The sequence below is a fragment of the Talpa occidentalis genome, unplaced genomic scaffold, assembly GCF_014898055.3.
Source record: "Talpa occidentalis isolate TD23 unplaced genomic scaffold, MPIMG_talOcc4v2.1 talOcc4.3, whole genome shotgun sequence".
Classification (NCBI taxonomy): Eukaryota; Metazoa; Chordata; class Mammalia; order Eulipotyphla; family Talpidae; genus Talpa; species Talpa occidentalis.
In genome coordinates this window covers 81,359,843-81,504,021 of record NW_023603184.1, presented here as the reverse complement: position 1 = coordinate 81,504,021, position 144,179 = coordinate 81,359,843, and the positions used below count along the sequence as shown (strand labels likewise).

At 37.1% G+C, this 144,179-nt stretch overlaps 1 long non-coding RNA gene across 2 annotated transcripts; it reads left to right on the top strand.

Annotated features, from left to right (window-relative positions):
* The first annotated feature begins 46,364 nt into the window (after positions 1-46,364).
* LOC119254747 (uncharacterized) lies at positions 46,365-140,164 on the top strand. 2 transcript variants are annotated; one of them, XR_008553552.1, is made up of 4 exons: positions 46,365-46,832; positions 132,335-132,429; positions 137,310-137,430; positions 139,548-140,164. It is a non-coding gene; the product is annotated as an uncharacterized LOC119254747 (long non-coding RNA). The 2 variants fall into 2 exon arrangements; XR_005127340.2 differs by having other exon boundaries at positions 46,365-46,837.
* The last annotated feature ends 4,015 nt before the right edge of the window (positions 140,165-144,179 follow it).

Below are 144,179 nucleotides of genomic sequence, written 5' to 3'. Positions count from 1 at the left end.
ATTGCTGAGAGGGGTGTTTTAAAATCTCAACTATAATTAGATTTTTATTAATATTTGCTTCAAAGTCTACCAGGTTATGGTTTGTGTATATTGAGAATCTTTTGTATGGTACATATACATTTAAATTATTATGTCTTGATAGATTGATTTATTATTTTGTAATACTTCTTGTTGTCTCCAGTAATTTTCTTTTCTCTAAAGTCTACTTTATCTCTCTGCTTTATCACCGTGTCTATGTCTACTGTTTTTAACTTAACATATATGCGTGGGTATGTATCTTTTTCCATCTTTTTGTTTTCAGCCTATATATGTTTCCTTTAAACAGTTTATTCTTAATCATATTCTCATATTAGCTCTACTGATCTGTCCTTCTTCACTGTAGTACAGGATTCAAACTTAGTTTATTTTTGAGTATATTGCTTTATTTAGTTTGCTTAGCAGGTGCTATAGTTATTACAACACAAATATGTGACTTAGCACAGGCTGATGGTATCAATGTTTTACCACTGTGAATGAATCCTTGAAACCTTACTTTCACTTATGTCTCTTTATCTACCCCACTTGTAAATGCAATTATCTTGAACATCAATATTGTTATTTTTATTCAGTCATCAAATAGGGTTTATAAAACCCATGAAGAGAATAACATTCTGTTGTATGCACTCATATTTGGGATTTTCCTGTTGTTGGTTCCTGATGGTTCAAGATCCTTTTATAATTTCCTTTTCTGTTTTGAGAATATTTTTGAACCATTCCTCTAAGTGTGGGTCTACTATATCTACAAATTCTTTTAGAGAATGTTATTATTCATCTTTCGTTAATGGTAGTTTCTCCAAATAGAAAACTTGCAGTTGACAGCTCTCCTCTTTCAGCGTTTTAAAAATGTGCTACTTTATATTTCAGGTGCAAAATCTGCTGCAATTTTGATGTTCCCTCGTGGTATTTCCTTAGCCTGCTTTTAATTTTTTTAATTGTCTTTAATTTTTATAAGTTTAATTTTGATGCATTTTACCCTAGATGTCATTAGATTTATGATCTTGCTGAAATTAAGCCTCTTGAATTTTATGTGCTTTTCAAATATTAGATATTTTCAGCATTTTTATGAAAATACTCTCTCAGTCCCGCCCTATTCCTCATCTCCTTCTGGCACTTTGAAGATACAAATGTTAGATCTTATTGTGGTACAGTGTTTGAGATTCAGTTCTTTTTTTTTTTTCTTGTCTATTTTCTTTCTGTTGATGAGATTGTAAATCCTATTGCTCTATTCTTAAGTTCCCTGATTCTATTTTCTGGCATATATATTATTCAATTATTAAGCACTTTAAGCAAGATATTTATTTTGGCTGCTATATTTTTAAAGTTACCTGATTTGCATTTGCTTCTTTTATTTCTTTACTGAGATTTTCTATTTTTTTTCTTTGCTTCAAGTGAGTCTGATGTTGTATATGAACACATTTTTATAATGGATGTTTTAATATATTTATCAGATAATTCTAGCGACTGCCTCACCTTGGTTTTGGCATCGATTGATAATTTTTTCAAATTCAAGTTTTAATTTCCTTGGTATGATGTGTGTGTGTGTGTGTGTGTGTGTGTGTGTTTGTGTTGTATCCTCGACCACTTGATATTTTGGATCTTGTTTAAATATTATGTATTTCAGGCAGTCATCTGTTTAGGTCTAACAAGTAGGTCCTAGTCTACATTGTGGTTGTGGTTCAAAAGGAAATGTAATTTTCAGATTGTGATTATGTTTTGGTTAATCTGGTTTAGATGCAATGGTTGAGACCTTCCTGGTCCCTGATTATACATCCTAAGTGACAGGAAGGAGTTGACTACTCTCTGTACGTTGGTGGGAGAACCAATTCTGCAGAGATTAAGAGATTACTCAGCAGGTCACTCACTGTGGTAGGATATATCCCACTGGTGTCACTCAGCCACACGATGCCTCCTGTGGAAAAGGGAAGCTTTAGAACCAGTGGAAAGGAGAGCACTTCTGCTGGTCCTTCCTATCAGCAGCCTTCCTGATCAACTCGCCTCACTGGTGGTACTCTCTGGCTGACTACCTTGGAATTGTTGACAGGACAAGCCAGAGGAGGAAAGAACCAATTCAGACCACCTTTTATTGTTGAAGTTGGTGATTGGGAAATGAGGTAACTGAGTCATCTTCCACTTTTGAGTGCTAGATGATAAATTTACTTGCCACTTTGTAGTTCCTCCAGTTCTGGAGTCTATAGTTCACCTTCTCATCACATGTCAGTCTTCTTTTGGCCTTTTATGGCATTATGTTCAAGGCTTGTACTTGCACTTAGTAGAAAGGAAGAGGGAGAGGTGAGTCTACTTAATCTTATCAATATAGAATATGTACATAAAATATTTTAGCCTTTAAAAAACTGGTTTCAAAAAATTGATAAAAAGCACATTACATACATCTGGGAATGGTAGAAATAAAGGAATATGAGGAATAATAGGTTGGGAGGTAAGAATAGGTCTGATGCTGAGTATGCAAAACATTAACTGAAAACAATATTTCATGTCACAAGTAATTTTATATTGTAAGTAAAAAGCAGTCCTCATATATGCATAAAGGAAAAAAGAGAAATTGGATATTTTGACAAGTGTCAAGATAACAATAATGTACTATTTGTGTTAGTTTTGGTTATTTCCCAAAACCTTTAAAAGCATTATTAGAATAAACTAAAAGGAGTTGGCTAAACCACTGCAATAATTTTGTTTTGCTTATTGTAAAGTATAAACTCAGTTTTACCTACCTCCTTTGTAGGGAAAAATCCAGGTTTTTTTATTGTGTGTTTCCTTTCTGTGAGTCTCTTTTTGTACTCACATTGAAAACTTCACTTCTGAATACCAAATGTGTACAAGTTTTTCCCCATATCAAACAATTCATCACCAAACCAGGGGGTTATCTTACAAGTTAACTCTAATATGTACTCAGAGATGGCATAAGGACCCGCAGATTAAGGACTCAGTTTTATGACTGTTCCCTTGCCACTTCAGGTACCAGTTTCTCACAACTGTTGTCCTGCTTACCTACAAATCAGAGGTTTCCACTTCTTAGATTTGTTTTAATTGCTAGCAAGTTTCACACAGCTCAGAGAAACACTTGTTATCAGTTTATTGAAAGATATAATAAAGGAAATAAATATATATGAATGGCCAGATAAAGCAATACATAGAGTGTACTGTAGACCTGGGGTGGTCCCTAGAGCAGGAACTTCTATTCATGTGGAATTGGGGTACATCATCTTCCTGGATATGTTTGCCCACCTTGAAGCTCTCCCTGTACTTTTAGGATTTTCTGGAGACTTTCTCATATATGTGTAATCAATTATTAGTGCCTCTTCTTGCCATCTCTTCTCTCTGGAGGATGAAGCTTTTAATCATGACTTGATCATTTTTGTTACTAACCCCCCATTCAGAAACACACCCTGAGTAACTGCAGTAGAACAAAATATGCCCCTAATGTTCTTTTGTTCTTTTCACTTAGGGAATTTTCACTTAGGGAATTATAAGGGTTTTATAAGCTCTCTGCCAGAAACTGGGGATGGAGAGAGAGAGAGAGAGAGAGAGAGAGAGAGAGAGAGAGAGAGAGAGAGAGAAAGAGATGCCTCTCGCTTATGAAATTGATGCTTATTGACACAGTTTCAAAAGTGATGATTTCATTTTATTTTTTAAAATGATTGATTTATTTTTGCATGCAAGAACCGGGATGTAAGCCAGAGGTGAGAAGATTCACCAGAGACAGAGTGAGGAGCAGAACAGGCAGATTATTGAAATACACTGCTGAGGGGAGCAGCAGGCGAGACAGAAGAGGTCTGTTGTGTCATCTGGGTTAGTCCCTGGCTGGGGATCAAACTCATGCAGCAGTGGCAGTCGACAGGTTGATAGTGCTGAGACTTTAACCCCTGCACCATGAGGGAGGCCCCAAAATGATGATTTTTAACTTGATTCCTAAATCCAATGACCCAAGAATAGCACACACAACATTGAAAAAAAGAATGAATTGGAGAATTTATATGAAGACATAATAAATCTAGAGAAATTGAAGTAAGTCAGAAAACATACAAATGAAACAATAGTGAAACAAGTCAGAAAATATCCAAATGAAACAAAATAGGTCAGCTGTTATATGATGAAAGTAATACTACAATTTGGTGAAGATAGGAATCCTCCAGGGCCTCCCTGGTGGCGCAGGCGGTTGAGCACCGCACTGTGAAGCTGTCTGCAGCCTCTGCAGCGCCGGTTTGATCCTGGCTGGCCGGCGAGGGTCCCACATGGTGAAGCAGACTTCTGTCTTGCCCGCTGCTCCCCTCAGCAATGTATTTTGGTCAGTCTGCCTATTCAGTTCCCACTCTGTCTCTAGTGAATCCTCTCACCCTCCCATGCATCTGGTCCCAGTTCTTGTATAAATAAATAAATTTTTAAAAATGAAAGAAAGAAAGAAATCTTCCATAAATAAATAGTAAATAGTGTTAGGTTAATTGTATATTCAAATAGAAAAAAAAATACTTTGAGGCAATACCTGCAATATATTCAAAGACCAATTCCAAATGGATCGTGATCTATATTTGAAAGATAATACATTAATGATAAAGTAGGAGAAGACCTTGGTCAACTTGAAAGAGGCAAAGATTTCTTAAGCAGAATAAAGAAAAAAGCACTAACAATGAAAGATTTGCAATTTAAACTTTATTAAAATTTAAAATGTCTGTTCATCATAAGACAATATTGAGAGTATAAAAAGACAAGCTACAGAGTGGGAGAAGAAATTTGCAATGCTTATATACAACAATGAACTCTTATCTAGAACACATAAAGGACTCTTACAAATTAAGATAAAAAGACTGATGACCCAATTGAAAAATTATCAGAAGACTTGAATGCTACTTTATGAGAGATTGCCCAAATTGTTCATAAGCATAGTAAAAGTTTCCAACTTCATTATTCATCAAGGAAATTAAAATTAAAGCCAAAATGACATATAATACATATCTACCAGAATAAATAAAAGAAATAAGACTGAAAATATCAAATAAAGTCGAAGGTACAGTACATCGGATTTCTCACACATTACCCCTGACAATATAGGCTACAGAAATGTCAATTACTTTCATCACTTAGAAAACATACTTGGCAGTACCTAGTGAAGTAAATGTGCATGAAATTCCTATAACCCAGCAATTCTACCCACAGTTATAGGTATGTACAAATATGCACCAAAGTGCATGCAAAAAGTTATTCATAGTAGTTTGTTCATTACACATGAAAACAAAACAATCTAAAATCCCATCAACAGAAAAATAAGCAATCAGCAGGGAACCCAGGTCATCTTATTTCTTGGGGTTCTCAAACTACACATATGCTATCTTAGCGTGACTTTCCATGATCATCATGGCAGAGACATAATCATGCACTGGTCGTTATATTTTTTCTAGAAAACATTGATATTATTGCCACTCACATTTCATGACCTGGAACAAATCAGTAGGAAGCATGGAACAAAGTGACCTTACTAATTGCCTGCATAGAGGAACAACTAGAATGTTTTTCAACATTCCTATTGATAGTTTGGAATGGGTAACAACAAGCAGGATAGTGAAAAATCATTATCTTGGCACTCAAATCAATGAAATGGCACAAGGAAAGTAAAGCAGAGAATGAAATGAAGACTCTGAGAAGTGGAATAAAATGCCAATGCAAAACACCAATAATTGGCAGAGCCAGAGCTGTTTTCAGTTTCAGAATCTTCCTTCCATTTTAAAAATTATTTATTTATTTATGCATACAAGAGCTGGGGTACAGGCCAGAGGTGTGGGGGATGAGAAGATTCACCAGAGACAGAGTGGGAAACAGAACAGGCAGACTGACTGAAGTACACTGCTGAGGGGAGCAGCGGGAGAGTCAGAAGAGGTCTGCTGTGCCATGTGGGTTGCTCCCTGGCTGGCTGGGAATCGAACTCGTGCTACAGTGGCTGTGGATTGCTTCATAGGTTGTGTCTTAACCCTTGTGCCAGCAGGTAGACCCCTTCCATATCTTTTAATAGTAGTATGACTTACTACTTTGCTTTCACATACTTTATAAAATGATCCATGAATTCCATGTTCATGCAACAATCTGTAATATGCAATTCTATGTTTGGTCTCTGACAGTGTTTTCTTTGCTGCCAAATTGTCAGAAAACAGCATGGATTAAAGGATACCTTGATTATCAAGCCTCCTTAATTTCATAGTATGTAATTGTTGTTATATTTGAAAGAACTGGAGACTTTAGTGAGTATATTTTTTTTTTAAAGAAATGTGAAAGTAGATACTATCTTCTTGTCCCCTGGAAACAAATTGACTCAAATTGTTCAGTTGAGATAGACCAACCTTATGACAGAGATTTTTAACTAAAAATATGATTTACAAAAACAATTAAATAAAAAAGTTTGACTCATATTTTGCATTATTGATGGAGTGAAACTAACATTATCTCCAGTTAAAGATGGCAAGACATCTCAGGATTCTGTATAACTTTATAATTTCAAGAGTAAAAGATAGGATTATACAACCTAAGAAATATCACTTCTACATTTAGAAAATAATGCCACATACTGGGAATAGCCACACTTGCCATACCCCCTTTTATTCCAAAAAGCTTATAAGAGATTTAACTGTGATACTTAATCAATCACAATTTGCTAATGATATCAAAGTGGCAGATTCAAGTGCACTTTAGATCATTTGAAAAGCCTTTTATTTTTCATGGAATCCTTTTGTCTGGTGTAGAATAACCTTTAAAACTCTGTCTCAGTCCTCTCTTCAGTGAAAAGACAGAGGCTAATCACAAATGGGAACTGATTGCTGTTCACCAAACTTGAAATAAAAAGCAGGCCTAAAGCTTTATATGCAGAAATGATGGAGTCCTCTTATCTCATATTGAATATGATTGCCGCCTCTCTCCCCAGCCTTTGACAGCCATTACCATATTAAGGGTCTATTTATAGAAAGAGGAAGGAATTTTAGATTTAAATTTGATAGCCATATTAGTTCTGCCAAATATTTCTTTAATTTTTGTTTGTTTTACTTGATTTAGCTAGTTTCTAACTTGTCCTTTCTTTGTTCAACCTATCTTCTCTATTTCCTTAGAAATCATTACCATTGGTATGGTGTATACCTGAAAATAATTTAAATTCCAGGGTTGTTGATGAAAAGAAAATGTTCTCTAATTACCAGTTGCTAAATTTCTTCCCACATTTCAGAAACACATATGTCAAAACTCTCCACTCACTCTGCTTACCAGAGCTCACACACAGGTTTCCTCTCGGCCAGTCCATGCCTATCATAGCTTTTATTTAATGTATTGTGTGTATGTGCTTGTATATCCCATACATACATGTATGATATGAACATAATAATCCAGATGTTTGGTTTCACTTGAGCATAATCAAAAGGTACAATACTGTCAGAGAAATTAATTCTCTTACACAGCAACTATGTGGCTTCAGCAAAGATTTGTATGTTGCTGATTTCCCCACCTACTCATGAGTTTTTTCTTTCTAATTTCTAAATGCATTTTGATTCTCACCCCTGCCCTCTATAGAAAAGCACTACTGGTTCATTAGTGGTGTGGTCTAAATTGTGTCCACTTAAAATTTGCATGTTAAATGCTTAAGTCCTAGTACCTCAGAACGTGAACAGGGCCTTTAAAGAAACAATGGAGTTAAAAAGAGGTGATCACTGTAGACTTTGATGGAATCTGCCTGGTGTATTTATTAGAAGAAATTTGAACGCACAGAGAGACACTAAAGTAGGTGAAGCGCCAGCCAGGGACGGAGCAGGTTCTCTATGGATCTGGGCAGATGGGAAAAGGAGAGTCCTGGAGCCCTCAGTGGCATTTTCAGGCTTTTAATGATCTTTCTACACCATTTGTAATGAGGCAACCAGGTGCAGGGCAGGTGTGGGGCTGGGACGCCAGGAGGCTGGCAGGCCTCCCAGCCCCCAGCAAATCTTTACTTTCTCTGGGTTCTCTGGCATTCTTTCATGGTCTCTACTGCTCTCTGCTCTATGGTCTTCTGTGCCCTCCCGCGCTCTGCTGCTTTCCTCTGGCCTCTGAGGACTCCGCCCTTATATGCCCAGTCTCCACTCAGGTGCACCCACCCACGCATGCCCACACCACACTCCAGATGCTGGCATCAGGCATGCGTATAGACCACAGGTGTCGATCACTGATGCTAATGTGGGAGGGCGGAGGAAATCAGATCACTTCCATGTACCCTACAGTAGGGTGCACTGAGGGATGACCACATGGGGAGGTCTGCCAAGTTACAGGGTCTCTGAAAAATTCAACTTGTGAACACCGGGATCTTGGACTTTTAGACTCCAGAACCGGTAAGAAAATTAAGTGTTGTTGTTTAAGCTTCCCAGTCTCAGTGTCATGTGCAGAATTTGAGCAGCTTTTCACCATTATGGTGAATTAGCACTTTTTCCTCGTTCAATTGGCATTTTAACAATTGGAATACAATATGCTTGCAAGCATCTCTGAAGGCCAGTGGAGGTACTGTGAAAGTTTGGGCCATCAACATTTCAGGCAACCAGAGCTTCAGGGAAAGAATAAATGTGCCTTATTTAATAACAAACCAAAGACAGAGAATTGAAAGATTAGTTTCAAATATGAGTAAGCCCCAAAACAGCAGTCTTAAGGTCACTAATTTCTGTGAGACTGTCTCCTATGGGCAAATTTATTGCTAACACTGCACAGTAAGTACATTGTTATTAATCTACAAATTGAAAATAGTATCACCCTGAGAAACTCTGAGGAAGGCAACTAGTCAAAAACAAACAAAAAACATGTTAGGGCATTCCTGGTGGTGCAGAGGTTAAAGTCTCAGCGCTATCAAGCTATCACCATTGAGACCTGAGTTCCATCCCCAGCCAGAGAGCTAACCCAGATGGCACAGCAGACCTCTCCTGTCTCTCCCACTGCTCCCCTCAGCAGTGTATTTCAGTACATTCACCTGTTCTACCCCCACCCTGTCTCTGGTGAATTCTCTCACCCCCTCACACCTCTGGCCTACACCCCAGTTCTTATATACATAAAACAAATATAAATCTAAAAAAAAAAAAAAAAACATGATAAAGAATGCAATTAACCAGGGCCTCCCCGGTGGCGCAGCAGTTGAGCACTGGGTTGCGAAGCTGCCCGCGGCCTCTGCGGCGCCGGTTCGATCCCCGGCTGCTCCCCGGCCACTGGAGGAGGGTCCCACATGGCGCGCATACCTCTCCTGCCGCCCGCTGCTCCCCTCAGCAGTGTACTTTGGTCCTTCTGCCTGCTCTGCTCCCCGCTCTGGCGCTGGTGAATTCTCTCACCCTCCCGTGCTTCTGACTGTACCCAGTGCATGTATGTATAAACAAACAAATAAATAAATAAATAAAACATGCCTCTATTAAAAAAAAAAAAAAGACTTAAAAAAAAAAAAAAGGAATGCAATTAACCAACATTTACTTAATACAAATGGGGCAGGTTTGATTCCCCATCCTCTTTTTCTTCCCTTTCCCCACTCCTGTCAATTAGCAATCTGATGGGACTTTTCCTGTTAGCAGGTTTTCAACTAGTCTAATCATTGTTAACTAAAATTCTGAATGTCTCTGGGCCTAATATGAAGTCTCCCTCCTATTTTATCTAATCTCATTCTTAATCTCTTTCCCAAACCACTCCATAATTGCTCTCTTTGGCTAATTTTTTTCTGTTTATCTTTTTCACAACCCTCCTAGCCTCTGAAATAGCACACCAGATGCAAATTAACTTCTTAACAGAAGTGCCTAGAATAATAGTGGAATCACTTGTTGAGAAGTAGAGAAAAAAGTAGTGTTTAAAATGCAAGACATTTTCTTTTAAAAAATACTTTATTGTTTATACAGTGCAATAGGAATGCTATGATACATCAGTAACAAGAAACTTATAATTGCAAAAGGAGATATTTTGGTAAAATTTTATGTAATACAATAAATAGCAAAGCTTTATTAATGTAATATTTTGATTGATGATATGCCTATCTTTTCTGAAAATTCATATATTTTACCATCAAAATTTGTACATCTAGCAACTCATTTTTAATAAACCTAGTAGAAAGTAATGTTAGTCACTTGTGGCAAGTTTGCAAATAATTAAGATACATCCTTTCCAGTTTAGTTTACTGACATAATTGCTCAACTCTTCTGCCTTCTATCTTATTTTCTGCATACTCACTTCCTTATAGTCAGAACTGACCTTTAAAAAAGTAGATTCCAGACTATATCCTGCTTGAAATTTTATAATACTAATAGCTCAGAACTTTCTTTGATTTATAAATAGCCAAATTTAATTTAGAAGGAGGAGGGATTAGGGTCAAAATAAGGGGGTGGGAATTGTATGGGGACTATAACCAGGGTGCATACATTGTGCAAAAATGCATACATTGTGCAAAAATGAAAAATTATGTAAAACATATATAAAATAAAATAAATAAATAGGAAATTTCCTGAAAACGCTTTCAGAAATTGAAGTTATGCTCTGTTTCTCTCCTTCAAAATTATAATTATTTATAACTGTTATCAAAGTTTGAAATTTTTCTCTGTACAAAAATTAGTGTAGATTTTTGTAGTGTTTATACATTTATAATAAAAGTGCTCATAAGATTATACTTCTTAATCTATAATTCCTGATTTATTTATCCATATATAATATTTGGTACTCTAAGATATTTAGAGAAATTAACCTGTGATAAATTAATATTTCTGAATATCATAATGTTAAGGAGAAAGCTTTTTCTTTCTGACTATTCACAGAAGTCATAAAACATATTAGTCTATTTTTCTTAATAATTAATTTTCTCCATGTCCTAATAAAATATGCTAAATTAATACATCATTTTTTTTTGATTATTCAAACTCTTGCAGTGCCTCTGTTGTAATGCTAAAAAAGCATGTTTTGGTATGTAGCTTTATTGCTATTTACAAATATAAGGCTTAGGAATGGATATTTGTTGCTCTATTCCTTTTATAACTGCTTTATAGTAACTTCTTAAAATTTTCCAGTAATGTTGAACCTTGTAACTAATTTATATGAACTTCATGGAATCAATCCATTCATTTGTCCATTGTGAAGGAATCAATGCAAATTCATCTATTCCATGCCCTCAAGAAGCTTATAGTTTAGTGGAGGCTTCTTTTAACTCAGGAGACAATTAATTGCATGAGTTTATCTTTTTTGGTTGCTGAGTAATATTCCATTGTGTATATTACCACATCTTCTTGATCCAGTCATCTATTTTTGGGCATTTGGGTTGTTTCCATAGCATAGCTATAATGAGATACCATCTTACACCATTGAGAATGGCACATATTAAAAAAAAAAACTAGCAACAACAAAGGTAGGTGAGGATGTGGAGAAAAAGGAACTCTCCCGCACTGCTGGTGGGAGTGCGAACTGGTCCAACCATTATGGAGAGCTGTGTGGAGATTCCTCAACCTGCTAAAGATGGAGCTTCCATATGATCCAGCAATTCCACTCTTAGGTATTTACCCAAAGGACACAAACATTAATTCAAAAGGGCACCTGCACCCCTATGTTTATAGCAGCACTATTTACAATAGCTAAGCTATGGAAATTTCCTAATTCTATCCTACATTATTTGAGCAATTCTAAATCCAAGATATAAGATATGTCTTATTCCCTAAGGATAAACTTTATATTAATTGTGGAAAAATCTTTTGTGAAATTAGATAAAATCCATATCAATGAGAAGATGGAAAAATCCTCCTTTTGTGCAATTTTCCATGAATTATGTAGAGTAGTGCTGTCCAATAGGAAGGGAATTAGTGAGATGAGGCTCTAGATTATCCATGTACAATGCCAAAGTTTCTGCAATGATGTCAATGTCCCTTCTTGTCCAATATTTTTCCCTATGGCTACAAGTGACTACCGAGCATTTGAAATGTGGCTAGTGCAACTGAAGAACTGAGTTTTTCAATTTAAGTAATTAATTTATTTTAAATATTTATTTTTGTTTATTTATGCATACAAGAACTGTGGTGTAGGCCAGATGTGTGTGTATGAGTAGGGTGAGAGACAGAGTGGGGAGAAAATCAGGTGAATCTACTGAAATATACTGCTGAGGGGAGCAGCAGGTGAGAGGTCTGCTGCACTATGTGGGTCAGCTCCCTGGCATGCTGTGGTGAAAGCACTGAGCCTAGTGTGGTAACAGCACTGAGACTTAACCCCTAGGCCACCATGAAGGCACCCTTCAATTTAATTTAAAGAACCATCTCTGGGCCTCCCCGATGGTGCAGCGGTTGAGCGCTGGGTTGCAAGGCTGCCTGCAGCCTCTGCAGCGTTGGTTCGATCCCGGGCGCCGGGAGGGTCCCACGTGGCGCGCAGACCTCACCTGCCGCCCGCTGCTCCCCTCGGCAGTGTCGGCAGTGTACTTCATCGGTCTGCCTGCTCTGCTCTCGGCTCTGGCTCTGGTGAGTTCTCTCGCCCTTCCGTGCTTCTGACTGTGCCCAGTGCTTGTATAAATAAATAAATTCTTTAAAAATAAATAAAGAACCATCTCTACTAGTAACTACCATTTTGGCTAGTTCTAGACTGTTTTCCCTTATATTATGAATTGGGATACAAATTAATAGCATTTCTAACCTATATACTGAATCTAAGAAAATATAAACTGGTAGTTTTTCTCATATTAATCAGGGTACAAGAATAAAGTAATTTTCAAGATACCATTCTTATAAACCTAAATTTCTTTGGAAAGAATCAATGATTTTTTTTTTTTTTTTTTTTTTAGATCTGTGAAAAGTAGACTGTTGCATTATAACGCCTCATTTTTTGGCATGTAAAGTGTGATGTGATGTAAACCTACATCATTACATGTGTTCATATATTTACATTATGTCATCACTTAAAATTGTTTAACTAAGAGAGAAAGCTATTTAAAAATGTAGATAAAATAATGACTATGCCACTGTTGGCATCCATACAAATACTGCACGTGTTTCACGTTCTATAACTTCATGAGAAACACAAATGGAGAAAACAAAAACTTGCCAGAAAAGAAGAGTATAGCATAAAATTTATTTTTTTAAAAAGCATGCTACAATTTTGATATTGCAAGAGCTGATGTTTTCACAGGTGGAAAAATATTTACTAGCTATTTTATAACATTATTATTGAAATAGAAATAAATCAAATGTAATTTTTGAAAATATGTGCATATTTTCTTTTTTTTAATTTTTGCATAGAAGAACTGGGATGTAGGCCAGAGGCACAGGGGGATGAGAGGATTCACCAGATGCAGAGTGGGGAGCAGAACAGGTGGATCTACTGAAATACCTTGCTGAGTGGAGCAGTTGACAAAACTAAGGAGGTCCGCTGTGCCATGTGGGCAAGCTCCCTGGCCAGGGATGAAACTCAGGCCCCATTGTCTGGTGATAGTGCTGAGATTTAACCCCTAGGCCATCAGGGAGACCCACATTTTCTTATTAGTCTCTTATAGCAGGAGTCATTAGGTGAAAGAAAATTGGAAAGTTAATTTACAAATGTTACAAGAAAAGATGTAAATATTGCAAGATAGATTATTTAACTTACTGTCATTTTATGATTTATGCTAATAATATCTATCATCTATCCTCATTTTAGATGTTCATATGATTGAACCTAACACCTAAGAGTCTGAGAATATAATGCTACATTATTTTCTGTCTGTCTTTAAACAGAATATACAGCTTTTTTGATTTTAAGTTTTAACTTTATGCCCTCTAAAGATTTACTCATCATGGACGTATATAATTTAAATAAAATAATTGGCATTTTTGGTGGTGAGTGTGGTATGGTAATGTATACCTGTAGGGTATGATTCTATGCCTCTAAACCAAATACAGTGTTGTAAAACAAATTACCTCAGTTTAAAAAAAAAAGTGGCATTCTTTACCACTTAGCAATACATTCTTTAATTGAGGTGGAATTATTTTTAAATATATTTTAAAATACACAATAAACCAAAGTTAATCCAATTAATGTATATATTTATTTAGATTATCATTAATACTGGTTCCCTTTAACATGATTTTTGCTCTGCTTATTTTGACAAATCATTTGATGTAATTCAAACCAAAATACACATAAAATACAATCATAAAAATAGAGTAAGAAAATGAAAAACAATAAGATTTGGAGAAATTAAATATTCCAAGAACTTAGACTAATATAGTTACTGTAATTGAACTTTAAATCTTGCTCAAAGCTTTCTGGAAATAAAAAAAAAATTAAAAAGTTAAAAAGGAAGCCCAAAATGTCACAATGTTATAGATGGTAATAGTATTATAATGAAAGGGGATGAATAATTTGACATTTATGATATTGTTCTTGATATTAAAAAATACCCCCATCTATGACAACAGAAACCTTGTTTTTCTTAAAACTGATTTCTGAGGAGTTTATTAATGTACTTTATGTGGGAACTATTGAACAAATTCCCTAAATATTACTTTTGCAGAAGATGCAAGGGCACACTTCATGTGGCCATTTGATGGGGATGTTTTAGTCTAATAAATTGTCAACAATGATAAGGTACATGGATTTCTGATTCTAAATTGCTTTTTAATAAAACTTTGAAATCAAAAGAGAAATGACTAGTTAGCAAGTGTCTCAATCATGTTTTCACACTCAGATTCTCTAAGCTCTCCTTGCAACAGGAACATTGCAATGCCCCAAGACCAAACTGTGGTGAACATCTGGAGACCAATGTGTCTTATATTAACAATATCTCACTCTTTGTGGGTACTCCCTGTGAGAGCCACAGTATTTACTATGTGTAAGGAAAATTCAAGAATTTGAATTATATTTTATATAAATATTTAATTTTCAAATGGGAGGAAAAATTCCTTACCTATGTGCCGGAGTAAATTACAAAATCACATTAAAAAGCCATCCAAATATTTCCCAAGCAAGGTTTCTTTTCATTACAAGAAAAAAAATCAATGAAATGTACAAAATGCATACTTGTCAAAAAGTGCTAATTTGTTAAGGTATCAGAAAGAAAAATCAAAATATTCTACAGGAATGAAAGTGGGTGAAGAATTTCTGCTATTGAAATAGAAGTCACTAGTGGCTTTTTGTTTCATTTTAGTGAAATGTAAATTTCAAGACCAGGCCTGTTTCTGGATATACTATAGTTTGTCACTATTCTTCCCACTTCTAGTCAATGAATCTACTATTTTCAATATTCTGCCTATTTATCCATTCACAAATCTTTATTTCATTATCCTGGTACCCCCTACTTTGTTCCTCATTGTCCTGAAATTGGAACTTTCCACAGGTCTTTCCTCTTCCATATATGAAGCTGCCCACTTCAAGTGATCTCTCTACAATGGTGGTATGGTATGTCACTCATATCCGCCTTTCAAATAGAGGTGCTCATTTTACTGGCTCCCAAAGTTGCTGGCTATTGACTGCTCTCATAGGTGCACTGTCTGTGGAAATTAACTGCTTTAGTCTGGGGCAGCCTCTATGGAAGGCAGACCAGTCAAGAGACTTTAAAACCCAGTATTTTTCCCAATTTGCAGCTTCTTTCCAGTTCTAGGGCTCCATATGGGATTGCATTGGCTAATGCCTCTGCTGTAATTTATCACAGTCCAACTTCCTGTTTACCCAGTGCTCCCACCCTCACTTCTGTGCATGTGTTCCTGAGAGGATTCTTAATAACATGCTTATACACCTCAGGTTGTATTTCCAGGAACACTAAGATTATGATCCTTGATAGGATTTGGAATGAATCATCCCTTTGTTTTTAGGCATTGAGAACCCCAAAATTGGCAATAGGTGGACATATTGTACTGATATAAACAAAGATTAAAACTTCCTTTGATGGTAAAAGTCACTAAGTTACAGGGGAGGAAAGGCAGTGACAAGCACAATACAGCAGATGCTCAAGAGAAATATTATTGTAATATCATTGTAGGGGTCTTGAAGTTAGATGTGTTTTGCTAAGTGGTTTAGACAAAGATAATATTAAGCTAAAGAAGATCACTGAATATATATATGTCACTATTTGTGTGTCCTGTTCTCCCACTCATTCCTCTTTAGACCTTTCTGGTAGTAGGTCTACTATTCCCCAACTCATGGAGTAGATAGATAGATAGATAGATAGATAGATAGATAGATAGATAGATAGATATAAAGAACAACATGTGAATGCTCAAGAAGAATCTAGATAACAGGTATACTACTTAGGTAGCGTATAACTCTAGATAACATAATAATTATTCCTAGCAGCCAGAAATTAACAAAGCAACTATCAGGACCAAAATTTACTATTATGGGTAGTGGCTCTGCAGAGAAGGTAATATTCTCAATTGAGATATAAAATGTTTGATTGTTGCTATGGCATATATCTTTGTTTTTATTACTGTGAGAAATGAAATGAAATGCCTATGTAGTGGATCTAAAGGAGAATTAAAAGCAGTTCACATTATGTGGGACATGCACCAGTGTCCACTTTCATCTTTGCTTCAGGGCTAATCTAACTCTATACATAATTTACTATATGAATGGTATTAATAAAACTGGACTTAAAAAAAAAGCAGCAGCTACTTTGAGGTCTTGGTAGGGTGACCTCCTTGGTATTGGAAGTCAGCTGTGCTCACCACTATTCCACCAACTCACACTGACTTCCTTGGTATTGGAGTCTTGGTATAACACCGGTAGTCTAGAGTGAGAGAATTAAACCTTACAAAGATTAAAGTCTTAGAAGTTCACTTGACTCCAGGATTCCTGGACATAACCTCCAACTCCAACATAAATGAGAAATTATTGTATTGAATAACTTGCAGCTTCCACCACTAAGATGGAAGCACAATGCTTTGTAGTTTTTTTGTTTTTTGTTTTTTGTTTTTGTAATTCTGGCAACAGCACAATCCAGACCTGGAAGTACTTTTCTTATTCTTTTACCTGGTGACAAGGAAGGGAGCCACATTTGAAATGTGTCCACAGCAGGAAGAGTTCTTCAAAAAGTCCAAGTTGAACAGTAAACCTACTGCTTGGGTCACATAATCTGGCAGACCCTGTGGTACTGGAGGTACCTGTGATGAGAAAATTACTATATAGTCTTTATAACAATTACCAGTTGGAAAATCTTGTGACGTGGAAAATCAGTCATTTGCAACATCCCAGTTTTCCCAGCTTGAAACATTCTCTTTTTTTCAAGTATGCATGCTTTGTGAATGTACATAGTTTGGTCTCACAGATCCAGCTGTATGAGCCCAGATAGTCAGTCGCTATAACCGCTATATACCCCTTCCTCTCACTTGTGGGAGAGAGTCTCATTTGAGGACTGGTACTTGTTTAAAAGCAGAAATCCAGTAAATTTCCTAGGACTTGCCTTTTGACACAAACTGACTTAGAAAGTAATTAAAGATAACATTTTGCTTTGCTTTTATTTTTTCTACCTGCATTGCACTTGGCATTAAAATGCTTTAATCCAGCCTATAGCAATTGTGGAGGTTTGGGTCATTAAAACCACTGCATTCTCAGAGAGAAAGGATTTTTGCAAGTTGTACAATGAATAATTTAAAATTTACTTTAAAATAATAATTTGCAAAGTGATGAGCTATTTTATCTTTTCAACATGTGAGATAAGGACTCATATTTTTTTTTTAATTTCCCCTTAGGTTCCTTTTTGCTTAATTATCCCTATCCTCATACTTAGTTCCACCTATGCTATATCTGCCTTTATTTCCACATCTATACACATAGATCTGAAATTTTCCCTTACAGAAGTGGTATTACATTGTATAAAAGTGATGATAATAATAATAACAACAAGAACAATAACATTAATGATGATGCTGATGATAATAAATTATTCTTCCTGGCTTCAAAGTTATTAATAATTTAAAAATGTATCCACTATGATTTATAGGCAAATGTCACCATAAAGTATATTTTGGGGGTGAAAACTGCAAGAAAGGAGATATTTCCAGAAGAGGAATAACATGCATTTAGAGTTAAAGGAAAATGTAATGGGATGTGGAGTGATGAATGACTGATGCTTGTGAATCACAGAGAAATATGTCCTGTACCCTATTTTCTGGACAGAGCCCTCAGGGAGGTGACAAGATTACAGAGAGATTGGGAGGATCACAGAACAGAAAGAATCTGCTTTCACAAGCTTTCAAAGTCACAGTGTTTGCTAGTATGCCTAGGACAGCGTCCGGCAGAGATTAATATGTTGATCATGACAGAAGGAGCAGAAATCTGTCCATGTGTCAAGTGTGGCTCTGAAGTAGCCAAAGAAATTTCAATTTTGAAGAAATCAAGTGAGCAGGAATGAGGGAGTGATCACCAGTAGCCTAGGGGACGCATGGCACCGGAAGTGGTGGGGCCGTGTTCTCCTCAGCTTATGTCTTTGTAGACAAATGACCCCCCACCCCAAGCTTTGGCTCTTAAGAGGCTTAAAAAATAGAAATTATATTTTATAAAAATGATTTATTACACCTCTTCAAACCTAGGATTCTGGATTTAAAATACTTACAATTCTACATAGGAACCTGGAACTCTCAGCTACTCAATAACTTTCCCATCTGTAAGTAATGGTGGCAGAGCAGAAAAGTGCATTCAGGTTTTCTTATTTCAAACCTATATAAATTCTTTCCTCCCTCCATCACCAATATATATCTGCTTAAAGGTTTATATGCCCACAACCTACATAGTCCCTATCTATTCAAGAGAAAAACATGAGACACATATGAATTGAGAGCCATTCTACAAAAATTCATAACCTTTTCCTTAAAACTATAAGGGGATCATAACCAAGAAAAACAAGAGAAGCTGTCACAGACAAGATAACCTTAAGCAAATATAGTAACCAAATGTAATATGGTCTCAAGGCTGGGGTCCTGAGACAGGAAAAGGACATTATAGAAATATTAAGGAAATTTAAATAAAATACAGCCTTTATTTAATAAATATCAGTATTCATTAATTGTGAACAATGTACTGTATTAATGAAAGATAATAGTGAAAACTAAATTTGGGTTTATGAGAACACTTTGAAGCTTTTCTATAAATCAAAGTTCTTTAAAAGTTGAAATTTTATTTAAAATATAAGAAAAACTATGAGTATGACCAGCCTAGAAATTACACACATCTGGCATAGCAATATATCTCTATTCCATTTTTCAATAATCCTGTTTTTTTCAACTCTACTTTGACTTGATTTAATGTGCTTTCAATGTTTCTTTGTTTACTCTTAATGTTTCTTTCACCTAAGAAATGCAGACTATGCAATTATAAATATAGATAGATGAATAACTAAATTCATGGATAGAAAAACGTCAGACACATTAACACACAGGGTTGTGCACATGCAGGTAAACATACGCCCAACTCCTCAGTTCTCAGATTCAGAGAAGCAGGTGGTTGAACAACCTTAACTAAGTATATATATATATGTAAATATATATTCAGTTATTTACTGTGAGATTTTTAAAAGTTACTTAACATTTTGTAAATTTAGTATTCTTATTTGAAAATCAGGAGAATAATGTGGTAGAGATAGTGTTTCAATTAGTGTTAATAAAGCAACAGATGGCCTACCCATAGCAGGTGCTCAATTTTATTACAGGTTGCTAAAAATGTAATGACTAGGTTCAAATTCATGTTTCTGGTCAATTAGAATGCTCAATCCTCTTTAGACCTACCCAACTCTTGGAGTTTTGCTGTTTGAACATGGAGGTTTCTATCCAATGAACAAATGTCTATGCTCTCTTAAAGAAAAAGATGCAAGCTGAGGATAAACAGGAGAAATGCAGTGTGTCTTTGACCCAGTAAGAAAAACATAAACAAGACTATGGGTATTTGAAACTTAGAGATCATAGTAACTTAGAATGCAAATGTAGAATGTACTGTTGGAGAGGAAACAGGTGTAGAGTGAAGATCATATTAACAATGGTGTCCTAAGGATGGCCTGAAGATGCTTAGAGCCAATTCTGTCATGTGCAGTAGCTTAATTCTTCAGAGATGCCCTCTGTGTGCCTCTAAATTCAGCTTCCTGAATTTGGGCAATTTTTCCTTTCAAGGTAGCTGCCCTTGATAGCTGCCAAGTTTCTGCATGCAGGCAATGTAACTCACATCATCTTTCTGTGTGGGGCTATTTCCCCTGGTGTCTGGCCCCAGGGGAAAAAAGTCTGACAATACAACTTTTAAAATATCCTCAAGCCAACATTCCCATTGAGGATTCCCATTTGTTCACTGCAGATTCATGTACTTTTGGAATTTATACAACTTGCCAATCATAGTGACTATCAAAAGATAACTTACTCCTGCAAGGGCAGACAGGTATAGCAATTGTCTCAAGGACTTCATAATTTGAAATTCATATAATTCATAATTATGTTTCTGATGGAAAGAACTTTATACTAAAATTTCATATCAAAACTGAGAATTCATTAATATTTATATCACACTAATTTAAATTATCATTATTCAATTTACATTAAAGATGACCCCACTTTATTTTGGGGAGCAATGGCAAAATGATAGGTATGTATCTTAAATATGTGGGGTTGGATAGTTCTTTAGTTTGTATATTGACAGATAGTACTGATAATAATCTCTATAAAACTAAATCTAAATTAAAATAGCAATGTTTTCTAGAGTCTAGGATACCAGAGATGTTATTGAATTAATGATAAGTCTCACTCACCTAGTTAATCTCTTTTGTCAAATCCAAATCTTCCTGATTTGTAAGTTTTGACCATAGAACCTGTGCCTCAATAGTAAAGGAATATCAAGTCTTGAATTTGTTTCCACTGTTAATGATGTCATCAGTATCTCAGTGAGGACGGGGTGGAGACTGAAGGCCAAGGACCAAAAGCATAAAGAGTGCCTTAATTCTATCAGAGTATGTATTCTGCGGTTTGTTAATATTTTGCATTAAGCCAATTTTGAGCTATTAACATTTTTCTTTTCTTGTTTTTTTCTTTTTAAGTTTCCTAATCATCAGGAAGCACTCACTTTGATATGTGGCTTGTTTGCACTGATTGTGTTTCCTTGTGTCCTGTGCTTTTAGAATGAGTGCTAGAGGTGACTACAGCGCAGGCCTGTGCCCAGCACTGATTCCATCTTGTCATCCAAAGGGTTCTCTTTGTTCTTCTTTGGGATTTTGGAATTAAAAATGGAGGGAGAAGTGCAGACAGCTGGGAAAATATTCCAGCTCCTTTATGCAAATGGTGTGGCTTGGGGATATATTTTAGTCATATTTATTAGGAGACTAGTTCATCATATTAAATTATGCTAGCTTTTTACTGTTGGTGTACAGGTTTCCCCACTATATGAAAGGAGAATGTTTCCATTTGCTCTGATGTGGTAGGTTATTTTCTAGGTCTGGGTATGTTATTGCTATTAGTTTATATGGAGATATTTTTGTGCATTTCGAAAACTGGGAGAAACTATCACATTATTTTCTACCTGAGTTTGGGATTATTTTTGAAAAATCAGTAAAGGTACTTTAGGCAGTGCTAGCAAATAAGAGAGAATATAATCTTTTAACTATCACACATCATTTCTGGAATACACAGTGGTGTCTCTGGCAGAAAAGCCTGCTTCTCCCAACTCATTTCCAAGACTCTTATTTGGAACCATTCAAATCCACCTTGACTGACTAGCCATGTCTTAAGCTGCTGGAAACTACTCCTAGTTCCACTATCAAAAATGTGCTGGGAAAGAGGAGAAAAATACATTTAAATCCCCATCCTACGACAGAGTTGGAAGGATTGCTGTTGAAGTCCAAAACATTTTGCCATAAACTCATTGTTTACATAACACAGCTGCTGGAGTGGTTTTGATGACAGGAACTTATGAAGGCCTTTGGGGGATGATGAGATTTGTTGAAATCACAATGTCTGTCTGCTGTCCTTGATTGATGCACCATCACCAGTCCTAGGCTTCAGGCGTATCAGGGCTTACTCAAGTTTTGTGGGCTAAACTGCAAGCTGATCCTCTCTATAAAACAAATCAATCCCTTGTTTAAAAGCATTTGGTGTTTCCTACAGCCTGAGAGAGAAAATTCAAGCTCCCTAAAAATGTACAAGAGGCCTCTTATGATCTGGCTCCTCTCTCCACACTCTTCCTACTGGAAATAAATTGTGCTTACCCAACTATTATGGATTATTTCTACTTCTACTTCTTTCTTAGACTCCTAATTTACTCTCAAAAACACCAACCTATTTTTAAGATTCACCTCAGGCATCACCTCCTCCCAGTCACCTTTCTTTACATCTCTCCCCTTCCTCCTTCAGGGTTCCTTACTGAGCTCCAATAACATTTTACAGTTTCTTCTGTCAGTGCCCTGAGCACATTGCATGTCGGTGGAGCCCCATGACAATCCAAGGTCCTGCTCCAGTCCAAAGATCTAAGCAGTCTGCCTCATTCTATCCTACTTCACATGGAGGCTTAAAGTTTAACCCCCTTGAATCTGTGTCTTCCAGGGGAGATCCAAGTATTTTCAGCTTTTTCTAAGTTTAGCAGCTTTTCTGAGGATGTAAAGGACTCCAAAGAGAAACACATTATATGACTCTTTTTATACCTCTTAAACATCATACCAAGCGACTCTGTGTCTGTTCTTTCTCTGCCTCATACTTGGCATAGTTTACATTCCTACACTGTGTCACACCCACTTGTGAACAGATAAACCAGAGGAAAAGGGTGAGCTATTTCACTCCTCTTACTTCTTAGTTTAGCTGAGGATTTCAAGACACCTGTGTTTCCAGCGGGATACCCGCTTCGAAAAACACTCTGTTCTTTAGTAGGAAACAGCCCAGCCTGCATGACCTGCTTTACCCATCACTCCAGGGATTCTGGTAAATAGAGTCTTTTCCATCTGTCAATGTTTCAATCTCCCTGAAAAGACCATTAATTCCTTGAGGGTAAGGAAACTATGTAATGTATCCTTATATTCTCAACGTGGAACAAAGTATACAGAAGACAATGGATTCTAGTAATGATTTATAATATTATTAAAGGAAAAATGATTTAAAAATTCTAAACAACCACTTTTCAATGGACTTTGGATCTTACCTCGTTGGCTGTTAGGGGATGGTCTGATGTACAGAAGGAGAGAGGATTGCTGACCTTAATGTGATCTTCAGGAGGGTACCAACTACTAATATGTCTTTTCCAGGTAATTTCCAATTGGAGATCTCTTTAATAAAAAGTTAAATGATCTGCAGTTAATTGGAATTTGATTAAGACACTTTAAGTTGAAAATCCTTGTCTTTAATCAAAGAGGTAAAGATTGAAAGAGGTAAAGACTGTCTTATTTTGTCGTCATTGCTTTGCTTTAAATTTCTGCCTTTTGTCTATCTGCGGGTTTTTTATTTCCTGGCTTTATTATGGTACCCTTGGTTTTTTAGACTCTAGCTTGAAGAAGTCCAGCAACATCTTATATTGAAAATGATTTTATGAACTTACATTAAATAATAATTGCAAGTATCTTGTAATTATAATTATTAATATTTTCAATAATTACAAGTACAAAAAATGTATATTTTTTATGTGTACATTTTGTGTGTCAATTTATGTAAGCAAATATATAGGTATACCCCAGAAAACTAAATCTTTTTCTTTATTTACTTGGGTGTGGACAATGGAGAGGAATGTGTATGTTGGAGTTAAATAGGATTTAAGTTGGTAATGAATGTGAGTGTTTTTCAACACTATACAGTTCATGTTGTTCTTCTCCATTTTCTATAAAGATCAGTGGTTATTATCACTTACTGAACACATCTTATATACCAAATGCCAAATGTATGACCTTCCTCTTATATATACTCTATTTTGAAATCTTAGCAAAGATGAGATGTTTCAGATATAGAAGTATGTCTTTTGTCCAATGTGAATGTTAATAAAAGTCAAGAGTGGTAAATTCCAAGAAGAAAGCCAGATCCCTAAAATCCCAAAGAGATCTCTTCTAAATTCTTATTTTTCTTAAATCACAAAATGCTTTGAATCTTCACCTGGCTTGATAGTCATCAGCAATAATCATAGCTACCCAGAATATTATTATTTTCTAAATTGAGTATTTATACAACTATTTCTTGATAAATTATTTTAAAAAACTCTTCTTGCTGTTTATTTTCACTTATATTAATCACTCTCAGGTCCAAAATGAATGTTATAATTCATTCTTCACAAATGAATCCACTTATGGATTAGGTGAGGGGATACCATTGAATTTACTTTGTAATCTGGCAATTGGATTTTTCAAGTCTTCATTCGACTTAACGAAGAGCCATCTCAACAGTTAATTTATGATTCCTGGTCACATCACCTCAACTGGGAAGAAACACACATTATAATAAAATATAATAAATAATAATAGTTATTATAATAAAATAGATCTGATGAGAAATCAAAGCGTTGAGTCTTAAAATGACTTGACCCCACAAAGACACTGTTTTCTCAGCACTTTATTGGGAGTAGGCCAAGAAAATTGAAAACAAACTCTTTTTTCCCCCCAAAGTGAAATTATGAAATTTCTTCTAAATTTAATGAAAAGGGCCTCCTTGGTAGAACAAGGGGTTAAGATACAACCTATGAAGCTATCCACAGCCACTGCAGCATGAGTTTGATCCCCGGCCGGCCAGGGAGCTACCCACATGGCACAGCAGATCTCTCCTGACTCGCCTGCTGCTCCCCTCAGCAGTGTATTTCAGTCAGTCTTCCTGTTCTATTCCCCATTCTGTCTCTGGTGAATACTCTCACCCCCCACACCTCTGGCCTGTACCCCAGTTCTTGAATGTATAATAAATAAATCTTAAAAAAAAATAAATTCCACGGAAAGTCTCTCCTGTAAAATTGAGATTCCATCCTTCTGCACAGCTGCAATACCTGGCAACTTCCCTAGGCCCTGGGAAGCTAATAAAGCAAGCAACAACTGTACTGGCTGTTGAAACCATGAATAAGTTCTGGAATTGGCAGTTCACTGCTGCTCTCACCACAGAAAACGAAGAGCATACCGATTTTATTACCTGTGTATTCTCGACTAGCAGGATGCTACTAAAAGGACAATCAGAGCAGTGGTTTATAACAGGAGTGCCTCATGCCTGGCTGGAAGCAATCCGTTTTTGTTTCCCTTTGCTATGCTCCTTGACCTTTTCAGCCCAGATTCTTAAGCAATGCTAATTGAAGAAGTCAGTTGTGTGCTTAAACATGCTAGGATTCAGTTAGCAAAGATGGGCACAAGTGTTCTCTGAGAATCTTTCTTCCTTTCACTTGCTGGGACAGCAATATGCCATCTTGTGAACTAGAAGAGCCCCTGACCAACACTGAAAATTCAAGATGAATGTTCTGCACACCAACTACAATACAAATCACTCCGTTATCCTCTTGAGTTTGCAGAGAAGATAACTCTTACTTCATTTTCTATAGGGCGGTGTATCTTTCTGGCATCTTCTTCAGTACTGTGCTGTTCTGGACTCTGTCCAGAGTCAACAGCTGAGCAGCATTATGTAGCCTATGATTCAAAGGCCCAGGGCAGAAGGGAAATAATTCCCCAGTGCCACTTTGTATTATCTTGCTTTTTACATAAATAAATCAACATCCTCTGAAAGATATTTGACTGTGTAGGTAGTAAATTTAAGAAGTTTGCTTCATGTGAAGATGAAACAAGTGATATTATGCCCTTTAAAAATTGGTCACTGTTGACAGAAGAACCACACATGTCAGAAATTATTTTTAAGAGATGCATGTGGAGGAAAAAAATCACCGTTATCAGAATGGCAGGTTTTCCCCACAATGGATTTTTTTCCACAAACTTTTTTTTTTACTACTCTAAAAATATAACTGCATTATAGACTAAAATTGAAAAAAAATCACATTTTGCTAAGTTTTGTGTAATTCATACACAGACCTTTGCAAATAACTTAAGATGTGCTTAATTTAAGTAACCTTTTAATGCATTTAAAATGAACATTAGCCTGTAACACAGCTCTACAGCAGACTAGCTTTCTAACTGTGCACTGAGAAGTCCATATTGGATTAGACAAGGTAAGCATAACCCAGTTCATGGTCCTTAAATAGATCTGACATTTAGTGTTGGGAACATATAGGATCTGTTGCTACTACTTAGTCTAGAAAGAAAAATAACTGAGTTTTAGGCCCACCTTTAAAAAATATGAGGTGCCATAAAATATTGACATTCTGAGGAATCAGGTATACCAATCTCACTTTTATGGTCAACTGTGCTCAATAGGATCTAGAGGAAGATTTCTTGGAGTTCCCACCATTAGCATCTTGGGACAGAGCATTCTTTTAGCTGTGCAGCACCCTGTGCTTTTCGAATGTTTAGCAGCCTCTTTTTTTTTTTTAATATATATTTTTTAAGATTTATTTATTTATTTATACAAGCACTGGGTACAGTCAGTAGCGAGGGAGGGTGAGAGAATTCACCAGAGCCAGAGTGGAGAGCAGAACAGGCAGACTGACGAAGTACGCTGCTGAGGGGAGCAGCGGGCGGCAGGAGAGGTCTGCGCCCTGTGACCCTCGCCTGGTGGCCGGGGTTTGAACCGGCGCTGCAGAGGCTGCGGGCAGCTTCTCAACCCAGCGCTCAACCGCTGCGCCACCAGGGGCGGCCCGCCTCTTTTGACTCTACCCATTGGGTGCCAGGAGCACCTCCAGAGTGGACTATCAAACACGTCTCCAGAGACCAGCAAATGTCTCATGAAGGAGCAACACACTCATTCCTGGCTGACGACTGCTGCTATAAGGTAAGGAAAATGGGGCACATGACCTCATAAAATTTGAAGAGTGAGTCTCCATCTTTGAGTCGAAAAATCTCTGCGGTGGAGACTGCGGACTCCTCCTAGATTGAAAAGTCCTTTCTCTTTTATCTTTTGTGTAGTGTCTAGGTCTTCTCTTGTCCATTATTCTGCCTTCTCTTCATCTTCCCTGTTCTTACACAGCGAGTCCAGGAAAATGGATCTCTAGACCCTTTTCTCTGTTAGCTCTCTTTCCTGCAGGTTATTCTATCCATGACCACAGTTCAGTTGTGTGATACTCCTTTCTACTCTCGTTCAGATTCTTTTAAGCTCCAGATTTTCACCTGTCTTATGGAGACTATGCATTGACATTTGGAACGTATTATAAAATCCACTCGCCTAAAAATGACTTCATTCTCCAAATCCCTTCGTACTTATATTACTACTCTTACAGCATTACCAGTCTCTGGGTATCTCTGCTCTTAAGTTAGAGCATTGTCTCTTCATTATAATTAATATATAATAATTTCCCCACAAATTTAGTTACACATCCTCCTATCCAGTCACTTCCGCCTTGGAAAAGCATTATAGAGCTGTACCTTCTTCCAGTAGACTCTATTCTCAACCAGGCTTACATCACTGCTTGTCTTATTGAAACTGGATCTTAGAGGCACTTGGGGCAAAGGTGGCTCTTTCCCACCCACTTAGTGTCCAGCCCCAGAAGCATGCTGCTTACAGGCATCTTAACTGGCAATGAGTGGCAGCAAGTAATGAGAACTTTACCCCCAACACCTGTGGCCCCACTAGAACTCAGGCTGCTGGCAGAGGCGAGCAGTGATGGTGGGCAGCAATGGTTCCCCACCATGCCACCCCAGGGCATGCATTCCCTCTGGGCAACAGCTAGTTCCTCAGCCCCTGGCTTAGGGCTGCAGGGAAGATCATGGGGCTCCACTGGACCAGCTCCAGCACTTCTGCTCCCTGGAACTGCAGGCAGTGGAGAGGTCTGTGGAGTCCCGGGCCAATATGGCAAACTCCCAATGGAGCCCACCCTGCAGCAGATGGCACCCATGTTCCAGTGCTGCTACAATACCTGCCCCTTTTATATCATTACACCTGGCCCTACTAAAGGTACTGTCCACAGCCTGTGCAGCACCGGTTCAATTCCCCGCCAGCCAGGGAGAAACCCACACAGCAGGGAAGACCTCTCCTGCCTGGCCTGCTGCTCCCCTCAGCACTAATTTCGGCCTGTCTGCCATTTCTGCTCCCCACTCTGTCTCTGGTGAATTCTCTTACCCTCCAGTGCTTCTGACTTGTACCTCAGTTCCTGTATAAATAAATAAATAAATAATAAAGCTTTAAAAAAAAAAAGAAAAGGAAAGAAAAATAAGAATGAGTTCATTGGTTCTAAATTGTCTAATCAGTCACTTAGGGTTGAAAATGCTCCAATCGGGCTTGTAGGGTGGAGGTCCCTGGAATAGCACACAAGGCAAGGTAGGAGCCAGCTTAGGAGATTCTGTTCCTGGTCTCTGAAGAAAGAAAGAAGCATCCAGCAGCTGACCTCTGACATCATCTGAAAGGAGTACTGTAGGCCTCAGTCTAGTGTGTCAAAGAGCTGTTTGGTGGTTAGGCCAACAACTCACAAAGAGCTGTTAACACTGGAATGTCTGATACCACCCCTGGTGACCGGCTCTACTGACCACTGCTGTCCAGCACCGTAGAAAGGTGATAGGCACTTTGTGTCTGGGTCACCTTTGAGAGCTGTTCACCACTTCTAATCATCCAGAACTACCTCTGGTGCTGTTGCTTCCATTGCTGTCTGGTCCAGCATCTGGCAACGTGCAGCCCAGCCTTTAGACTGTTGCTGTAGGCTGCTGCAGTATCATCTCAGTGGCCCCACCTGTGAGCAACTCCAGCTGCCACTGTGATTTGGATCCTGGCCCTCTGCTTGCTGGTGTGCCACTAGCTCCAGGCTCTCATTGATGGACAGTGCCATCTTGAACAAGTGGCCTTTTGTTTGGGACTTCTGGACACTGTGGACGCAATCTGGGGTGAGATAGCTGGGGACTTTTGGCCTTAGAAACTCATTGTTTCCCCTGTTTGTTAAATAAACCCTATTTTTGTTGTTCCCTGAACTTGAGAGTTCTTGCAATTGTGTAGGTAAGAACCCATAGACAGTGACCTGTCCTTTACGTCGGCACTGCCCTTTAACCTCTAGCACTGCTACTGCACTGTTTCATTATGTTTAACATTATTGTACTTCCTGCCTCTCCCTTATCTGTGTAGTCCTAAAAAAAAGACCTCTCCAAAAACAATTTTGATTAGGTGATATTCTTTAGGTTATTTTAGTTGTTTCCTGGTGCCTGGACAATTAAGACCTCTATGATCTACTCAAAACCTGCTATTGTCTTTTCAGTGTTCTCTCTTCACCAATAATATCAGACCAGCTAGTATGATGTGAAGATATCTTTGTTTCTCACTTTGTTACCTTTTGGCAAGCTCTTTTATTTAGCAGAAATATCCTTTCTTATTTTCTCTCCGCCAAAACACTCTAAAGCATCAAGATTTATGTCAGGGGCCTCCCCGGTGGCGCAGTGGTTGAGCGCTGGGTTGCAAAGCTGCCTGCAGCCTCTGCAGCGCCGGTTCGATCCCCAGCTGCTCCCCAGCCACCGGAGGAGGGTCCCACATGGCGCGCAGACCTCTCCTGCCACCCCACATGGCGCGCAGACCTCTCCTGCCGCCCGCTGCTCCCCCCAGAAGTGTACTTCGGTCCTTCTGCCTGCTCTGCTCCCCGCTCTTGGTCTGGTGAATTCTCTCACCCTCCCGCGCTTCTGACTGTACCCAGTGCTTGTATAAACAAAACAAACAAACAAATAAATAAATAAATAACATGCCTCTATAAAAAAAATTAAAAAAAAAAAAAAAGATTTATGTCAGGATAAAACTTCTTCCAGATTATCAGACATGATTAATCTTCTTTCCCATCTTCACCTAAATTCAGCACTTGGTATTGTACCTATTCACAAATATGCTTTCCTTTTTGATAGTGAGTTCTTTATATTTCCTAAATTATGAAGTGCATGGGCCTCCCTGGTGGCACAAGGGGTTAAGCACAGTGCTGTGAAGCAATCTGCAGCCTCTACAGCACGAGTTTGATCCCCAGCCAGCCAGTTTGCTACCCACATGGTGCAGCAGACCTCTTCTGTCTCATCTACTGCTCCCCTCAGCAGTGTACTTCGGTCAATCTGCCTGTTCTGCTACCCACTCTGTCACTGATGAATCCTCTCATGCGCGCGCCTCTGGCCTGTACACCAGTACTTGTATGCATAAGTAAATAAATCTTTAAAGAAAAATTATGTAGCACAATGTTTTATTCTTGATAAATACTTAACTACTGTTGGTTAAATTATGTATATAGAGGAAAGCAGGGCTTGCTTGGGCACTGGGTTCATAAACTGTAAGACTCTCATATTACAGTTGAAAAACTATTGAGTCACATTTTTCCTAAACACCTGAATTTTTAGTGGCAGATAATATTTTTCAGAAAATGGCCACAACACTGTTTCTAATCCCATGTGTGCCTCTAAACCTTGCCACATCCCTGTCAGAAAATGGAGTCTATTTCTCCTCCTCTTGTAATTGGACAGGTCTTTAAATTACCCTAAAATAAGAATAAAGTACAAGAATATTGCATGACTTCCTGGAGTAGGTCCTTAATGACAACCTGGCTACTTTTCTGCAGACACTGACCTTTGGAATCCAATAGTGGTGCAAGGAATTCCAGTCACTTTTCATGTTGTAAGAAAGCCCAAGTTAACAGACACTAAGAGTCCTCCCATTTGGAGAAGACATGAGTCCCTCTAATTATTAGCCAGAATGGATGACAAATCAGTCCTGTGAGTGAGCCTTCAGATAATTTCTCCACCACCCACTTGTAGAGTTTTCCTGCTGGGGAACCAGACATCACTAAGCAGAGTGAAATAAATCGTTTTTGTACTGCTCTACAAATTCCTGCCCCAGAGAATAAGTGATTGAGATGACTATGTTTGGAATAATTTATTATGCAGCTGTATTAACTGAAACATACTCATAATCTAGTAAGAATCTAGTAAATATATAGAATATAGTGAAAATATAGTAAGTAATAAATATATATAACATATAAATATAGCAAAGAATAAAATCATTTTTTTGACTTTCTGTTCACATGTAGAATATGAGTCTATTCTGTCACAGAGAAAGTTTCTTACAGTGTATTGTGTGGAAGAGGGAGCCCAGGCAGCTGAAAGTAGTTGACAGGAGCTATGCATATAGGGAAGCATATATGCAAATTGCGGCTGCAGTTTTGGGAAATACCTGCCAATTACTTTCAGTATAATAATATTAAGCCATGGGCCTCCCTGGTGACACAGTGGTTGAGCGCTGGGCTGCGAAGCTGCCCGCAGCCTCTCCAGTGCTGGTTCGATCCCCGGCTGCTCCCCGGCTATGGGAGGAGGGTCCCACATGGCGCCCAGACCTCTCCTGCCGCCCGCTGCTCCCCTTAGCAGTGTACTTCAGTCCTTCTGCCTGCTCTGCTCCCCGCTCTGGCTCTGGTGAATTCTCTCACCCTCCCACGCTTCTGACTGTACCCAGTGCTTGTATAAATAAATAAAAATAAATAAATTTTAAAAAATTTTAAAAAATAATAATAATATTAAGCCTGTACATGATATAAAATTGTAAGCTTGTTAACTTCGGGGAAAATTTCTAGGTAAAGCGAAGATGTTTTACAAAACAAATGACAAGTTCATGCCTTTAATGAAGGTATAAATCTCAAAAGAAAGGTTTAGGTATAAGATGTTTTGCTATTGTACAATTTGAGAGTTAATGCTTTTGTGATATCATCTTTAATACAACTCATTGGAAGAGGCTTACTCTGAAGAAATGTTGGTCTTTTAAAAGGGTACCAGAGAATTCTTCTTGCCTAGTTATTCATAGGATAGTTGCCATTGCATAATGAATTGGTGATTTCTTTTGGTGTATTGGTCCAGTTAACTTTCTTTTCATTGTTTCCAATAATTACTGAAGCTTCTTCACTGTGTTATTATTTGTATTCAACTGATATCATCAACGGACATTAACTGACAGGCAGAATTTCAGTGTCCTTTATTTATAATCAGAGCAATATCTTTAAAACGGGGTAGTGGCAACAATCATGAAATAGTTCATTTTATCATTAATTTCTTTACTGACAAGGTGGATGATGGTGCCTACAGAACATCAAGTGTATAGACATATTTAAGATGAGTCAACAGATATCCTTTTCTGTATCTCTAACATACAATTAAAAACAAACAAAAACTCTTAGCCCATGAATTAGGTATTATATGATGACTCCATGGGGGAAAAATCTTTTATTTATTTGTTTTTCTGTATGTGAATTCTTCTTTGGTATGTTTTGCTTTACAGTATACTGTTTTAAATTTTTTAAGTGAAATTAGTAGTTTATGGATTGCAAGACTGAATTATTTATAAAATTATGAATAGAAACTTAATTTTACTATGTACTTTATATTATAATGATGTTAATGATAAAAATTATAGTAGCAGATATTTGTTATGCGTATATTATATGCCAGGCACTGTAGACATTGCTTATTTTGAGTCTTTTGAATTTAGACAGCAACATATTTTATCTACACAATAACTCAATGGGATAAACACTTTAATTTCCCTCTTTTCCAGATAAGGAGTCACAGAGGGATAGATGGGGATGGATAGACAAATAGATTGGCTAGTTAGCTAGATGGGTAGATAGATCACTGTCAGTACATATTCTTTTGTGCTGTTTGTACATATGAACACACACATTAAGATAGCTTATATATAAGTTTCAAACTGCATCAAGTTTTCTGAAAGAAGAATACCAATATTTAACAAATTTTCTTCTTTGTCTTACAATAGATACAATCTGGTTCCTGTCTTCTAATAACTGTCTTCCCTGAAATGCCCATTTTTCTCCAGAAATGGTCTTTGAATGGAATGTTCTAGCTGAGGGGCTCACTGCTGTAATGGTTCCCGCAGCCTTCAGTACATTAGCTCCAACTGCTGCTGTAGCCATTGCCATTTACATTCCTCCCAGGAGAATTCAGATGAAAAAAGGAAACTGTTAGTACAAAGTGTGTGCCAGGTTTGAATATAATCTCAAAACACTTTCTAGCTGAGTCTAGAATGAGAATATTTTCTCTTATTTTTCAGTGAGCAAAATACTATGTTATAGAGTACAAACTTTGAGCACATTACAATAAAAACAGTGGTATAGCAATAACACACAATCTTATGAGGACAGAAAAGATTTCATTTGGAACACACAGTTTTGAAATTAGACTCTTGTTTTCCTCATTTTAAATACTGGGAACAAAAGGGGGCAAAAGTCTAATTTAGTTACTGAATCCTGTTTCCACATCAGCCTTCCCTGATACCAGGTAACAAAGTAGTAATTTTAGTTGATATTTGAATGAATTAAAAGTGAGGATTTTATTAAATTTCTGGAAGTGGGGACCAGTAATTTATGTATAATTAGGCCAAGTGTTCTTTATGCATAATAAAACATCTATTAGGATCTTCAATAGATCAATGTCAGAGAGAACAACTTAATATATTTAAATTTTATCTTAACATTTTCTTTCTTAGTGCTACACATGTGAACACATGTGCACAACACACATGTGTTGTCTTTGTCTATTTTTACCTCTTGCATACTTCAGTTGTGTTTAAAGTGTTGCGTAGTCAACAGCACACTGATAAACAGGGAGTCCTGGAGCAGGCTGCACAATTCAGGATGCTGTTGAATAAGTAAGATCCTGGCCTTTTTAATTGATAGAATAATCATACAGCATCAGCTACGTGGGGTAGGAGAAAAAGATGGGTGAAACTAAATAATGTGTTTTTGTCATCTAGGGCTTCGGGGGGACATGAGTCTGCTGACCAGATAATACTTACCTGCTTGAGGATCGAGTATTGTAATCGAAACCATACCTCAGGCCCCCAGCCGGCCATGGTTCTAATCTTATCAACAAGGTGTTCCACTGATCAGCTTCTGGGGTCCCTTGTCATACATTGGTCTTAGGTGCCCCAGGCTTTCCCAGTCTTGCCTCGTGATGCATAGCTTTCTGCTCTTGGTTGATTTGAAAGGCACCTTGTAAGGTTTGGCTCTGACTGATTGACCAGGCAGTTTTGACATTTTTATAGGAATGCAGAACTGTAGATAACAAAATACTGGTGCCCGAACAGGCCCCTTAAGTCTAGCAGACCCACATGTCACCCTATTTTATTTCATTTAAAGAGAGGAATGATGGAAGGAGGGGAATAGGATGGATGACTAGGCGGAAGATAGGCCAGGCAAAGCGTCCTCACTGCTTGTTTCTGTCTTCGGACTTTGATCCAGTGATAGCACAAGAGACCTCTTGCATACTTCAGTTGTGCTGAAAGTTTTAGACAACTTTTAAAGGAGGATTTCATGCAAATCCTAAACTAAGAAGACTGGGAGTCATGCAAGTCTCTGGAAATTAAACTCTTTATCTTCCAAATGTGGTGTTATTGCTTCTGAATGGAGAGTTAAAGGCTGAAACCTGCTGCTAAATGACCCTGCTCAATATGTTTGTAGGTACAACTCAAAAGGAATCCAAGGGATTCCTCCTTGTTTTTGTGAAAGTAAGTGATGCTTCACAGTCAATATGGTAAAATCTGACACATTCCATGGAGAGGGATTAGGAGGATGTTAGCTTGTGCCCAACTGGGAAAAGTATAATTAGAGAGTAGAATCAGAATAACTGAAGAGAGAGAAAACTTAAAAAATAAGTAAAGCAGGAAACTGTGAGTGAAGATTTTGGGGAAAAAAAAAAATGAAACTTAGTAAGCCATGCTATTAATATCCAACAAAACCACAGCCTCTTGGAATTTCAAATCAGAAATATTATAGCAGAGTAAACCCAAATATAAATGACTTAAATAGCAATTCCAAAATCCTACTAAACCATCCATCCATATTTCCATTTATCCACTTATTAGTGTAATTCATAAACCAAACACAGTATTGTGGCCTTCTGGATATCTGAAACACCAGAAGTCAGACTCTTTTGCTAAATCACAAAAGTACTATTAAAAGCAATATTGAAAAATTTAATGAGATGGGATAATGCAAAGAACCAGCCTTGGTAAATGATTAAGTGCCTGTTATATTTTTATTGGGTTTAGTGCTTCTGGCATATATATTATTATGGCAGTGTGTAAAAGTGATGAGAGAATTGTTTTCTCCAAGTAATTCTACCCCTTTACTTCTCAACAAATAGAAAACACTACCTTGTTTTATGACTTTTACCAATCACGCATATATTTTTCCTTTGTTTTTACTTTATTTTCCTTGTTTCTCAGAAGCCCATACTTAAAAGAATTGAATGAATGTTCATGGGTGGGAAGTACAATTAAATTTGAGGGATACTGAAATATAGTAATGAAATATTGTAATGAATTGTGCTCCTTAACAGAATCCTGTATATTGGGCATATAGCTATGGTGGATTCATAGCACTAATGGTCTGAGTAATCTTCTATCCCTGTATCCGCACCCTTTGGCCTATGTTTTTGAAGTTCCTCTGGAATGAATTGGGACTATTCTTTCCTTGAATTTGGTGGTAGTTATGTAATTTGCTTTAGCAAAAGGAGGTCAGCAGGTTGTCAGGGAATTATTTAACAGGGCTAATATTCAGCTCCACTCCTTGCTCAGCAGGTAATGCTGCAAAACATGTGTAGATAAGGAAAATTGAGCATAAGACCAACTACTATGACTGGAAAAAAAACAGTGGAGTTCCAGAAATGCAGAAGCAGAGCCAGGACACATTCTGTGTCTATGGCCAGCACCCTAGACCAGATATACCAGCAGATAACAATAGGTGTGGGCATCCTGAGTAAGAAAACCCATGAAAACAGTATGAAAGTGAGCCTCCAACCCTTCCTCAGTACAGACAAACTCTTCTGTCTTTATGGCTTTTTCATTAACAGTGTACTCAATAAATATGCCTTTTTCCTGCCCTTGATTCTCTGTCTCTGGTGAATTCTTCTACCCCTACACCAATAGCTAACACTGCTGTGCTCCATGACTACAGATTTTATGTAAATATAGGCCTATAAAACTGTTAACTTACTTCTCCTTACCCCCTTGTATGCCTGCCATATCAGGAAAGTTGGAGAATGAGAGACCAGGTGGAGCAAAGTTCAATTATCCATGTGAAGTATCTTCAATTAAGCAGCCCCCAGACTACTCAACAGCTTAAAAACAGACACTTGTGGGAGACCCAACACAACCCAGAAGAGAGAAGCAAAATATCAGCCTACCTAAGACATGTAAGAAAAAAATAAATGGTTATTACTTTAAGTACTAAAACTTGGGGATGTTTGTTAGGCAGCAATGACTAATATTTACAATATTTTGAAGACTTATACTCAGTGTCTTTAAAAGCAATATCTTCTGGGACTTTACTGAAGAATAGATTTTGGCCTTTGCAAAGTACTACCTTAAGACCATTATGAATATTAATGTGGTGCATTATCTTTACATACTGCAATATGAAAAACTTTCAGCATGAAAAACTTTCATCATTTTAAAATTAGGTTAAGCAATTTACTCAAAATCACACATTATACTGGACCTGGCTCTCAACCCAGGTAGTTTGATTCCAGAGCATGGAATTTTAGCTACTGAGTCATTTAAAAAAAGACTGTCACTATTATGCTAGATAATTGGTGTTTTCATGCATAGATTAAGGCTGCCTTTCATGAGAATTTGCTTAATTGTGATCATTTTTCTATTAGTTCTAATATTCTTATGTGTCATTGAGACTTCTATGAATTGTTCCCTAGGATTCAAAATAGCCAAACAAATACATAAATATCATTAAAAAAATCGTCCAGACTATCACATGAATATAATCTACCTTTCTGCTCTAGAATACTATGAATATAAATTTTTATCATTGTCAAAATATGAATATTCAATAGTTTTAAGAAGGAACATTAATCAAAAAATTTCACTCTGTTCTTGACTTTATTTTTTTGTTTGTTTAAATGCTTTTAGTGTTAACTATTCAGCAAGCATTCTCAACTTGAAAGATTCCCACTCACCATGTAGCCATGAAACACCCATGTGGGAATTGAACAGGAAATCCTAACACCTGACTGACTCCACCTGTTCACCCAGACTCATTCAAAGCACAGCTGAAGTGATTAACAGGGTATCATGACAACTTCCTTTCATGGCTCCAGGGATTCCCCCTTCCTGGATGATTATTTTGTGATATTTTAGGGGTGATATTTATTTAAGCTTGTGATATCACTAGGGGACAGTGAAGAAAACATTGAAAATAAATGGTAGAGCGTGGAACATATTTGAAATAACTGGAGAGAGGGAGAGAGATATTCAGTATTTTAGCATGCAAAGTAAATAGGGTTTGTATTTTGTAATACAAGGAGATAAATAGTTTTATGTGATGAGCTGAGTCAAACCTTTAAAGTCAAATGACAGTTGATCATTCCCTCCTACTTACCACACTGTGGAAAAAAGAGCAAAGGGACTCTCATTGGATTTAAAGAGCAATAAATATAGAGCAAATAAAAAGACATATTTTTTCACACAGTCTATAGCTAACCTGCAAAATTTCTGACTCAGGGGGTCATTTAATTAAATAGTCTACACAGATAGGTAATTCTATTATCACTAGTAACATTTTCAGTGCTGCAAAGTCAATATTGTAAAGGTAAATCAACCCTTATTCTTTAAATTTAAGTTCACATTTGATAGAAGATAAGAATATTTTCTTTCCAATTGCATTTAACACTGGACCACCCAGGAAACTCCACTGAGTTTTTTTGTTGTTGTTGTTTGGTTTTTGGTTTTTTGTTTGTTTGTTTGTTTTGTTTTTTATGAGTAACATGGGAGAAGCTTGGAATAACCTTTCTTTCAACTGTGAAAAACTGATCCCACTCAGAATACAATATTGATACTAGAAACAGTCATCGTCAAATCCATTTAACAACATTTAGGAATAATTATTTCCTTTATTATGTTTTATGCCCAAGTAGAACAGGAAAATCTAGGATAGTAAAGAAAAATGATTGGGAGATGTTAACAGTAAATGCAAAGAATTTTAATTATACAATCAACAAAGTCAGTAGAGCTTCATAATCTACTATGACCCAGAATTTGGTATATTTCCTGACAGTGCAGTTTGATTATTATAATACAAGGAGACAAATTTTTTAGAGAAAAATGTGGGAATACTAAAAGGACTGGTCTACTCAGGTTGCCATAACAAAAAGCCACAGACGAAATGAGTGAAACAATAGAAATTCGTTTTTCTCACCATTCTAGAACATGAACATTTGTGATCAATGTACCAGATTGGTTGGGCTCTGATTAGAGCGCTCTTCCTGGCTTGTGATTGCACCTTCTCATTGTGTCCTCCTGTGATGAAGAGAAGGATTTGTCAGCAAGTTCTCTGGTGACTCTTATGACAATTTCCACCTGCCCCATCATAAGTACCCCACCTTCATGACCTCATCTAAACCAAATTACCTTCTTAAGTTCCCATCTCCAAATATCACATTGGGGTTAGGTCTTTAACGTACGAATTTTGGTGAAAACAATTCAGTAAATAGCATTAATAATTACTAAATGCTCAATTTGATAACAAAATCCTTTATTTTGAACTGTGTTTTCAGTTTAGTTGGGAAGAACATGCACAAAGAAATAATCCTAATGCAATATTTTAAAGAACCTAAAGAAGGTATATCCAAACTCTGGAATCATTTAAGAGAAAGAAGGCAGTGGGAAAAAACTAACATCTAGACTGGGGCTTAAAGTATAAGTTAGAACTTGTCAAACAGACACGAGGATTCCAAACACAGTTGCAGAGTCAACAGTGACTGCATAGCCTGGCAAGGGGAGGTAGTACATCCCATCTAGTGAGATGGCCAGTGATACAATGTGTCTGAAGAACATCAAGGGTGACAGGAAACTGGTGATATTTGTCTAAAAAGATAGAATGAGATAAAGTGTGAGACCAATTTCTTTACACAGAACATTATACAGCCACCTTTCTTTCTCTTACCTACCTTCCTTCCTTCTTTTCCTTCTTTCTTTCTTTTTACATTTTAAAAGGACAGGTATGTTAGAAAAAGAAGAAAGAAAGAGAGGCATCTGCAGAGACACAGGTGGCCAGTCCTGGGAGGAGAGCTGCAATAGTCACATTTTTTTAAAGATTTATTTATTTATGCATACAAAAACTGGGGTACAGGGCAGAGGTGCGGGGGGTAGAGGATTCACCAGAGACAGAGCGGGGAACAGAACAGGCAGGCTGACTGAAATACATTGCTGAGGGGAGCAGCGGGTGAGAGAGGAGAGGTCTGCTGCGCCATATGGGTAGCTCCCTGGTCGGCTGGGGATCGAACTCATGCTGCAGAGGCTGCAGACAGCTTCATAGGTGGCATCTTTACCCCTTGTGCCACCAGGGAGGCCCTATAAAGTCACATTTCTAAACAAGAAAGTCAGCACTAGAAAGACACTATGTTAGTAATAGGGCAAATCTACTCAGCAATTGTTCTTAAATTTTCTAAAAGTACTAAAAATTGCTTTGTAAAGTGACAGGTCAGTAATGTTCATGTTTCCAGAAGGACACTGACAACAGGATAGAACACTGACAGAAGGACACTGACAGCAGGATAATCTGAGGCAGTACACAAAAAGCTAAATGCATGAGGGAGACATGGCTACCAACTCCTGGAAAGATGAATTACAATTCTTTATACAATACAAAAAATGGTTGGAAACATATCATACCAGGAAGGGAGTTGACCATATTGAATCAAATTGAAGTGACATAGGAACTGAATTTCCTTGTGGTTCATTTTTATACTTTATTCACATTGTCAATAAATAAACCATTTTCCAGGTACTAGATTTAGTGAGTTGTCAAAACACATGTGTGGCAAAGCATTCTTGATTTTTCTGAACTTTTTTTTAAGATTTATTTTTATTTATGCATACAAGAACTGGGGTGTAAGCCAGAGGATGGGGGGTGAGAGGGTTCACCAGAGACAGAGTGGGGAGCAGAACTGGCAGATTTACAAAATCCACTGATGAAGGGAGCAGCAAGTCAGACAGGAGAAGTCTGTTGTGCCATGTGTGTTAGCTCCCTCGCTGGGGATCAAACTCATCCACAGTGACTGGAGATAGCTTGATAGCGCTGAGACTTAACCCAACCCCTTGAGCCACCAGGGAGGCACAGTTTTTCTGAATTTTCATTTCAGTATATACGAAGAAAGGAATATATGTGAGTATATTATGTAGTTAATTGACCAGGTGAAAATTAATTAAAATTATTTGTTGCCAGAAAGAACATCACATATTAGATATTTGCATGGTAGATGTGGTTGAGTCATGTAAGTATTTATGATATTTCTTGATGACAAAGCCTGTGATTTATCTTTTTGTTGCAGTAATTTTGATATTAATTATTATCAATAATGTTTAATATAACTTCTAATTAAATATCCTGTTGCTTGCTTTTCTCCATATGAAGCAGAAAGCTAAAAATTAAGTGAAATGAGGTTTTCCTATTTTTCAATTGTGTCACATTTATATTTTTGAAGTCTGTGGGATGAGGTTGTGTTCTTTAAAAGAAATGAAAGTTTTTAAATGATGAGAAAACCAAAATGAAGTCAGATGGTCAACAAAAAATAAAGCTATGACATCTCAGCAAAGTTATTAGTTTTCTTCACTCAGTTAGGCTTTAAAAAGTTCTGGTTTAGGACCTCCCTGGTGGTGCAACGGGTTAAGAGGCAACCTATGAAGTTACCCGCAAACTCTGCAGCATAAGTTTGATCCGCAGCCGGCCAGGGAGCAACCCACATGGTGCAGCAGACCTCTCCTTACTCGCCTACTCACCTGCTGCTTCCCTCAGCAGTGTACTTCTGCCTGTTCTGTTTCCCACTGTCTTTGGTGAATCCTCTCACCACCCCCCACCTTCTGTTTCCCACTGTCTTTGGTGAATCCTCTCACCACCCCCCACCTCTAGCCTGTACCCCAGCTCTTGTATGCATAAATAAATAAATCTTTTTTTTCTTTTTTTTTAATTCAATAACTGGGGTACAGGTCAGAAGCGCAGGAGGGTGAGAGAATTGACCAGAGTGAATTCACTGCAGACAGCTTCGCAGCGAGGTGCTCAACCACTATGCCACTGGGGAGGCCAATAAATAAATGTTTAAAAAAATAAATAAAAATAAAATAATTAAAAGTTGTGGTTTAGTTATTTGTTATAAGTGAATAACAAAAATGCTTTAGATCTATATGTTTAAATAAAGCTTTGGCCATTTGGTCTCCAATTTAGATATAATTTCTGTTGCATTAAATGAGTATCATCTAACTCCTATTGTGGATAGGATATGAGGTTTTTTTCTTTTTTTTTTTTTTTGGTAGGAAATGCATATACCCATTTATCTTGGATTACTTATGTGATTTTGAAGTCCTTACCTTTCCCATATTTAACGCTATTGTGTGACTATATTTCATATTTGTTTGTAAAACTGAGGAGCATAATTCTACAAGATTGAAAATTAGCATCTAAAATATGGCACAAAAATATTAAAATTCCATTTAAGAAACAGAAGTCACAACTCATTTTTTTTATTGTAATCTTATTCAATACTTCAAAAAATGTTTTAACCCTAATTAGGCTTTTGCTAGTTGCCTTGTTTACCATAAACAAAATCATGTAATATTGACCATAAAAGAATTAAAGGTGCATATAGGAAACTAAGTAGTTATCCCTTTTCAGCATCATAATACAATTTAAAGTACCCATAATCATTCTCTTTTGACTGCTTGCTTTTTTTCCTACTTAAATTGTGAATGCCATTAAAGAATACAATAAGGTTATGTAATGGAATTTAAACACACTTTATTGCAACAATATAAGTTCCATGTACAGTTATAAGCAATATGGCTGTACTTAATAATTTTACATTACAAGCATAATTGTGGTATCAAATTAGTAATTTTCACAAAGTACTTGCATTAGAAATTTGTATGATACAATATATTTCAATTCTCAGTTGCACAGGAAGATAACAATTTGTTTAATAGGAGGTCTGGGGATACAGTTCATACACTTAGATCTGATTGTCCTGCTTTATGCAAAGCTTAGATTCTAGTCATAGAGTTTTAGAGCTTGAAGAGACCTTAGAGAACAAATAATTCAACAACTTCATTTTACAGAAGGGAAAGCAGAAGTTAAGAGAAGTTATTTGACTTAAATAATGTAACATAAAAAGTTAGTGAAAAAGCTAGAATGAAAACTTCTCTTTAATTTTCTCAGTCATGAAAGGATATTGGCTCGAACTATTTAGACCTGGAAATCTCATGCAGAGAAATGGTAGTTATACTGATTGGGATGGAACCCATCACCAAGAGACTGAGGAGGAGGGGCATCCCAACCTGGAGTTGTTAGTGAAAAGGGGGAACCAGTAAAGAAGGCTAAAGAGGAGCAGAATGAGGAGAAAACCAAGAGAATGTGAGATCATTACTCCCCAGAAAATAAATAAGGGTTGAATCCTTCTAAGGGCTGTAAGATCGAGCAACAGGCCAGCTTAAATAAGGCAGCCAGGTTTAATGATTTGGAAATCACTGGCTCTCCTGGCAAGTGAATTTTGGTCAGGTGGTTAGGACCACAGCCTCACTGGGGTGGACAGAGGACAGAAAGTAGAGAAAGGGACTAGAGACAGAGCTCAGGATGTTTTTTCTATAGTGACAGTAACTGCAGGAAAAGAGAAGTTAAATGATGTCTTCATTAAGCTATTTCTTCAAGTTTGTTCTCCCAGTAACAAAAACAACAAAGATTAAATTGCTTTGGGAAATCAGGAAATGGGTTTGAGATTTCGTATAGGGGGGCATATGCACAGCAGTTTGTTGGAGGGTGGGGTGGGGATTATTAGTTAACCACCCATCCTAGAATGAAATGTGTGCTCAATTTATAGAATGCTGTGAAATCCCTGAGGGTGAGGAACACAACTCTTGCGTTCTTCACTCTGTCTTAACCTAAAGTCCTAGTCAAATCCTCAGAAAACTATCCATGCTTTCCTCGGTAAAACCCTCACTAAGACACCCCATATTTAATACAGTCCACCTTAAAGACTTGTTTCTTTTAGCAGGGAGCTCATCAATATCTGCACAGCCTTGCAGGCAGCTAGGAGGCCCGTCCATTAATGAAATGTTAATGACTGAATTAGACCTGTAATAACTGAAGTAGGAGGCACTGCTGTGAGTCCATTAGCATCAGCAGACCCTGCTGAGGAACAAGTAAACACTGCACACAATGAGAAAACTTTGCAGCAAAAAAGAGTTGGAAGTGTTACACAGGTGTTTTCACATGGAAAATGATATTTCCCTGAAATAGGATTAGTTTATTTAGCAGAGTTAATCCCAGTCACTATATTTCTTCTGACGAAAATAAAGAAAACAAGATGGATGATGTACTTATCCAAGTGTTTTGATTTTTAAAATTCCAATGTTGCACAATTGTTTTTGCAAAACTTTGAGGATAACTTACAACATTTGTCAGGTGCCAATTATTCCCACAACTATTGCTGTTCTTTTCCTCCTGCCTTGTTCATTTAATGATTAGTTTTTTTTTTCCCTTGTATTCCTTTCATTTAAACTTTTTCTTGCTTTTATGCTTTAAGTAAGCGCTATAATCTTTTTCAGTACCACATATTCAGTTTCGAAAAGGGGGGGCAAACAGGGAGATTTAGGATACATTTTTAGCCTTCATTAATTAATATGAGATGATTGTGAAATTCACTCTCAAGATGTAAATCATATGGCATATAAAATAAAAGCTGTTCTGTATTAGCATCAAGCTCAATTCAATAATATATTCTTCTTGTAATAAGCTTGAAGATTTACCATTTTTATTTAAACATATATTGTAATTCAATACTTGAACTGTAGCAACTTGATGTGAGACAAAAATAATTGCTATCTGAAGTTATTACAAAAGACAGACTAGCTAAGGGTAATTCTATTAGATTTCTTTATTACATCTATGTGGATCTTAATATTGTCCCATTTTCATATCTGTATCTCTAACCAGAGTTAAAAATAATATATAGGTGATTTGAAGATTAGATCTTAAGGTTCTTTAGCCATATGTTTTAGAAATGCATGTAAAAAAAATACCAAAAAGTCAGCATCATATTATTGTTTTTGTTAAATAAAAGAATGCATATCAAATAAAGTTGTTCTATAAAATGTATACCATCTCATACTTATCCTCAAATGTCCTTCCAGGTCCTTAATTCCAGATTTATTGATAACTAGTCATGTGACACAAGTGTTTGAACCTTTTGTAGATTTTTCTTAATCCTTAAAAAGAGAGTTTTATAAAGAATAATATCTATAGACATTTGTAGGGTCAAGAACAGGGCACAGGACACGTTTTCTGATCCAGCAGACCGGGTAAAGGAGGAGTCAGAATCTTTAGTGACTTTTGCAGGTCTTTTATTTAGATTTACCAGGCACATGGCAGGCAGGGGTGCTGGGGGGCCGGGAGGCTGGCAGTCCTCCCAACCCCCAGCAAATCCTCACTGTATCTGGGCTCTCTGGGTTTTCTCTCTGCTTCTCTTCTCTTGGCTTCTGTTCATTCTTGGCTTCTGCTGGCGTCCCAGTGACGCCACCTTTATAAACTCAGTCACTCAGCCCAGGGGTACCCACTTCAGGTGCCCGCCATCAGGCATGTATTCAGGACCACAGGGTTCCCTCATCTATCCTAATGGTGGGGGATGGGGGGAAGAAAAGCCTGATACTTTTTCCTTACCCTACAACATTTAAGCTTATTCATATGAATTTAAAATTTATGTAAGTATAGTTTCTGATATATTAAAATTAAGGGGTGGAAATAGGAGATGAGAAAACATGTTTCAAAGGTGCATAACAAAGTTCTCAGCTAACTCTGCCAACAAAAAAGGAAAAGTCTTATCTGGAGAACCCAAATTCACAGGAAAAATATAGTCCACATGAGCACAAAATAAATATTTTAACAGAATTCACAAACACCACAAATCATAAAACATATTTGTTTGAACAAACTGTACTCTAGCATAGTCCTTTAAGAGGTCAGATTGAAAGGGACAAATGAAAATACTAACAAGTTTCTCCTCTAAAACCTAAATGTTGGTTTGTTATGCAAATCATTAGCTCCTTGATTTACGTGTTTGGAGTGCTGTGTTTAACTTTAGACCTTACAATACATACAAACAAATGCAAGCTCCCACAGCACACACACACTACCACCATCTTTGTTCTAGAAATATTTGTCAGCTTTCTTTTTGCATTTTAGCTTGCTATCTCAATTCAAGAGGAGTTCTGCTGAGCATTTGCAAATAGCAAGCATGACACTTGAGTTGAAATTCACACCATGCAATGAACTAGCCTTTAAAGATGAGGCCAGGACAAATAGTAACACCTGACAAAAAGTATCATTTTGATTACAGCTAATGGAATGCTTTTCCTCATTCAGAACTTTCAGAGTCTGTGAGCACTGCCTTACAATTTTAAATGGATAAGAAAGTGAAATCTATCAAGCCCCAATGGTACAGTGATAACTATAAATATGTAACTTATGGATAATCTATTGGAGATATTTTCCAGAAGAGCCAACGATCAAATAAGGTATATACTAGTAGTATAAACACCATATGAGTTACTGCAAAATAATAGGCTCATAAAAATCACTCACAATAATAACAGTGAGTTTAAAGCCAATTTCAAGCAGTAGGCACTGAGCTTTGAAACAGAATCTCAGCATTTAAAATTGGATTTCTTTTTTTTTTTTCCCCTGGACAACTATTGATTCTAGAATCAAACATCAAAAGGCTTTTGTAATGTAAAGTGTATCCCCAAAGTTTTTTTTTTTTTTGGTCTTAAGTATTAATTATTCTGTAGAATATAATGAACAAACTATTCTTAAAGTTTTCTCTAATGCAATGCAAATTTCAAGAGAAAGTCTTGAAATAATAATATATCTATTATTTTTCAATCAAATAAGAATTGCTAATTCTCATTAGCAATGTATGTGTAATTTTCCCCTATGTCAAAGAATAGGATTGTGATTAAGTACAGCAAAAGCCCCATATTCTAAATGTTCCTTTAATTTTAAAATGTTTTACATTGTAACATAATATATAAATATTATGGAATAATAAAGCATGTGTCTTAGCCACTGTGGAAAATAAAATGAATTTCTCCAAAGTAAGACTGAATTAGGATTTAGCTAACTTTAATCAGAATAACTGGTGAAGCTCAATCACATTGCAAACTGGGGCTGAAGGCAAAGTGTTCACAGGTGGTAGCCCTGGAGGGGGGTTGCTGGTGAGGATTAATAGCCCCAGGGCAAATAGGAACAAAGCATGGGTGGGGGTGTGGAAACTCTGGTAAGAAATATAAGGAATTGCAAAAGCAGCCCCTCCAGGCATTCAACCTTTGGTAGTTTCAGCTTTTTCAGATTTTCACCAATTGTGGGTTCAGCCACTTTCTGCACCCACCATGTTGATCTTCCAGAAGGCTGTTGCTGGCCTCTGAAGGATGTGGAGAGGCTTCCAGCAACCAACCACAGAGAAGAAAAGTTTGTAGGCTTTGCAGGTAGCTGAGTGCCTTAAATTGTTCCCAGCTTTGCTGCTGTTACAGTGTGGAAGGGAAGAACCCGGATGGGGCACCTCATTGAACTGCATGAGTGTGGCCGTTTATCAAGGTCATATGGCTGCAGCAGCCGCTATTTTGACTGTCAATTATCTGGTGCTGGGCTGGCATATCTCATATCTCAGCAGCTCTGGTGAGCGCCTCCTGTTGTGTCTTCTGCTGTCTTGGTGAGATGGATCCAGGTCACAGGCTCCAGGCCCTCCGTGGCAGGAAGATACAGTCTTGGGAGCCTTTGTGTTTAGGACTATGAAACACTGGACACTGCTTCAGGTGAGGTAAGTGGCCATTTGTGGCCTCAGTGACTCTTTGTTTTTCGTTATTTGTTAAATAAGTCCCATTATTGTTGTTCTCTGAACCTGATTAGTCTTGCAATTGTGTGCACGAGTCAAGAACTGAGTGACCGGTAAACTATTTGGGCAGTGTCCTTGGCTAGTTTTAGTTACCCTGGCTGCCCTGTATCGACATCACCCTACTTAGTAGAGATTCCAGGTCTACACAGCACAGAACATGTTCCCCATACTTAGAACAGTATTGGTCCTTTTCCAGGCTGCTCTTTGAATGACTATTAACTCTTAATTAATTTTAACTGAGAAACTCCAACAATGATCCTCTCTTGTTCCCTCTGTGTTGCTAACACTTTTTGAAAATGTTTCTATTAATGCAAATTTTGGATAGCGAATGAGGCTTTCCCTTTAATTATATAGCTGTTTCGTTTATTATAATTCTTTCTTTTAAGAATCATGTTAAACCCCTATTGTACATAAAATGGTTTATTTGATGTACAATTATTTCCCTCCTCTCAAAAATGTCAAAGTTCAGTAAGAGGACCCTTTCATTCATTCATTCAGCTTATTTCTTGAATCTCTAAGTTCCAAGGTCTATTGTATATACTGTAAGTAAGAAATGAAGTAAGCTATCAGAATCTATAATTTTATGGGACTCATGTGCTACCTTAGAGTAAAAATGAAATAGAATGTTAAAACAAATGGAATATCACTGATAGAAAATAAGAAGAAAAATAGAGCAGACTTGAGTCGATGGTAAGTGACTGACTAAGGTGTTATTTTATCCTGAGAAGGGCATTTAGAAATGATATTTAAGGAGACATCTGAACAACACACATTGTTGAAGAGTTTCCAGGCATAGGGCAAAGCAAGCACCAGGTACCCAAGCTATTTGGTGTGGAATGAGGGTGAATGAATAGTTTGTTAAGAATAAGCTCTTTGAGCAAAGAGAGGGAAAAACATGGTAAGGATTTGAACATTTTATTCAAAGACTGGAAGATACTAACTGTGTATTATGAATCATATGTTTATTGTATTATGAACCATGTATTTATTTCATAGTTGTCTAAATGTCAAAAAGGTAAAATAAGTAAATATGGAGACTGTAGGGGCAGGATGGGCACAGAGTAGGTCTTCTATGATTTGAGCAGACCAGACGGGTAAAGGAGAGTCCTGAAGCCCTCAGTGGCTTTCTCAGGCTTTTATTGAGCTTTTACATGTAGTGTAACAACCGGGTACATGGCAAGTCTTTACTCTGGGTTTCTCTGGCCTTCTTTCTCCCCTTCTCTCTCCTACCTCTCTCCTGCTTCTGCTTGGCGAATATATCTCAATATTGCAGTCATGGCCCACAGAAGTAAATGACACAACTTACAACAGTGTTACAAATGCAGATGCCCCATCAAGTGGAGCAATCCTAATGGAGGGAGGGCAGAAAAGCCAGAAAATCTCTTATTCTACAGAGACTAAAAAGAATGACAATGTCTGACTTCACTAGAGGGTAGATGTTTTGGAGACCACCGGGGAAGGTCAAGAACCTGTAACCAAGAGGAAACTAGGATGATGTTAGGGAGATGGAAAATACACAATCTTGCAATCTAGGAATCATGACATTTACTTTCTCAGCTATTTAACAATGTAATGCATCCTAGATGTGTATTTCTTACTGTAGATTGTTACGGTCACATGACTGGAAATAGATAAACTTCAAAATACCTTCACATAACTGAGGACAGAGGAAAGGAGAACCCATCCCACTGAAGAGTTAAGAGGAAAAAATACTCCTGAACAGAGGAGAGGAAACTGGAAAGCCAGTAAGCTGCTTTTGTGTCATTTCAAAGGGTGACCCTTTTTCTACTTTCTTTCTCAGAGTTGTTTCACCCCAAAATACATAGTCCTGCTTTGATCTGAAGGGAAGAACTGGTAATGTCTCTGGATAAGACATACATTGCAGAGGCTCCTATTTATTTGTAGGTCTTGCAGCAGCCTGTCTACTTTTGTTATAGGACAGGGAGAGGGGCAGCCCAAGCCCCGCAAACCTGCCTATTCTAAATGGGTTCTGCCATCCGCCGCATCAATACAAAACATAGGAGACTTTAATGAAAAGGAACTTTAATAAAAACTAGGAAACAATACAGGTGAGGCAAAGAGTCTAGTTTCTAAATGAAGCACCCAAAGTTACCCATCCCCTCGTGGGTAAAAGTCCATCCATATGGGAATGGCGCAGAGCAAAGCCCCAAAGCCTGCTAAAAGTCTAAAGCATCTTCCAGTGGGGACCCACAGAGAAGGGTCACAAACAACCGGACAAGCCCGGAAGGAAAAGAGCAAAATCAACATCAAGATAAAAGCTGCCATGGTCACCTCCCCACGGGTCTCACCCACATCTGTGTCACCCAGTCCACGACCAAAAGACAAGCGCAGTTTCTTCACATGTCTCTAGGCTCCATGCGCCTCTTCCAGGTCTCCTGGCTCCATCCTGCTTCCTTCCTCAGTCCCTTCTGCAGCTTCTCCTCTTCCTGCTCAGCTCCACCCTCCCTTGGGTGGGGCAGGGAGCCTCCCCCTTTCCTGGGGACCACCCTGTTGCAATCCCCCCTTTTAATTTTATTCCACCATATCTATGGTGGCACAATCTCAGGGTGTAGTCTTAGGAGACTGTTTTTTTCAGGGTTACAATGTGTGTAAGAGAAGCAACAATTAGCAGCATTGTCCATGAATGTCCAGTATGACAGTTTCATTACTTAAAAATAGTCCATTATCCAAGCCAAAAGAAAAAAAAATCTGGAGCATTGGCTAAAACAAGATAGCAAATATATCAAAATCACAGGGAAAAAAATGTTAAAATGGTTCAACTTATGCAAAAACGAATTCTCTCAACCTTGATCCCAAACTTTAACAGCATAGCAAAAGTTTGCAAATTAAATCCACCTTTAAACCATTTTTCCTATTTTTTGCATAAAATCACAGGGTAGAAATAACTAACAGCATTTTTTTTAGCTGGCTTTGTTGAAATACTCCACACAGGATCAGAGCGAACCGGTGGCATCCAGTCGATGCATGCTTCAGGTATAAAGTTGGTCTCATCAGACTCCACCTGGGCTTTCCTCTTCTCGAGGGTACCAGGGCATTTTCGTTGGCTGGGTTGTCCAGTCCTGCCAATGGAGGCAAGCTTCCTCACCTTCTTTGGAGGTCTCTGGAACCCTACAAACAAGGCAAACAGGTTCTCCTCTTCTTGGTTCAGCTCTTTTTCAACTTTCTGGAAGAACTCCACACAAAGCCACACAATCAAACTCACGTCCAATTTTTTTTGTTTAAGCAGACAAAATCCCTATGGAAGTTATGCAAAAACAGACTGAGATAAGTAGCAAAAATTACTACCACTATTTGTATGCTGTGTTGGTATTAAGGGGAGAGAAAATGTGACAAGTTAGCTTTGCTGGAAAAAAAATTGCTGCAGATCCTGGTTACTCAAAACAAAACAAAACAAAACAAAAATTTCGTGGATTCAGGACAGAATGCATAAAAAGAAAATTTCCAGTATTATGTCAAAGAAACCTTAGTAAATGTCAGGTGTATTTCCAGGTCTATTGAGTCCTTTGTAAGAAAGTTTTACTCTCAACAGTTCCATCAATAGGAATCTGTTGAGACCTTTTCTCCCTATATTTCCGGAAACAATTTCTGTAGGTGTGAAACAATTGAATTATACAATATTACAAGGTGACAATCACCATTGACAATTTACACACATACCAGATACTACTGTTAACATATTGTACATACCAAAGTTTTTCCATTTTCCCAAGTGACAATGCTTCCCTTCCAGTTTTACGTCATTAGGTAAAAGCCAAATAGAACAAATTCATGTAATGCCTTTCCAGGAGGAAAAGGAGAAACTTCGTGGAGTGTCTCAGGAGCTCTACTGAGGTTCCACAAAATTTCCTTGCATCAGTCAAATGACAGGCTACCAAATTTGTACTTGAATTTAGATTTCTGGGAAGCTTTGCCATAGATATCAGAAAATTAACAGAAACAACAATATTCAATCTCTATGAAGGCACCGGCTTAGTTCAGTAGCACAATGTTGACAATCAAACCATAACTTTTTGTTTTTCTCATAACCGGAGACTCTTTTTTTTTTTTTTCCAACGTCTATGGGCACCATGTATACCAATCTGTCAATCACTGGAGGTCAAGACAGACAGAAGGACATACAGACATACAACATATAGACAAAGACAGTTTTTTTTTTTTAGTTATGCCACGTAGAATATGTTATGTAACTGCAGTTTTACTCCATAGGCTCAGAAAAAAAATATCAAAGTCCAAAAAAAATGTGGAGTGTTGCTGGCAGAAAAATTTCCAGTTGTCATCCTGCAAACCTAAGACTTTGGAAATAGGAAGGAAAAGTTTTATTAATCACAAGAGTTACATGACCTTGTTTATCACCTTAGGGTTTTCAGTGTTGAAGACTTTTTATTAGAAGTCAATCCTGGGGTATTCTGTACAGCAACTGAAAGAATAAAAGTAACAGTTAACTTTCAAGCAAAAGGAGTCATCTCTTGTTAGCCACCAAGCAGGCAATCCTTGGGTTTCCTGGAATAGAACCTGAAAAAGCAAAATCAAAATATCAGTAATTAACTTTCAATTAAAAGGAGTCATCTCCTTACTTCTGTTAGCCACTCTGGGACAGAAGCTGAAAGAGCACATTAAACATCTAAGCACAGATTACACCTCCCCCACACTAGGGAGGGACAACAACAACACAGGTATGAAAACCTGGTACAGTTACATGATGCACCCTAAAGAGTGCTTTCCACAACAGACCTTCCTCAGTAGGAAGCAGAAACTTAGAATCTTGTCTTACACCAGCAATTGAACAAATCCAGTATTCAAAATGGCAAACATGCCCAAAACAAATTGTGTAGACAAAATTCACAATAGCAAATCCTTCAAGACTCAGACAAAATCTTGTTAATTTTTCTGATCCAGACTTTGCAAAAATTCAAGTTATCTCCAAGAATCCATCAAGGATACCAGCGATTACCAGTTACTGCTTAAGGCTACTCTTTCCTTAACACCCAGGCATACATTTGCTAATTAAAACACCACTGCTCCACAGTTGGCTTGCAAAACCCATCAGACACAGGGCAGGAAGTAGTCAAAGACAAAGCAACATACCACTGAAGAACCATTATTGCCTTTAGAAATGCTAATGAGACAGCAGAGATTACAAAAAGAAAGAAAAAAAAAAGTTTCAAGTGGCCTCAGACGCCATTTTTGATCTGGCCACATGGTCCAATGTACTGCTTAATCTTTTGAGTAAAACTGGCACAGAACAATTTCCACAAAATCAAATGTCTTAGCAAGTCACTACAAACAAATTACATACAGACACACAGAATCTTCACAAAGCCCAAGCCAGTTTTTTTCAACAGCAAATCTGTTATATGAAACAAACACACTGGAGAAACCAAAATCGCATTTGCGCTTATGGTAGCCAGTGCCATAGGGAAGCCCAATTTCCCCATGGGGCTGACTAACCACGGATGGCTCTAAATCACGTTGGACGCCAAATCTGTTATAGGGCAGGGAGAGGGGCAGCCCAAGCCCCGCAAACCTGCCTATTCTAAATGGGTTCTGCCATCCGCCGCATCAATACAAAACATAGGAGACTTTAATGAAAAGGAACTTTAATAAAAACTAGGAAACAATACAGGTGAGGCAAAGAGTCTAGTTTCTAAATGAAGCACCCAAAGTTACCCATCCCCTCGTGGGTAAAAGTCCATCCATATGGGAATGGCGCAGAGCAAAGCCCCAAAGCCTGCTAAAAGTCTAAAGCATCTTCCAGTGGGGACCCACAGAGAAGGGTCACAAACAACCGGACAAGCCCGGAAGGAAAAGAGCAAAATCAACATCAAGATAAAAGCTGCCGGGCCTCCCCGGTGGCACAGCGGTTGAGCGCTGGGTTGCGAAGCTGCCAGCAGCCTCTGCAGCGCCGGTTCGATCCCCGGCTGCTCCCCAGCCACCGGAGGAGGGTCCCACATGGCGCGCAGACCTCTCCTGCCGCCCGCTGCTCCCCTCAGCAGTGTACTTCGGTCCTTCTGCCTGCTCTGCTCCCCGCTCTGGCTCTGGTGAATTCTCTCACCCTCCCGCGCTTCTGACTGTACCCAGTGCATGTATAAACAAAACAAACAAATGAATAAATAAATAAATAAATAAATAAATAAATAAATAAATAAATAACATGCCTCTATTAAAAAAAAAAAAAAAAAGATAAAAGCTGCCATGGTCACCTCCCCACGGGTCTCACCCACATCTGTGTCACCCAGTCCACGACCAAAAGACAAGCGCAGTTTCTTCACATGTCTCTAGGCTCCATGCGCCTCTTCCAGGTCTCCTGGCTCCATCCTGCTTCCTTCCTCAGTCCCTTCTGCAGCTTCTCCTCTTCCTGCTCAGCTCCACCCTCCCTTGGGTGGGTCAGGGAACCTCCCCCTTTCCTGGGGACCACCCTGTTGCACTTTGACAAAAATTTACCGTTGTTATATTGTTTCTCAGAACCACATTTAGCATCCAATTAGATTTTATTTTATAAATACCTTCCATTTCCCATTGATTTCTTGAGCTTTCTTGTCTACCCTTTGTGAAGAAAGGAGGAAAGATTTTATTTTTCCCTCTAGGTTAATTCTACTCATTTGAACTTGTCAGTGGTGATTATAACTGAATTTTAAGAACTCCAAATGTTCAGACATTGCAATTAATCAGCTGCTTACTAAAAGTGTAACTACCAAAGTATCAGATGTGCTGGTTACCTTCCAGCAAATCTGAGGGGAATTCTGGAGTGAACTATACATTAATGGTTTCTAGATCTCTCTTTCGGTTTTCTAGAAATACAGTTTTCTTGTTTCCTTACATTTATTAATGCAAGGAAATGTTGCACACTCTCTCTAATGTTGCACTCTCTCTTATCTGTACTTCCATACATACCTGCAAAATACAGTCAGAGTATAAGCTTAATTGCCCCTATTAAAAGCAAAGTTATGGAGTGAGTACACTTACTGAGAGGAAAGAAGCTTCAAAGAAGGGTTTAATAGCCCTGTCATGTTCAACAAACAGGTGAGCCTAGCACACCCGAGAATGGGAAGGACAAATTCCAGAAAAGAATGAAAAGGGGGTTTTGCCCATTATTGATTGGATAGCTTCAAATTGGCATCCTAGTATCAGAAACTCAAGGATGCTTTCTTTGTCTTATAGCTTTGGGACAAGAGGACACATTCTGGAAGAGAAAGAATGAAAAAGTAATAGAAAAAATTATGTTCTTTGCAAACAGGACAATTTTCCCTAGTAGATCTCCATAAACACTGATTCATTAAAAGTGCTGAGGAAAGGAGAAGGCAGATAAGCTGTAGTATGCTAAGTTGGGACTTCTTTATGGGGATGGTTCCATTTTAGCTTCACAAATCACTGTGAATTTGTCTCTCTATTTTGAGATAAAAAACAGAGTCTCAAGATATTCATCAGCTAAGATTTGAACTACATGACTCTAAATACCAAGACATACTCAGTAGGTGCCTAACCACAGTCTTTCTTATGAACCAGGCTCTGGTTCCTGCACCTTGACTACGGGTATACTGACAGAAAGGGTCCAAGTGGGACCCACGATTCTATATTTTAATAATCTTTCCAGGTGATTACTCTAGTCAATAGGTATTGTCAGTCACAGCAAAATGCTATACTGTTTTCAGAGAGTAAACCTGTCACCCTAGTGTGCTGAAAGAAAAAAAAGTTGTAAAGACAATGTGCAGTGTGTAAAATGTTATTTTTCTGAATTATCAGAAAAGATCTTCAGCTCTGCAGGACAAGACAGTGCATGCATATGAAATTGTAAAGGAAAAGATATAAATAAAAGTATCTTGTGATGATGATACAGGGATCTATTTTAGAAGTTCAGAGCAAACAGAATAGACATTTGAGGTTTTTTTTTATTTTTTAAAGATTTATTTATTTATGCATACAGGAACTGGGGTGCAGGCCAGAGGTGTGTGTGGGGTGGGGGGTCAGTGAGAGGATTCACCAGAGACAGAGTGGGGAACAGAACAGGAGGACTGACTGAAATACACTACTGCTGAGGGGAGTAGTGGGTGAGAAAGGAGAGGTCTGCTGCGCCTTGTGGGTATCTCCCTGGCTGGGGATCAAACTTGTGCTGCAGAGACTGGGGATAGCTTCATAGGTTGTGTCTTAACCCCTTGTGCCACCAGGGAGGCCCAATATTTGAGGTTTAAATGGAAAATAATTCCTTGGTTAAGAAAGGGAAGAAAGAAAGTAATGTGATTGGTAGGAAAATCCATTAAATTCCTTTCCAAAAAAGTAAAATGTGGGCCTCCCCGGTGGCGCAGCGGTTGAGCACTGGGCTGCGAAGCTGCCTGCCCGCAGCCTCTGCAGCGCCAGTTCGATCCCCGGCCACTGGAGAGGGTCCCACATGGCGCAGACCTCTCCTGACGCCTGCTGCTCCCCTCAGCAGTGTACTTCAGTCCTTCTGCCTGTTCTGTTCCCCACTCTGACTCTGGTGAATTCTTTCACCCTCCAGTGCTTCTGACTGTACCCAGTACTTGTATAAACAAATAAAATTAAAACAAACAAACAAACAAAAAAAGTAGAAAGTAATTGGATCACCCACCATGATAACAAACCAAAGAAGTGGAGCTCATGTCTTTATAGAAGAGAGATGGACTTTTGCATATTTAGTGCAGTTCCTGACAGTTCTGGGAGAGGGACCATCAAGAGACAGATAGAGCCTGAGGGCCTTACATGCCCTTTCAAGAAAATTAGCCTTCAGTGGTTGCAAGGGTTTATGCATTTTAACCTAGGAAGATTTAGTGTCTGTATGTAATCATCATGTTTCTAGGGTGGCTGCATGCTATTTTCTTTTATTTAAATTCTGTTAGATACCTGTGAAGATTATACTTTTTCTGTTTTGCTTTTTTTTTTTAATTTTGTGGAATGGGCAAAAGGGAATTATCTTATCCCCTCATTAGAGACCCCACTCATCTCTTTAACAACCCACCCACCAGAATCTTTCAAGGCTGACACTGCACACAAAACAGCCTGGTCACAGAGACTTCCAGATCTTCCAGGTGGATTGAGTGGGAAAATACTGGGACTAAATAATTCCACAGTTATGACCATGGAAATGTTCCAAAGTTGATTGCACCACCTTGCCTTCAATTGTAATCACATAGGGAGTTTTTTTTTTTTTTAAATGCTATGCCCAAGCAATACTCCAGACCAATTAATTCATTGTCTTGGTAAGGCCCAGGTATCAGTATGTGTGAAAGCCCCCAAGGTAATCCCCAAAGCATCCACTATTGAAAACCAGTAATCTGAGACTTTACCTGTTTCTCTCAGAGTTTATAGATTTTTTACCAATATCCTATAATATAAATGTAGAAATTTTTCACATGGTGAAAAATTACACCTGTAACTGTATCTGTAGTAATTAGATATTTGCTTTGAAAGCCAAAATAATTCGTACACATCATTATTTTAATTCTAAGTTAATCCTATTTTAAATGTTCCAATTTAAATATATTAAAATTATGTATATTGTATACATTTGAGAGAAATATTATCTTTGAGGAATTTGACCATATATGCTCATAACCAGGTCATCATTTACAAACTTTGCAAGTAGCAACTAAATAGAAAACACTCCTATTTAGGAGATTCAGTGGTAAAAATTTGAAATAAAAACCAATTTTTGAAGAATTTTTAATACTAATAATAATTAATAGGATAATCATTAATTCAGTCTTAGTTCCATTGCCCCAATTCATGTTGATATGTAGGAAGAGACTCTTTCCATTATGATCTTAAAAGCACCTGGTTCACTGGAAAACTTTAAATTTTCTCTCTTTCCCTCCATTCCCACTCTCTACCTATTGTTTGTTTCATTTAGTGTTAAATGCCAGGAGGCCATGTGAAAGATAATATGGGATTAAGAGAAGCTATTTGGTCTTACAGAAAGTCAGTTTATTATGCATGCTAGCCTCCTAATGTTTAAACTTCTCATCCTTATGATAAGGAATATATTAGATTTAGGTTAGAACTGTTAGGAATTTCTGTATGCCATATGTTGTAAAGAAAAGAAATCAGATTTAGGAGCCAGGTGCTAGGGTAAGCAACACAGTTCTTGAGTTAACAAGTTGTACTGTCTTGAATAAATCACTTAACCAACCTCTCTGACATTAATCTTTTCATCTCTTCACTAAAGGGCTTGGAAAACACTGAAGGGCTTAGTCACTTCTAACTTGAACTTCTTATGGCATATATTTTAGATCTGTGACCTATGGAAATAATTACATTTGGTGGAGTTTGATGGTGATTCCTTTCATTTGTTATAAATCAAATGTAGGGTGAATAAACAAGTTATGTAGGGTTCCCAGAAGAGACTAGAAAAAAAAATTCTTTCCTGTAACTGTGCTTTTTATAATTGCAGGTTACACAAATTTCCATATTATTTCAGTTTCAGAAGCTCTGCTCAGCATTGATTTAGAGCATTCAGATTATATTAAATATGTATGTTTCTAGGGTACCAAATGATATTATATGTACTTATAATTAAAGATTCTGGTGTGTGTTTCTGGACAAAATGTTGCTACAGTTAAAAAAAAAAAAAATGAAAAGGGGCTGAATCCAAAACCAAACAAAACCTCAAACACCAAAAGCTACACAAATGAAAGCTTAAGATCTGACGAGTAACAGCAGGACCAAATCCCTGAGTATAAACTGGCAGAGGTGTGGTTTCCAAAGCTACTCCATCTACTTGTATACACAAAACTTGAATTTATTGGACTTTATTGAGATGACTATTTGCTTGTATGGCTCAAGTTTTGTTTCCTTGAGGGTTTCCCAATCTGTCTTCCTCTTAGGCAAACTTCATGAGATAAATTCTTTTCATCTAGGACATTTGTATTCCTCTTATCCTTTCTCCTTTTAAGGTAAAATGATCTTTAATCTTTGTTAATTCCAATGAAATTTGACATATTCTGATTCTCAGGCAAAAGATTTCTTTTCACATACCTCTTGAAGGATAATGATCTCCATATATTTGAAGGACAGGATAATAAGGCTTGACAACTAATTGAAAGATAATCTACGCCACAGTCCTGGTTTCACACATGTCTACTCTAGAACACAGAAATTAGCTCCTCAGAATAATCCCCTCCTTGTTTCTCTGAAACAGCCAAGTTTCATATGAACTAATCGTATTGACAGGATGACATGGTTTACTTACTCAGAGTACCTAAATTTTGGTCAGTGATATTTGACCAATATAGAATGACAGGCCTGGGTCAGAGAATAAGAGGAGACTTCTTCCATTGCTGTCACTGTTGACCCATATCACACACGGGACTTAACGCTGACAACTGATACGTACTTTCTTTCTGATATGCACATTTTCTCAACGACAAATCTACCCTCTTTGAATGTTAAAATGATATTTTACATGACTTTGTAATTCAAGAGTGTCAGCTTTGTGTCTTATGATATAAAAACAATCTTTCCTATATGGTACTTTCTGGTACATGTACTGACGTTCTTGAATTTTTTTCTGTTTCAGCTTATACTGGTGAGAAATCTGCTATCTCAGGCCTATTGGAACCCAAAGACAAAAACAGTACTGATTTTCAGACATACTTTCATCCAGTACTTACAAGTAGAAAACCAAAAGTCTTAGATTCTCTTCTTCCACATTTCTGAATTCAAAACTTTTCTAAATATTTACATAAGAAAAAAAAAATTACAGAGCCTTCAAAACAAAGTGCATATATGATGAAAGTATATGTGAGAAAATTAAAATCTTTTTTGCTATATTTTATCAGCTCTCTTATTGCATCATACAAATATCCATTGACACAGGAAAAATTTCAAACTATTTAATGGGATCACAAATGAATATTATTAACCAGTTCATCTCTAGTTCTTATGTAATAAATTTACTCAAGCATTTCGACTTATAGTTGATCTTCACTTCTTATTTAAGGATTCAGTTCAAATAATTTGTGCTTGAAGTGGCTGATGAGTTGAAAGAAAAACATATCTTTATATAATGGGTATACAGAAAAAAATATATATATATACAGAGAGAAAGAACAAGTGTTATACAGAGAAAGAATATGAGAACATATGTTGCAGATACATATTCTCGTTATCTATATCTAGATAGAAAAAAAGGAAGAAATAAAGGAAGATAGACAGACAGACAGACAGACAGATAGATAGAAAATAGAAGAGAGACAGAAGATAGAAGATAGACAGACAGATAGACATTCTTTCAATTCTTGGCCACAAGCACAAATCACTGTGTAAATTTATTTAAGTCTCTCTCTAATTCACCCCCCCCCTTCCTTGTATTCTTCATAAGTCAGGATGGGAACAACTCCCTGATTCTAGAACATTGAACCCACTCTGATGGTGAAGAACTTCTATTACTGCTGTTTAGCTAAAGGTGGGGTTAAACTAAGGCCATTTCCTCTGCTCAAGGTATTTCTTAGATGTTTTCATGTCTAAATGTCTCTTAATCTTCAACTATCAGTGAGATTCTCACGTCCTTCATAAGATAACTTGGCTGATATTTACAGACAAAATGGTACTTTTCCCTAAACATTCTTACCATGCTTTATCTGTATTCTTTGTTTTTACAGTGCTTTTAGTTTTAGTCTGTGTGTTTAGTCATATAGAAAGTTCTTTCAAAGAATAAATGATTCTTATTTATCTCATTTTTCTTTGTGTCTTTTACCATCCTACCAGAATACGGTGAATCAGTGAATCATATAGATATTTAATTCATAGCTTTGAGTATAGGAAGGAAAGAAATGTAACACTTTTATTCTTTGTATGGTGGGACAGGGACAGTACTTTTGTTTTACTTTGTATAGTCTTATTTCCAGCCTAAAAGAGGGGAATGATTTGCTCTTTTGTATTTTGCAATCTCTCTACCCTTAGGTTGTGAACCTAAATTAAATTCTGGTTCCTTTTTAAATGAGGATCACTTCATTTTACTCCCTTTCTCAGAGTTCTTCGCTACCTTGAAAATTTCTAGGATTTTACCAGATGTACAATGGCAGCAGAATCTTATAGCAAACCATTGGTATTTTGAGGAATTCAGTTTACATACTCCTCAACTATGTCAGGTAAAAAATTATTCAAAGACCAAATAGTGAAATCATAACTAGGATTTTCATTTACATAACAATAGTTCCAACATACCAACAATACCTAGAGTACATATATGGTTAAGAATATAATTAGCTGCTGTTTTTTCCTCAAGGGGCTCATTGAGCAAGCTGCCACCAGGATCTCAGGAACAAAGGCTTATTTCATTTTAATCATATCTTAGATTAGAGAAGAGTCACAATAGTAGAGGACTACTTTATTAAAATATAAATAAATGTAAGTTATAACACATAATTATCTTAGTCACGAGAAGTTTGGTCTTCTAGCATTGTCCTTGCTTGAATTTTTCCTGTAATCTTCATTACTTAGAAACTGTTGAGATGTACCTGAAAGAATAAACAATATCTAAATATAATAGGGGAAAGCATTGATGCATTTGACTAATGTTTGGAAGTCTTTAGACAATAAGAAAAATTATTACAAGGCAAATGACATAATGGATTAAGCTATTTACTGCACAAATGACAGTCATGTAGCCATTATATATAAAAAGTTCATACAGATCAACAAGAAAAAATGTTTTGAAAATAGACAAGATATCAATTGGCAAATCACTGAAATATATAGTAGATAGTACATATATGAAAAGCAAAAGCATCCCTATATAAAATTGACTTCATAAAATACATTTTTAAATATTAAAAATCTTTTCAATTTGAAAATACTGAGTTGTATTGACATAAATCCTAAAATTTAATTTCTACAGGTCATTTGACCCAGCAGTTCTACTTCTGAGAAATTACTTTGTAAAAATGCCACCAATAATACAAATTGAATGTTAAAGAAAAATGGAATTTTTAAATATGTGTCTTGAACCATAAAATATTCTTATTTCAATCTCTCTAAAATTACCACCAGTAGCTGATTAGTCGGTAGTAGATGTTCAAGTATTAAGTGAACACAAGCTATTATTGTTCCTCTGTAGGTAGATACATTCTGGGTTAATATTTTAATATTTTCTTTGGAATTTTTGTGTAACACACCATTCTACTTTTACTTTTGGCTAGGTATTAAAAATAATATAGATGCATTTCTTGATTTTTTTTTTTTGCCCCAAAGGTATTTTGCAAGTCTCAAAAATATATTTACATACATCTAAAAAGCAATATAATAGTCATACTTCGATTTAATTCCATAAAATTACAAAAATAATTTGATATTTTTAATGAAAATAGATATACCAAATATTCGAATACTTTTATACTCTATAGGGGAAAGTACTTTTCATATAGTTTATGCTTTTCAACCACAATATAACTAGTAAGTCTCACAAAAGTTGTCTCTGAGACAATACAAAGTAGAATTCAATCTCTATTGGGTAGCATTAACCTTTACTCAATCATTAAACAATGAGAAATATTGGATTGTTTTTGTTATGGATTAAGAAAATGCTTTTGGAAACAGATAAACATTTGTTCCTGCTGGAAGCTCCTTCAGTGGTAATGCATCATTATGCCTGACCAGCCCTAGAAACCTTGGAAAGACAAAATATGTACATGTTGGTTGTTAAGCATATGTGATGTGTTTTGCTTTGTCACCTGGCAACCAAAAGATTTTTGAACATTGCCAAAATCCAAAGTTTTGAGACTCTTAAGCTGTTTATTTTTTTGTTCTAGATTGTAACCGAGGTATATTTTTGTTTGAAAGTTAATTGTACTTCTTGAGTTTTGATAAATTTTGTTTAACTTAGCTTTGTTTAACTGCATAGTTAGACATGGCAACTACAATTCGCATCACAGTTCATGCTAGTGATTTCAACCTACCTGAATGGTTGATGAATTTTAAAAATCACATCGATTTCATGTCTTTATCATGACTTGATGTAGCCGAGAAAGTGAAGTGACTGCAGAATGTGGAATCAGAGGATGAGTGTTCTAATCTTGCTTAGCTCTGTTATTCAAACTAGCCTTCAGACTTCAGAAAATCATGTAATCCCTCTGGTCCCAATTTCTTCACAATTTGTAAATTAAGGAGGTTTGATGAATAAGTTCAAAGAGCTGTAAAAAGTATTTGAGGTGTCCATTCTCTCTTTAAATGGGAAGGATGTAAAAGATTTTCAGTCTAGTGACATATGGATACATTGGCTTCTCATTCTTCCCCCGTCAATTCTTGAGCCCCACAATCAATCCCCAAACCCTTCAGCATTCTCATACCTAGAACTGCTAGGACATAAATCTTACTAAAAACACATGTAAGAGTCATATACTTAAAAAGTCTTTCTGTACCCATTATTGCTGTACACCACCAAAGATATTGAATCATTGTTTTTCTTCTCCCTTTTTAAAATTTGTCCATCATTTCCCTTACTCGTGTTCTAGTCTATGCCAGGGATAAATCATGCTACTCTAATTTAATTTGGTTTCCTGAATTTTCACAAACACTGGAAATCCCGAAAGGCTGAACTAAACTACAGAATCAATTGATTGTAATTGACAAAGTTTCTATAATTACCATCTTTATCAAACATCTAAATTACATATTCAAATAATACCTCAAAGAAGGATGAATAATTTCACTATAACATCCTATTTAGTGATGTTATATCACTGTCTGTGACATTCAGAGAATACGAGGTCTATAAGTAAATATTTGTCACTGGAGAACATCAGCCGATGGCAAAATAGACACCAGAGCACTACATAATTTGTGTTTGTTCAGAGAAAGACAACTCAGATTTTTATTATCTTAATGATAAAAAAATTGCTCTTGCTACTTGTTCCAGTAAAAAGAGAAATATTCTTAAATGCTAAGGCAATAGTAGCTCCTTTGGTGAGTGATGCGCCACTTAGTAATAATGCAGTACATTTTGAAAAGATCTGTAGTTTTTCAAAGACAAACATCAAATAGAAAGAAAAAGGTTATGTCACCTTCACCCTTCCAGTACTGTCATTTATATGCTATCAGCTCATTAAATTCACATTAGGATACTCCATGGGACTTGAGTTGCTATTAGTGCACCTAAAATGGCATAACAAAATCTCAGTTCGCTTTAAGAGAGATGGCATTGCGACATTTTGTATTTCATCACTGAATTATTACAGTCTCAGATGCATTCTGCTGTGATGGTAATGGAAGGAGGAGTACAAGGGAGGAAAGCTGTCCATTTGTTGTTCCCCAGGGAGAGAAAAAGGAAAGTTTGATTAAAAAAAATTTAAGAAAGAGAAAGTAAAGCATTAACAATTTAACCCCTGTGTCAAGGCTGAAAATCCACAGTACAGGCAAATGCTACATTTTGAGATCGGCTCAGAGAAACTTAAGGTGAAGTGAATATACAGAATGCCTCAGGAGTTTGGCTGGCTAGTTAGTTTATGCTGACAGGTGGATGACCTTCTGGATTTCATATTACCTTTAAAAAGCTCTCACTGATGGCACACCACTATCTTTTTCTATTATATCCTCGCTGGTTATGTCCTTGTGTAAAACATATGGGTAATCTCTCAAAGGTAAATAATCCCATGACAAATATTGTGAATATTGGTAGTTCTCTCTATGTTAACAAACCTGTCGTGATAACAAACAAAAGTTACTTTGACATATAAGATTTTATGCAACAATTTTATTGCATTTTCAATGATCAAATTGTGCATTTGACAAAAATAGAGCCATAAATGAAAGAAGCCTGGCATAGCAATGGCTGACATATTATTATAAGATTAATGTAGGTTCTGAATACTAGTATACTTATGTTTTATAGCCAACCAACAGAAATAAACTGAGTATGTGCTGGTGTAATATCTTCATATTCAGAAATAGCAGAATATGCATGCTTAACATGAGTTGAATCCATGTAATAATGCAATCACACTATCTCAGAAAAATCATTTGTTAGTGATAGACACAGAATTTTATTTTATTTTTTAAAAATTTATTTATGCATACAAGAACTGGAGTACAGGCTAGAAGTGTGGGGCGAGGGGGACAGTAAGAGAATTCACAAGAGAGTGAGAAGCAGAAAGGCAGATGGACTGAAATACACTGCTGAGGGGAGTAGCGGGTGAGTCAGGAGAGGTCTGCTGCGCCATGTGGGTGGCTCCCTGGGCAGGGATCAAACTTATGCTGCAGAGGCTGCAGATATCTTCACAGTGCTGTACTTAACCCCTTACGCCACCAGGGAGGCCCAACACCAAATTTTAATAAGAAAATCACATTGTCTTGGATGCTTAGAAATAATTATCACAGTATTGTATGACTGAGAGTTTATATGATATCATCATTTGCAAATATTTAAATTGTGGCTCTGCAGGTGTTTCAGGCTTTATGGCTATTGCTTTCTTTTTGTGTCAATTATTGCATAAATTAAATTTATCAAGTATGTAGAAATATGAATAACTGTAGCTTCTTAGGAGACTTGAGTTGTAGCTACTGCACTATTGCTAACTGTGTGGTTGGCACTCCAATCCTTTAAGCATAGGTTTTCTCATCTAAAACAATGAAGGGCTGAAGAATACAAACATCAAGATTCAACATATCTGTGTTATAGAAGACTGCAGCATGTTTGAAAAAGTCCAGGTTATTGGTGTTTGCTTGACTTTTAACAACCAAATAGACCTAAATATGTCATTTTCACCACAGGCCTTAGTTTCCCTTTTTTTTTAATTAAGTAAGACAAATCATTTTTGGATCTTAAGAACATCCTAAAATCTAAATTTCTGTGTGTGTGTGTGTGTGTGTGTGTGTGTGTGTGTCTGTTTATTCTCCCATCCTTTCCCAGGTCTAGTATAATTTACCATGTGATACCAGACTAGGTATTGGAGCATATATAGTACCCCACATTCTTGATGGCAGTTATTTTTTTTAAAGATTTCTATATTTTTTTTTATTTATACAATCACTGGGTACAGTCAGAAGCATGGGAGGGTGAGAGAATTCACCAGAGCCAGAGCAGGGAGCAGAACAGGCAGAAGGACCAAAGTACACTGCTGAGGGGAGCAGCAGGCGGCAGGAGAGGTCTGCGCGCCATGTGGGACCCTCCTCCGGTGGCTGGGAGCAGCCAGGGATCGAACCAGCTGCGGGCAGCTTTGCAACCCTGTGCTCAATGGCTGTGCCACCAGGGAGGCCCGATGGCAGTTATTTTTTTTTTTTTTTTTTTTTTTTTTTTATAAATTTTATTGTTATATTCCCATACAATTGCCGCCCCCCATTCTGACCCAATCCCTCCCCTCCCGCCCCTGCCCCCCTAAAAGTGTCTCTGGTTCATAGTTTTTTGTTGATTTTGATTTTCACTTTCTTATAGTTTTTCATTTTCCTGGTCCATTATTTAAGTTTTCTAGATTCCTGCTATGAGTGAGACCATCCGGTATTTTCTTTTTCTTTTTGGCTTATTTCGCTGAGCATGATCCCTTCCAGCGCCATCCATGTTGCAGCAAATTGCATGTGTTTATCTTTTTGAATGCTGAGTAATATTCCATGGTATATATGTACCACATCTTCTTGATCCAGTCATCTATTTTTGGGCATTTGGGTTGTTTCCAAAGCTTAGCTATTGTAAACAGTGCTGCTATAAACATAGGGGTGCAGGTGTTCTTGGAATTGATGTTTCTGTGTCCTTTGGGTAAATACCTAGGAGTGGAATTGCTGGGTCATATGGAAGCTCTATGTTTAGTAGGTCCAGAAATCTCCACACAGCTTTCCACAGTGGTTGGACCAGTTTGCACTCCCACCAACAGTGCAGAAGAGTTCCTTTTTCTCCACACCCTCGCCAACATTTGTTGTTGCTAGTTTTTTTAATATGTGCCATTCTCACTGGTGTAAGATGGTATCTCATGGTAGTTTTGATTTGCATTTCCCTGATGACAAGTGATGTTGAACATTTTTCATATGCCTGTTGGCCATTTGCATTTCCTCTTCAGAGAAGTTTCTTTTAAGCTCTTCTGCCCATTTTTTGACTGGATTATTTTCTTTGTTGTTGTTGAGTCTCATCAGCTCTTTGCAGATTTTTGTGATCAGTCCTTTATCATTAGTGTTGGGTGCAAAAATGTTCTCCCAGTTGGTGGGGTTTCTCTTTGTTTTTGTTATTGTCTCTTTTGCTGGATGGCAGTTATTTTTAATATACCAATCTACTTCCAAAAGTTTAGGAAAAAACTGCTTATTATGATCCCAAAAGAACTGGTATGAACAAGTCAAATACTTACAAACTTGTTTATCTTTGCTTCTAGTTTTATCTTAGGTATCTAGTTTTATATTTGCCTCTAATGCCATAATCTCCCATCCTGTTTTATTTGTTAATGTCAGTTCTGTTCCATGATTAGGTTATTTCTTGAATACCCATAACTATCTGAGTTCATAACCATCCTAAAAGGATGAGGAAAATGAGACCCATACTGGATAGATGATTCATTTATGGTAACTGAGCAGGATAAAAACTCAGAACAGAATTAAATCTCATGATTTTCAGTGCAGTGTAGAACCAGTGTTCTGCTGAGTCAGGGTTCTCCCATGTCTTCTATCTTTCACTTGAATTCTTATTTTTTTTTAATGATTTATTTATTTATACCTACAAGAACTGGGGCACAGGCCAGAGGTGTGGGGAGAAAGAGGATTCACCAGATAGATTCACAGAACAGGCAGATCGACTGAAATACACTGCTGAGGGGAGCAGTGGGCGAATCAGGAGAGGTCTGCCGTGCCGTGTGGATAGCTCCCTGGACAAGGATAGAGCTCGCGTTGCAGTGGCTGCCAACAGCTTCATAGGGGTATTTTAACCCCTTGTGCCACCAGGGATGCCTTCACTTGAATTCCTAGAGGGAGATTTTTATTCAATATAAAGTCAATTATTTCTATATAATTATCATATTTCATGGTAGGATATGGCGTAATCAACCAACATTAAGGGAGAGTTTTTCAAGGGAAACCTTGTGTAATAGATACGGTTAATTTCTCAAGCTGAGCATAAATTCTGATCCATGTTTGATACATGCGATAGATGTTTATATTTGTTTTCTGATAGTCTTCTTTATGTCCAAGCCATCTGCAATGGTAATGTTATGAACTTATGAAGGCTATCAGTGTGGAACTTATTGAGAGTCAAACTGACTCCATCTTATCTCTCACTGTCACAATCAGACTTCTTGGTAAAAAGCTGCCTGACTCAGAGTCTGACTCAACTTATGGAGGACTACAGAAGAACATCAACATACTCTTCTTTCCTCCTGGATGATTAGGAAAGGCATGGGAAGGACATCTCTGTTGATTATTACAAAGAGTTCACATTGCAAAATTCTGTCAGCCAGGATTTTGCAAAATTTTTTAACAAATGAGCTTAGTTTAGTTAGATTATTCCCCGTGATCCTTTAAAACTCCCTGATAAAACACACCTTGGAACCGCTCCTTGGTTGTAGACCTGCATCACATAACCCCTATTCTTTAATACACCTTCTTGTTTATATCACAGCTCATTATTTCTAAGTCGACATAACCTGATGAATATGCTATATACTGAATGATTGCATATGGACATCTTTGAAACATGTCAGTGTTCATAGTTTGTACCCCTCGGGTATGCATTTTATTCTTTTGCACTATTGTGTGTGTGTGTGTGTAAAATCTCTACACCAAACAGCAACAATTTATTTTAGTTACATAATTTCTACTTTGGTATTGTGCTTCTTAAATAGAAAGTACCCTGAAAAGTCTGGACATGGTCATTAAATGCCACGTAGTAAAGCTGATATAATTTAACACAAAACCAATAAGATTAGTCATTTGTAGAAGTAACCCTCCCTAAGAGGCTATTATACATATCTTCAGGATGAGATAAATAAGTCTTCTAAAATTTAGCAAGGGGTCTATGGAACTTTTCCCAAGCCTCACAGGGGACACAGTAATGAGAAATGTAAGTAGTGAAAAATAAGATAGCAGGTGATTAATGGTATGATATGACTATCATAAAGAAGTGATATAACAGAATCTTTCCTTCAGAGATAAAAATTGTTGTTTTGCTTTTTTAAAAGGGTAAATATTAAAGACTGTCTGTGCTTAGTCATCCAGGACTCAGAAGGAAGGTAGCTGCATTTGGTGAATTTATGCTTAACTTCTTGGCAGATATTAACCTGAAATGCAGAAAAATGCAGCAGTCTGCCACTAATCGAACATAATATTCCCAATATCATCCAATTCCCTTTGTTTTGTCTCTTGACTCACCACAAAAATCTTCTGATCTTAATTTGATTTCCCAAGAAGACTCTTTTACTGGGAAGGAGCATGTACTTGCCAGCTGATGCAAGTATTCTGTTACAGAGTACATTGCGTTGTTCCTTGTAAGTGAATAAATTGGCATTCTGGTTTATAAATCTGTTTCCTGTAAGCTTATTTAGCATTAATGAGTCCTCTAGAGTCTTACGATCCATAGGAAAACTGGTAAAATAGTGTTCCTGACTACACAAAGCCAAGGTCCACAACATGGGTCTGAAGTAGCTCTTGCAACTGTTACTTGCATGCCATTTGTTGCTCCCAGAAACAGCAAGTCAGTCATAGTTTCTCTTTACTCCTGCTGATCACAAGTGAGAAAAGCTTTTAGGATGAAGACTCCCAAAGTGAGGAAGAAGAGTACATACTACCTCTCAGAGATTCACAATGTATTATATATTACAATTGATTGTGAAAGATAAATTGATTAGTATTGTACAAAAATATTTCTCAATACATACCTCAACTTTTTTTTTGTTCATGTGACTAACATCTAATTTTATTGGAAAATATTATGGAAAACTCTATGGACCCTGAAGAATATATGGCACTTGAAGTTCTCATCCTTCCTTTTTGGTAAGAGGGTTTATTTCAAAAAAATAATCTAGAATATAGCATTTAGGGTAACTTTATACCTCAGTCTGGATGAACTTTATGAAAGTTGATTAGAGTTAAAAACACACAAATCAGTCACAGCTAACTCTGTGGGTCCCAGGAGGTTACCCAATAAATATCATCCTTCTTCCCCATCAGAATTCTTCAGGTCAATAACATAAATAAATAGATAGATATAGACAGATAGATAATAACTAACTAAATAAATAAATAAAGGAGTGGCAGGTGAACCCCAAATATCACCTAAGTTGCTGATAGAGGCCTGAGGGGAGGTCATTGCTTAGTGACTGCCACTTTGACCCGCTGACTGAACCATTGAATTCGGTAGAATTACACCCCTAAGCCCAGCAGACTGGACTGAGCGGGTGGGAAAAGGCAACCGCTTAGGAGGAAAGACTGTGTTCTTCACGTGGGAAGAAAGGGATAGAGCTGTCCTGAGGATATACCCTTATCTTTCAAGTGAAATAGCTCCATCCCGAGTGGGGAGAATTAAGACAGTCTTCTTCTCTGTGGGTGGCAAAACCTGGAATGGGGAATAATAGTTTCCTTCTAATATATCTTTCTAGCAATTATAAAGTTAAAATATAAACCTAAATCAATATTAGTTAAACACAGCAAATTCTTTTTATGAGACAAGGTTGGCAGCCATTAGTTAAGTGAAAAAGTAAATTTTGTAAATGTGCATAGAGCATGGACAAGAGAAGAAAAGAGAAAGATGGGATACGAACTTTTACAGAGACAGACATAACTGCTTACCTACTGAGTAATATGCTGATATTGAAGCAATGACAATTAACACTCTGGAGGTTCTTTATCCCCTTTGTAATTGAGAAATACTAATGATTATGGCATAAGCCACTTGGGTAGTTAACGGGATTTGATTTTTAAAAAAATGTTGTTTTCCAGTTTTGGGGTGTTATAAATAGACCCCCTATTTATAATGCGCTATCAAAGAAAGTCTCACTGAAAAGATGACAAAAAATTAGAATAGAATAAATGTTCCCAGTGGGGAAACCAATTTAACTCAATAATTTTTACTTAAATATTATCTTTGGTTACAAGAATCAGAATACTCAACCCCAAAATGGCCTGAAAAAATAGGGGGGTTTTTATCTTCCATAAGAGGTTTGGAAATAAACTATCCCAAGGTTGATCTAATGACTCAACTTTTTCATTAAAAAACTAGATACTTTCCATTTGGTATCATCATTCTCACTACTCTGCTTTGCCCCAGATTTGTCTCTGTATGGTGAGGTGCCCCTTGACTTACCACACCATTTTGAGGCAGGCAAATTGACCTTTATGTAGGCAAGATTACAATGCTAATTGAGAGCAAAAGGATGAAAAGAGATTTCACTCTTGCAAGCAATATATTCTTTGAGTTGGCATTTCCTTCAAAATCTTCATTTAACATTTTTATTCATAATTAACCATTACACCATAAAATAGTGCAGTGGTCCACTTCTGCTCAATATGGTGTGCCTATCTTCTGTATAAATGAAAATGTTCTCATCTTTCCATAAATGGAATATAGGAAGTCTCACTTTTCACATTCTTCACAGATGCGATTTTCTTGTCATGTTACATGGTTCTATGTTCTAAAAACTAAGTTGCAATTTTAACTTTAACACTTTTTCTTTAAAAAATAGTGAAAATTGAATAGGGGAAAAGGAAAGAAAATGTGTATGACCATTTCAGTCTGTGTGCTAAAGTTAATCCTTAGAATTTTCTTCTTTCACTTGCCAGTTCCAGGTTATTTTAGTTCTCAGTTCAAGTTAGGGATGGTAGAGGTTTTGTATTTGATAGAATGATCACACCTTTTTTCTTCAGTGTAACATATTTTTCTTGCTCTATTGATACAAGTTCATTATCAGTTTCTCAAAGATTTTAAGTTGCCTACAGTACATGATATTCTCCTGTGTTTCCTTGCAAGTGATATGAAGAAACAAAACAGTGAACCCTATCACGATTGTAAATAAAATAGTTATTTGAACTGTATTCTATATTCTCTTTAAAGATTTATTTTATTTAGGCATACAAGAATGGGGGTGTAGGCCAGAGGATGGGGGGTAAGAGGGTTTACCAGAGACAGAGTGGGGAGCAGAACAGGCAAATCGACTGAAATACACTGCTGAGGGGCGCAGCAGGCAAGACAGGAGAGGTGTGCTGCGCCATGGGTTAGCTCCTTGGGCAGGGATCAAACTCATGCTGCAGTGGCTGGTGATAGCTTGATAGTGCTGAGACTTAACCCCTTGTGTCACCAGGGAGGCCCTATATCCTCTTTATAGATCAAACAAATAAAATGTTCTAGCACTTCAAAATTAATAATTTTGTTATGAGTTAAAATGAATATGGTAAACTCTGGATTGGATCTGCTCTGGATGCACCAACCATGTTCTTTTTGTGAGAATTTATTAATGAGGACTAAAAGAATTTAGTGTTGGTCTGGTGACTGACTAGATCAGAGATAATGCAAATTCCTGGCCTAGGCCTAGTAGCATAAAATAACTTAACACAAAATGAAAGCAAAGAAACCAAATCAGCTGAGAAAATAATACAGACACAGAAGACAGAATATAAAACCTCCTTAAGTACTTTTTCATGAACCTGTACACGTACAGGTATGCATTATATATCTGACGCTAGTCTTTCCAAAGAAGTTTGACTTCCTTCTTATCCTTGAATTATAAAATTTCCACCTGTGCTTTCAAATAATCCCTCACCTACATCTCTGCTTTTATATTCTATATATACTATTATATTCTATATATACTACATAAATGGAGTTCTAACTCCATTTCTTTCTAAATTATTTTATCCTGGACATAAGCTTTTGTCTCTATAGAGTTTGAAAATATTCCTTCAGGAAATTCCTCTATTTGTTAAATAAAATTATCTTGCCCTCATGAATTTGACAAAATCACCTCAAATCTGAAGGAAAAAGCAAGTCATCTTGTTGTGCTAAAAATAGAATGTTTTTTTCTAACAAAATAAAGATGGGAGAAGCATTTAGCCAATTAAATCTGTACTAAGGGCTTACAAACAGTAAAATGTGACATAAATTCCTGGAAGGTACAATTTTATTAAATTTGAAATGTGCTGTGTCTAATCCATGAGGAGGGTATTCCACATGCAGCTGACTGAGAGGCGACTCTATTTCAGTATGTCAAAATATTAAAAATGAAGCAGGGAACCTAGAAGCATAACTTTGGAGAAATTAGGTAGAATTTATTTTTGTGCACAACACAATCAAATTCAATTGAGATGGGATAGTTCAGAAGTCTGCTTATTTATTTTGGTGTTTAGAGACTCTAGCAAATATATCTAAATGAAAACTTGGGAGGAATTAAAATACTATGTTTTCCATTGAAACTTTGGGTTTCCAGACTAGTTTTATACTATGCTTTGTTCCAGGTGCTTTTATAAAATATCCCTCACACACTCAAGCTGCTTTAGAAAACATGTAGCAAAACCAAATCTTACGAGTAGAGAGCAAGCAATAATTTTTCAATGGTAGACAAAATTAAGAAATTTGTTTTCAAAGGAAATCTCCCTTTTGTAATATCACAATCATCTGTGTTCACAAAGTAGATACTGGTTATTTAGTAATAGGTGACACTCTCAAGGCTGTTGATGAACCAAAAATAGCTACACTACTTATTTTTTTAAAATGGCTGTTCTGTTAACTTAATAGATGTTGGACATTGTATTTATTTTACTTAATTGCAATTCCTTTGAACTTTTGCCCTGAGGTAGTTTTAATGTGAAGGCCAAAATTTGAAACCTGTAATGAAATAAATCAATTGTCTTAGTACTATAATATTTTCATAAAAAATAAATTCTTCCTAAAATAAGTAACATAATCATAGGTAATAACTTTTATAATTAGATAGTCAGCAATAACTTCAAATGATTGAATGCATGAAAAAGCCCAAAAAGGCATATAAACATCTTCAACAAACACACACATATGCAATTTGAGAAATATTTTGAATTCCTACTATGAAGTAGGATTTGAAAATATAACAGTGAACAGTTAGCTTGGTTTCACTCTCAGAAATCTCACAGTGGTGATATACACAGGAAAAAAGATTTAATCAATAAATACTAGGGAAGGTGATATGTGGCACACGCATTAGGCATCTACAACACCCTGCAGAGATAGCTCCTGCTTTTCCCTCTAGTTAATCTCTGTTCACTCATGATTCTTAGAAACAAACTGCTCTTCTTTTCTAACAATGTTCAGCTATTGCATCAAAATACAATATTTCTTTCTTCCCTGTCTACATACACACTATATCTTATACCTGGAATACCCATCCGTTCAAGTCCCATTCATAATGTGAAAATCAGATTTCCTTACACTTTCTGGTCAAGAGATTGGTACTGAACTTACCATCCAAACAAAAATATACAAGGCAGTCGTTTGTAAGTATGCTAAAACAGAGAGAATGTGAAACCTAAAGAAAATGGACACCTCACATTTCTGCTTGGAGGTATTTTCTACCTTAGCAGATAAAGAAGCAGTTGAAATGCTGGGGGTGGATCAGGATTCAAGGCTGCTGATGTGAAGTGACTGGCAACCTAGGGGCAGGATTCCTAAGGAAAGAGGCTAAAAGGACAGTAATCTAAGATGGAAAGTTAGACTCTCAAGAAGTAACAAGGAGCATCAATAAAAAGTAACAAATATGGAAACATTCAACATCTATTATAATTGTTATTTTTTTCCTTAATATTAACTCATGGCTGTTGACTGCTTTGTTGTGTATTATTGTTTCTACTCTTTTTCTCCTTGTGTTTCAGTTTGGATTGTTTCTATTGACCTATGCTCAAGTTCACTGATTGTTTTCTCCACTGTACTGAGTCTACTCATAAGCCAATCAAAAGTAACCTGGATCTGCGTTATGATGCTATTCATTTCTAGCATTTCCGTTTGGTTCTTCTTATGGTATCCTTCATTCTGATGAAACTGGTCATTTAATCTTGCATGGTATCCATCTAGTTCATAACAGTGTGTTATATATTAATCATAGTAATTTCAAATTCTCTGTCAGATAGTTTAACATCTGTGTCATATCTTTGGTGGATTCTATTGATCGTGTTGTCTCTTGTAATATGTGTGTGTGTGTGTGTGTGTGTGTGTGTGTGTGTGTGAGCTGCCTTTTCATAGCCTTCATAATATTTTATAGAAAACTAGATACCTCATACGGGAAAGTTAAGATGTAGCTAAGTAGCTTTTATGCTTATAAGCTGGTTGACCTTTCCTTCTGCTAAGTTATGTGAGGAGGCTTTTGTTAATCTCTCCAGAAACTAGAGGCAGTTTTGAAATTATTTTTGTTGTGTTAGCCTGTGAAGTGGACTACAGCTTTCAAATTTCTTTAGTACTACCCAATTTTTAAATCATAGTCTGGCTTCCCCAAGTTTTCTCCTCAATTTTCATTTCACCTTCACCATTCAATCATCAGTTCTGTGCTGCACCACCAAGAGGCCCTGTCTCTTGAGTTTATCCAGCACTATCCACTAGCACTTGTACTTGATGCCTTTTAGCCTAAGTGGCAGAAAGTGAAGGTGGGAAGAGTGCCTGGGTCTCTAGGATGTGGCTTTCAAAGCATTCTTGCTTGTCCTCTAGCTATAGTTTTTGCTAGCTTCCTGCTCCCTAAGAATAGAGGGCTATTTTTTAATTCCATTTGCAAGGTACAATGGGTTTCTTGGGGCACTTAGAACACTGGGGTTTGTTGTGTTCCCTACCTCTGTCTTGTTGATTTTGACTTTTGTTTCACCAGAGAGGAGAGGAGTGGGGGGCGGGTGGGCTTTGAGGGATTTTTCCATGTCCTATTTTCAGTGACTGCTTTCCTTCTCGACCAGTCCTGCATGGGGGGAGCTTCTTCTAGACTCTCCCCTTATTTCTCCCCGTTAGTGCATTTCATGGAGAAAAATTGTGCCAGAATATGAGTCCTCCTCCACCATATCTGTGGCCTCCGATAGCTTTACCTTCCCCTACCAATCTGTACTCTGCTTCCAATTTAACAGTTATTTTTGTTGAATCCCCAATGGTGTCCAGTGACATCTCCTTCGACAAGTAAATTCTTGCCCCTTAATTCCCCATAGGCACCAGTCTCTTCCCAGTTTTCCCTAAGTTTTTTTTCAAAGTTATTTATTTATTTATAGAAGAACTGGGGTGCAGGCCAGAGGTGTGGGGGTGGTGAGAGGATTCACCAGAGACAGGGTGGGGAGCAGCACAGGCAGATCTTCTGAAATACACTGCTGAGGGGAGCAGTGGGTGAGACTGGAGAGGTCTGCAGTGCCAGTGGCTTAGCTCCCTGGTACTGAGACTTAACCCCCAGGCCACCAAGGAGGCCCCTCGCCCCAGTTTTCTGATGAGTCATTTGTTTTGTCAGCTCTCTGATGAGTTTAAGAAAAATCATGGATTTTTCAATTTGTCCCCCTTTTTTCTGTCTGTAAGTATAGCAGTATTACTAGATATCCATACCTTGGAGCAGAAACTAAATCTCAGTAAGAGTGAAGATGATACTATCTTGAAAAGAATTGCAAATTGTGCCTAAAACTTTAATTTCTTTAGGAATCAAAAGATGTGTTTTATGTATTGTGAAAGTAATAATTCAAATGCTATTATTCAAAATTACTGATACAAATGAATAGCTTTCTTTCTTATAAATAGATTGAAAAAATTGGTAATTCCTCTAAGGTGGCACTCAAATGCAGTTTTTTCCTCTTCATGATGCTACATGTATCACCTATACTATAATCTTTGTTAAAATAATTTTTAAAATGCTGCTTTGGATTCATGATATTGAATGAATACCAATCATTCAATGAGCCTCTTCTCAAAAATTTAAAAATCTCCACGAATTATTGCAGAAGCTGTTAAAAACAGTGGAAAATGTCATAAGTGTCATATATGGTGACTGGTTAGGGTCTACCTGGATCTTCTAACTTTAGTTTTCTGCAAATGGAATCTAAAAGAGGGAAAACTATGAATGTGAAGACCAAGGTAGGTTGAGATGGGAAGAAATCGAAGTAACCCAAGTGAGGGTAGTGGCAGCAGTGTACAGAGAAGACAGGAACTACTTAAGACATGATAGTGGCAGTGCCATAGAAACTCCTGGAGAATATTTATTCTTTTTATGTAGAATTTAATTCCTCTTATTGGCGTTTGGCGTTAGGTGTTGTTTTCTGTTAGCCAACATCGGACAACTGATTATATATATATATGTATATATATATATATAAGATGTGATTCTTAAATACCTGGAAAAACATTTGATAATGCAAGGAAAAAGTAAAAGAAATGGGTATAAATTTTCTCAGACTCACATCCCAGCAAACAGTTATGGATCAGATTAGCCTTCCTTAAACATGTTGCTCAATCAATCCAAGGTTCAGATTACATGTATATGAAATATTTTGTTGTTTGTATAAAAAAAATATACAGCAAACTGTCATTGCTTTCTGAGTCTAATTTTAGAGAAAAACACATCAGGAAAAAATTAATCAAAAGAGGTTTTGAAGCACTCTTATTCCTCTTTGCTTTGGCATGAAGAGCCATAACTTTGTATTCATAGAGAGAGCTAAAGTCTTTAGCTTGCTAATGGGGAGATAGGAAGTCACTAAAGCTTGTATAAAAGGACAAACTTGATTTTTAAAGTTATGAAAGGCAACTGGATACACTAGAATGTTTCTGATTCAGCCAAGAGTTTCATCAAAACTTAGAGAGAATATGAGAGGATATACTTAGGGACAGTATTTAAATGCAAGTGATTGGAAACACTCTTTTAAAATTCAGAGGAACCACAAAGATCATCAAATCTAATCATACCCAAATGTGGTCCATGGATCAACCTCACCAGAAGTACCTGAAACGCATTCAAAAATTCAGAGAATTTTGGCATTATCTCTGAGATAGGATTCAGTATATATTTTATTGCTTGGACAGTGAGCTTCAGTTGGTGCATTAACCATAATTTCTGACAACTACCTATAATGCAAATTATATTTTAGCTCTCCAACTTCAATTTATGATTTTGAATTGTATAGCTTTAATAATGTAAGTTAGCTACATTTTGGTGCAAAAATCCTTAAAGTTTTGGGAGGGAAATTGCTAACATGCTGGCTTGTCGCTATACAATTCACTTGAAGGGACGTGCGCTTCTGTTCTGTTGCTAATTTGCAAGCTCACCATCTAGTGGCACATTTCTCCCACTGCAAGCACACAGACCCTAGAGCCCAGGAAGGATTTCTAAAGACATATGGCCAGGGAAATCCATCTCAGACACAAGATGTGGCAGTGTGATTTTGACTGTATCAGGGAACATTGCACAGTGGTAATATTCCTGCTAGATTTATGAATCATGAAGGAATAGCTGGAAAAGGAGTAGAGGAAACATACCACATGATTAAATTCAGAAGTTCAGTGAAAGAGAACTGAACAAGTTGTTATCTTTTCATTCTAACCCACTCACATTGCAAAGTGTCATACTTTATATTTTCGGAAAAGAAATTTCATAAGGAAGCAGAAATGAATACTGGCAATACAGGGTAAAGCTCTTCACAGCTTATTAATTAATAGTTTTTAACAAATAGTGCTTTCTTCCTATGAAACTGGGCAGAGAGCATCCCCCTGAGACATACTATATTCAGACTCCTCTCTACTTACATTCCTTGACATTATTTTGGAATCTTCCTGACTAACAGAAGCTCATCATATAGAAATGTTAGCTTCATACCAAGAGTATAGGTTACCTTTGTCAGTTGACTTTTGAGATGCTGCTTTGGGACTTTGCGCCATTTGGTTTATAGCTGTGGTCAGCAGTCACTGATATGATGAAGTCTGGAGAATATAAGGAAATTACTTTCTTGGCCATACTTAACACTCACATTTGGATTCTTTTGTGCATACAATTCCACTAGTAGTTGGTTAACTGATAAATAAATGTTTTGTGCTTCCTAGGTATGCCTTCTTTCTAATTTCATCTAAGATGTTGTCAATTATAGTCTTATGAACAACTGATGAAGAAAAGATACTGACAATTTAACCATGACAGGTCATCATTTGTAAAATTTATTCTAATTTCAAAGATGTTATAGTATACATTATAATATATTTGTATTATTGAAGTATGGTGAATGAAAATTCTAGTAATCAGAGAGAATGGTCTGATTCTCTGACGATGGTCATATTAACTCAACATGTAAGCACTGATGCCAACCAATTAAATTAGCACCTTAAGGAAATGGAGCACTGGGTAATCATGTTTTGATAGAAGAGGAAGAAGAGAAAGATAAACTCCAACTGTTTCACAAGGTTGACTAAGCACAGCTTTATTTAGACCATACAGTCTTCTTTGAACAACTCCTTTTAGCAATGTTTATTTAAAGAGGTCACTATTTGAAGTTAGCATACTGAATTCCATAGCTGTTGACCCTTTGGAAAAATAAGTGACTCTGAGAAAGGTTAGGAAAGGTGGGAAAAGTCTATGAATAAAACCTTTTCAAGCTAGAAGGAGGTCAAAGTACAGCCTGATCAAAGGCCAGATGAAATGCAGAAGAATGCAAATAAAGGTAAAATAATGAGCCCAGACACACCAATAAAAAGAGAAATGCTTTCTCAAGTGACTAGGTACTGCAGCACTACCAGGGAAGAGCTCTCAGACACACTGTGGAAAGGACTTCACTCCTTCCAGCCCTTACTAAGCAACAGTAAAGAAAACAAAAAATAGCCGATGCTGAACTTCACTTCTAAAACAGGCTGAGTTAAACCGGGTATCAGAACTCACAGCAGTTATGGATATAGACTCCTTTGTCTTCTTGAGCTGCCTGTTAGATTCTATAATAATACAAATTTATTTATAACTCAGGGAGTAAACATTTTTTAAAAAGTAACCTAGAAGTTTTCCACTCTGAAACAAACAGAATATAAACTGAAGTGATGGTGGGACGAAATATGATGTTATTGCGGATGTAGTTTAAGATAATAACTATGCCCAATACTAGGAGAATTATGTATTATCTGTATCATATCTTTTCAAAAATTAGGAAAATATTTTATCCCCTTGATTATTTTTCCCCTGGGGTCTAAATTTCATATCAAAGATGATTTTATGTTCCAGACACAGATTGTTATCATTTTCCAAAGTACATTATTTTATTTGATAAAGTTACTAGGAAACTTGAAAATCCCTAATGTAATCACGCCTTATCCAACTGACTTTAGGAAGTAAGAGTTACCTAGAGAGGGAGGAGCACCTTGTTGAATTGAAATTTCAGAACTTAAATTTAGAACTTAAAACTTTTTATCCCATAAATTCTTACATTGTCAAGAAGATATTATTGTTATCCTCATTTTATATAAGGAGAAATCGGGTTTCAAAGATGTTAAATCACTTACTTACAACAACATAGTCAGTGGGCCAACAGGGCCCACAGATCAGCTCACTTCAAATTTCTATGAAACCACATGAAGATATGTGGGGAGAAAGAAACACTGAACCAAGAGTTAGAAAGAAGGTCTCCATGATGGTGCAGGGGTTAAAATCTCAGCACTATCAAGCTATCACCAGCCACTGTGATATGAGTTCTATCCCTGGCTAGGGAGCTAATCCATATATGGTTTATCAGACCTTTCCTGTCCTGCCAACTGCTCCCCTCAGCAGTATATTTCAGCAGATCCTCTGTTCTGCTCCCTACTCTGTCTCTGTTGAATACTCTCACCCTCTCACCTCTGCCCCCAGTTCTTATATGCATAAATAAATATAAATATTTTAAAATAATATTTTTAAAAAGGTTAGAAAGACACCAGATTATATCAGAATATTTTCTCAGAGTAGTTTATAAAGTTGTAACATTTGCTGATTTTTTAAATAAAACTAGCTCAGAGTTTCCAGTGTAAGTTTACATTTATTAGATATGTGGTAGGAGAGTTTAAAGTATTTTCATCTCATCTAATGCTCAAAATAATGATGAAATATGTTTTAAATATCCCATCTCAATTTCATACAGCTGGTACTTGATAGAACCAGGACACTAACCCACTGCTCCAAATTTCAGGAATTTTACTAATGCTTTCAGTGTATGTTGCTAGGAATTATTTAAATGTCTTGAGCACTTTCAAAATATTTGCTTTTAATAATGAATCAAGCAAGAACATCTATTTTCCATTCCTTTCTCTCTTCTGCTGTGTCACACAACATATTCCCTTACCAAAATTCATTCATGACTGTAATTTTATAAAACAAATTCTTATGGAGTAGTTATTTTTATCCAGACTTAATCCATAGTTGAAAGCCAGCAATTACTGCATCATCATAAAGAAAACTGTCATTAAGGAGATGAAGTTTCCTTTTGGAGAATAAGGTATGTCAGAGAGTTAGTTAGAGAACATTAATATCTTCAAGAAACATGAAGTGCATATACAGAATGAGAATATGCTATCCAGAAAATTTCCTCACACAATTTCAAGTATTTATGGCACACTATGTGCCACATACAATTTTAGGTACTAGGAATATAACAAAAAACAAAATGGACAATAGTAAGATAAATAAAATGAGGTGCATGGTACATAGTAATAAATGCTGAGGAAAATTTAGAACAACAACAGGGGTGGGCAACATTTTTTTTGTAAAGAGATTATTTTTTTGGCTTTTTGGCTGGTTCTCTCACACCTACTTAATGGCCATTATAGTACAAAAGCAACTAATGAAAAACGTAATCAAATGGGAGTGAGGCAGGGGCTTGTTGGTGTGTTCAAAAATGAATGTTTTGGTCAGTGCTGTTTGTAGAGTGCAGGGAGCTGGACTGAGCAGGCATGTAGCAAGAGATGTGGTCAGACCATATAACTTCTAGAGCAGAATAAGGACATCAGGTTTTATTCAGTGTGAAACAGCAGGTCACAGAAGGTTTTGAAATGACATGATAGATCTTAAATTTTAAAATGATCTCCCTGGCTACTTCATAAACAGACCACAGGGAAACAAAGAGACAAGAATGATTAAGCAGAGATTGCAGTAGCCCCTGTGAGAGAGGATGTCTTGGGCAGAGAGGGTGTGTTCTCTTTCATAAAAAGTAGTGAGTTCTCGATAGATTTGGAAACTTGATAATGTAAAGTGTGAGAGAAAAAGAGAAGCTATGGATAAGAATTTTGGCTTCAACAGTAGGATGGGAAAAACTATGAGAAATGTGGGATATTTGTTGAGGAAGCAAACACATGTTAGTAGCTCAGTTTTAAAACACATATCATAGGGCCTCCCCTGGTGGCCCAGGCGGTTGAGCGCTGTGCTGTGAAGCCGTCCGCAGCCTGCAGCACCAATTCGATCCCGGCTGGCCAGCGAGGGTCCCACATGGCATGGCAGACCTCTCCTGCCACACCCGCTACTCCCCTCAGCAGTGTATTTCGTCAGTCTGCCTGTTCTGCTCCCCTCTCTGTCTCTGGTGAATCCTCTCACCTGCCCGCACATCTGGCCTGTATCCCAGTTCTTGCATAAAATAAATCTTTAAGAAAAAATAAAATAAAATAAAACACATATCATAGAACATGTCAAGTTTGATATATCTGTTAATACATAGGAAATGCACTGGTTCCCTCTCTAACAGATATCAAAGGGGAGATACAGTAGAGCAAAAATTTTACTTCTCAAAATTTGGGTAGAATCATGATTAAACATCACTTTAGTACTTATAAATTGGAAGCACATATGGAGCCAAAATCTTGATCCTATAATTTAATGGATATGCAAACACAGATATTTGTTTAACTTCTATATGCCCTCGCATTCTGACTGCAAATAAATAATAGTGTCAACCCAGTGATTTGTGAGGAATAACAGGGGCTAACGACAAAAAGTATTTAACACAATGTCATGTCTGGTACATTGTAAATATTGCATAAATATTTTATGTGTTTAGTATTATCAACTGTGGAGAAAAGTATGTTTCCCACCTATTATTCTAAATATACATTATTTAAAAGATGATGATAATTTTGAAAAAGTATAAAGGATTATGTAGTCTACGGTGTGTTAGTCAAAACATTTGACTCTACAAAAATTATGATCTAAAAGTTTTCTCAGTCTCCAAGGGCACCTGCATTATACAAATACATGTGCTCATTTTATTTTCACTCACAAAAATCAAGCCCTCCCCTGCCCCCCAGATAGGTTTGAGATTGGTTTGGTTTGTTTGTTTTGCCTTTATTCTTTTAATCATTAGAGGTAGGTAGACTATAGATAACTGTTAGATGAGGAATTTGAAAAGAAAAATCCTGAAGAGAGGAAGGAAAGAGGAGGGAAGAAAGGATAAAGGGAGAGAGGAAAGAGGTATGGAAGGAAAGAATAAACAAACAGAGAGATGGAGGAAGGGAAGGCAACAAACAGTGAATTGAAGATACATTTCTTAGTGTTCGCATTCCTAAAATCTAAAGAATAGCTTATGTATACATTTACTTGCACAGACTTTACTTCTTCTCTATCCTCTTTCACAAACTTACTGTATATCAGTTTGCATTTGCTATCCTGGGTGAAAACAATGAAAAATTGGTGTTTCCCAATGCAAATAGAATCTCCTCAGTAGTTAAATTATGTGATGAAACAGAAAAGTATACTGAAACTTCTTGAAGAATATCTAAATATTTGTGTCACTATATAATGAAGAGAGCAGCAGTGTTATTTTCCTTTATATATCTCCTTTTTTGATAGAAAATGCCATTTGATTCATAATGAACAATACTTGTGTTGAGAGTCATTCATTCAGAAGATGTTTAAAGACAAAAGCATGCAAATATGTATACAAAAATTACATAATCATTAGTTAAAATATGCAACCCAGTTTCCCAACTTCATATGATCCAGGCTTGTCTCTGAAAGACAAAGTGCCTTTGATATAAAAATATTTTATATGTTTATATGACTTATACACCTAGTTTACTTTTTACATCTTAAACAAACAAAACTGCACTTAGTAAACAGTGGAATAACAGTAGAGAAGACTATAAAAATCCTAGGATTCTAAGTGATGTGGGTTTGATTTTGTTTCGTGACATACTATGTGACATCCAAGTTATTTAACCTCTCTGAGACTTAGTTTTCATATCTGTGATCTAATCATAATAACATATTAAAAATGGATGAAAGAATTAAATGAAAAAAGAAAGTGCAGTTTTTTATATGCAGTATTAGTCTTTTGAATTAAATGGTGAACATTCATCTTATTTAAGTAAATAACTGCCATTATTTTAAGAAATATTGCAAATCAAAATTGAAAAACTAAATCTAATAATTTAATTAACAGTCATATTAACTAGTGTATTTACTATGGCATTTTAAAGATCTCATTTATTTCCAAGAAAATATTTCAATGTTGTTTCATAAACTCTTGTCTATTATTCCTTACCTCATAACTGTGTATAATCACCATTGACTATGCAGAGCAAAAATTTTTTATTTTTTGCATAGAAGAACTGGGGCGTAGGCCAGAGGTGCGAGGGGAGGAGTGGGAGAGGATTTATCAGAGACAGAGTGGGGAGAAGAGCAGGAGGATTTACTGGAATATACTACTAAGGGGAGCGGCAGGCAAAATGGGAGAGGTCTTCTGTGCCACATGTGAGGTAGCTCCCTGGCCAGGGATAGAACTCAGGCTGCAGTGGTGATAGTGCTGAGACTTAACTCCTAGGCCACCAGGGAAGCCCAAATTCAATATTCCTTAACTAACAAGCATAGAAATTATGTTCTATAATATAGAAGACTACTATAAAAGTGTTTAGGAAAGTGAGAAGATTAGAGTGGTGAATTTGACCCCCTGATCAGAAAATTGTGCATAAAGATTTTAAAGATATATTTTAATATATTCATTTCATAGCAAATTTTAAGCAAATTAAAAAGTCAGTGGCCATTTGCCTGCTCCTAAATGATATGAAGGGAGGGCGATATACTGTGTTCCTTGTAAAAAGGCTAATGTTGAAATAAAAATAGAACCTAATGGCAAAGTTGATAATTAGCTACTATTTGCACATATTCCTGTATATTCACTTCCATGTGTTACTATGCTAGCCCATTATTTGAATAGTTTATTAAGTGGAGTCTCCATTTATTTTTTCTTCTCAGATAGAAAAAAATGTTAGTGGAAATTGCATTTATAACATAACTTAATTCTGGATTTCACTGTTGATTATAGCCAGGGTTTACTTTGATGTTTTCAAAATAAATTTCAAAGACCATTTATTCAGTAAATTTTGAAAGTAGAAACATACTGAAACTTTTATCCCACTTGGTAAGCAGCCATCCTTTAGTTTTATCCAAGTTTTCCCATGAAAATGCCAATCGGGAATAAAACTGACAAATATATTCAATCAAAGATGGAATTTTTTTGCTCTTAAGTTGCAAATAGCCTCATTAAAATAAAAGCACCACCTTAGGGATTGCATAAAGCAGAGTATTGGTACCTAAATGGTATTTATGACCAGACTAAATGTAAAGTGAATTAAAATTTAAAGGATTATAGTCAGGTAGGCCACAGACATCTGTAGAGAAATGTCCATTAAGAAGATGAAAGAGCCGGTGTCCCTGGTGACAGGCACATGTCAGGCTAGCGGTCAGGCATACCTATACACTTAGTGCCACAGAAAATGAGAAACACATTGCCCAAGGAGGAAAGTACTTAAGAGATATTTATTTTAGACTAAGAAAATAAAATCACGAAAGTTACATTTTGGAATTCATATCCATCATTGTCATCAAACTAAATCAAAAGAATGGGTAAAATAAGATGTGGGCTGATAATAAATATTATTACATATGTGTTTATAGATACTGTATACACTCTGACCTATGACTACATTTATAGAATCAACTGAAAGCAAGCATAGTCTTTTAAGAGTGTCATTATATCAGTGGTGCTGTAACCACAAAGAGATATTGCTGCTCGGCTACAAATAAAAGCCTTGTTTAATAATAATAATAAATGTAAAATAGCCTCTAGTGCGCTAATACACCAAGGGATTCATTCCTTTTAAAATGTGAATGAATTGCAAAACCAGTCACTGTTTTTGCCGTTTTCACGACACAACGCTATCCTGTATGGGCAGCATTGCCTGTAGCATCTGCCTTATTAAAACCAAGAATTCTTTTAAATGGCCATCAAATAAGTTTTGACTCATGGACACAAGAAATCTTGTCTGTTAATTAAAAGAAACCAACTGTTTTTCTCTTCTCTTTACTTTCACCCCCGTCTATCCCTTCCCCTGTTCGGAAACACCCACCACTAATTTCCAATAAAATATACTCAGCTTGGGAAATCAACTTTGACATCTGATTAGCAAAAGATGGTTAACATTGTTTATTGTAGACTTCTCTTTCTCTGACTTATATTCATAATCCAAACATAGCTGTTTCCCACTCTACAGTTATAAACATAGTTCAGAGAGAACATTTTCCATCCTAAGTTTGCAACTTATATTCCCTGGGATTCACGACTTCCAACTCCAGTTTTAAACTAACTAGTCCTTCATGACTAACAATCCCCAGATGGACCCATGCCTAAGCTGAAGACACTCAAATATGGACCTGTGTTCCCAAAAAGATGTAAAAAAAAAAACATGTGTTTTACAATCTTATTTTGCTTTGGAGCAGAGTCTTCCATCACAAATGCTCTATTGTTGTGTCACTGGATGTGTTAAACACTGTTTGGGTGGTCTTCCTGTCTTTAAGATTAAACTGGTTCAAAAGTACTATTTTCCTATCTGTATCTTTAGGTTTAGTATACCCGCTTTTATATCAATACACTTACTTTCAAATTGTTGAATCTAGCACTAAGAGGCAGAAGGGGTTGTCACTAAAATCATCATTTCCTAACCCAGAATCTATTACTTTGTCTCACACTTATACAATCTCATCAGTCTTATTTCTACTCTTCATGAAATTATAGCCAACCTCACACTAGATGGTTTATCTGACTGACAATCCAGTGAAATGGAGGATGTAGTTTAAAGATGTGTCATGAACACCATCTTCTTGATAGGACATGGGGGTAATAGATGAGGTAAGTAGGTGATCACACACCAGTAATGCTCTCAATTAGGGGTTTAATGGGAAACAAAATGGGGGCAATTGAAACAGTTGATAATCAAAGAAACAAAATATCTTCAGGATAATCAGAGAAACAAAATGAGGATAATTGGCTTCCTCCCCCTCCAATTTTAGATATAGTATTTAATTTTCTGAAATCTGGAATTTTATGATTCTAGATAAAATACTCTTTTTTTTTAAAAAGATTTATTTATTTATGCATACAAGAGCTGGGGTACAGGCCAGAGGTGTGGAGGGTGAGAGGATTCACCAGAGACAGAGTGGAGAACAGAACAGGCAAAAGTACACGAAGTACACTGCTGAGGGGAACAGTGGGTGAGGCAGGAGAGGTCTGCTGTGCCAATTGGGTAGCTCCCTGGCTAGCTGGGGGATCGAACTTGTGCTGCAGTGGCTGCAGATGGCTTCATAGGTTGCATCTTAACCACTTGGGCCACTGGGGAGGCCCTCTAGATAAAATATTCTGCTGCTTATTTCCATTTCACATCTAAGAGCCTCTATACCAGGACAGAGATACTTCCATGATGTTCTACTAGCTGTGCTCCCTTGTACAAGTGCGTGCTACAGAATTTTCTTACTCTCCCTACCACTATCAATATAAAATATGACATCTATGATTTTACTTAACTGTTGCCCTCATCTCTGTTGGCTAGGTAGTATTAATTCAAGTTATCAAGATAATGGATAAATAAAGTGTTTTCTTATTCACTTAGATCTCTATTGTAATATATTTAAAGACACTTCAGATTAAACAAATAGCAAGAACTTTAGGTGGAAACATTAGACAATAATTTGACTCTTGTAGAACCTTCAGGCTATGCCAAATGCCACATACACCACTCAATCCTGGACTTGATTCTTCAATTGCTGATGGCCTCATTAGACAGCAGTTAGATTTGGGCTAACCTTACATGGTCTGAAGTTTGACTTTGGCTTGTCAACTTGAGAGATTGAAATCTGAATTAAATAAATGCTTGAGATCTATTTTTTTATCATTTCTGTTTAAAGCTCATACTAAAATGGATGATGTCATATTATACCTAAATAGAATGAATTAAAGAGAGGGACCTGCTCTGCTAATAAAAACATTACAACCCACAACCAACTAAGAGACTGTTCTAAAGTGTATCCTTAAAATTTACCCAGAGGTTTAGACTTAGATTCTGTCAGACTTGGAGAAAAGAGGAATTTCAAGAATGAGGGGGCTCTCCACTGAAAATAAATGTCCTTACAAGGTCTTGTGAAAGTTCAGATTTAAGTTCAGGCTAGTCTGTAAACCTCAAGGGTCAAAGGTTCAAGGGGAGAGGGGTGATTGTCATGTCCAGGCCACAAATACTGTGTCATCATTGTCTTGTCTAAGAAATGTCAGGCATTTCCTCTTCTCAACCAAAAAAGACTCTAAGGAAACAAACTTGTATTTACATAATTTAGAATTTCAGCAAGTAATTAATTTCCCTTTGAGTTAAAATTTAATAATAAAGAAAGGTGAGGAATAATTTATTAGGGGGAAAGAAGTATTTTGATTGGAACAGTCTCTTGTGCTACATTAATATTCTTATGGTGGAAAAAATGTTTTAGTCATTTGCAATGTAATCTTATAATGAACCAAAGTCCTCAACACATTGTTTGGATCAGAATTGATTGCATAAACAACTGGCAAGTTATTGAAGATTATATTTTATGTGTTTATTTAAAAATATTGTTCTCTATAGCTTATCTAGATTGTATGAAACTATTATCTAAAGTAAAGATTTTTAAAATAGAGAGTAATTATTATTAAGACCGGGATAAAAGAAGTAAGCATTGTTCTTGACGAAATACTAGTGAAATCTTCTTTTGAAATATCAAAAAAATGTGTTATTTTCCTCATGTTTCTGAGATGGAAAATCTTAAAAAGTGTTAAAGCAAGCAATGTAAGGAACTCAGTTTCCAAATACTTCTTCCTGAAGTTGTGGATTTGGATTGACTAGGGCACACCTGGACTTAGCCCCAAGGTTTGGGGTCCATTTCCAGGCCAAAACCCAAGTTTCCAGTTCAAGGCTCCTGGATTCCATTAAGATTTCCCCTGAATCAGGCAGGGCTAATTCAGTCTCGAGCAATCAATCACTCTCACTCTATTTTGTGAGTGTAGGTGATTGATGGTTCTCTGCTTGCCATGGCTGACCTAGACGTAGGAAGCAGACCTGAGCTCTATGCCTCATGTGTGAGTGGCTTATTTGGAAGCAGTCAACTGCAAGGAACTCTCTTGTGTCTTCCTAATCCCTTTCCTAGATAGACACATATCCTCCTTGCCCTAGTGTTTGCCTCAAACTGTTGTTGCTCTTTCCTTCCCCTCACAGGCAGAAAATAGCTGCATGTCTATATCCTTATACCCACATCCATAACTGTGCATTAGCTAGACACCATTTTTTTCCACACATCCAATTACTTTTTTATTTGATCTTTACCATTTACTACCATATTTGCTAATTCATTAACTCTACCTTTTTTTCTCTTCTAAAACCCATGGTTTTGCAGCAGTTGTCTTTTCTCCTATTGTTTTCTCATAGAATTATTAGAGAAGGAAAAGAAATGTAATCTGAACAGCCTTTCTCCTTTTCTGATTTGGCTCTTTTAAGCAATGGGTAAAAAGGAAAGAAAAAAACTACAGCTCTATGGTTTTGTGAATTAGTTTTGTTTACTATGTTTGCAGCTGGTTATCTTCCGTTCTTGAGAATATTCATGCTGCATTTCAGAGAACATTGTACCATTCTGTAGATGTTATCATTATGGCCTTTTAGCCCAGAATTACCACTGCTGTTACAGTCGCTACAAGGAAATGCTCTCCCACTCATTTCTATGATAAGAAGCTGCCTTGCGTCCTCATACTTCCCATGGTCCACTAGCAGGACTGAGACATTTGCAGCAAGAGCTTTCAAAGGGAGACTAATAATGTGCACAGTTTTCAGAATTGTTATTTTCTCCCCAAAATCACTGAAGTTGTGACAACCCTTATGAAAAATGATTAGAGAAGTTGGAGAAATTCACAGACAAACACATGGCAAAACTCAAAGCAATTCTTTTCATCATTTTGGTGGAGAGAAAAGGAGAGTCTGCTCTTCTTTCCTGTCTCACTCAAATCATGATCCTGAAGCATAGCTTCCACATACGCTTATGAAATTATTGACAGATACTTTTAAAGGAGAAAGCACAATTTCAATAATTTTTGGAAAAAATAACAGCTTGTGATTATCCCATAGGTTACAAATCAAAGGGCGAACTATTTAAAATGTGACACTTGAAAGTTAAAGATGCAAATGAATAGTTACTAAGTATGATAATTTGAGAAGGGATATTATAAAATATGTAATAGATGTATATGTGTGTATATCTATATACATCTTAAAGGACTATGTATATTATATACATATACACATATTCATAGGCAGAGATATAAAGATGTATAAATGAAAAGGAACTAAGTATTTTGTTCAGATTATAACATAAACCAGATTCCTTTACAACATAGGTCTCTTAGAGAAGGGAGACATTTTTCTTGATGGACTTTCAGAATTTGTTAATTTAGTTTAAATCACAATACATTATTCTATGTTCTTTTGTAACATTTTTTTTTTCTTTTCTGGCTGCTGCTAGGAAGTTCAAAGGACAGTTACTGTCATAATAGCATATTTTAAAATATGATGAGCAAGTGGTCCATGCTCCCTTTGGTGCTGAGTAGTTGGCTCTGAGTCAGTACTTGCAGTAAGAGTTGGTCAGTTGGCTGTGGGCTTTCTGTGTTGGGGGCTGCTGTAGGGGAGAGGAAGAGCAGCTTGGATGAAGGGACAGCAGACTTTTGGCACGTGACAGTGCCATACTTTTGGCCACCCACCATGGCTTTGAGCAGCAGGGACAACTCTCCCTGTCTCTGCCAGAGTGCAGCACACACAAGCTCACAGAGAGGAGTCTCAGCCTAAAGAGAGAGGTGACTTATCAATGTGGGGACAGTGCATCACCAACAGCCATCCTTTTATTCCCTCCAGGGTCCCATGCTGGCAAAGAAGCAGGCATTTAAGTCATTACTGAATCACAAGAATATCCCTTTTCTGTCAACTGTGTCACCACCTTAGCTGGAGAAGCAGGCGTATCCCCATACTATGAGACAAGAGAACCTGGAGGGATGGAAAGGAAGTGCTATTTCTTCCATCAAATTCTAAGGAATTTGTTAATTCTCCCTCAGATAAGAAAGGGCATTATTGCTAATTTTCTTATTAATGTATAAAACTACTTTGTGAAATTATAGACCTAAATGTACATTTGGCACAGAGTATAGGAAAAGTTATGGATTCTACCCAAATAAGGTTAAGGAACATTTCAGATATTATTATTCGTAGTAGTATCTGCACATCAGAATGTGTATATCAATGTTTTTTTGGTGAGATTATTGTTAAGCAGAGAATATGCTGAAGATATACAGTTGCTTTAATGCTAGGGACATGCAGATGCGTATCAAATGTATATAAACATCTGAAAGCAGATAAGAAAATATTGGCCTTGCTTCAAATGAGATAGAAGCAAAGATAGGCAAGAATTATTTATCAGAAATGGAGTGGAAAAAGATCAGGGCCAGGTATGTAGACCCTCCAGGGTCTGTAGTTGCAAGCAAATGAGCAGTAAATTTTTTAGATGCAAGTTATTGAAATGTTGCTGGACTTGGTTAAATAAACAACTTAGAGTTTAAAAGGTAAAGATGTTGTCTATCATTACCTACTAATAAAGAATAATTGTGGACATTTTGAAATTTGCCCCCTTTATAATTGTGAAGCAGTATCAATTGTAAAACAAACTGTTATTTCAGCACTAAAGGCTTTAAATCCAAATGGCAGTGTTCTCTTTCAGCCTAGAGCATGAGAACAAATTTTTTTGTACAGGATGGAAAATACCTAAAGGACAAGTTGTCCTTAAAGTAAGACATGAACCAGCCCTATTGGCAAAATATATGTTATCATGTTTATAAGCTATGGACACTGTGTCATTTGATGACATATTCAATACTAGACAGATGTCCCTTATAATGTTCCTCAGATGACAAAAATTGCTTTATGTATTGAAAGTAATGTCAGCTTCCTAAAAGGTGAGGATATTAGTTCAACTCTGGGGTAGAATTAGTTTGTTTTGAGAAAAGCACTTAAATGGACCATTTAGTTACAGAACTGTAAAGAGATCATTGACACACTGAGCTTGAGAAAAACTCTGAAGTGACCATGGAAACAGGATGTAGATGTTGTATTCTTGCTCAAAACCTGAAGGTCTAAACATTACCACTCCCAGAAAGAAGGCTCTGGAAAAAGAGATCTGGGATAATATTGGCACACTTTGCTCCTAGCTGGGGTGTGGATGGTCTGTAGGTGGAGATCAAGGTCAAGGAACCTAAATATCCTATTCTGATTTTTGAAATATTCCTAAGACTATGTAACCTTACCACTCTTACCACTCCCAATCATTTTGGGAAAAGTCTGCCTCAGGATAAGAAAATTTGGACTTAAGAGGTAGAGCTCAAACTAGTGTTCGAGGAACTCTTCTCCTTCTTTTGGAACCACATTGTATTTGGGTTTGATCTCAATGGGGAGAACAAACCTGCTTAAAGTCATTTCTGTTGTCCTTGTCTTTAGGTGATGGTGTAGTTAATGTGGCCTGTAAGACTCTTTTTGCTCCATTCATTTTAAGCTTTCAGGGAGGTCCACACTGTTAAAGACCTCTTCCAGCCTAGGAACTAGGTAGGAAGGGGTAGAACACCTTAAGCCCACAGAGAGAGCCCAGCTCAGCATTGCCTAGAAGACAGTTATCTCTGGAAACTTCCTAGCATCTGAAGTAGGAGGGAGAGATACAGGGGATGCAGTATGCTGTTTAGTTATTCCTGATGTTCATATGACTTTACCAGGAACAGTCTCTGTTTTAATCCCAGGTGGTATAATGTAGTTCAATTCTGGCACTAACCATCTGGACTTAGTATAAACCCCAAGTTAAGGGCTCAGTCCTCCACAAGACAAACACCCTCCTCACCAACCCCCTGCAGATGCCAGGATAAGTTCCAGGTTTCTCCAGGCCACTCATACTTATGATCAACAGACTAAAAATTCAGGTGTTCTCCTGAAACCCTCAAGTTCAATAATTCACTAAAACTCATCTAGGTAGTATATTTAGGGTGCTTGTTTAATTATAAAGGATAGTATTCAGGACTAAATTAAGAAACACATAGAGCAAGATTTAGGAGGGTCCTGGTCTCAGAATTACCAGGTCTCTTTTTGTTGAACCAGAATTTCCAGTTCACCAATGTGTTCATCAATCAGGGAAATTCACTGAGCTTCAGTGTCCAAACTTTTTACCAGGGTTCCATTACATGGGCATGGCTGATTAAATGGTCTTATGATTGACCTGAATATCTGCCACCTCCTTTTCCTGAATTTGGTTTGGCTCAAAACGCCAGCCCTGTAATCAATGATTGTTCTTTCTGATGATCAGATCCCAAGCTTTACTCGCAGGTTCACTATGAGTCATCTCATTAGTACAAACTCAGATAGGATCATGAATAACAAAAGAAAGTTTCATCACATAGGTAATTGAAAGGAATAACTGTCTCCTAAGTTGTTAAAGTGGATGCTTGAACCGTTAACTTTGGAGAGAAACCTGACCACATTTGTAGTCACGTCACTTAGTTGGCAGACTTAGGCAAACTGGTTAATACCTAGGAAATGGCAGTTTGTTTGTTTTGAAAGGTATTTCCTTTTGGGTTTTAACACTAATATTATAAGAGGAAACTTCTCAAGTCAAATATAGTCTCTAAATATGGGTCTGAAGCCAAATGTGCTAGTCATACAAATTTAGTAAGCAAACTGAGGACTTTATTACTATTTATATGTCTAAGCATCTTCCTGAGGTCCTTCAGATTTCCAGTGAGAATCCACTTACCTTCCTTAAGTTTTATTGCTTCTGCACTGTAAGCAAGTAGAGCTCCATGCTATGAGAAATCTCAGAAATGTTACAAACTGTGAGTGCTGTAAAGAATGTTTTTATAAACAAGATGTAGAGTTCAAAGAATTGCAGGAGTTCTGCAATAGATTCATTTGAAAAGTTTTTAATTGGAAAAAAAATTACAAGTACATCCATTTTGTTCTTGTGCTTACCCTTAAAGCATGTTTCATTAAAATCAACTAATTCCACCTATTCTAAACTTGCCTGATGTTCATTGCATAAACATTGAACATATCAGAGGGCCATTTTGACTAAAGTAGACTATAACTGTATGTTTTAGAACTACAGAGAACACAGGGAAACCACATGCATTACTGCACCTTCGGCAACCATTCCATATGTAAGGGTTGCTTAGTCTTTCTCTGGCTGATGGATGATGTTCCACTTTGAAAAGACAAGATCTGTCGTACAGATGCTATCACTGTGCACAGGAAACTGACAAAAAGTAGTTAAATAATTTTCTAAGTTTACTTAGAATGCCAGCCAGTAGCAGGATTGGGTCAACAAGTCTTATGTTTTATTATTATTATGAAGTATGAACACCTAGAGAAAACAATTTGAAGGGTTAAGTGCAGGTCTTAAATTGATCATTTTTATCATTTTGTTTATTCTTATGTCATTCTATACTTTCTTGAGCTCCTTGTAGATCACAAGTCAATTTATTGATGCTTAGATATCCTTATGCTTTTGAAAGCTGCTTCCTAATCTCCATTCTTTTACTTAAATTTAGTTTACAAATAAAAAACCTTTCTAAGGAGCCTCAAACCAGGCTTGAGAGGAGATTTTTGTAGTCTCCCATCTAATGTCTATTGATTTGGTGGTAAAAGTGATAAGCTAATCTTGGTATGTTTCTATTGGACTTTTGATTCCTGGGTCTCATCTGTAGGGAGATTTTTTTTCTTAAACTTTCATGGATGTTAACAATTTTTCTTTCTAGGAAAAATTCAAACAGAATTTTGGAAAATAGGGCCTCCCCAGTGGCACAACAGTTGAGCGCTGGATTGTGAAGCTGCCCCAGCCTCTGCAGCGCCGGTTCGATCCCCGGCCACCAGGTGAGGGTCCCACATGGCAAGCAGACCTCTCCTGCCCCCCACTGCTCCCCTCAGCACTGTACTTTGTCAGTCTGCCTGCTCTGCTCTCCGCTCTGACTCTGGTGAATTCTCTCACCCTCCTGCGCTTCTGACTGTACCCAGTGTTTGTATAAATAAATTAATTAATTAAAAAAAAGAATTTTGGAAAATAGGAGAAGAGTTTCTGTATATGCCTCCTTGGTTTTAGACTGTTACCTTTGCTTATTTTTCTCATAAGAAGAAGACCTAAATTTTATTTATACAGGGTGTTGTTAGGCCTGATTCTTTTTTCATCCAAAACAAATTAACTCCTTTAGATACTTAAGAGTACATAATTACAAATGTATATCATTAAAGCAAAGCTATATTAATTAATACTAAACTGCCCCAGGGTCTAGTAGCTTTTGGAGTCCCAGCAAAATTACTTAGAGTCTCCTTTCTCCTTTGTCTAAACATGTTTAGATATAAACATAGACATGATTTCTTTCTCCAATTTTAATTTTGTAACTTAACACAAAGTACATTTTGGAAATGTACACAATTAGTAACCAGTGTACATCTGGTTACTAAATAATAATAATGTAGTAAAAAATCTACATTAGTTGTGGTTCTATCATTGAGGCACATTTTTTTTTCCCTACTAGTATAAATTATATAATATGTAGTTAGTTTTAACCCAATTATAAGAGTATTCATTTTTATTAAATCTTTTCTCAGATAAATCCAAGTGCTTCAATCAAATTCAAGGAAAATCTTTGCATAAATTGGAAAAAAAAAAAACCTAAGTTGGATTTTCTTTTAGTTTGTATTTAGTCTAAGAAAAAAAGACAAGTTAAAATATAAGTTGTGTAGCAATTAGAAATTTTAGAAGAAATTCAGTTCAGTCATTTTCAAGTATCTTTGTTTGCCATATTAGAGTTAATGTTACGGCAATCCCTACTATATACTGACATAAACTAATAACATCATATCCATTAGAAGTCCATACACTATAAGGTAACAGACACATTAAATTTAGATTTTTAAGGAATTAACCTAGATAAATAAAAGATTTAATAGTGGAGTTGTAGGAGACCTACTTTAATGATTGATTGATCATTGTTTGCTATAGACATGCTGACATACAATCAATGGGTTGTTCTAGAGGTTTCTCAATCTCAGTATTATTGACATTTGGGTTATAGGATTTTTTTTTTTTTTGTAGGAGATTTTCCTGTAGATATAGAATCTGTAACCTCTACTCACTAGATACTAGTAGTATCCCTTAACTATTTGTAAAAAAACAAAATGTCTCCAACATTGCCAAATGTTCCGCAGGGAACAAAATAATCCCTTGTAGAGAACCACTGGTTTAGAAGAAGTTTGGAAAAAGCTGTCATTCCATATGAAACATTTCATGCTTATATATAGGTTTTACTTTTTTAAAAAAAGATTTATTTATTTATACAAGAACCAGGGTACAGGCCAGATGTGCGGAAGGGTGAGAGGATTCACCAGAGACAGAGCGGGGAACAGAACAGGCAGACTGATGAAATACACTGCTGAGGGGAGCAGCGGGCGAGATAGGAGAGGTCTGCCCTGCCATGTGGGACCCTCACTGGCTGGCCTGGATCGAACCGGCACTGCAGGATCAAACCGGTGCTGCAGAGGCTGCGGGGCAGCTTCGCAGCCCAGCGCTCAACTGCTGAGCCACCAAGGAGGCCCTAGGTTTTACTTTATTAATTGACTTAGCGAACATACTTTTTCCTCATATGTATGAAGTTCACTTAGTCCAGACTCTGAGTGAATTATCACAAGTTCTAAATTGATATAGTATAAATTAATTCATTTCAGTGTATAAACCTAATAAACATGACATTAGGTAGAGGCTCAGATAAGTTTATAATAATTTTAGGCCCATATCAATCCATTCTTATTAGTAATCCTTAGTCTAAACAAAGCTTTGGAAACTATGCTTAATTTGTACAACAAAGAAATGAGGTAAATGTTAATTCTGTTGTGGTTGAACTTGTATACCCACTAGTCAAACTTGTCTATTATCAGTTATGGTAATTGGCTAGTTGATGTAGCTGTAATTTTTCTAAAAACTAAAACAGTTATTGTTGAGGGAATATCTTTAATAAGAGTGTTCGGGGAGTTCAATGAAATATGTGTAATTTCTCTTGACATCTGCCAAGTGGTTGGAAAGAATCGTGAGAATGTGAATAAAGTTAGGGGAGTTGGGAAGAGAATTAGGATTGATCATGTGACCCACAAAGATTGTTGCTTTTCTCAGATGCCTTTCTTTTCTGTTGTCCGGAACAAGAGCCTGAGCTCATCTTTGTTTCCCAGCTGTAATTATATCATCCTGTTCTCTGAATATCTTCACCAATCCTTTAGATTTTTAAGTAACTCTATACTTTTGACTTTACTCTAAATGCCAATATAGGCTCTCTGCCAAAAGACCCTTATAAGCCTGTACTATTTATCAGAACCTCTTTATTTAGCTCCTTGTTAAACTCCCCTTCTTTTGAACCATAACTTTTCCAACATCCAGGTTTCAAAACCAAAGTGCTACTGTTTATTTACCAGATGGTCTTTTGACTTTATAACAATATCTTAAGAGACTTGAAACCACTCATTTCTCAGTTCTAACCTTTCAAAAGTCATGGTATTACCGGACTGGACTAGACCTTAGGAACCGTCTGTTACAATTTCAAACAGGAGCTTTAAGCAAGATGCTCAAAGTCAAACAATCTAGAAATTGAATTCTCCCACTATTTTACATTATAGAAGTAACATTTAATAGGTTCTTCAATTTGCTGAATTTTAATATGCTTCTTAAATGGGAATAGGCTGTCCTACCTTATAAGAACATGTGAGATAAAGTATTAAATTTTCAGACACATAGCACATAGTCAATATGTTACTCTTTCATATTCACATTAAAGTAAACCCTACAACAAATATCTGCATCTGGAGTACTTAGCTACATAATAGGAATTTCAATTAAAATTTATTGATTAAGTGATATATGCCTTTATAAAAAATAAAAACAGTGGATGACATATTCAATTCAGTGAAAAGTAAACTTTTCCATGAACAACTATTATTGCCAGTTGTTTTTCTATTATGTGAGTATGTGTGTGTGTGTAAACATGTAGAGAGTCTATGTGTGCACAGATGCCCTCAATATATTCTTTCCTGTTTGATACAAGTTGTAACATACACACCATACACACTGCCCTGCCCCCTGAATTTAACATGCAATCTATTTAAACATTCCAAGCTTCTTGTGTTGTTCCCTTGTGTACTTTTTAAAGCAATAAATACATTAGTTTGTCTCATATACAGCAGGTCCTCAAATAACACCACTGTGCACACAAAAATGTGTCATAATGTTGATGAAGAGAAAACTCCTGATCCTGACTGCAGCCTCAGTGTGGAATTTGCATGTTTCCCATGTCTGTGTGGGTTTTCTCTGGCAGCTCCTATTTTCTTCCATAGTCTAAAGATGTGCACTTTAGGTGAATTGGATGTCTCAATTGTCTCGTGTCAGTGAACATTTATGGGTGTGTGAGCGAACCTACAATGAATGCATGTCCTGTCCATGATTTCTTCCCACCTTGTACATGTTGCTGCTGGCCCACCTGGGCCACAGGCTCTGGCTACTTGTGACCCTGCACTGAAATAAACTGATTGGAGAATAACAGAACTAATGCAATTTACTGTGTAATTTTAGAAAAGTTTTCGGTCTTTATCTGGAAGTTTAGTGATGTTTTTGTGACCAGAAATATGCTGTAGGAACTTACTTTTGTTACCCCTCAATCAAGAATCTTCTCTAGAGGAGAGCGCTAAATAGAGAAAATGCTGCAAATTTCTTCCCTGTATTTCCAGGAGAGATTGGAAAATAAAGAATGCTGTGGAGAAGAACTGTTTTCTCCTTAGATGGGTATATGCCATGTAGTTTTAAGTGTCGACTGGCATGGCCTGCCCAATGATTTAATCAAATGTTTATCCACCTGTTGCAATGAAAATATTTGCTAGACATGGTTAAAATATGCTGCTAGCCGACTTTGTCAGGGCATAAGGAATCTTGAATCCTTATGGGTGCTTATTGGACTTGACAAACAAATTTATATTTACACAGATTTACACTTACATAAATTTACGCAGATAAGTAGGAGTAAAAGAGTAAATTCAAGAACAAAAGTATGAAATATTTTTATGGCTATAAGTGCTAAAGTAAATGGCCTAAGCTGTGGGTAATATCTTGTGCTCAGGAAGGGCCTAGGGCATAAGGAGAGGGGAGGTGGGAATCACATGATGAGGAGAGGATGACTTCCTATGACAAAACTTTGCCTCTAGGAGTTCACCATGCCTTTTGAAAGGTTTCTCTAATAAAAAGATTATTTCTAAAGAAAGCCCTAAATTTAGGTAATCTGCATTCTTTAAATGATAGTAACAGTTTTTGCGGAGACTCTATGTACTCAATTGATCTTAATTTCATATACCATATTGGCAAAACCTGTCTGAACAATTTTGGGGAGACTTTTTAACAATTTTAAATAAAGGAGATTATCCTCCATAAAATGGAAAATTCTCATCCAATCAGTAAATATCAATTTAAAAAAAATTGTGGTTCATTAGAGAAAAAGAAATTTTGCCTCAGGACTACAAAGTCAAATTCAGCCTGTTTCCAGTCTGCTAGACTCTCCTGAAGATTTCAGACTTGCCAATTCCTGCAATAATGGTATCAGGCTCTTAAAATTCTATTTATCTACCTAGCTACCTACCTACCTATCATCTGCCATCTGTCTATCCTAGTTCTCTAAAGAATCCTGACTCATAGTGGTAACAGGGATAAATTAGAAATGACAATAATGGAAAGGGAAGATACATGTGATGAGGAATTTCATTCAGAATTCCAGCAGTATTAAGGTATTAAAAAAATAAAGGGCTCATGTGGAATTGAGAGACTTCTTCTAAACAGGTGTTCAGAAGTAGCCCTAAAGTCTTGCTTGACTGAAAATGAAAGGACACAATTGCTACTGAGAAGTCACCAGAGATTCCCAGATGAGAAAGTGTGTGAAACTGAACTGCATCAGGCGGCAGGAGCAACAGTGAAAGATGGATTCATAGTACAGAGCCCAGAGGACTCTGATCTCAGCTCTCAGCTCTCAGGTGATGTAAGATGCAGGGCTCTGTCAATGAACACTGTATCTAATAGAGTTTAATCTACTAGTGTATTATTTTCTTCAAATCTAATATATCAGGAAGTTTGACAAGTCTTAAAGAATGTTTTGCTGTTTTATTTATGTGGCAGAAAATTGTCAATCAAGTTGAATTTACATAAGCTAAGGAGAGTAGCATACAGTAGATTGTCAAATGTAAAGCATAAGAACTCACTGTAAATGTATATACAATTACAGCATGTCTTGTGTTCTGTAAGAGATGCCCCAGACATGTGACAGAGCTAAGCATAGCCACAAAGCACATCTTGGGAAGAAGAGTCACTGCTGGGGCCCCACAATTGTAGCTACTTTTCTCCATCTCCTTTATTTTGCACCTCTTTTCCTAACTCACAGTATTCTGCCCTCTTGTAAGGAAGTCTATTTGGACAGATGCCCCAAAATAGCAATGACCATTTCTTAGTGTCAAGCACAGGCAAAAGTAAAGCTTGAATTAATCTTGTTTGTTGTTTGGGATATGACTTGATTTAATACATTCATTTTTATAGACTTAAATTTTTCTTCATAAGTGAAAAGGAGGAAGGTGGACAAAGAGGTCACTACAGGGACAAGTATTTTGTTAAGCTGTCATTGGTGAATTTTTGTTTATTCACCATGGGAGGGCTTTAATAACTGCATTGCTTTGTTGATTGCATGGTGTGTTTGCACTGTTTTTTTACTGAATACCTAGGCAAGAGTCTTTCATCTTACTCACACATCGTTCAACCTTGGATCAATGCCAAATTCCCCACCTTCATGAATGATTAACTCATGTAGCCTGTTGCTAATAATGTGTGCACTTGATGGCAGATGATATTTATTTTGGACAGAGTGAACGCAGACTTGGATGTTTGACCAGGGCATGGTGGTACATTGCATGTGCAGCCACACTTTCCAGGGAAGAGATCACGGTCCATATCCTCAGGTTGCCCCTCAGCTCCCTTTTGCACTGTTACAGGAAGGGAGTTTGCAATTCATTTTATCATTCACAAGCTACCTCCAACTCAGCCTTGTCATTGCGATTCGTCACACTTACACTCTATCCTTTTATGTGCCATATCTCACTGAAGTCTCCACACACCAGTCTGGTGCCCCAGGGTAAATGCCTACAACAAAGATCTCAAACATAGTTTAAAAGGAAACACCATAAAAGAGAAAAATAATGGTCACAGTTGCAACTAGAGGCCGGTTCCCTCAAACCCGGCAGGTTTTCCAACTTCAACCATAGCTGAATTACAGGGGCAGCTATCAGCTCAGCAGCTGTAGGTATGATTATGTGTAGTCACATTAGGGCGTGATCCCATTTCTTTTATTTCAGGGCCCTCCTACCTAACCTCTCCAACTAACAGTCAGGAAGAACATAGTTGTCATTGCTCAGCTCACTGGTGAAATCTATGAAGAACAGATAAACAGGTGACCTTGCTGCCAGAAGCAGCAATGGATCTGCCCTTGGCCATGTTGTGGGGCAGATCCCTGCAACTCAGTTGTCGATGACTCTATTCTGATCAAGTATGATCATACCTGAGCTGCAGGATTCTTGACTGTGTGCTCTGCAATTATATAAGACTCACCTTGGGAACATGTGAGAAATTCATATCCCCAGAAGCCCCAACTTTGGACACTCACAGTCAGTAATTCTGTGTGGTTGTAAATCAGATGATACTGATTCACTGCCAGGCCTGGCAGTGCCTGGCTTGTGTTCTGGCATTTTCTCAGGGTGTGTAGGTCTCCACATAATGGCCTCTATTAGAGACCAGGAGAAAGAAGGGATATCGTTAAGAACAAAGCACTGAAAATGTGCGAAGGAAGTTGCTCTATTCTTGTAATCAGATATAATTCTCACAAAACACTTAGAAGTAGACTGTTATTCCATTTTCATCATGCGGTAATAGGAAATTTTCTCAAACTAAATTAGGGGTGAGATGAGTTTGTAAGGACTTTCCCCTAATTTTTCTTGTTGTGCTCTTTTAGCTAATACTTTTGCATGATATCCATAGTCATCACTGTCAGTATATTTGGAGATGGTTCATTGTGTATTATTACTTTCCTGTCAACTACATAATAAATTACACAAATTAAGGAGTTTAAAACCACACAGATACTTTTTCTCACAGGTCCATACGCCAGAAATCTGGGTGGGCTTGACTGATTCCTCTGCTTTGGTTCCCACAAGGCTGAAGATGAGGTGTTAGCCAGCCTGGGTTCTTGGCTGGAGGCCGTTGAAATAGGGGTGAGGAGATATGCTTTTAAGCAGAACACGTTCTTATTGTTTGTGGGACTGAGGTCCCTGTTTCCTTTATGGCTGTAAGTCAGAAGTCGCTCTCCACTCCTTAAGGTCACCTGCCTTTCTTGTGTCTTTTCCATCTCATATTAATTGAGTCATGTTCATGCTTTAAGTCTGTGATTTTCTTTTCTGCTTCAGCTTTTTTTGCTTCAATAAAAAATAAAAGTAATATGCTTTCCAGGGCTCATGTGATGAGACTGGATCCACACAGTGTAATCTTCCTATTTTAAGATCATCAAATCAATAACCTTCATTACACATGCAATATTTTATGTCCCATATAATCCTGCCCTGTATATTATTGTTGTCCTTGAACAAATTTACACAACATGAGTGGTTGTGTGTGTGGTGCTTCCTTACACCAACAAGCAATTCTCAGATACCAGCAGTATCTTAGAATTCTGCTCAGTTTTGGCATCATCTACCTTGAGATAGTATCAGATTCCACAGGTAGAGAAGACTTGGTCTCCCAAGACCACCGTTCACTTCAGACACCAGACACAAGTTCAGGGCGTTACCTGTTCCTGCAGAGCACCCCCCTTAGACTTCAGGCACCAGCCGGAAGTCTAAGTTGCTACCTGTGCTTCTGACCAACTGGCTACATCCTAGAGGTTCCCAGAACCCCCTCCTCAGGTTCCATTAATTTCTTAGAATTGTTAGGGGGAAAGGATGTCCTGAGATAATCTCATACAGGCTTTGTGGACTCCACCCCCACTCCAGACTAAAGCCATCAGGACATTGGGAAAGACAAATCCCATCACCACCAAGGGGAGGGTGGCTGGGACCTGAGGGTGGAGTTGGGCAGCCAGGTTGGATATAAAAACCAAACACGTGGGCCTTGCTCGCTCGCTGGCTCGCGATCGCTCGCCTCCTGGCTTTACCGCTCCTGGCTGGCGGCCAGCTCTCAGAGCGCCATTTGGGATTCCTGATCGGCGGATCGGGTAGGACTCATTTAAAACTTTGTCTCCCACTTTTCTCCCAGAGCTGTACATTTCCTCATTTCCCTTTCCCTTGTAAATAAACCTTTTATTAACCTTTCACGTGTGCCTGCAGTAGAGCATTGATAAGTCCTTTTAAGCGCGCGGATGAGGACCCACAGTCAGGCACCCCGTTTTGTATCGGGGTTGCTCTACAACAGAATGACTCACAGAAGTCAGGGAACCCATTTACTCACTTATCACCTATTTACTACAAAGGCTATAATACAGGAATAGTCAGCTGGAAAAGATGCAAGGTATGAGAAAAGGGTGCAGAGTTTCCATGCCTTCTCCAGGAAGGCCACTCATACAGCATATCTATGTGTTCACCAACATGGAAGCTCTGGAAGTCTCTCCTTTTGAAATTTTATGGAGGCATTAAATAGGCTCAATTGATTAACTCATCAGCCACAGCCACTTGAACTTTACCCTTATTCTGTCTTGTCTCCCTGGAGGTCTATTCACGTGGTTGGTTCTCCAAGCAACCAGCCTCCATCCTTAGAGGCTTCTGAAAGTCACCATATTCACATAACAAAGGACACTTTGATAACTCTCAATGCTTGGAAAATCTAAGGCTTTGGGAGCTTTGAACCAGAAACTATGAATGAAGACTAAATATATAGGAAATATATACTTTGGTGATTTGAATAACCAAATATATATGCCAAGAGTAGGCCTCTTGTTACCTAAGAATGAGAACTAGAGGTCAATCAAGGCCCTGTGAGCTTCAGGATACTCATTACATTTACTTAAAGAATGCAGATCGTTTTGGGTTGAGAGCAATGAGGGCTCTGGATGCTAGAATTAGCTTCTCTTCTTACCTAAATTCCAAACCCATTTCTTAATGGAAGAAGTAATCACTGAGCTCTATTTTATGACCAAGAAGAATGTACTTTGGAGATCTCATCCAGTTCTAGTTTTATCAGTGAACATGTTCTTTCTAAGCAGTCTCCCCTGCTCTGTCCAGATGCCCCAGGTCTCAAACACAGTATAAATATTCCTAACCTTCTCTGGTGGGGCTCAAAGAAATCATCCCACACTCCTCTGTGTTCTAAGTTGATCAATAATCAAATAAGCATCAGACAAACTGATAAGACAAAAAGTCATATAACAGTTTAATAAGAATAGGTATGCCGGCTTTTACATGGGAAAGATTAAGATTAATTCAACTAGTCTATTGGTGATTTAGACAACCTCTTGAATAGTTTAGCTAATCCAGATGGGGTATTTACAACAGGAAAATAAAGGAACTTCTCCTTCCTCCAGGGAAAAGAGATAAGGTGATTAGGTCCTCCTGGAATAGACCTCTACTGAGAAATATTAGATATAAACATCAAAAGCAGCCTCCGCCCAGTCTTCAAATCCCCTCCCTAAAATCATGCTTTTGCCAAAAAAGATTTTTGCTCCTTCATTATTTAGAAGTTATAACTGTCTGAATCACTTCATACACATGTTATTAAACTGATTGTTTGCCTTTGCTGACCTGTCTGATGCTGCTTTAATTACTCATCCAGTGCAAGTGTTGTAGAGCAACCCCGATACAAAACGGGGTGCCTGACTGTGGGTCCTCACCCGCGCGCTTAAAAGGACTTATCAATGCTCTACTGCAGGCACACGCCAAAGGTTAATAAAAGGTTTATTTGCAAGGGAAGGGGAAATGAGGAAAGGTACAGCTCAGGAAGAAAAGTGGGAAACAAAGTTTTAAATGAGTCCTACCCGATCCGCCGATCAGGAATCCCAAAATGGCACTCTGATTGCTGGCCGCGAGCCAGGAGCCATGAAGCCAGGAGACGAGCCATAGCCAGCCCCCCAAGGCCCATGTGTTTGGTTTTTTATATCCAACCTGGCTGCCCAACTCCACCCTCAGGTCCTGGCCACCCTCCCTTTGGTGGTGATGGGATTTGTCTTTCCCAATGTCTTGATGGCTTTAGTCTAGAGTGGGGGTGGGGTCCACAAAGCCTGAATGGGATTAGCTCAGTACATCATTTCCCCCTAAAGCAAGGAGAACCAGGGTGATTTCTTTTGCACCCTGACAGGACCAAAACTCTGCCTACCATAGCACAGAGTAACATCTTTCTTCTATCAAGACCTTTCCTGATAACTTCAGGCTCTCACGTCAGTACACTAAATACATAAGAAGTAAAAGCAAGGGAGTTTTCTGGTATCTGGCTTATTTTAGGTGTTCTAATAAATGTGTGTGTTATCTTTTTCTAATGCAACAAATAATATATATAAAGCTAGGAAGAAAAAGTTTACTCAGCAGTAGCTCTCCTGCCCCTCTGTGTCTATGCAGGTGTTTCTCTTCACAAAACTTCCCTTCCCTTTGCAAAGCAGCAGAGGCAGCTCCTCACTGGCTGCCCACCTGAGCATATGCAGGTGTCTCATTTAACAGCCCCTTGTCCCCCTTAGGGGCAGTTCTTTCTGCCTGCTTGTGCTGTGCAAGCGTCCTTCACTTCCTTTCCTTTTTTATAATAAACTTGCCCTTTCGAATATTAAAAAAATAGTTAATTCCAAAAATAAAAATACTTCAAGACCCTCCCTGGTTGCTCAAGGGGTTAAGTCTCAGCACTATGAAGCTTTTGGCAGCCACTGCAGCACGAGTTTGATCTCCAGCCAGGGAGGCGACCCACATAGTGCAGCAGACCTCTCCTGTCTTGCCCACTGCTCCGCTCAGCAGTATATTTCAGTAGATCCACCTGTTCTGCTCCCCACTCTGTCTCTGGTGAATCCTCTCACCCCCTGCATCTGTGGCCTGCACCCCCACTCTTATATGCATAAATAAAATATTTTAAAAATAATAAATAACTTCAATAACTAAGGCTCTTACACATCCAGTTCTCTCATACTATTAACCACTATGCTTACAGAATACTTTTATATTCTCTAAAGTATCTTTTCAAAGATACTAATGCAAGTTAAGATCTGTTTTCCAAATGGCCCACTAAGGTGCTTACCATGGTTTCCTTGAACATCTTCCCTTTCTCTTTTTTAGGGTCCTTGCAATATTCAGGTAAGGCTAGAACTGGGTGGCTGGAAATCGAATATTTCTTCCTTGGGGGAGGAGAGATTCTTGGGAAGGTAATGCGAGGCTAGGTTTAGAGAATGGTGGACAGATCTGGAGCAGTCATATTGCCCCTGAGGGTACGTGGGGCTAAAGAAGGAACAATTTAAAAAATGAAAACCAGACTGTATCAAAGTACCAATGGGAGCCTGGAGGAAGTGAAAGCAACCACACAGGATACCTGGCCATGGTGATGTGGAGCTATCACAGGAAGAGGTGAGAAAGGGCTGATGCTTGTGAAGATCTTCTCTGGCTATACCGCCATTGTTAGGGCTCAGCCCACTTTCACTAACTGAAGGATCACCATTTTGAGATTATAAATCTAGGGGGACAATTCAGAAGCATCCAAGACACCCAAAAGAACATTCCTAATTATCTTTTCAAAGTAACAAGTAACAAATAGTCATACAATTGAAAAAGAGATAATGTGGGAAGCAGGAATTCATTTCCTAATCCTTTTATTTATTATTTTTGCCCCCCTTCTCCTTATATCCCTACTCTTCAGTAATAGCCTGCTCCCCTATACTTATCTCCTTGCAGTGTTTAAACACAGTCTTATAAAAATCTATGCATCGTCTGCTTATGACTGACAAAGTTCACTTCTGCCTCTGGCTGGGCATACGGAAACTTCATGTTCAAATGAATCACAACCATTTTCATATTTGAGTGGCTAGTGCAATCATATCCTGAATTAGCTATTTAGAACCACATCTTCATATACTATCAAATGTTCAATGGCCTGGGGACAGTGGTTCGGATTTTATATCCAACTTAGTATCCATTTGTCAAGACAAATTGGGCTTGAAACTTGATGGTGAGACTTCAAGCAACTATTTAACCAATGGTCTTTCATTTTGCTGTTTTAGATAGTAACCTCTTAAGTTGAAGGCTTATAAGGAGTTACATTGCTCCGTTCAGCAGCCTAGGAAATGAGGGCAAATATAGGTACCTAATGAAGTTATGTAATGACAGTTATGACTACTGGGGTACCTGTAGTAGGAGAGCTGTAGGAGAGCTGCATAAAAATTTCTCTCATGCATGTTCGCAAATATGCAGGTAGATGATGATCATGTGGGTCAACAAGTCAAATAAACATGTGTAGAACACGTATATTTGTCGTTATATTTTACCTTCAAAATAAGTGAAAAAAAAGCTCTTTTAAAAGGGGAGTAGTAATGGTAAAAAAATGTTTTCTATATGTGGTTTTACTTTGAACGCTTTATGTTTTTCTCAAACAGCAATACAAATCTACTCCATTTTCATTTCTTTCATGGGAAAAGGCTTATTAGGAAAAAAATGGATAATGGCAAAACTAAGAAAAGCAATTAGCTTTGTATAAAACACCATGTACCTTGGTAGTGTATGCAAACTCTAAACAATGCTTTTTAGTTTAGAGCAACCAAAACACTTATGCCAACCTAAAAATAACTTTCTTCTCATTACTTTGAGCCCACAATCAGCAACACCTAGAAGGATAAGAAAAAACAACCCATAAATGGTTTCATAGATGTCCTGCAGAGAGGTTGAATTGTGTGTTTTTAATTATATGCATTAATGTCTCCTAGAAAAAAGTGCCCAATAACAATGCTTTCTCAAAGGTAATAATACTCCAAAATAAGCACCAAAATAATCATCTAACTGTGTATTATATAGGAGGTCTTTGAAGCAGTGTAGCATTTTCTAATTATCTGGCAAACTTTGCTCCTGAATTTTGCTCTTTAGAGTAGTATAGCTACAGCTTCACCACATACAATGCACAGTCTAGCTAATGGGACATATTCCTGGGTGACATGTGATACTTAAATAAACACAGGATCATTCTCACACACTGGAGAATGCACATTTAAGTGCCACCTGCAGAGTCCATGTAACACTATAAATATGCCTAAATGCTGCCCTACCCCCTGCTTTCTAGCACATAATGAGATTAAGGTTTCATTCCTTCAGATTAATTGATTTTCATCACCTAAATTCAGTACCAATTTAGAACAATCCTTTTGAACTCATACTCATCTGTCATTTTGATAAGTCTATAGATAATTTCCAAGATTTAAAAGTCAACCACTGTGCTCTGCTGTGGATCATATTCTAGAAGGGTGTGGATAGATGGAGAAGTTAAGAGTGGGCAGACTTCATGGTTAATTCTGGCAAACTGGAACCTATATGAAGCCTTTTGATAACTCAGGAACAGGAAGGAAGGAGACAAGAAAAAAAGTAAAAGAATACCAGAAGGGGCGAAGGAATCCTTCAGCTACTTCTGAATTGTACCTAGTCATGGTCCCTCCTTAGTTGTTAAGAGTTACGTTCGCACTTCCTGATGGGCTTTAGAGAAAATTGAATTATGTTGCAGAATCATACTAACCACCATTATTTTGACTCTGTTAGAAGAAACCTAATTTTTAAAGATGCAACTGAATTAAACATAGTTTGGTAACTTCTTAAAATAACAATCTTCGAATTTACTCGAGTATTTATCCCAGAGAAATGAAAACTTACTTTCATACAAATAAGTATATAAAAATGTTCATAGCAACTTTATTCATAATAATTAAACACTGGAAACCTAGATGTCCTTCAAACAAATGACTAAAGAAACGGTACATCCACACTATGGCAAACTATTCAGCAATAAAAAGGACTAAACTCTAGAGACTAATAAGAAGTTAAATTAATTTCAAGGTTATTATGCTGAGTCAAAGAGGTTATGGACTGTATGATATCATTTGTTTAGCATTAAAATAAAAAAAATAAAAATGGAGAAGAATGACAGTTGCTTGGGTCAGAGATGGAGGATAATATAAAAGGACACCGCAAGAGAGCCTTCTGGTGATGACATTGTTGTGTGCCTTAACTGGGTCTGAATCAATATTCTAGTTATTATTGTACTATTTTCAAATTGTGACCATTGGGAAAATCTTGATAAAGGGTTTTGTCAGTTACTATTTCTTACAGCTCCATGTGATTCATGAATCAGAAAGTTTAATAAGACAAAATTACGATCAATGTAACAGTAACAGCATCAATGGGAGCACGTTTGAAATACATAATCTCAGGTCACATCCCTGATCTACTAAATCAGATGTACATCTGCAAAATTCTCTGTCAACTGATGTAAACATTAAATTTTTAGAGTCACTGCTTTAGAGAATACCAAATATTTTGTATTTAAGTCATTTTGATATTTTGTTGGTTTTTTGTATTTAATTTTTATTTTGTAGATTAACTTTTCTTATGCATAACATATATATTCCATAAAATAGACTAGACCCACATATTTGAATATGTTATACATTGACTTTTTCAAGTCCTTTGATTTCTTGATATGCTTATTTTCCCCTTATACTTTATATATGACTACTCATTATTCTAATAATTATATTAAAATTGCTAACAGACACTTTATTTTTTTTAAAGATTTATTTATGTATTTATACAAACACTGGGTACAGTCAGAGGCGTGGGAGGGTGAGAGAATTCACCAGAGCGGGGAACAGAGCACGCAGACTGATGAAGTACACTGCTGAGGGGAGCAGCGGGCAGCAGGAGAGGTCTGCGCCATGTGGGACCTTCAGCGAGGGCCGGAGATCCAACCAGCGCTGCAGAGGCTGCGGGCAGCTTCACAGCCCACCACTCAACCGCTGCGCCACCGGGGAGGCCTGACACTTTTAAATCTTTTTTAAACTATTAATCCAATAGAATATAGTATAGTAATTTTTGCAAAATACATACATTCAATCAATTAGAATACAACTGTTTTTCACTCTAGTGTATTCCATTTAATTAACTGTACTAATATTTTCTGATTTTAAAAATTTCTTCTGTAACATATTAAGCAAAACAAAACACATGTCCTCCTGTATTTGTTAGAATTAAAGTAATTGTATATATTTATACTCAGTTAAGTGTTAGCAAATTCTTCAGCTTTATCCATCTCAAGTTCCAATTTCACCACGAACATGAGCCATCTGCCACATTTAGTCCAAGTTCTCACTCAGTGTGATTTTTTTTAATTTATTTTTTACATCATTGTTCATTTTTAAAGAACATTTGCTCCCCACCCCATCAGGTGTAGTACTCATAGAATTTCCTTCACTAGTGCACCTGTGCACCATCATCTTAATCCCCTGTGCTCCTCCCTCCCTCCCTCTGATCACTCTCCCTCTCCTCTGCAGGATGTCTCTGATTTATAATTGTCTGGTTTGGTTTTGTTGTGTTTTGTGTTGTTATTATTTTTTTTTACACTGATGTCTTATTTGGTTCCCCTATAGTCCTCCTGTAACTGAAACCATCTGATATTTTTCTTTTTCCTTCTGGCTTATTTCACTGAGCATAATTCCTTCTAGCTCTATCCACATTGCTGTGAATGGCATGAGTTTATATTGTTTGATGCTGAATAGTATTCCATTGTGTATATATACCCCATCTTCTTGATCCAGTCATCTGTTTTTGAGCATTTGGGTTGTTTCCAGGTTTTACAAAGTGAAAGTTTTAACCAGGTTCTTCTATGTTTCCGTATTAATTTTCCAACACAATACTTTCTTCAGAATTTTCCATTCCTCAACTTTGCAAAGTTAAACCCATGTTTCTATAGGCCAGGAGTGTCTGGAAATTTATAAGATCAAAAAACAAAATCAATATTAAACAAATACTTCCTAATATGTATACCTGTAACCAAATAATTTCCCCCCAAAAATGGGAGATTCTAGTTTCTCTACCCTTCCTATTGAAAGGTGGAGCTGAGCAGGTGAGGGGAAGCTGGCAAAGTCTCTGGAAAGAATAATTGGACCCAAGAAGACTTAGGGGAGAACTATGAAGAAGTCCTGCTTGCTTCTCAGCCTTGGACCGGCACCAGAAACTTGGGGGACATGGAAAGAGATAGAATTGAGACATGGAGACATGTAGAGACACTTGGAAGAGATATATGTGAGAGACCTGTGGAGAGGCTAACAATAGCACCTTTTAACTTCATTTGTACTTTAACTTTGCTCCTTCCATTCCACACTTACCTGGCTCCTTATTTCTTTACTATCTAGCCTGCCAGAAGATGTCATACACTTGTGGCATGTTTTCAGGCCTGTGTCTCAGCCTTGGATAACCCTGTTTGGCTGGGCATTTACCCGTGAGGGCATGGGTAACTCTGGGTGTTTTATTGGGAAATTATTATCCTTTCTTTTCTTCCTCTCTCTATGCACAGTATTGTATTACAGTTCTTTCACACTAAGAGTATGTTTTGTCTTTAAGGAGCCAGAACCTCTTTAAAGTGTGCAAGTTTGGGGGTTCTGGGACTCCTCATGCTCAGTCTGCTAACATAACCACCTTATGTATGATTATAATTACAAACTAGTAAGACAAAATTATGATCATTTAACATTTTTATTAAAATAATTTAAAATTTATTCTTAAATGATATGTATTAAACACTTAATATATACTCTGCCTCATCTGACCCTCACAAAAATCTATGAGGTAAATAATATTACTCCATTTATCAAAATGAATAAATAGAAGCTCACAGAGGTGATGTGATGAGCCTAAAGGCAAAACATACAAAGGAGAGCTTTATACTTCAAACCCCAATTTGTTTGATAAGAAAATTGAGCTCTGGACAAAGTAGAAGCTTTCGTATATTTGGTGTTGGGGTAGAAAGATCTTCAGAATGCAGACAATAATTTAAATTGTGAAACTTCAGTGAAGATGTCTGAATTGAGGTCTTTTCAAGTTTCTAAGGATCCAGAAACCCTCCTCCAGTCTTTGCCAAATCCTAATAAAGCTGTGTTTTTTCATATTCATTTTCTCTCATGTTTCTCTCAGCATATACATAATTCAATTTGTTGGGGGTTTTAGTGGATCTCAGATCCTTTAAACATGATTAGATCCAGGGTGGTCTTACTCTGCTTGGAAAATAGCCCTCAGCTATTTTGCATCTATCATTTCATTTTTCTCCGGATCGGGATATTTCAATGATATTGCAGCCACTGCAAGTTCCCCATTCTGTGCTCTTGATTTTATCCCAAGTCATTACTGATGCAAGGAAACCTCCAAGACTAATCACAGTGAAATACCATCTCCAATTCTTCTGCATTCCAGCTTTCAGCTGATCCACTACGCAGACACTGTGGCATTTTCATGTTCAATAGAAATCCTGAATTGGGAGAAGTACCCCACCCTCTTGTCCTCCCCACCCCCTTTGATCCCACTAGGACAGAAGTTGCAAAGTATTATTGCCTTGGGCTTCCAAGATCTTTCAAAGAATCTAATGAAAGAGTTCTTTCAGCTTTTGGCCAATCTTTGAAATCCCCACCCCTCCTTCCCTGAGTGCCAGGCATGGATCCAACAGAGCTAGAGGACAATCTGAGTGACCAATACCCAAACCCATACAGGATTCAAAATTCCCCCTTTTCTCTAACACTGCTCCATTGTCCTTGGAACACACTTGGGTGCCTCTTGGGATTTATTTTTTTCTTTATATTATATAATCCAATTGACAGATCAAGAAAGGCCATTTTAGGTTGAGTTCTAAACTGTGCATTAGTTGATGGGAAGAATGTAAGCTGAAGGTTAGATTAAGAGATTTTGTCTCTGTCATGATAGATAAATTGGCATGAAAACAGGTTCTCACAGGTGAAGCAAGGTTCAACCAGAACAAGGGGTATTGTATGCATAGAGTAGCAGAATTGCTTTTTATTAGCAAATTACTATGAAGTACTTCGGTATGTAGAACATTTACAGGCAATATCTTTTCTAGTTTAGCAACCTCTTCTTAGTCTCTATCATATTCCAGGAGGGACTACCCCAGTATAGAGTATTAGAGTATAGAAAAGATTCAATGAGACAATGTAATGCATCAAGAGTCCTATACATGACCACATGTAATTTTTATGAAGTTCTCTTTGAGATATATATATATATATATATATAGAGAGAGAGAGAGAGAGAGAGAGAGAGAGATAAAAGTGAACATATGACCCTCATATTACCTTCAGCATTATATTCAATCTCCAGAATTAGTCATCAAACATGATAACATTTTATAATAATTATTCAGTATAAAACTAACTTCATTTAGGAAGGCAATTCTATTTACAGGGCATATGAGTGAACATTTTAATAAAGCTAAAAGTATAAGGGTACCTCAAAATATTTGACATATGAATAATCACATGCATATGGGTCTATACGTTAATATTTTTTAATAAATGTGTAGAAGAAAATTATGCCTAAGTACATATATTTTTGTATGCTTGAATTTTAAATCCCAATTTTTCATCATCTATTTTATTTTTTTAAAAGTTGCTTTTTTATATATTAGAAGATAAAAAATGGTATGAGTAAAATTTATACATACTGGACTTCTCAACTTAAAATATATATTACTAAAAAGTCTATGAAATGTATTATCCTTAAAGATCAACAAAATACAAGCAGAAATTGGGGATTAGACTCTAATGGTAGGAGTTGGTTGGAAAATGCTTTATATTATGGGAAAAAATCAACTAATACTGAGTTCCTATTTATGGCTATTTGGATGAAAGTGAGAATGATGTATATAATGTTGACTATGATTTCAAAGCCCCCTGGGTTGCCTCTCTAATTCTATTTTAACAGTTATGAATTCCTTGTTAACACTTTTATTTATTTATTTATTTTAAAGATTTATTTATGCATATAGAAGCTGGGATACAGGCCAGAGATTCAGGGGGTGAGAGGATTCACCAGAGACAGAGCAGGGAACACAACAGGCAGACTGACTGAAATACACTGCTGAGGGGAGTAGCGGGTGAGACAGGAGAGGTCTGCTGCGCCATGTGGGTTGCTCTCTGGCTGGCTGGGGATCGAACCCATGCTGCAGAGGCTGTGGATTGCTTTGTAGTGCAGTGTTTAACCCCTTGTGCCACCAGGGAGGTCCTTGTTAACACTTTAATTTTTTTCATTAAAAAATTTTATAAGCAAAGTTGGCAATATCTTTTCTATTTTAGCAAGCTTTTTGCTCTCTGAGAAGAGTCTCCGTTTTTTATAAATGAAGTCCTCTGCTGAAACCCAAGTCTCTAAAACTAGTGAAAAAATCTAGTAGCTTTATTTTAGGGGAAGTTTTTGCTCTTTGAAACTCAGGCAGTAATAAAACCTGGTGCTTTTGTTATTCAAGAAAATGAGGGGAGGAAAAGAACATCTCTGGCCATATATTTACATTGGCCATTCTTGTCATCATTACTTGTCTGTCATAGGATACCCCTGCCAATAATTGTATTTAAGAAATTTAAATTTTGGAGTTATTTTTCATACCAGCTTTACTCACAAATGATTTAACTACAGTTGCACCAGACCTTTGGTCTTTTGGACAGGGGTCTTAATATCCAGCATACAAATAGATCTACAAAATAAGGTCAGTGACACTTCTTGGATATTGCTTGGAAAGAATTCAGATTTTGTGGCACCTGAAGACTTTACTACTTGGGATAATTGTTTTAAGGGCCACCATATTTGTTGCAAATTAAAATTAGGATAAAAATATATAATTTTTAAAAGCATATTATTTAGAATAATATCCTAAATATATATTTAGCATATTATATGAAATATATATTATACTAAATATTATATTATGCTAATATATTATACTAATATATATTATACTAAATATATAATATACTAGTGTGTGTGTATAAATATACATATATATATGATTTTCACAATATTGCCAAATGGATTGCTCTGAAGTTTGATAGCCACTTTATCTCCAAGTCTCAATATTTAAATCTCTAAAATAGGGTCATGATGTCACTTAATATTACTGATAAATTGGATAATAGTAGTAAAACAAATCTATCATTTGATTTGCTTCTGTTGAAGATTGAGAAATAGAAAAGTAGGAATGCTACACTTTACATGATGATCCCCAAAATATTATTGCAAAGATGAATTCCTTATGTCTTGAGTCTCAAATATGTGGAGAAAGAGATCAAATGAGAAAAGAGAGGGACAAATTTTACTTTTGAACCTTGGCACGTGGAAGATTATAGGCATAACTGGAAACTGTATAAGGCCCTGCAATTATAGATTGATCTACCTGTATATTTTCAGAACCAAGTAATGTCTACCACTCCAAGGAGGGATTTAAAAAAATAATAATAGTAGTTTTTCAGCTATATACAAATGATAAAAGCGAAGACATCAAAGTGAGTTGCCTTTCAACTCATACCCAATTAGAATAAAAGTTTGGTTGCTGTTTTAAACATTTATGACTAACTAACTGTGACAGGCTCTCAGCTTTGCAAATGGGATGATTTTCAGTTGACTTTTGATCTGACTGACAGTTCCTTATACACTTCAGTGTTAGTTTATAACACACAAGCCCACATCTGAATACACATGTGACTAATTAGGGAGTGTTTATGGACCATCCACATAAATTTAACACACAAGAGTGAAGGCATTTTAAACCAGAGGTCATAATTTTAATGAAATAGAGTTAATTAACAAAGGTGCTTGACCTATTTTTTGTATTGTTAAATGTTAAAACAAATGAATAGATTCTTAAGTAAAGTATATTTTGCATATATATCTGAGGGAGGCATATTAGGTCATTTTAAAATTTATATTGTGACCTTGAAACAAAAATTATTTTAAGGTATCTTTAAAAAAAAATGGTTACAACATAATAAACTAGCTCTGTAACTGACTTTGGATCTTGATTTAAGAAGTTTGTATTGTCCCAAGAGGAATAATGTGCAGAGTTTAAAAGTTTGGGCTGCACCCCAGCTCTCAGGGCTGAATTCCAATGTGGCCACTCACCAGCTGGGAATTTAGGCAAGTTACTTAACTGCATTGTGCCTTCATTTTCATATCTTTAAAATGGGGGTTATATAACACCTACCTCAGAGAATTGTTAGGATTAAATGAGTTAACACAGCTGAAATCCTTAGAAGAGTGGCAACACTTGAAAAATGCTCAATAGTAGCTATTTATTAGTTTAGAGAAAGAATTATTGACATTTATTAACTGCTTATACCATGTTGTGATTCAGTGAGCTATAAGGAGATAATTCTATAAGGAGAAGTGAGAAAAAAATCTTTGGAACTTTGATTGATTAGTGAGATACATAAATGTAGAGGTGACCATTGCCTCAAATCACCCTTTCATTTACTTTCAATAGCCTGAGCTTTAATTTAGTCACTATGTTAAATTATATGCAATTTATCAGTTTTTGCTTTTGCTGAACTAACTCATTCCATGACCTACTGCACATTCTTTAATTCCATAATGTATCATACAGTGATGACCTTATGAATTCTAACTTACTTCTGGGATCCATATTGTATCTGATAGCCCATGTCATATTTTAGCTATTTAATGACAGCTTCAAGCTGTAATTGCTCCACCCTAGGCATCCACAGTAAGTCTGTTTTTTGTCAAAAGATGTTTTTGATAATGTGGGACCCACTCACCCAGATATAAGTATAGTCCATGAATAGAAAAGAGTTAATATCTCTGAGGATGAGTGTCAAAGTGATGGAAATATGAGTCAGTGCTTAGAAAACTCCAGACTCCTGTATTTCAAGGATATCCTGTGGGCTTCTCAATGACTATAAAGGAAGGAAAACCCTAATAGTATCCCAGTGATACACTTTTACTTTGTGTCTTTCCTTTAATCATTCTTGTTCCTTCACTTCCTCTTCTTGGAATCATATATTAAATAAATTACTTAGACACAACAGGTTTTGCTTTGGTAGAAAACAAATTAAGCCTTTCTCCAAAATTCCCCTCAAAATGCTGGATTTGAATACTTTTCTTCAGGATGAAGACTGCAGTGGGAATTTGTGTGAGAGAACTGAAAACCAGTTAAGATTGAATAACTAAACATTCCAGTTCTTGAATGTACTTAGACTCTTACATGACTGAAAATACTCAAGTGGTAACATTGACCATAAGACCATAGACCATAAGATCTAGTCTTTCTACAAATTTCATGGCATGTGCCTCTCTAAAACTCTCTATTATTTTATTTCATTCCTTAATTCTCTAGTTCCTCTATTATTCCCTTCCTTGGTCCATTATAGTATTCGTCTGTGAAGTGTTTCCAAATCAAAACTTGCTATACCAACCAAGGAAACATCTGGGGCAAAAACTTGAAATAACAATGCTTCCCCCAATTATATAAGCTTTCTGTACTTAATGTATAAATTCTAATAGAATACCTAGTAAAAATAAACTTTTTTTTTCTAGTGATACTACCATGAAATACTAAGCAAATAAAATCCATCATATCGTACAGATAATCTTTGAATTTCACTTAAAAGTGAAATGCTTCCCATTGCCCCAGAGGAGTAGGTGATAGGCTCTCTTGTGTCTGCATGGCTTGCCTCTATCAGTCCTCTGTGTTAGTCAGAAAGATATGTATTTATTTGTACAGTGGTCCCTGAACCCATTGAGAGGCAATGATAAAAAAATCTATCTTGTTTCTTTTTGAAATCCAATACTTGTTGAACTCTTCCCAATTAAGTTTTGCTGTTCCTGGAAAAAATACTAAGCCCTTAGAGAAGAAATAATTTTGTGGGCCTCCCCAGGTGACGCAGGCAGTTGAACGACGCGCTGTGAAGCTGTCCGCAGCCTCTGCAGTGCCTGTTCGATCCCGGCCGGCCAGCAAGGGTCCCACATGGCGAAGCAGACCTCTCCTGTCTCGCCCACTGCTCCCCTCAGCAGTGTATTTCAGTCAGTCTGCCTGTTCTGTTCCCTGCTCTGTCTCTGGTGAATCCTCTCACCCCCCCACACCTCTGCCTATACCCCAGTTCTTGTATGCATAAATAAATCAATCTTAAAAAAAAAAAAAACACTACAGAACATATGTAGATGGACATACTTTAGAAAAAAGAATTAACAGTTTTTTGTTTTTTGTTTTTTTTCTGATGGAGGGAGTGGAAGGCAAAATATCTCACTGGATTTATTTCCTGCAATCATATAGCAGTTCACATCAAATTTGGTGATATAGTAAACATCTTGATTTGCAATATAATGCCATTGGAGATGAAAATATTAGAACCTTTCAAAAGGTGATAGATTTACTTGAGTTCAAAATGAGATTATGTCTTTGAGAATGAGAAGTATGAGTACCATGGACAGTGTTTCCCCAATTTTAAATTTTATATTCTACTTTGACTTTTTTCCCCTCATAACTATGTGTCATCTGCCACCTGGAGTAGTATTTATTTAATATCTTACTTTAAAACAACCATTTTCAAAATTTAAAATATTTATATTACCTGCTTTTTGCTTATATTCCTAAAGTGTTTTTTTTTTTTTAAGATTTATTTATTTATGCATACAAGAGATGGGATACAGGCCAGAGACGCAGGGGGTGAGAGGATTAACCAGAGACAGAGTGGGGAACAGAACAGGCAGACTGACCAAAGTACACTGCTGAGGGGAGCAGCAGGCGAGCCAGGAGATTTCTGCTTCGCCATGGGGGTTTCTCCCTGGCTAGCAGGGAATTGAACTTGTGTCGCAGAGGTTGAGGTTTGCTTTATAGTACTGTGCTTAACTCCTTGCGCCACCAGGGAGGCCCTTTGTAAAGTGTTTTTAATGCATTGCTTCTGTTGTTTATAACATGTTAAAGTAAAAGTTCAACTATTTCAATATCTAAATAATAAAATCTGTTCCTATATTGCCCCAAATCATCTTATTGGTGATAAGTTTGCTTTACTTTGAAAGACATTGTTATAAGGAATAGAATAACAAAAAAAGGGGGTAGAATATAGAAAGGTAAAGTTAATCTTGATTTACTTATGCCTAAATTTGTAGAATTTGAGAAACTAGGACTACCTCGGTTATACAAATTCTTTGCTGACCCAGAAAACTTTATTTTAGGGAATATATCAGCACCATGAATATAGTGTTTTTGCGAAGCCTACCTAGTAAAATCCGAAGGCCTGCTTAAGAGGTAACTCACCTAGGCTGCAAATCCTTAGTAAACATCTAACTGTAATTTAGCAGATACTATTAAATCCCTCCTTACAAAATCCTTTATTAGATTTGGGATTTTCAAATATGTGTGTCTTATTCAAAACTTGAGGCTTTGCTTTAATTTCTACACAGAAGCAAAGGAAATACAGGAAAACTTGTTTATTGATGTCACTTCCTTAATTTTGTAGCTCAAGATATTTACACCATAGGGTATTTGTGGAACTCCCTGAGTGCCTGCAGAGGTAGGGGTTGTCATAGAATAAATGGGAAGATCAACAGAAGATATCAATATTGACTGAGTTTCTGAGGAACTAGTAACATTTCCTTGATAATTTTTCATGTCACAGAAATTGAAACTGTCAGCATCCCATTGTAGGTACCTCTCAAACTTATGAACAGGTCCTTGACAGTTCTAGTATTGCCTTTATATGTTTTGGGGGCCTCCCTGGTGGCACAAGGGGTTAAGTCTCAGCACTATGAAGCTATCCACAGCTACTGTAGCATGAGTTGGATCCCCAGCCAGGGAGGTGACCCACATGGCACAGCAGGCCTTTCCTGACTCACCTGCTGCTCCCCTCAGCAGCGTATTTTAGTCAATCAGCCTGTTCTGTTCCCTGCTCTGTCTTTGGTGAATCCTGTCACCCCCAGCATCTCTGGCCTATACCCCAGTTCTTGTATGCATAAATAAATACATCTTTAAATAAATAAATATATTTTTGTAGTATAGAGTAAAACCATAACATCATAAAAATGTTGGAAAACATCTCCTTTTAAGATTTGTAGATGAGTATTAATATGTATTAATGTTATTCACCATATTTAGCAACTTTCCCTAAATGTTGCTTTTATTCAGAACTTATCATTTGGATTTATTTTGAAACCCAGCATATTACCCAAGACTGTAGTGCAAATTTTGTAAGAAAAGGATATGTAGACAGGTATGTCTTCAGAGCTCCAATGCTCACTGTGCATTTATTATCAAGAACAGGTTAAGGTCGAAACTATTTGCTCCTTTAAATCTTTGTAAAGTCAAAAGAAGTCTTTGACTCTTATATTTGGGGTTTCTGCATTTACTTGGCAGTTTCTCCCCTCCTCATTTCCTGTGCACAGGCAGAGCAGGGTGGGGTGACTTCTACTCCAAACACCTGGCTGCAGAACTCTGCTTCTTTTCATTTTTGAAATCATGATGCTGATACCATCAACTAACAGAATAAACCAGAAAAATAGTAATCTTATTGCTCCCATTAGCAGTCCATGTGTATGGGTCACATCTAACACTGAATAAAGATCTGGAAAAATAGGTCACCAAAGTAAATGATCTTAAAATTTCCTTAAGGAAAATGTCACAGGCTTACATTAATTTTTTTTTTTCCTCCAGCATTGTTAAATGGGTTGTTTGATGGCCAAAATGGTGTTAGGAATTGTGAGAGTTGCCAGGGACATAAGATATTGTCATGTTCTTGTGGAAAATATAATCAGACTGGAAAGATGAGAATATGCTTCAACTCTATTAAGGAATTGTAGAATAAACCAGAGTATCTAGGCCTTACATACATAGTAGAACAAATGGGGAGAGTTACAAAAGACATCAATATTGACAGAGTCTTGAAAGAGTTAGGACTGAATAATTAAGAATCAAGATTTGGAATTATATATATTTTTAATATCTTAGTGATACTCATCTAAGTATGGAATCTACCTATTGGGTACTCTAATAGAGAAATACCCCAGGTTTTATACATTCACTAATGAAAACATGCCAGTACAGCTTTATATGTATCTTGTGGTTTGCAACCTCTAACTTTGCCAAGAATAATTATACAAATATTTGATTACAACCTAGGATGGATGTTAATGCATACAGACACAGGGGAGAGCAGCCTGTTAATGGAAATACTGGAGATTAGGTGTTAGAGCTAGTGCCCTTTTCAAAATTATATGCAGAAGATAAGAGAATTTGTCTAACAAATTGCTTTTTACACAATTATTTTCAGTAAATTAGAAATTCCACTTGTATTTCATTGTTAAGCAGGGGAATAACATAAAATATGTAGCTATTATTTATCTCTATCCTTATATGAAGATACATAAGTATCTTTGAATGCATATACACATACATACATGTACACATTCCTTAATTATCACATAAGTTTATTGAATAATTTCATCAAAATGCTAAGCTATCACAAGAGTTATTCATGATTCAAGATGCTATAATATTTAATTAATGTCCTTATTTATCTATCAAATTAGTAGAATTTCATATATGAACAATCTTTGGGAAAAGTGGTGTTAGAGAATGTGTCACAAATACAGAACTGCTTTAGTACTAGAACAGGGAGATCTGTATCAAATGTATATAAACATGATACAGATCAGAAAACAATGGTATTACTTCAAATGGTATGGAAACAAGATATTAAAAAAAAATCTTATCAGTAAAGAAATGGAAAAATATCAGAGCCAGGTATGTAGAACATTGGAGTCCTCTGGCCCAAATAAAAAGTAAGTTACCATTAAAATACTCAATGAAAATGACCTCATTCCTAAGGCAGTTGTTAAATATGCAAAAATATTAAATGTTTAAATTGTAGAAAATAATTTGCTTTTCCATAGTATCTGATAATGAAAAAGCATTAAAGCACTTCCTTGGGAAAAATTTCCTCTCTTCAAATGCAACATTGAATGTAAACTGGTTCAACATAAAGTGACTCATGTTTGAGCTTTAAAAAGAAATACTTGATGTCCAAAATCAGGTTGAACTAGATATCTGAAAGGAAAACAGGTCATAAAAACTAAACAACATAGGCAGCCTTGAGCATGGAACACAGTTCATGATCACATTGCAAGTTCTTCATTGATTTATAAGATCTTAATTAAAAGGGTAAATGTTGATTTTGCCCATTCTGTTTATATCTAAAGAATTAGTTATTCCAATAATTATTCTTCTTTAATTTAGAATATTAGAATCATGTTTGCTTTCAGAAATTTAAATCTATCTTCTGTAATTCATCAATCTATTATTTATTTAGTACTTGTTATGTTCTTGTCACATTAATAGCTGCCTCGGAAATGAAAATAGATGGTGCCCACCTTCATGGAACTCAACCTAGTAAGGAATAACTTGAAGATTAATAACCCTTATAAGTATGCATTTAAAAAAAAAAAGGTTGGGGATATAAAGAAACAAATAACATTAAGCAGGAAACGTTGATGCAGGTTTCAATTTCAAAAGAGAACTGACTATCCCATGTAGAGAACAGACTGGAGAAAGTGCTTGTGAGAGAGAGAGAGCAGGGCAACCAGTTAGTAGAGCACTGCAGTATTCCAGGTCACAGCACAAACCACAAAAACTAGGGGAAAATTGCTGTGTGGAATATTCTCCATTCCTCCATGCTCTGTGGACCCCAAAATCTATCAACAAAGAATGATGTCAAGGGGCTCCTTTGTCCTCTAACGTCCACTTTGGTTTAGTCAAAGGGAGATGCCACATGTAGACATCATGGCAGCAGCAGGAGGCTGGGTATTGATTCCTCCTGCTCCATTTGTGCCTTCAGTTTTTTCTGCTTCTCCATCAAAGGCCATGGCTTATCTCAGGCAGTTCTGACCAGGGAGTATTCCTCTTAAGCTCCTGAGAGCACTTTCCTCTTGTGCTTTCACACTCCACTGTTAACAACTTCCTGTTGCTTCTGTCCAACGCTTGTGAAGTATTTCTGGTTGGTTTCCACAAACTTTTCCATACCTCATAAATATGTTTTGACCTACTCTGTGCAGGTCACTCTTTATTGGCACCCTGAATGATACATGTAGTAATCAATTACAGAGAAGTGATGTGAACATACTTGCTCAAATACATTTTAGCACATTCAGAGAACAAGACTCAGTGATGATTTAGAACCATAAGGTGAAAAAAAGGGAGATTTGAAGAATGACTTCCAACTTTCTGGCTTGACCAGTAAGTGCATTAAAGTATCCTTTGTGTGAGATGAGAGGATTAATGGAGAATCTAGGTGGGATGGGAACAGGTCATGACTTCTGTCTGGGCCCTATTGAATGGAACTGTCAAGCAGACCAATTGGAATTAATCACAAACTTAGAAGATTAGAATGCCAAACATATATTCTTGAGGTGCGGGCACTAGTGTTATTTCACTGCGGTATAGAAATGAATCAGACAGTAAGTACTCATGGAGGCTATGGTTCACTGAGAAAGAAGACATGAGAAAATAATTAACCACAATGTTGAATTAATGCCACACAAAAAAGTATATTAAGGTATAATTTAATATACAGAGAAGAAAATCTATTTTGGAGGTTAAGAAAAATGGCAGCTCAAATTATGTCCCAATAGAGACATGTTGAGCAAGTGAGAGGAACAAAGTATGTTCCAAGCAGATGAAACAGTATTTGTAAAGTTCCAATAATTCTTTAGATTTCTCAATTCTCTAAATGTCTGTGAATATCAGAAGGAATAGACACTTCATTTTGTAAGATGATTTGTTCTGAGAAGCATCAGAAATTCTGTAGGCCATCTACCATTTCCTAACTCCAATTATCCTGTGTATCATCAAGTCATTTCATCTAATGTGGACAGTTTCATTTTACATAACTATAAATCTTACTTTCTGTCATTATTATAAGTTGATCTCAGGAAGATTACCTTCATCACTGTTATAGGACTAGGGGAAGAAAGCTCAACAAAGCATAAATGTCAAGTATGTAAGAATGGAATCATACATTTCTAAATAAGCACTTCTACCTAGAATTTAAAGTATAGAATTCCTAAATACTGTTTTGGCTCTTTATATTTCTCACTTTGTTTTCTTGCTGTCAATAGAAATATACTATCTACTGAGAAATATGTCTCAACTATTGTTAAGGATTTTTTGTTGAAGGTTGTTGTCATTAAGAATTGATTTTCTATGAGATATTTGGGTGTTCAGAATTTAATTCTAGGATAAAGTATCAAATATGAGGTTGCTGGCAACATAAATACTAGCCTTCTACCCCCAATTCAATTTCACAGAGCAATTCAGGTGAGAGTAAATAAATAAATAAAAGGTTTGGTTAATGTGGGCATTTGCTTGCTACCATGTCATTCAAAACTCCTTCCATTTAAAAACAAAATTTGCATTGACATATGAATGATGTATAATGCAGTACAATTACTTACGGGGTCTGTGAAAAGAGAAGCCCCTTTTTTTCCAAGTGATTTAACTTTGAAAAGGAATTACTTCACATGCCCAACAAATACTATTAAGAAACATTTTATGAGGCTTTTTTTTCTGCATATTTCTACACATGGACAGACTATTGTGTGTTCTAAAACCTGTATTTACATGACACACTTTTATGGTCCAACGGGCAAACACTACTTAGTCCTAAAATAACATCACAGTAATGACTACAGTCAAGACAGCAAGAACACTCCACCATTATTATCCATATCAGGCTGCGCCAGATGGGGTATCTGTGGTAGAGTGCTGACAGTGGTGAACATTGAACAACTGTGTCTGGCATTTTCCTGTACTCTTAGGCGCAGCAATATTGCATTCAAAGTAAGTAGTGCATAAGCTCTTTCATTTTGAAGAAATGTATTGTACTATAAATTTTTTCCTTCATCTGAATTAGTAGAGAGAGAAATGACATAGAAAATTGAAGATGAGTTACATTAAGTAGGATTTAGCCACATTTAACTGGTTGAAAAGCAGAGTTTCTCAATCTCAGTGGTGCTGATGCTTTTGTATTGGATCATTCTTTGTTGTGAGCACTGTCTCCTGAACTATAGAATGTTTCACAGTATCATTGGCTTCTATTGACTATAAGCCAGTACCCAATCTCCAAAGAGCTGCAGCAACCAAAAATGTCTCTGCAGTGGAGAGTCACTGATTTATAGGAATAAACTTTTAAGCATATACATATTCTTTTAATCAATGAAATTACATTGCATAGCTTTCACAGTAACACAATTTTATTAGTTTTTAGATACAGGGTGTGCATTTTTTCCCCATGGCTTAGTTCATGCGTTGTATTTTGATGTGATGGTTACAGTGGGTAAGCATTTTGCATACGCAATATTATTTCATACAGTTTATAGAGACAACAAGAAAATAAATGTGAAATATTTAGAGTCAAATGATAAAAGAGGGAAGCCTTGAGAGAAAGACCTCAAGTGTCTGTTGAGGGAAATTGTCTCCTGCAGTTTCCTCTAGACCCCAGGATTGGATGCCATTGATCCTAGAGGCCTTCAGCTATGGGTGACTTTCTGCCTAGTATTAAGAAATGGATATAAACTCAGGAATATTTCATGACAAAAGCTATTATCTCCTAGAATCTGATGTTTTCAGTTACTTCTGTTACCCCTTTATGCTTTTGGAATAAAGACTTCCAAGAAATCAAGGAGTTGGAAGGAAGGAACACAATTATTTACCACATCACTGATTATAAACATGATTTGTAATAATAGACAGATAATAAGTCAGAATCACTGCTGTTGCATCATTGTTAATGTCCACTACTGGATCTAATTATCAGGCGAAGACTGTCAATTCTGTTATTAGGTATATGGTTAGGGGTTATTATTTTAATCAAAAATTCTACTTTGCATAGAGGAACCATGTATACATGAATTATCAATTTTCACATTACCACAATATGGTGAAAGTCTATTTACTACATTTTTATAATATTTTTTCTTTGATAATTTAAAAGGGATTTCAGAATATATTGTTTGCTTTAGGGTTATCACTATAAAGTTATCATTATTTTGTAGTTATGAAGAAGTACATTCTGATAAGGATTTCTGTCTGATGTAGTGCCAGGAAAAATAGCTTTTAACATTCAGTATTGGCACTGAAATATTGATAAGCACAAAAGGGATACAATAGCAAAAATAATAGTCTGGACTACAGATAGCATTTTATTTCTATAAGGCAGAGTACCTAATGTTACAAACATTCAATAAATACTGAAAAAATGCTAAATTTTCATCCATCCATGTGTTTCTAATAAGTAACCGTTATGTATGAACTACTTTGTTGAATTTACATAGTGTAGAGAAAAAAGTACATAGGAAAAAAGACGTGATTTTCATATTTTAGGAAATACATGTTTAATATGCTTGTGAATTTAATATGTACTAATTTTCAGCCTATATATATATAAATTAAGAAATATATGCCACACTAAATAATTTTCCGAAATATATTAAGAATTAGAAATATATATTTATTAGTGTGACAAATTAAAATTATTTTTGTTATTTGTAGTTCTAGTGACATGAAATCCAAAGTAATTGGACCTATTTATGTAGAATGATCTTTTTTCTGAAATTATATGTAAAAACTTTCTAAGTTAGAAAAGGGATAAGATGTTTGGAGGAAAAAAACACCATATAATTTCCTAAAACAAGTTATATTCTAAAGGTATAGAAATATTGAAAAGGCTTGGTCTATTTCAAAATTTAGTTATTTTAATGCCTTTTTTCTTTGTAGTTCTCAAAATGCTCCCTTATGCATAAAGAACAAAAGGAGAATCATCCTGCAGTTAATTTTTATAATTTCATCAGCTGGTAGCAGAAGACTAGTTTCTTAGTGTATAAAGTATTAGCTTTATATTCTAAAGGACAACTTCAAATCCTGTTAAGGTTATATTTTTATTAAAATTTCCATTAATTTTCCCATCAATGTGATTATAGATTAATATTAATTAATTCTTACCATTTTTTGAAGAAATAAATGGAGCCATATCTGATTCAAAGTTAAACAAGACACTGTTCAGGCTTTCTTGTAACCCTTTCCTGGGTTTAGAATTGGTTGAGGAGAAAGAGAATAAGATATTTTTAATGGCATTTTATTGGACTCAGCAATTTAAATGGCCTACCCTGATTTTTGAAGATATCAAATTACCATATGGATGATGTCTTTCTCATCAAATCTGGCTCGATTTTCTTACCAAGAAAATGACAAATGTAATTTTTAATGTTATATATAGTACTTATATATGTAAGTTGCTGATATATTAATGAGAACTCTGGATGAGGGCTTTGCTAAAAACTGCTGCATCAACAAATAGACTAATATTATAGGAACTCAACAGAAACCACTGGCATTGCTTCTCTGGAGTTTTCATTTATTATTTTAGCAAATACATATCCTATAAAGGGTATAATTTTTATATGCCTAGGAGGGATTCTGGAATACTTTAGGTGGATTACCAGGTATCCTATTTGCATTAAGATAATCTAACATTCCTAGAAAAAATGGGGAAGAGAGTTTTGGTACTAATAGGTATGCCCCTAGGTCATTGGATAAAATTCTTTGTAGACAGATATGTGACAAAGGATTATTACAAGCTCTTCAGAGGGCATAATACTCAAAGAAAAATGCAAACTTACTCTAGCACTGTAGAATTTCATGATTAATTTGAATATCCATCTTTTGAAGTAATGCATGACCAAATAAAGTTTATGCTCAGCTCACGTTCTCCATTTAATAGTGATGGAAAGTTTGCCGTATTCTATGGTTTGAAGAGGGACACAGGCTTAAGCAATTTAAACAAGAAGTCCAGGGACCATTATTTTTTTTTTTTAACAGTTTGCTTGCTTGTTCTGTGATACCTATAATATGAAGAGAGATTTCTAAACTTTTTAGGAAAAAAAATATAAATACATATCAGATGTATACTAAATACATTGTACCAAAAAGACTAAAACCCTAAATACCAAAAGGCATGAGATAAATTTTAATATTACATATTGAAATGCTATCATCCTGAGAAAGCTACTAGACTATTATTTTTACCCATAATTTTGCAAGCCAACATTTATTGGACATTTTACTTGTGATAGGGACTGTCAAGAGCTTTTAATCTCAGAAAAGCATTATTGTTGTCCCAAACTAAAGATAAGTAAACTAAGGCTTAATTAGCAAAAAGTAAATATTTATCAAGCAGAACCAGACAATGACTGTCTCAAAATATCCATGTAGCTGTTCTTTATAGTATTGAAAGTAGTGTTTTCAGAGGGGAACAAAAAAGTGAGACTATGTTAATTGTTTGTGTCATAAATTGGGAGAGGAGGTACAGAGTTGCCTCTTGAAGTTGTTGGCAACCAGGATTATTACTTTAAGCAGGCCAAAGATTGACATCCTCATGCAAAAGAGTAGGAAAAAAAAAATCATCATGCCCAAATCTCTTCAACAAACACGTGCTTTCCATATGAGCCTGGGTGATCCAGAGCAGGGGTTCAGCACTTTTTCTTTAAGATTGGGTTTCATTCTGCTAACAGCATGTTGGCTGAGTGCCCACTAGCAAGCAATTAAGACTTTGTGCTTGCCTGCATTTTAGTAGCTCTCCTCATGAAACATGCAGCCACATGGGAGCAGCAGCTTTGCCAGCATGGGTCACGGTCTGGGAGCAGCCTGAGGAGAGGGCTTCTACACTAGAACTCGGTGTCTACTGGAGACACTAGACTCAGAGTGTTCTTGTAGTTGAGGTGTAGACAGATGATTGATTGACTGAGTCTGTGAGAGAAAATGGAGAAGGGAAACATTAAGAAATGAGAACTATGGGGCCTCCCTGGTGGCACATGGGTAAGTCTCAGTGCTGTCAAGCTATTGCCAGCCACTGTGGCATGAGTTCGATCCCCGGCAAGGGAGGTGATCCACATGACACAGCCGACCTCTCCTGTCTCATCTGCTGCTCCCCTCAGCAGTGTATTTATTTATTTATTTATTTATTTTTTAAATAATAATTTTTTTTTATATTCCCCATACAATTGCAACCTCCCCATTCTGACCCCAATCCCTCCCCTCCCGCCCCCCACCCCCAAAAAAGTGTCTGTTTCATAGTTTTTTGTTGATTTTGATTTTCACTTTCTTATAGTTATTCATCAGCAGTGTATTTCAATAGATCCGCCTGTTCTTCTCCCCACTCTGTGGCTGGTGAATCCTCTCAGCCCCCACCTCTGGCCTACAACCCAGTTCTTGTATGCATAAATAAAAATAAATCTTAAAAAGAAAGAAATGAGAACTATGAAGGGATATCAAAGCTAGAGATGGGAGAAAGAAAATGCTACTAAGAAACCCAAAGAGAAAGGAGATTAAATCAATGTTGTAAATTTAAGAACCCACTGGATGAATTAAAAAGACAAATCTGGACTGTTGGTGAATGTTCTAATTTTTTAAAGGCAACATACTAGTGCTGAGCACCTGAAATGTGCCAGTACAAGACTGTTGTTGTAAAGATCAGCAAGACACCATCATATGACTATAGGTAAGAGGGAGTGGAGCCGCCATGCCTGTCAGATAGACTCATGAGTTCAAATAGACTCAAGCTAATGGCAACATTGCAGCCATGTCCTATGCTCAGCCTCACTTTATTTTGTTCCTGTAAAGCATCATGACTTAGGTTGGCCTAAGATAAGCTTAAAAAAAAAATTGGAAAGTTTTCTATCAAGATGAAATAGTCTCCTTGGGAGAGGGAAAGCTTTTCAATTTTAGACAATGAAATAGACCAAATCAGTGGTTTCAAATCTGATTGATTATTCAAAGACCTCCTGGGCATGATTTTACAGTACAGATGGCTGCTCCCCACTCCTGGAAGTTCTATTTTAATAGGTCTAACCAGATATAATCTCATGATGTAAACATTGCCTTGAACATTCTAAAAACTGAAATCACAAAAACAGTATTTGCCTCTTCACAATTGACTTTGCTACTATCTTCCCTGCTACATCTGTATATAGTCAAATGTATAGAAAACTATTCCTCAAATGATTACTATGGACCCTTAAACAATCATCCGGTATGCATGAAAGCAAATGAGCACATAGTATTTTCATAGGTAGATCTATTGCAATAACTGAAGTATGTGTATGCATGTAATTAAAAATAATTACTTGAAAAGCAGAGTACAAGCCATGTTTTTATAGAACATCAGTGTCATCTCTAACTAGGTTTATTGACTTTATAGGTCTTTGGAAGACATACAGATATTGTAATTTTCTGAAAGTCATGGTGTGGATCAAAAATAATTCTTTTATGTTTTCAACATACTCAAACATGTGAATCATAAAAATCCTTGGCGGGGGTGGGGGTAGAGGGAGTTGTGTAACAGGTTCCACAGTGTTCGGCAGTGACACCGTTGGAGAGGTGATGCACAGTTTTGACTAAATATCATACTTTCACCACCAAATTTGAGACCACAAAGTTTGAAAATATAACTACTAACAATCACTAACAACTTTCAAAGTAAGTGCCTCTGAATGAAAGAAACACACACACATACACAAAAAGAAGCTACAAATAAGAAATAGTGCAAGGCTCTTTATTGCAAGAAGTAGGCAGTGACTTCGGGTAACATAAACAGGACTTCCTGGAAAACAGAAGACAGCTCATAAAAGGTTTAGGAAAACTGAAAATTGAATCTTTGAAATATAGACAGGAAAGCATAAGTGAGAAGCAGAAACCGCAGCTATGCAGCAGTTGGAAGAATTTGGATAGGACCTTGCTGTGAACATCACTGGCACTACACTCGGGTACAGCCATGCCGGCCAGGCCAGTGTAAATCAAGTTTCCAAAGTCATTGGTAGAAACAACAGTTAGTACAACCAGATTTGTATGCCTCTGTTCAAGCTCCCAGGATTAATGGAACTCCTGGGAGTTTCCCTTCTGTGACTTCCCTACAAGCACATGATGAAGAATTCATCTCAAATTAAGATAGGGATGGAAGTGCATGAGAAGAGTAATCTACAATCCATCACTTGCATCTCGCCACTGTGAAATCATTGGTGGTTCACGGGTGGGCATGTTCTCCTCTATATAATCAAAACTCTAACAACCGAGGAACACACATTTATGAAGGTTGCGTAACGGGAAACTCAGTTCCTAAGAAGCCCAAATAGATTAACTAGGTCAGGTAACCACCTTTACCTGCTGTTTGTTTTCTTTTTCTGAGAGATGCACAATTATTATGTGTGTACATGCATGTGTGTGTATATATATGTTACCATGGCTCCCCAACACCAGCCACTGCTAGCACGCGCTTGCATACTCTCTCCTCCCTCCGTCACACGCCTTCCTTCTCCCCCCCCCAGTTACAGAAACACAGTCAATAGAAGATAAGTTGAGGTTAAATGCTGTGGAAGTCAGGCCTGCCCTGGTGGCGCAGTGGTTGAGCGCTGGGCTGCGAAGCTGCCCGTCAGCCTCTGCAGTACCGGTTCGATCCCCGGCTACCGGCAAGGGTCCCACATGGCGCACAGACCTCTCCTGCCACCCACTGCTCCCCTCAGTGGGAGGAGGAGGAGGTCTATTGTGTGTGTGAGAGTGTGTGTGAGAGTGTGTGTGAGAGTGTGTGTGAGAGTGTGTGTGAGAGTGTGTGTGAGAGTGTGTGTGAGAGTGTGTGTGAGAGTGTGTGTGAGAGTGTGTGTGAGAGTGTGTGTGAGAGTGTGTGTGAGAGTGTGTGTGAGAGTGTGTGCATACACATACATGCCCCATGGGGAATATAGCAAAAACAATAGTTACATCAATAACAGAATTCCCACCTCCAGGGGAATTCACTATCTTATTTTGGAAATAAATTTTTAAACTGGCCCAAAAGATTACTTAACTTGAATTAAAATGCAAGACATTTCAAGAAGGAAGGTACATGGCATATATATATAGTATCATGATATGATTTTTCTCAACATAAATCTAAGTATACACAGGTGCATATGATCAGGTACCATCACCTACTTAATCTCCCCCAGACTCTGCATTTTGTAAGGATTTTGCAAGCACCCTGTGCAGAGAAACCCATTTTTTTTCCTGTTTGGCAAAGGAAGCTTTATAGAAATATTTGCAATATTGTGTGCTAATCCTTTCACAAGTCACTTTGGTGTGGCAAATATTTGTTCTAGCCATCTTTACTACGGTTACAAAATACATCAATCTGTTGTTTTAACCTTTTGAAAATAACCCTATGTCTTCTTGAAGGAACTAAGGAGTCATTGATGAAAACTTTTAAGTTTTCAACTTCTTTGCAATAAGGTGCCTGGAAGAGAAACCAGCACTTTACCTCGAGGGAATGGATTAAAGGGGGCGCAGTTCATCTCACTTACTTTCTTGGCTCATCACTTTATGGATATGAGGGACCTGAAAAGTAAATGGTGGTCAAAAAGAACAAACACATTTATTAGAGCAGTTAGAAAGACTGTTTTGATATTTGCCAAGTTCCTTCTCAATAACATGTTTGGCAGCTACCAAATGACATGGCCAGCCCAGAGTTGATTTTGACGAAGCCTCTGGGATGTGTTAAAAAGTAAACCAGAGCAAATCACGTACTGGAAAGCATAACTCAATCAAGGAAAAATGTATGATTAAGGGTGACATGGGTAAGGAAAGCTTTGCCAGAGCTCAGGGTAAATATTTGTATCAGTGTGAAGAGAAAGCTTTGTGACGCTGATGTCAACCAGCTGGAATTTTCATTGTTTATAAACTTTTGTTGTTAGAGTTGGATTCTGGCAGAAAAGGTACCAAAGAAAGAGCAGTTTTCCAGCTTGAAAGTATGAGTTGTGATAAGGCAGCTTGACCAGATATGAATGCAAGATGCAAACTTTCAGTCACTTTTCCAGAATTCTCTTGCCAACAAATAACCTTCTTGTTTTAATCCCACTTTGACACAACTCACCAGGGTTACCAGAAAGATAAGGTTTTGTTTGGTTTTGCTCTGTGTTACAAGGTTTTATGGCTTTTTTGTTCTCAGTAGTATGATCAGAAAACAAGTAAGAATCTATTTAAATAGATTTTTTGTTCATTTTTTTTCCTACAGAACAATATTGTCACATGAATCAGACATCTTAGTGATTGAAAAGAAATGATGGGATTGAACCTAATTTTTGCGTAGTGTTCATTAACTTCATGATGGTAAGCTATTTCGTTTTTACCCTCATTTTACATCATTTCATATTTTTAAACTGAATCGTTTAGCAATTAAAAGGATTTGGTCACTTCATTTAACTCACCAACTATCTCTATTAAAAGGAAATTTGTATTTTCTGACTAAGCTATATTTTATCATACTTTTCAGAAGATTGGAGACAGTGAAAAGTCATAAATCAAATACTTTCACAAAAACATTGGCTCATATAAAAATTTCCAGTAGTCCAGAACAAATAACTTTCACACCAAGAAAGAGATACTGTTGGAGACTGACTCCTAACACTAGTCCCCCCTCTCTAAAAATTAAGTATGTTGGTGGTGCTCCTATTGGCAAATGATGACACTTTGATTTTCCATTCTCAGATTTGGATTTCAGCTAGAAACTTTCTCTGCAGCATAGATACTCTGACAAGTATCCCTTGCTCCTCCCTCAGGGTAGCGTGGAAGCTCCAATCTGCACCACTCAATGAGCGGTGTGTAGTGACAGTCACTGAATAGGAAATAAGAAGTCTCCAAATTCTTATCAAGTTATCCCCTCTTTTAATAATCACATCTTTTAAAAACAGTTCAATCTGATTGGCCTAACACATTGCACAATAAAACTTACATTGGCTCACTGTTTGAGAAGGCTGTATTTCATCCATTCAGTAAAGAGATCAAACTTGTGAGCCCTCCACTTCCCCGCTCCATCTCCTAATGAATTGAAGACTGGCCTTGCCAATGCAGAAACAGAACATGTCACAATCATAACCGAATTACCCAGCTGCACTAAGAATAGAAACTAAGCCCCTGCTGGTGTAATTAAGAAATCTTTTCTTCCAGTCCCTAGGCTTTAGAGACCTGGATCACTAACTAATTCTGATTTAGAATGCTTTTTTTTTTTTTTTTTTTTGATAAGGGTCCCTGTAAAGTAGAAAGTGAACTAAGCATGGAAACTTTTTGCAATTAAATTTCTGAGCTAACACACCCCTCTGGTGAAGTAGAGTCTCTGGTCTAGGAATTAGCCTTCAGAGGTGAGTTTGGGGTGTAGAGATGATGATGTATTTTTAGGAGCTGAAGAAGTGTCAATGATTTGTACCTGAAGTTCACACATTTTTCTTCAATCGCCACATACTCACAGTCAATGCAACTTAAAGGCGTGCATAAAAACATACACCATGTGTAAAGTTAGGAATTCTTACCAGGCAGGATCCCCAGACTGGGACACATAGATCTGAATTACATTAAGTCACATGAACGTAAAAGTGAACAACTTGTCACAGAGTTATTCCTTTCTTATCCCCTGCCTACCTCTCAATGACAGGACATTCTCTAGGTCATTCTGTGTTGTGGATTGGGATCCTCTTGCATTATATTTTAATTAGATGGTCAAATTATTAATGCGTGACAATCAGTCACTGCAAATGTTGAGCTAACCATTTTTCATACATAATGTGTCCATATCAACATTATAACAGCCATATACTAAAGATTGACATGGTCACATTTAAAGAAGCCCTGATAAATATTTGAGTTGAAGAATCTGGGGATTATATTAAGGGGCTAAGAGGTCAGGTCTTATTGCTGGTATTTTCCCACTGCCATGCTGAAAACCACTCAGGCCCTTACTTGCAGGTCCATACTAGAGACTGACCATGGAAATAGTTGGTCATGTATTTATGGTACACTAACATGGCAGTCAACATTTTGTTCAAAGGGAAGGAGTTCAAAATAATTTTTTCAAAAGCCACAGCCACTCCTGGAGCCTAAAGCCACTTGTTTTGCTAACCTAGTATCTCTTTTTTTATGGAATCCTACCCTTTTATTTTTTGGGAATTCTCCTTTCCCTTATTTCAACATCAGGTTACTCTGGAAGGTATTAAGTTAATAGAATTTTACCTGCTGATTTGTCCAGGTTAAGAAAATCACAGTCTTTTTAAGGAAGTTGAGATAAAAATGCAAAACCCCACTTCAGAATGAGTGCTTTCTTGAGTAAAGGAAATAAAACATCAGGCCCCAGGCCTCCCTGATGGTCTGGGGGTTAAGCCCTCAGTACTAGATGGCCTGGGTTCAATTCCCAGCCGGGGTGCTGACCACATGGCATGGCAGACCTCTCCTGTCTCACCATCTGCTCCCCTCAGCAGTGTATTTCAGTAGATCTGCCTGTTCTGCTCCCTACTCTGTCTCTGGTGACTCCTCTGTCTCTGGCCTACACTTAGCCCTTGTATGTATAAATAAGTAATTTTTTTTTTAATAAAAAAACAAACAAAACATGTTTGTCATGGTCTTGTCTCATGCGGACCTGTGATTGAGGCAAAACCAGGCTGCAGCAACAGGAAAGACTGGCAATAGAAGGAGCTATCAATCAGAGTAGGATAGGGAATTAATTTTTGAGGTCCTGCTACTAGCTTTCCTAGGCGTGACTACATTCTTCTGTCTGAGATACTCTGACACTTTTAAAACTCTGAAAACCCTACTGCTTAAGTCAGTTAGATTGGGTTTCTGTAGTTGCAACAGCAGTTAGGGATTAACTCATACAACCAATGCCCTCAAGGAAATGATAAAGGAATTTATTGAATGCCTAGAGTGTACTAGACTGTTTACATTAATTATCTCATATGATCCCTTTAGCAATCCTAGAACTTTAAATAACCTTATTTCCATTTTATAGAAGAAGAAAGGGAAGATCAAGAGAGTATCACTAACTTATCCATGATCACACAGTCAGTTACATCAGAGTGAGTCAAAACTCTATCCTCTTTCAAAGCTGTGAATGTCCTTAGAATTCTAGTTGAGGAAGAAAAACTCTCAGATATTTAACAAATAGAGAATATAATAAAATTCTGAATAATACAAGTGAAATATGATTACAGATAAAGAAATATCAGTGCAGCATTAAATAGCAGGAAAAGGATATCAAGATAGATCTCTCTCAGATACAAATGACAGAAAATATGCCAAAACTCACTTTACTTCAGGAACTCTTAAGTCCAAGGATCAGTCTCGTTTCACAGACAATTGAATCCAGAACTCAAAGGGGGTCATCTAGACTCTCCCTTTGCTCCTTGATTCTCCTTTTGTCTTTTTTTGCTTTTTTGTTTGTTTTGTTGTAGTTGTTTTGGCTTCGCTCATAAGGCTTCTCCTAATTAGTGGCCCTAGGCATCTTCCAAAACTTGCAGGACCTGCAAAAATGTTATACTTGTGGCACTGTAAAATGGGGAACTCTGGCCTGAAGTCTATTTCTTCTTCCCTAAAGATAAGCCTATGAAAGAAGGCAGCAAAGGCTCTTAAAGTTAACAGAAAGCTGTCTGGCAGAAATATCCCAGGGTTTTGGTACTGTGTGGCCTAGTAGGCAAGGGGTGCTTTGGAGGGCACATTTGCTTGACTTAGAGAGGGGCACACAGGAGAGCAAGAGTAAACAGCCTTTGATTGGAGGGGCAGTTACCTAAATCTATAATGGATACTTGGTGACACAGAAGCTTTAGCCACACAATAAATAAAAGACAACTTAATATGAAGTTCTGGGGAAGAATATGGGACATAAATAGAAGTCTTACAACACCCAGAATTGAATCTTATAGAACAAACTTAGTTCTCAAATTCATGTTTGACTCAATTATCATTATCAGAAGATTGGACAATGCTGATTAGAAAGCCGGGCTCTAAATACACATCTGGAATTGGTGTTGGGGTTAGCACAACAGACCCACACAGAAGGAGACTGGGTGAATGGGTGTGCTGCTACCCAAAGCTAGGTGATGGATGCTGGGCAGACATAAAAAACAACCTGAGTAGATAAAACTCCATGTAACAATTATAGCTTAAGATATTAAGAACCATTATTGTAATATGTAATGTTAAAATAATAACAGCTATTTTATAATTCTGAACCATGACAAAATAATGACTAACATTTGTTGAGCCTTTAGTATGTAGCATTATTTTGCTAAGGGTCTAAAATATCAATGTATCATTCCATTTACTTAACAAGCCTGATATATAAATGTTATCATCATCTTCATTTTATAAAGGGAGAAACCAAGATTTTAAGAAGTTAAACAACTTGCTTATAAAGGAACACAGCAGGAATTAGAACTCAGAACTCTAACACTAGTATGTTTTTATCAGTCATAATGAGATATATAAATTTTTTCATTTTTTTATACCTTGATCTAATGTTACACATAAAACATATCACAAAAGGCTTGAAGAATCATAATTCTATATCTCAAATTCCATTGCATTGCACGTTAACAGGGTATCTAAGAGGGAAGATAATAAAGGATGTTTTCTCTTGTTCTACCCTAAGATCAAATCACAGGTCTGAGGATTCAGAAGGCTGGTGTCTCACCTGCAAACCTAGAAGTGGTTTTGTTTGTTTGTTTGTTTGTTTGTTTGTTTTGGAGGGGAAGGGAAGAGAAGAGGTTCATTTTGTTTCTTTTATTCATGGTTTTGACTACAAACTTTATAACTAATTTTGCTTTTCCTAGGGAACAATTTGGTTGAATACAATAAGCAAAGTTTTAAAACTCTTTGGAGGATATTCTTATAACTGTGCAATTCAAAACGGGTAGCAAAAAATCTTTTTATATCCTGTAATGTTTTTCCTGTTTTATTTTTTAATCATTATCAGAAAAGTGGTAAGAATCTTAAAATTATTTTTAAATATAATGTCATTTGCAAATAACTAATGTATTCAACGATGCAATAGCAAATCAACCTAAAACTTACACATTGCAAAGTTCTTTTTCCTATCCATGGCCTTTATGTTTCCTATAGGTCACCACTTAATCATATTTATGTATTTTGTATCTTTCCAGTATTAAAATACTAAATATCAAATTAATATTAAAATTAATAAATTAATATTAATCATTACATTTCAGGTTCCCACCTTCCCTAAAAAATTTCTCCATAAGAAATTCTTTTGAAATCAGAGATTTCACACTAATTTAAAGAAGCAGAGGGCAAACAACAGAGGTGCAGGAAGCCTGACCATAGCTACAGGTATTTCATGCCATTTTTCTCTCTGGAAACCTTACAATGTTAATCTCATCTACTCTTCAAAATATGGGAGTGATAGATTGGGTGTCAATAGTTTCTGCAATGTCAGGGTCACAGCTTATTTCTCTGGGTTTAATGCCCTGCAGCCATGACAAAGACTATTATTCCTGATGGACACAGGCATTTGTGAATCAGCCAATTGTCAAAACTCAGGACTGTAGGAGTTAAAGAAATAGAATCCCTGGAATATGCAATAAGTCACTTACTGTCCCCAAGAGCTAGCTATGAATGAAAAAAAGAATAATACCCTTTTGAATTTCTATAGATAGAGGAGAGCATGAGTAGGTGACATGCATATGGGTTTCAGTTCAAACTAATAGAGATGGGAGGGGACAAAATGTTCAAAACACAACAATGAGGGTCTCCCTTGGTGGCGCAGCGGTTGAGCGCTGGGTTGCGAAGCTGCCTGCAGCCTCTGCAGTGTCGGTTCGATCCCCGACTGCTCCCCGGCCACCGGAGGAGGGTCCCGCATGGCGCGCAGACCTCTCCTGCCGCCCGCTGCTCCCCTCAGCAGTGTACTTCTTCGTCAGTCTGCCTGTTCTGTTCCCCGCTCTGGCTCTGGTGAATTCTCTCACCCTCCCGCGCTTCTGACTGTGCCCAGTGCTTGTATAAATAAATAAATTAATTAAAAAACAAAAAAAACAAAAAAAAAAAAACACAACAATGATTATTAATTGTTCTATAATTACATTGGGGAAGAAAACTAATTTTCCTTCTATCCTTCTGAGTTCTTGGCTGAGACCCCTGTAATAAATGACAGACTGATAAGACAAAAAGAAGCAAGTTTATATTAATTCCAAGGAACAAAAGTAATATCTAAAGGGGTGACTTAGAATCAAATGTTAAATACTATCATAACAGAGAAAAGGAAAGAGGATGAAGTCTCTTCAGGGGTGAATTCATGACTTTCAGGAATGATGAATGGACCTTGCTAAAAATGAGTGATAAGAGGGAAGATGGTGTGTGACAAAGCTTGTCTGGGCATGTCCTGGACAAAGCTTGTCCTTTACTGTGACAAGACTCAATCTTCCCTGGTTGAGAAAATTCCCAGGAAGGGGAATGATGGCAACTGAATTCCTTTTAGAGGATCTGTCTTTAGGCACATAAGGGAGTTCAGAGAAAGTTTTTACCTGCATTTGCTGTTTTTCAAGTACATACAGATCAAAATAATCAAAATGCTGAAGTGCCATGTCTGGTGGTTGCATATTCTGCCACCCTTAACTTGATCCAAATTCCCTAAGGCAATTTTGCTCATTACTGCAGCCCACTCCCTGACTTGTATGAGATGTTAAACAACTATGGAATGGGCTTCCTGGAAGAGGTGAGAGAACCAGTCCTTTTAAGATGTATTAAAGCAGATCTCCATCCTGAGAGAAATTAGTGAAGACCACCTTTAAGTCTCCAACTCTATGATTCTCGGAATTCTCAGTCATTTGTCTGATCCCTCTAAGAAAAGGTGGAAAGTGGGTGGTACACAGAATCAGTGGACAACCCTGCAGTTGCTGTGGGCAGTGGGGGGCAGTGCCCAAATCTGGGAACCTTGGAACATCACCCCCACTGTCTTAGAAAGTCTTCAAAATCAAAAGAATGGAGCTTGATGGTCTGAAGGGTAAGAACAGAGCAACAAATAAAGCAAATAAAGGTCCTGCATTAAGAATAGTGCTCTTCTATATTCCCAGTAGAAGACAAGGTTCCCTAAACAAAATAAGAAAATGAAAGAGTAAAAGGAGGCAGCTAGTTTGGGTGCAAAATGAAACAACAAAAATCAAGGAAACAGAAAACAAAGATCTGCGAGGAATGAGAGTAGAGACAGAAGTGGTAAATCAGGAACAAATGGAAAGAGCGTGCTATCTTTTCTGTTGCCCTTTTAACTGAACTTTCCAGTTAAATCTTATTTAGTATCTTAGCAATGTGGTAAGCACCTGTAATTGGTTTATTACTAAAAATCAATGTGAAAACTCACTTGTCTATAAAGGAATTTTAGATATAAGCTTGATGCAAGTGAGCCTTTATGGGACTGTAATTTCTTAATTGGTTATAAATATGTGATTTTTCCTTAGGGGTGTGGACTTCAACCCAGGAATGGAAGCAGTCTTCCTGGAGACTTCATGCTGGGCATGTGTGCTTTGTAGCCGAGGGTCCAGGGCTGATGAGCAGCTCTGAGAAAGTTTTGATGCTTTTTTTGCTTCAGCCTCATCCCCCATGGACACCAGCAACTCCTAAGTCTAAGTGCATGAAGTTAAGCTTCACAGTAAGTCCTCTCTGAAGACGGAGATGCAACTCTAGCTGAAGTGGGCCACAGACTAAACAGATTGCCTCGCACTTGAATTCTACTGTCTTCATACTTCTCTCTGTCTTCTTGCAGAAAGCATTTCAACTCTTATAAAACAAAGAAATAGGGCCTCCCTGGTGGCACAGGGGTTAAAGACAGCACTATGAAGCTATTCACAGCCACTGCAGCACGAGGTGGCCAGCCAGGGAGCAACCCACATTGCATAGCAGACCTCTCCTATCTCACCCACTGCTCCCCACAGCAGTGTATTTCAGTAGATCTGCCTGTTCTGCTCCCCACTCTCTCTGGTGAATCCTCTCACCTACCCACCCCATCCCCCAACCTCTGGCCTGTACCCCAGTTCGTATATGTACAAATAAATCTTTTAAAAAATAAATAAAACAAAGAAATAAAGCAAAAATTGTTTTTTTTTCCCATACCTTCTACCCATATAAGCTCAGGAGACAGCCTCCCTTTTGCCCTGGACTTCAGTAAGCATGATTTGGGGTCTAGAATTGTTAGGGGGAAATGATGTCCTGAGTTAATCCCATACAGGCTTTGTGGACCCCACCCCCACTCCAGACTAAAGCCATCAAGACATTGGGAAAGACAAATCCCATCACCACCAAGGGAGGGTGGCTGGGACCTGAGGGTGGAGTTGGGCAGCCAGGTTGGATATAAAAACCAAACACGTGGGCCTTGGGCGCTCTCTGGCTCGCGATAGCTCGCCTCCTGGCTTCACGGCTCCTGGCTTGCAGCCAGCTCTCAGAGTGCCATTTTGGGATTCCTGATCGGCGGATTGGGTAGGACTCATTTAAAACTTTGTCTCCCAATTTTCTCCCAGAGCTGTACATTTCCTCATTTCCCCTTCCCTTGTAAATAAACCTTTTATTAACCTTTCGCGTGTGCCTGCAGTAGAGCATTGATAAGTCCTTTTAAGCGCACGGGTGAGGACCCACAGTCAGGCACCCCGTTTTGTATCGGGGTTGCTCTACAACAGAAGCATTATTTTAAAAGGGCATGATTATCTGGCACTAGAAATTAAAAAAAGAAGAGAAAAAGAGAAGCTCCCAATCAGACCTTTTGATCAGTTTTCTTATAACATTCAGATTTGGATTATATGTAAATACATCTTCTTATGGCCTGGCACACCTCCTTTGTGGACTTCACCTTTGAGGGGCTGTGGATACAATATGTGGGTGGAGTCTTAAGGAACACTAAACAGGTCCCAGAATTGCCAAAAAGGCACAGAAACTGTATGACTCTCTCCCTCCCTCTCTTTGCACTATCCCCTCAAAGGGCAGCTCAGACAGTATAGACACTAATCTGCACATAGCAGAGGTTGTCTGCCTCACATTTAGGCCAAGGTTCTAACAGCCCACTTGTCAATGAATGCCATTAGTCAGATGGGCCACAGGCACTCGGGGACCGAGCGCCAGCTACCTCAGATCGCTGAGGGAAGAGCAGACATCGGATGGTAACAACTTCAGTCATTACTGACCTGGGCTCTATTCAAACCAGTGACCTAGAAATGAAGGTCTCCAAATCCCATTACTAATTCCCCGAGCCATCAAGTCTCCCCTCTGGCCTGGATCTTGTCCTGAAACCCAGGTCTCTTGTTGAAATAGCATTAGGCAGCAGCCACTGCGTTGGCAGGCAAGGTTTTTTAAATAAAGGGGGGAAAGAGAGGAGGAAAATATGCACATATAGAGTTGGCTTTAATTATTACTTTAAGTTTTTCATCCTCTGTAAACCTAAAAACCTTAGCCTCCTTTAAAGTCAAAAGCTTGCCAGGAAGTACAAACAAACACAGCCTTCTATTTTGTCTGAATGAGGGAAATACACAGGCCCCCTCCCAATGCGAGGAATAATGAGAGGAAACCAAATGAGAGGAAGTTGTTGAAAAAGAGATTAAATGAGTATTTCGAGGACGAGAAGAATATTTACTGCCAAAGTAAGAAAAAGGAGCTAAATGCATGCACCCTTGAACAGATTCCCTCTCACTTATTATCTCTGTGTCTCGCTCTCAACCCCTCTCATCAAAGAGAGGCAATTATTTTTCAGTAAAAAAAAAAAAAAAGTAGGATTTTTGTGAGTTAGGTGAAACCCAAGCAAAGCGAGCTGGATAAAAACGGCATGTCAAGTTCCGTTTTGCCTTTTAAGCAAAAAGCTCCAGCTTTACAAATAGTCCTGTAGATGGAGCTGCACTCTGCAATTCCAAGATCTCGGCCTCAACAATGAAGCAATTGTTTCCTGTCTCCACTTAGCAATTCCTCCCTCTCTCTCGGTTCTTTCTGGTTGCATGTTCTATTTATTTTAATGTATACCTTTGTGTAAAGCCTGTCTCTGAGTGGTTAGATACCCCGTTGATATGTGGCCTTCAAGGGGGAAAAGGGAGTGCAGCCTATTCCCATGACATCCCAGGGCTTTGTAGAGCCAAAAAAACCTTCTCAGGAACACCTAATCCTTGGGCTCTGGCCAAGGCCCACAATCCTTCTGTACAACTGACATGGGCCACTTGGGACACTTGAGAGCTTTAGGTGTGTCCCTCTGAAGTCAGCCCTGGCCAAGCATGAGGCAAATGTGCCCGACCAAAGAAAATAAATTATGTGGACTCCAATTTTCAGCAGTTATGAAGTATTAAATTACACATGCGAAGAATTCACTTTGGGATTAACCCTTTGGAACTGAAACACAATCTTGTCACAGCGCTTGTAAAAAGAGCATGCTCTGTGTAAGGGCTGCTTTTCAAAGACACAGAGGTGGCCGACCAGGAAGCAGAGATGCTAAATGAAATAGATTGTAATTAAATACAAATACCTCAAACTGCTATCTGGGCAGGGGAGAGGGTATGTGTTGGGAGAGCAGCGAGGAGCATGTGTCCTGTTTCTTAGGGTATGCCGTTCTCTGTACATTGTAGGTTTCAAAGACACCATAAGAATTCACTACAAATGCCACTTTCAGAGCTTAATCAGAATGCATTTTAGCATAATTCACACAGTCTCTGTAGCTGCTTCTTCATTCAGTTTTAGAGAAGTGGTTGAAAACCACTGGAACTTGACTGAAATCATAACTACAGCACCCCTGAAAAGGCATTTGTCTTCTGTGACTCAGTGAGTAAGAGAAAGGGATATCCCCTTTCAAGAATTCCTGGTTCCCCATAACCATTTGAAGCTGTTAGTACAAGATGTGGCCGAAATTAACATACAAATGCTGCAAAAAAAAAAACAGAAAAGGAAGGAAGAAAGAAAACAAGCTTGTTTGTTTCCCCCTCTAAGCTGTTTACTTACCAAATGATCATAGAAAGCAAATCTTTAACAATAACAGGAAGAAATCAAACTTGAAGACCTTAAAGAATTTTTTTTTTCCAATAAAATGAACTTTTCAGTACAGTGTGGATCTTAAGTATGGAAAGCGGCCCTGTGTGTCTCCCTTCCTTCAGATTCATTATCAGTTTCATTATCAGAAAATGTTTAATATACAGGGAGAATTGTTTGGGGACTGGCTAACCAAGTCTACATGTATCTCCCATACTTGCCTCACATGTGACCCTGAACAAAACATAACTACACAACTATATGTCTGAACAACACTATGGAAGTCATCCATTTACTTCATTTTAACCAGTGAGGAAATAGCCTATCAGATATTCCACGACTTGCTCTCACAACTCAGCCTAGAATCCTCTCGATTTGTGATGCAATTTGTTTCCAAAACAACAAATCTCTAATTGAAGAAATACTTCTGTTTCTCTGTGCCTCCACTGTTCCTTTGTGCACAAATAATTATCTTTTCAGATACTTGGTATTTGAGATTGGCTAAAATGTAGAGATTGACTAAATTGACTCAAATGGTAAGATATGAATGTATTTGTGTTTGTACATTTGTACCTGGAAAGGGGAGGGAGGGAGGGAGAGAGAGAGATGAGAGGATAAAAGCAAGATAGAGGAAGAGATGAAGTTCCTCACATCCTATGGTTGTTGAGTGGAGTAACAAAAATAACTGTTGAGCACTGTAGAGGTAGATCACTGTGTAAATCTAAAGCAGGATAAACCAAAAATTACACATGTCATGAGACACTTATTTTCAACAGGTGGCATTTAGGAATGCAAACTATTAGCACCCAAATGAGAGCTCAACATAAAGGGGAAGAGATGTGGGGATTTACAGGCTTGTGAAATCATGGTGACTGAACAACATTGCTTCATGTTTGCAGCTTCTACACATGTACAGATTGAGAGGGATGGCTCCATTAAAGACAGGCTCGGAAAAGGTTTCTCTTACTCTTAGCGGTTATGGGATATCATAATAGAATGGAGAAATAAGGTGAGAAAATCTGCAACAAAAGTGAAAAGTCAACTGACACTGCATGTGTACAAATGAGTGCAAATCAAAAATCCAAAATGAGGGCCTCCCTGGT